The following is a 109,502-nucleotide window of genomic DNA, read 5'->3' on the forward strand; positions in this document are numbered from 1 at the left end:
TCCAATGGGTTCATTTAATCATCTCCAGCGTCAATGTCAGTAGAAGAGAAATTCGTAGGCGAACATGTGCAGTTCTAATAATACAGACAATGTAGAGAAAGACAGTGGGGGGCATGGTCATCAAAACATCAACTTTCTAGTTAAACAACAAAAAATGTTGCCTTCATTCACCGTGCATATTTTTGGTGTGCAAAGAGCTTTCTAGCCATACCAAGACTCGAACGGCCGGGAATAGAGACTGAACGCTGGTCTAAAATCGAAGTTACAAAAATCTCAGAAATGGGATACCAAATTAACTCGGGGCGTACTCTCCTTCCTGTCTCGTTATGCGTCATGTCGAAGTACGCACGCGATAGGTAAGGCTGATTGCGGACATAACAGAAGCCGCTTTGCAGCGAGGGCTACAACATTCATTCCACGAAGTTTGAACTAGAGCCAACAGGCATATTTAATGGACTTGGCAATGACGACTCGCTACGGCCGCTGCCACAAACAGTTCAATATCGGGCGTTTGTCGCCCGTGTGTTTCTGGCATTTGAGTGCGATGAGAATTTGCACGAACATCTATCGCTTCTTTTACAGCCGAGCTGTTAAGGGCTCGCTAGGTTTGTCATGTTGACGTCCGCAGTTCCGAGCGAAGTGGAGAGAGTGTGAGCTCAGAGGATATGCAGAGAGGCAAAGAAAGAGAGACAGACAGAGAGAGAGAGGGAGAAATAAAGAAAGCAAAATAAACTTTTCTTGTGATGCGAGATTCCACCCCGGGCACCCACGCTCTGAAGGCGAGCGCCGTAGCCGCTAGGCTTTACAGCCGCGCTTGCAGAACGTGCATTAAGGGGAAGCATATGATCGCGTTGTACCGACAGAGTCTCTCTGTATGCCAGTTTTGAATGCGGGCACGCAGCTGTGCTGTTCGACATGAAAAACGGCATTGTCACTTTCCGGACATGCCCTGTACAAACAAGAAAATAAAAGGGAAAGCTACGCGAATACAGAACGATGGCTGGTCGGACTTTGCGCACAGCGCATGAATAAAAAAAAAAAACGCTTGAAAGACGTTCTCGTGATATCCTCCCTAATAAACGATTTTTCATTGATTCTGTGCAAGAGATCATCAACGTTCACATATAGTTGCTATCGGCCTCTTCTGTCGATGCAAGCAGCGCTCGCGTGAAAGCCCATACGTGAGGCGCGTGTGGGCCGTGCGGGAAGAATTAATTTCACGGAGGGCGCTGCACGAGCTCGGTCTGGCTCCAAGTTTTCTGCTGAACTTGACATAGGGAAATCCTGGCACTGCAATCACGGGCACTTTCGAGATGGAACGCATCACACATGCCGCACTTCCACTTCTGCCAAATCGTTCATACAGAACAGAATTACTGGGTTGAACCGGCTGCCTCCTGCAATCGCAATTGAAATAAATGCGACCAATTTTCATGAACCTCTAAAAAAAATAAACCAATACGTAGCTTTTTCACTAATTATGCTCCGTTCACCGCGATGCGTTTTATTTTTTCGTACTGTTTATTACGTTGCGTCTTTTCATCATGTTTCATTGAGCGTTGTTTTTCAGCCTGATTTTTGTTGCCTATTCATTCATCGCGCCTCTCTGGCTTGCCTTGCAATTTTTCCAAACCCTCTATGTAATACCCTCGTTGTGACTGCCTTTAGGGGTTTCTTGAAACAAAAAGAATTGTTTCGATAGAATTGGAATGATCGTTAGTACACGGATTTGTCTGGTCTTCGTGCTTGGAGATTCAGACTTTCTTGGAAAGCTAGTGCCCTTTATCTTTCCAAATTTCCAAACAATCACGTTTTTTAGAACGTCGGAGGGCGATAAAACTCTGCCATTGTCAATTTGTGCACTAATTTGTGCGATAACGGTAGTTTTTAATCGATGCGCATTTAACCAATGCGCAAGCGGCAGCACTAAATCCTACCGCATGCTCCGATGAGGCAATATTTTGTTAAATAAAATCAGTCTCCACAGTCGAAAATACGTTTGAAGACAAACCTATGCACTTCCAATCTGTTTGCTCCATCACAATGGTCGGGGCGCCAACTCCCATGTACAAGGCTTATTACTATAATTTGGCGATCGGAGGCATTTTCCCGGACCTACAATGCAGAAGGTTAGCCGCAACGCATTTAGCATTACGAATATAGCAAGTGCAGTGCAGTATCAAATATTGCAATATACGCAGGATGGATACCAAGACGAAACAAGCCAAGCTTTAACTTGCAACCATGGAGGAATCAAACTGCATGGGAGGGAGCATCACGTCACGCCACCAATCTTGGCAAGCGAGCGCTTCGTGAAGGGATTCCTTTCACGTTTTCCCTTGAGGTCCCGCCCCAACCCGCGACCTCTGAGGCTCATCGTATTGGCCGCAAAATTATTCTTCACGGTAGTTTTTCAACGATGCGCATATGTTCGGCTGCCCTAATTGCAATAATAATAATAATATTTGGGGTTTTACGTGCCAAAACCACTTTCTGATTATGAGGCACGCCGAAGTGGAGGACTCCGGAAATTTTGACCACCTGGGGTTCTTTAACGTGCACCTAAATCTAAGCACACGGGTGTTTTCGCATTTCGCCCCCATCGAAATGCGGCCGCCGTGGCCGGGATTCGATCCCGCGACCTCGTGCTCAGCAGCCCAACACCATAGCCACTGAGCAACCACGGCGGGTGCCCTAATTGCAAAGCTGCAGCACTAAAACCTACCGCATGCTCCGACGAGGCGATCACGTGTTGGCTGATTCTTTTGGCTTCATTGGTTGTTGTGCCATATTTCCCACTAGTTCGTTTCCTTCTCCATGCTTGCAACCAAACGTACACGGAGAAGCTATCACTTTGTCAAACAGTCACACAGGCGTACCCTTATCCGTTTTGCACAAATTTCCCTCTGGGTTACTCTCAGCTAGTAAAGGTGACATAGTAAAGATGCAAGTAAACTGCTGACAAATGGCGTTGAAAAAGCACGTTGGCAGCTTCTTTATAAAGAAGCTGCCGTCGTACTTTCTCAACAAATTCATTTCACGAATGAACGAGCGCGGCCCTCGACTTCATTTCATTTCATTGCATTTCATTGGTAATTTGTTCACCAACACATTTGTCAATGAAATGAACACCAATACATTTGCCTGCATGCTCCAGAAAGTAAATTTTTGAGGGCCATTGGGGTGACAGTGTGGTACTAACAAGCGACAGTGTTACGGAGTCGAACCGAAATCTTTTCGAGTTCGGTTTGGTTCGGTTCTTTTTTAACTCCTGAACGAATATAACAACGGTTCAAATCGGTTTGGAAGATCTTGAACCGGTTGGTTGGGGTACAATCGAGTTAAAAGAAAAAAAAAAGAACACTTGCTTGACCCGGTCAAAGAATACGACATTAGGTTTGATAAATATAGTTCCCTTGGCTACTTTCTGTGTAAAACTTATGTAAACCACGTTTTTATTTTATTTTTTGTCAGGGTTGTGCATGGGAATTACGCTGAAAAGGTTATCACAAAAATGACGCGACATAAGCAGTTTCGTTTAGGGGTCGGAATCCGTACATTCGGTGAGCTTCGTGCCTATGCACCCCACCTCCAAATTTTCTTCTTTGGATTCTTGAAATTGTCCGTACTCGTTGTCCATACAGCACAAAAATAAATACCTAATATACTGTTAACTACCCATGCATTGCATTTTATTTTTATGAACGAAGGCACCTAAAAGGAAGTGCTATATCATAGTAAAACGGGCTGCTCGGCTAGTTTATTCACAGATATATAGACCGAGCGCGAAGGCCGGACAGGACGAGAGAGGCGGAAGAACCAGCGCTCGACTCCCAACTAGGTGCATTTCAGGCGAGTTGCGCGACATACAGCTGCGACGGTGCGCACAAGTGTGCCTTACATGGTGGCGCGTTTAGATGTGAAATGTAAGGTATGAAATGTTGGCCGCCAAACGGGTGATGCGTAGGGCATAAAATGTGGATGTCAACCGGGGATGAAGAGCAATTCATTTTTGAAAAAAAAAATAAAGCGTAGATCAACAGGAGGAAGTAGTTTCTCATTTTTTGTTCTGATGTAGTTTAGACGTTCAGTTAAGGTTAGGTTCGAATAAAAATAACGCCGAGGATTTTTATTCTTCAATTGGCACTTGAGGGCGACGCCACATAAATGGGTCGCGCATTCGGGTAGGGGTGTTTGCATGGTTATTGGAGAAGCATAGGAAACGGTTTGAACAGCCAAAGATGACATGAGTGCATCCGTTCAACAAGTTTTATGATCCGAGTGGTCGTCGGCGTATGCCTATGTTGACACACTTCACGGGAAGGTATTCAACAGCCCATGATTAATAATATTCCGCAGTAGGTGACTGATTGTTGAACCCTCACGACTGCTAATTACGTGTCCTAGGTGCTAAAGCGGTAATTTAAATGACAGTTTTGTTAGTCAAAGAAAGCTTTTATTAACTAGAAAAGGTTCTCACGGTAGTTATGCGATCAGAAAAACTGTAATACTGTGCGATGCGAAACACTGTGGAAAGCACATTTGAAATCAAAATAGATGAGTAGGGCATGTAGCTTATTCTCTTTAATTTCATCGAGTGTCTTACACAGCTCGTGTAAGGCACGGAGCGCACTATTGTCACTGTAGCACCAAATTCTTTGCTAGCGAGTAGGTTATTAACATAATATCGACGGGAATCGGTCGTTGTAAAAGTTTGCACAACAATATTATTCATTATGTTAGCCTGGTATATATTTATATATACTAAGGCCATTGCCGGCCTTAGTCCATGCTTTTTCGCAGGCTAGCATTTCTGTATCCTTCATGCCCCTTGTTAAGTTACTTTGTCCTTGATGCTGCTGCTGCGGCCAAATAGTGAAAATAGTGAACAGTGCCTCCAATGTGCTATGTGCGACTTGCGAAGTACGGCTCACAGAGTCGGGTCTTTTAGTGCGTGCAGTGACGCAATGCTAAAGAACAAGGGGTAGGCGTACGTACTGTCTAGCTTGGCACTGTACGACTTGCCGGCGACAGAAAATTCCAGCGCAGCGACAGAGTGCAAGTGATAATTCTGACCAACAAGAGTTTCGGGTTACGTTAAAGAATTTAAGCCCTAGGCTTGAGCAGTTGCTGCCGCTGCATAAGATAGTTGAAGGAATTGAGGACTCCTTGCAGTTCTGATCGGAGCAGTACAATGAACTGCGACAACGCAGGGACAGAAATGAACAGGAAATCAAGGAACCAAAGCACCGAGCCTCGAGAAATCTCGAGAAAAACGAGAGCGACGTCAGTCAGCCTCAAGCCGAAAGTGACGCCCCTGAATGGATGAGCCTCCACCTTAATCTTGAACTGCACGGAATCAAGCACACGAAAATGGAAAATGTGGTTAAGCTAAATGTGCTAGCCGCGCAGCTTGAGCTTCCAGAGCTAACAGCTAATGACGTATCGCGGTTCACCCTCTGCCTTAAACGAAACAAAAAAGCCCAGGAATAATCTGGCGCTTTGCCAAACAGACTGAAAGGAACCGTTGGTGGCAAAACAGGAAAAATCTATGTAATATGGATCACAAGGTCTCCATAAGCGAAAATGTGACGTAACGGGCAGGTGCTTTATTGCTCGAAACAAAAGAAAAAACTGGGCTAACAGGGTGAAACACAAACATGTGGGGCACAACGACGGTCGCGTCCTTGTGCGTAAAGCCGACGGTGGACAGGTGGTGGTGACGATTTTCACGGCGGGTGATTTATATAGACAAGCTGGGCTAAGGCAGGTGTGTCATTTATATTTAACGTGCCAAAACCACTTTCTGATTATGAGGCACGCCGTAGTGGAGGACTCCGGAAATTTCGACCACCTCGGTTTCTTTGACGTGCACTTAAATCTAAGTACACGGGTGTTTTCGCATTTCGCCCGCATCGAAATGCGGCCGCCGTGTGTGCATGCAAATTATTAAAAAGCACTTGAGTGTAATATTCGCGACAACGGCGTCCCGTATACCATGGTGCGTACGCGAGGAACAAAAAAAAACGCCGACGTAGGCGGAGCTCTCATTTAGACACATAGGCAAGGCAAAACTCTTCTCTCCGGAGGCCAAGATGTACCTATAGTTTCTTTAAAAAATAAATCGACATCGGCCAGCTTGAAGTACAAAAAATACTCTCAGGTCGTGTATAATCTTCCTAACCCCATCGCTTATGAGGGTGACCAGGAAAAATTCCGGCATCTTCTAGCAACGCATTTTTCAAACTCTAGCTAACCTAACGTGTTATTTTGCTTGAGTTTCCCGTTATTATTGTGCAACTGCCACCTTAAATACTGTTTTATTATAGCCAAGTATTGTCTGGCTCGCTCTGAAATTCTATTGGTTATATTTTACTTTGTGAAAATTTCTTGTTCACTGACCTCTCGCGTTCAAAAGCATTCGGTTTCACACCACATTACTGCATGTTAGCGCATTTCTTGCTGTATTTTTTGAATATGTATTCACATATGCATTCTAATTATTGCATAATATTCGAGTGTACTCTCCCCCTTACACAATGCCTCTAGGAGCATGTAAGGCTTCTTTAAATAAATAAATAAATAAATAAATGAATAAATAAATATCATGAAGAATGATTACCCGTAACTAAAGCTAGAGAAGTGTAGGATAACGTGAAAAACTCCAGATGCGGCTTCCTGAGGCTCAATGCGTGCTACATAAAAGTGCTTTTCCAAGCGTGAAAGAAGCCCGCAAATGCACGCATTTTAGGTTTGGATCGGGGGTTATTGAATACTGCGAGACCATTGGCAGACGCGAATTCTGATGACTGTGCGCCCCGCGTATTACCATCAACAAGACGCCAAACTTTGTGTTTCGCATTGACGCCGCCGGCAGTGATTACAAATGAGTGCCCGGTGTGATTGATGCAAACTAGCATTTCGTCGAGTGCAGCATGAGGCGGTCTATAAACTGCGATGATAGGAAATGTGGCGAGCCACAGAACTGTCGCAGAGGTAACAGTCGACCCCCTCTCTGTGACTAATTGACACGAGACACTTCGTCTACTCTCGCCTGCAGCAGAGGCCTGTACGGTCGTAGAATTTCAGTAAAAACGACCTTTGGATGAAGATGTGGTTGAACCGGTTGGGAACGGTTCTTCGAAAAAGTTCCGGTTCTGGTTCATCTCCAAGATGGCGCAAAACATATCTGGTCGGTTCCAGTTCGGCTGAACGGATCAGCTCCGGTTGTAGGTTCAGGTACGGGTCCGCTCAACACCCTCAGTGTGACACTATTATCGCTATTACAGCTAGTATAGAAAATAATGCGGCTTATTTTAGGCAGCATTTTTCAGTGAATGTTACCAATGTTAGAATGTTACCTACTAAAAAGAAAGAAAAGGAACATCCGGACGTCTGAGTCAAGTGAAGAAACAACTAAGGGTGAACCAAATGGGGGAACTGTTGACGGTGGGACGGAAGCAGTCGTCATGGGTATGTAGTGCTAGTCCACCTCAATAAATCACCAGCGAAAGTAGCCAGAGGTCACAATCTATCCTCGTTTCCACATCTTTGCTCAATGATCCGCAAGTTGACAATATTTCACTTGCGCTTAAAATGCGTAAATGCCACTTCGAACGTGTGCCAATTCGAAAAGATACATAAAACCTGAGTGCCGATAAAGGTGCGATAGACAAGGCTCCTTTTAGGGTTGTAAAAGAGCCTCTAACTGGCATAAAAAACAAAAAAAGTAAGGGAAAGGGCAGGAAACAACACCAGCAGGGTTTGGCGAAGGCCAACACGGCATTGGGCGCATTGGAAAAGCATCACAAGACGACAGCCAATATGATCGACTGGAAAGCAGTTAACTGTCCCTGCCAGGCGGGAACATGCTTAAAATAAATTAAACTCTTAGATTTTACGTGCAAATACTACAATATCATTATCAGGCACGCTGTGGTAGGGCATCCCTGATTAATTTTGACGACATGAGGTTTCTTTACCGTGCACGTAAATTTATTGACACGGGTGTCTTTTGCATTTCCCCCGCGTGGAAATGCGGCCGCCGGAGCCACGAATATAATCCCGCGCTGAAAGCTAGCAACGCAGGTTGCCTGTTTTCGCGTTGTTTGTCACTTCGCTGGCGTCAAATAAAATCTGCGTCCTCCGTAGCAACGAACTGCTCGAAAACCAGCATCGTCATGTTATAATGAAGTGGAAGTTTTATGAGCCACCCCGACCGGTCGGCGCCATGTTTCCCGTCGCACTCTATCGCATCCGCGTATTATTGCCTGCTTGTAGCACTGCGCAGCTGTGTAATCACAATGTCACAATGCACGCGTGATGTTATTCACAGTATATGACATCCATAGCGAATGTCATTGCGGTCTTGCGCACCATGTCTATATACACGGGTACACAAAATGACATTCGCAATTGTTGGCGATGGTAATCGGCACCTTGCGCACGATGGGACCCGGTAATCGACATGCATACTTTCAGGTCGCGCTTCGCCCTGCGCAAATCGGTGAGGTGGTCTTCCCACACTGTCAGCAGCGCGCGCGTCTCGTCGTCTGTCCAGTGCGCTTTTCACTTTTCATACTCCGCTGTCGAAGCTGCAGAGTTGGCTTCCGTGGTCGATGGATAGGCTTCAGCGCGGCACCACTTTGAAAACAATAGGAAGAAATAAAAAGAAACAGACGACCGTTTGCAAACATGGCCGACAAGAGGTACTAGCGTCCAGACGGAGACTGGGAACGAGAATATAGCTGCACAAACTACTACAACAATCGTGCTGTACGTCATAAAATTATTAAAACGTTCATAACAGCAATTATGACAACCTTTACTCTGATTACATTTCGCTTTTACTTATCGCTTTCGTAATTTTTTTGCCAAGTCCCCTGTCGTCGAGTTTAAACAAGTCGCGCTTGCATGAGTTCGGGAAACTCATTCTGTGGACAAATTCCATTAGCTCTGAATGTCACTCACTATGCCCCTGCACAAGCAACAAAAATGGCACTAGGACGTATTCTGATTCGCTACGAATGACATTACACATGGCGTGTCACAGGGGTATTACTCCCACACAAAAAGAAAAAAAGAAGGAAGGAAAGAAAGAGGCAAAGAAGGAAAGAAAGAGAAAAAGGTGGAAAGAAAGAATGACAGAAAGAAAGAAAGAAAGAAAGAAAGAAAGAAAGAAAGAAAGAAAGAAAGAAAGAAAGAAAGAAAGAAAGAAAGAAAGAAAGAAAGAAAGAAAGAAAGAAAGAAAGAAAGAAAGAAAGAAAGAAAGAAAGGAAGAAAGAAAGAAAGAAAGAAAGAACTATACAAAAAGAACTGCTCGCTCTCCGGTAATCTAGATTAGATGTAAGCATGAAAAGGCCACCGGCAAAGCAAATTTGTTGCAGGTGGTACTAGCCAGAACCTTAAAATGAATGTAGCGTGCGAAATCTAGATATCTTGAGTAAATCTTTTTGCATTTTAAGGTAAAAATCTCGCAAAACACAGGCGATATTATTATAATGATTATAAGACCCAGACAGACAGACAGACAGACAGACAGACAGACAGACAGACAGACAGACAGACAGACAGACAGACAGACAGACAGACAGACAGACAGACAGAGACAGACACAGACAGACAGACACAGACAGACAGACAGACAGACAGACAGACAGACAGACAGACAGACAGACAGACAGACAGACAGACAGACAGACAGACAGACAGACAGACAGACAGACAGACAGACAGACAGAGACAGACAGACAGACAGACACAGACAGACAGACAGACAGACGGACGGACGGACGGACGGACAGACAGACAGACAGACAGACAGACAGACAGACAGACAGACAGACAGACAGACAGACAGACGGACGGACGGACGGACGGACGGACGGACGGACGGACGGACGGACGGACGGATGGATGGATGGATGGATGGATGGATGGATGGATGGATGGATGGATGGATGGATGGATGGATGGATGGATGGATGGATGGATGGATGGATAAGCAGGCAGGCAGGCCATGGCTCAAAACGGTTGAAGTAGGCAATCATCCACAAAATGCATTCATCGTACTTCGCCCTACCACAATATTCGAAGCAGCATTGAACTTGCTCTTCAGCAATGTACTAAAGCTTACTTATCCTCATGAATAAATTCACAGCATCTTCGAGAACATGCTAGCCGTATGGTTGTGTACGAATAATTACTACAGACCAATTTATTGGGAAGTTCTTATGCTGACAAGCGTGCCATCACTAATAAATACACTTTTGAGTGCGCATTTCAGATCTCGCTATTTAACATAACAAAGGCACGTCAATTAAATGACATACGCCGACGAAGCAATGATCCATTAAACTGCTAATTTACTGCACTAAGTTTCCCAGTGAAACCACTTGCAATCTCTGATATATGCAGTGCAAAACAGAACACACAGCAAACAAAGCAAATGTACATCTAGCTGCTAAGGTACTGTCACTGAAAATCTTTCATCTTCGCGGTTTCGCCTCTGCTACAGCAGCTGTTAAAAATATTCTTTTTTTTCTTTCTTTTTTGTCACATGGAGCCAGATGCGTTGCGGCCTCGGGAGCTAGAGCACTCAGACCGTTTCGAACACCGACAACGACGCACGTACCTGTCGATTGCGTACGGGTTCGACTCGTTGATTGGCAAACGGTTGTAAACAACACTCCCAGAACGCGCGCAGTGCGAATCGTTCCAAGTTACTCGGCATCTGCGCTCCCGGAGCGGCACCACATCAGACCGGAGCCACAGCGCAGGGCCTGAGCGACTGTTACCCGGGAGTGCAATGTTCAGGAACGCTGTGCGGTGGTAAGAAATTGCGGGTCGTTTATTCCCTCAGGGTAGTAGTTAATTGGACGAGTCGGTTATTCATAGCGAACACGCGAAGTCCTTCGTATCACACGTGCCTCCTGCTTTTGTAGAAGTTTGTCAGCTCTGGAACGAGCTTGTTTATTCGGTTCTCATGTCTTGTAAGACAAAAGTTGTGCACGTAGAACATACGGGTCGTTGTCTTAACTAGCAGATCATGGTGCGTAAATACGACCTGAAACGTGCTGTTTCAGGCCATTTAGCCTTCCACTAAAGAAACTGTGATGCCGTGGCGTAGTTCTAAAATACTTGTAATCACGAGGAAAAGCCGGGATATAATCAGGCGCGAAAGTTCAGAAGCCGAGAAAGTCTATAGGTTGCAACGCACCGTGTTTCAGGTCCCATTCTCGCGTGCCTGCTGATGGAGAACCGCGATTCCTACGTAGTTGTAATTTCACCTCGTGCTGTAACAGACAATGTCAGTAAAGCCGTGCCATGTCATATCTTTCTATGTTTTTGTCTATATTTGCCCGTGTCGTTCCCTATGTCTGCCTCCCTATGGTGAGCTTCAGCCGGAATAAAATTTCGCTCCTTTAGAGAAATATTCTTGTCTGCAGGGCGATCGAGGCATATTTTTCATAAATGACCGTATATTACTTGTAAATATTGATACAATTAACAAAACTACGAGAAGTTGAAGCTCCACTTTATAGGTCGTCCAGTATTCCGCGACAAAAACCGACATCATGGTGTCGTAAATTGCGATGACTTTACCACAGAGTAAACTAAAAAAATTCGACGCCTATACCAGTTTACGTACGCTTATTTTGATAACAGAACATTTCGCAAAGCTCATATAAAAACCAAAGTAGAAATACACGTATAACTTGCAATGCAAGGTGTCGGTTAATATCAGCTTTAAATTCCATTATTGGTAGTTTGGAGAAATGGGCATCTCTGTCCATCGTAGAGTTAGGGTGACGCAAACGAATAAATAGCAGCCATCGTGGATTGGCCGCACAGCACTTTCTTTCTTTAATTTATCGAAGTTTAAAGCATTTGTAATAAACTGTAAAAAATTTTATTGCAGCTCAGCTTGTACTTCAGGGATTTCTGGGGGGTTCCAGGGGCTCCAGAATTTCCCAAGACCACTTAGCTATGTTATCTTTTGGTCAATAGCTACCCACTAAGCCTTTGTTTCGACCTGTCTGTAAGGGTGAAAAACCCCAACTTGGTCGCAGCTTTATCGTTGTCTTGTATCCTAGAATGATAGCTTTGTTCAGATACCAGAGATGACATTTTATTTTTATTCTTCTCATGCTTCTTCTCGCTAGTCTATGCATCGTTGCTATCTGCGGGGTTTTGGCAACATCTCGTCAGCCGAAACCCGACAAGGCTTCCAAACCTCCACACATTATCTTCATGCTGGCTGACGATCTTGTGAGTACGAATGTGTTGACACTAGCCTTTGTCAAGCTAGTGCAACATCCTACCGGCCTCAGCCCGGTTAACCTCCCTGCCTTTCCCTTATGACTTTTCTTTCTCTTTACCTCTCTCTCTCTCATATATGTCTTCATTTTTTTTCCCCAAATGATGGGGCAGCCTATTAATGATGACTATTGTCGTGAAGACCGCGAGAATTAACAAAAGGTAATTTATTGACTCGCGTTATCAGCTGAATTGTGCCTGATGTCTAGACTTTTTATCCTGTATTTTCTCTTCCCCTGCCTTTGTTGACATAATCAAACTTCTGACTTCTCAACGTATGGCTGTTAGGGAAAGATCTCGAGCCATCGCATCTCTCAGAACAGTTGCACCGAGCACTTGGCGGCATTGCTGCCCTCGAATCTGGGAACCCGAAACTGAACAATGAGAGAAGCGGCCTGTCTTATTTTTTTCCCCAGCAGTTTTGTCCACGATCGCTAAAATTACTTTATCATAACGTTGTGAGCACACTTCTAAATTGTTGCCGCTGTTAGTTTATTGTATTTCACAAAAGTGCTGATTGCGCAGTGGCCCAACTGCACGATTGTATACGTTACTATGTAGACATTGTGTTATCCACTAGCCCAGTCACGTTTACTATATAGCCTCATTCAACCGTTGGGCTTCTTCATTTTTTAGACTGAACCACCCTACAAAGGCGAAAACGGTAGCCTCGAACATGAACTCAGCGGTCCCGCACGACAATACGCCCGAGTACACCACTGTCGCCTCGGAACATTTTACACAGTGCGCATGTGCGTTCTTGAGCCCTGTTGACCATTCTAGACACGCGCGGAGTTATTTTGTTTTAGTCGAAACGCATGGCACATTGTGGCTTACGGTGCGGTTGACCCCAGATGTTTACGGGAGATACTAGCTCAACGACAAATACGAATTTTTAATCTCTTACTATTGGCGCTTCTAATTCGTTAAATCCTTATGCAGGGCGCAAAAGCTACTACGAGCTAAAACATTGAATTCTATAATGTTCAATGCCTCCCTTCCAGCCTCCATACGTGGCTCTGTATTATCGAATTCTTGTCTCCATTCCAGGTGGCACTTCACTTCTTTAATGCATTAGCTTTCTTAGGGTTCACGCACTTTCCGGGCATCAATCACCTTCCGGGACTAAACATCTAATGAGGATCTATCTATCTATCTATCTATCTATCTATCTATCTATCTATCTATCTATCTATCTATCTATCTATCTATCTATCTATCTATCTATCTATCCATCCATCCATCCATCCATCCATCCATCCATCCATCCATCCATCCATCCATCCATCCATTCATCCATCCATCCATCCATCCATCCATCCATCCATCCATCCATCCACCAATCCATCCATCCATCCATCCATCCATCCATCCATCCATGGATGGATGGATGGATGGATGGATGGATGGATGGATGGATGGATGGATGGATGGATGGATGGATGGATGGATGGATGGATGGATGGATGGGTAGTCCGTGGTATATAGCACTGTATTTCAAGAAAAACTCAGGAACATGGATGAAAATAAATAGATTGCACAAGTAATTGTACCTCAAAAGCATGAACACAATGAAGGCAACCAAGTACAGGGTAATTGGAAGTAGAAATAGACAACCAGGGGTCATTAAAAAGACAGTGAGAGAAACAGATACGGTAAATTTGGTGCAAGGAATGGAAACAAAAAAAAGGCCATACAGATTTACACGAATCGCCAGCAAGAAGTTAGAAGAAAAAGTCTGTTTGGTAACGCAAAAGACAGTGCCTTGTTGTTTGAGGCTCGAGCTGGTTGCCTAAGCGCAAATACATACCGGAGAAATATTCGCAACAATATGTGGGGGGGTGTCTGTTGCAGCAAAAATTCAGCGAATGAATGAATGAATGAATGAAAACTTTATTGTTCCACCGAGCTGGGGTGCCCGCCTCTTAACCTACACGTAGGTAGGGGAGGAGGACGAAGCAGTCCCCGCGCGTTGAGGACGGTGAGTCTTCACGGCCTCAACATTCAGCGAGACCCGTAGGTAACGTGAACCTTCCAGAAGCGCTTACACTTTAAGTGGACGGAAGCATCAATTAACCAGTCAGCAGTCGAGATAAGCCACAGAAGATTTAGAATATTGTTGGAAAAAAAGCAGGGAAGAAATTGATAGGACCATATCCGCGACAGGCATAGGTAGCGGTACAAGGCAGATATAGAAGTTCTAAGAAGAAAAAGATTAAGGAGATGTATGCACGATGCTGGAAATTATAACATGTATGGCATACCTGATTAAGTCAAACAAGCGAGGTGACTATTTGTCACAGCTCCATCTTAAACGGGATACCAATGAATCATCATCATCACCATCGTCGTCGTCGAAGCGGGGGTGGGAGGAATCTCGTTGCAGTACACACAGCATACATAAATTGTTTCGACGGTGGCAATACCTTGTGTCGCGATATTGATTTAATGATAAACACATTACCATCGACATTCATCGTAAGATGAGTTCTGCCGAATTTGTTTCTTTCTTTCCCAGATCCCGTGTCTATTGTAGCTATTGTAGGTGACTGCATATCTGCGACATCTGTAGTGCACCTCTAGAAGTTTCACACTGTCGTGGACATTCCCACTTCGCAGGGTTGGAACGACGTGAGCTACCATGGCTCGCGGCAGATACCCACGCCAAACATTGACGCCCTTGCGGCTAGCGGCATCATCCTGCAGCGACACTACACGTCGCCGGAATGCACGCCTTCACGGACGGCTCTGCTCACAGCGCGCTACCCGTCGCGTACCGGTACGCACATGGTTTTTCAATTATATGTAGGCCTTTTGTACGATGCTAAGGGCCCTAAGCGAACGAAAGGCAACATTGGGTTCCCGCCAGGATCTATAGAGGATGGGCGTGCGCGCGAGCGCAAGATGTACGTACAGTGCATAGAAGCGCTGCTACAGGTCTCATTAAGTTTGGTGTGGTGCTCTGACATACACATAGCGTGCTCGTCGCATGACATGGCTCTGCAAACGCAAGCTTGGTTCAGCGCTGTAAAATGGGGGGGGGGGGGCGGTGGAGGGGGAATAATTTGGCATGGTCTAGCAGCTGCACCGCGAACGCGCCATTGTCTACTGCGAAAGTGAAGGCGGCGACGTGATAAGGACCTTGACTGCAGGAGCCTTACGTCATTGTGGATTCCAACAGAGGAAACAAAACGAAAAAGAGGGACTCAAACCAAGCAGCGTGGCATGCATGCTGCGACATTTTACGCATACTAGCGTAGTGAAGGCGCAATGTAGCCAATTTTTAGAGCTATTCGTGTGACAAAACGGCCTAGCTACGACCAACGATTCCGAATCCGTGCCGCCACGTTTCCGCATACCTGCTCTAAAGTGAGGGCACGATACTAAAGGAGAAGTTCGACTTTCTTTATGGACGCTAACAGTCAACCTTCTCTCGCCCTAATTGATCAAAATAGAGCTGGTAAATAAGGTTATCCCATCGTAAATTACCTTTTGGTTGCTTTGTATTAATGAACTTATTGATTAAAAACACTTATTACCGCCGATTTTGTGCATATGTGTTGCTATGACGGCTGTAAAAGGCTGGTAATGGAGTCCTAAATAGATAAAGTCTTTCTCTGCTATCGACGACCTTTCGCTGGTGCCCCGGCAAGATAGGAAAAGAGGGAAAGGGGCTTGAAAGAGGAGAAGGAAGAAAGAAGTTCATTGTTTGCAGTGTCACACACACAAGCGTTCATCACTGAGTCAATCACAGACGTTCACACAGGCGGGTGCATTTCAATAAACGCACCAGCGCCTTTGTGGCCTTGCACATAGCAGAAGCCCAGAGGAAAACATCTTGAGCCCATGGCCCTGCAAGAAGCGTTAGTGGTGTCTCCGAGCTTGGATTTGCATTCGCAGCCCTGAAGCCGAGCGCCTTCCTTTCTCTCGCATATATTTTCTTTTTCTTTTCATGTCGACAGATGTGGGATACGAGGTGTTCCTACCAGCATCGAAAGACGCTCTCTCGCTACGCTTCGAGCTGTTGCCGCAGTGGCTGAAGCGACTGGGATACCGCACACACATGGTGGGAAAGGTAAGCTTCTCACCACTCGCAAACGGTGCCGTGTAAGAGACGGCACAGAGGACTTCGTTATCCCCCAGGCATGTTAGCCATCAAATCCTCAGAGGTTGATCATGTCATAGAGAAGCTCTCGCCGAGTTTTATGCAATCCGTCTGGTCTCGCAGTATATCGTAGTATTTACAGATCACATCTGATCAATGACGAGAGTGTGAGGCTAGTCGCTGCAGATCGATTGATCATCATCGGCCTAAACCCACTCTCAGCTGGACAAAATGTCAAGTTTCGGCCTTGCTAGTTAGCTCTGTCTCGTGCCATCCGATTCCTATATGCCTGCAAGTTTTCTAATCTTATGACTTCACCTAACCTTTCGATGCACACATCTACGCTTCCCTTTCCTTGACCAGCACGCAGTTGCTCCAGAAGGCCACCAGCAGTTGTTAAAAAAAGTAGGGGATTCTGCGTGCCAAAACCACGATCTGATTATGAGGCACGCCGTATAATGGGGGACTCCAGAGATTCGGAAGCCTGGGGTGATCTAAACACAGAGGCGCTTTCGGCAGCAGTTGTCTATGCGTGAAGTAAAGCGCCATCGCGACAGAGCAGAAATAACCGAGAGAGCAAGAGTACTTGACCTGTGTTGGTCTTTTCCTGAATGTTACGTTTGTAGACTAAGCAATGAATATATCTTCACTTAGCCTTCTACCCTTCATAAGAGGAAAGGTTAAGCGTGGAGCCAACTGCGATTCCCGTATTAAAATAGATGTAAAACGCAAAAACGCATTCACAATACAACCACTGGACCGATTTGAATGAAAGTTGTTGCATTCGAGAGATAAGGTGAAATTATAGTTACGTTTACCAATTGAATTTTGATTCCGGTTGCTCGAAATGTTTTGAAAGTTGGCTCCAATTGGTTAGTTTTAAAAGAAGTAGAAGTGCGAAGATCGCAAATTCATAACTCTGCACAAAAAGCGGAAAAGGCAGTCCTGTTAATTGCATTTGTTAGTGCACTTCGAGCGCATGAATATGATACGAAAACTTACGATTCACCTAAACTTGTTACAACTTTCGGAGAGTTTTCTAAATGTCCTACTTACAAATAACTAGTATATTTCATAGCGTTGTGGAATACATAAAAACTTATCCGCCTTAATTGTACTGTTAAATGCAGCTTACAGAATTGCGATATCATTCTTCATTGCTTAGTTACATAAATGCAGGCATGACATTATTTTTTTTCTATTTTCAATAATCTTCATAAAGAACAATTGATGTCCGGAATAAATAAATATGCACCTTATGGTCACTATGTTGCAGCCTTTTCTTCCAAATGCAACAATCCGCATAAAAATTTCTGCTCTGGTTTTCGAGAAAAAAAATATTCTTCCGTTCCCATGCATTTAAATAGCAGCGCCCCAGCTGAATCTCCATCTCTTCTACGAATTAAATGGCCTTCGTGGGCATTTAGTGCGTAGAACAGAGCAAGGGGAGTGACCTTCATGCGAAATGACCTTCAATGACCTTCATGGCTTCACCTCAAATGACCTTCATGGGGCTCTGATGCTGAGTATGACGCCACATTGTGAGAAAGGCAGAATGCAAAAACGCTCGCGTACCCAGATTCAGGTTCAAACCCACATATGTTTGAAACTATACCCGGCGGAGTCCTAAAACATGGTGTGTCTCGTAGCCCTCCATTGTTACTTTGGTGCGTCAAAAACGTTACTCCGCTTCTTTCATCCCTCGCTATCTTATCTGGAGTAGCCTGTCGGAAGGCTAAACTCTCCAGAAACCCGTTACCCTTTCTTTCTATCTCTATACCCCATAGCCTTGTGTGAATACATGGCCTGCCAAAACAGCACTTTTTTATCTTAACATCAAACAGAATACCACCTAACATAATGTCAACTGTAATTCATACATTTGTCTATCTTTCGTGATCACTATCACAATCAAGTTTGTATTTTATCTCCGGCTTAGATGAGCGTATTCGTTTATTGATTGCGGAGTCTGAGTATCACTCGTAGCCCCTTGTCCCCTCATCAGCCCCTTCGACATTACTTCAGTTTTCCGCACACATGCCTTCGAACCTGCCCTCAGACTTGCCTGCTCACGCGATTTTGCTTTTCGGGTAGCCCGGTTAGCAATACACGGTAAAACTATGGAACTAAACGGATGGTGCCGCCCGTTACGCAGTGGCACTTGGGATACAAGAGTCTCGAGCACACACCGACCTGGCGTGGCTTCGACACGTTCTTCGGCTACTACAACGGCGACGTCCGTTATTTCAACCACACAAAAGAATACGTGAGTAGGCGCTTTGAAATCTGAACTCCTTCTGATGGCGGACGATAGCCCTAACTGGAGACGCGAAAAATGAAGCTCGTCTTCGTTTTGTGGTCTCGTTAACAGATATTTATTATAAATTTCAGTAAAGATACTAGTTAAGAGTCGGCGCTCACGTCGTCCTTGTCTTCGTTTCTTGCACATGCGTTGATCGCGCAACCCACAGTATGTCTCGGTTGGAGAATCGGTCTACACGTCTCTGGCGGAAATGTACTTGGAGACTAGGCCATGTACATGAAGCTATCGAGATAGCTTCCTCATTTCTGAACATAACGCATGTGCACAATACATCTACTCTTCGAGGCTTCGGATCTCGTAATATCAGTGTATCTATCGTACATTTCCTATTTCCTTGAATAGGTAACTGTATAAAGCCTACACCTGCCATGCTTCTACCGACACGTGTAGCAGCAGCATCTGCGTACCTCCCACACGCAGCAAACAAGTATATGTATGTATGTATGTATGTATGTATGTATGTATGTATGTATGTATGTATGTATGTATGTATGTATGTATGTATGTATGTATGTATGTATGTATGTATGTATGTATGTATGTATGTATGTATGTATGTATGTATGTATGTATGTATGTATGTATGTATGTATGTATGTATGTATTGTAGGAGTTGGACGATCTCGCCGCTGCCACCAGTTGAAGGGGTTGTAGGTCGTAGAGAGGAACCTCTGGGAGGAACTAGGCGTACGGGGTTTATTTACAGTGTTTACATTTCAAACAAGAGATACATCGACACTCTAGCGTGGCGCCCAAATGGAGCACGAAAGGCGAAGCATACAGCACACGAGCACACAGCTCACGAGCACGATCACGAGCACAGAGAACGACGACGAGCACGGGCACACACTAGCAGCGACAAACAGCCGCTTACAAAGTTTACACTCCATGCTCCCTAGATCCCTAGGTGAGGGAAAAAAGGCAGTTCACCGCCGATTCGCAGCGTCAAACGTCAACGCAGTCGACCCGCCTGTTGCCCATTGTCTTGCACCTCTAAATTCCAAAGCTGCCTTTCTCCTGTAGTCGCCACGAGTGTCAGCAGACTGTGACGAATCCTGGGGCCCACATACCGTAAAGCACCCTTTTGTTAGGGAACCTCTTCTTTCTGCCGAAAAAGACCATGAAGACCCGGCAAATCAACCAACAATACGTTGGGCGCCAAACGTGGCCCGCCCTGCAGCCGTCACCGATTCTCCGAACGAGGCGCACGGTGGATCAACGTCGCCGTAGTCCGCAGTTCCCTAAAGGAAGTTCATGGTCGGTTAGCGCTGTCGTCCTCGCTAGCCACCACCGCGGGTCGATCGAAGCACGTGCAGCGGGCTGAAATAGCTTTGCAGAGCAGTACCCCTGCAGGCCGATCCTAACACTATATATATATATATATATATATATATATATATATATATATATATATATATATATATATATATATATATATATCATCGGCCCGATGCACTGACGGTGTGAAGGACTCCGGAAGTAGGCGAGCAGTTTAGCCTCTATAGGAATGAGTGTTCATTTTAGCTACCCTAGTCACGCTAAAGGCCTATGTGTAGTACGCCAGACAAATGCGATTGGCCTCATCGTACCCTGCCAACAAGTGTGGACTTTGCACGGCGGCGCGCGATCTTGAAAGGGCGCTTCAGACGGCTCATACCTTTGTGCGCGCTGTGTTCTACATAGCCGCTGTTGCGTTGAAACGATCGACGGCACGATGGTCGCTTCGCTCGCTGCTGCTGCTGCCGCGCTTGCTCACACCAACGCTTTGAGAGCGAGCTTCCGCGCACATCGAGTGTGATTTGTTCATGTTTGATACTGCGCGCTGACACCATGCTAGTTAATTCAGTTAATAACTGAATGTTCCATGTTTATACCACCGATAAAACTACTTATCCTCACTTCGCATAGCTGTCTACTAATTTGCTATCGTAGTGGACGCTTTGCCTTTCGGGTGAAACTGCGACTTTTTGCAATTCTCTTCTCTCTAAATGCGACCGCGCGGTCGGGATCGAGCCCGCGACTTCGAGCTCAGCAGCACAACGCCACGCCCACTAAGCTACAGCGGCGGGCCATCTGAATGATTGGAGATGTGTATAGCGCAAGACAAAGTAACATGCGCCAAACCAGTGGAGTGCGCTTAGTGCTGCTCACAAATGGGAGTCATATATCCGAACAGCCTAGGCAACAGTGCAGTTGTGGAGTAGCCTGAGCTCTGCCGCGCGTCCAGCGTTTGTGCACACACACGCACGCTTGAGTAAAGAACGTGTCGTGGTATCATAGGCACTATTTAAGAAATACTGTAGGAAGTTTCTGGTGAACAGCGACATTATGTTTCATTACTGTAAATTAGCTCAAAATAAGCGCTTTGTTCTCCCTTGTCATGCTCCTCTCAGCTACTGCAATTTTGATACACGGCTGTGAAATTGTGCTTGGTTTTTGTGTCTTGGTTTTGTGATGAGTGCCATGGCTATGAATGATGTTGTTGAATGTACTGACTGGTAACTGAATTGCTGTGTTCTGTATTTACGTTGCAGACATTATGTTGCGTATGTAAATATTTTCTACCCAATTATTTGTTGACTTTATATTCGAGCAGTGACTAGTCCCCCCTTTTCATATTGCCCACTGTCTGAACCAATGATGTTTGTCTGACTGAACTTTGTTGGTGTATTTCGTCTGTGTATATTGTGCAAGGGAGCCGGGGCCCTTGTCAGGTGCTCTGTCGCTTTTAGCCTCGGCCCCCTCTTAGACTGTGTCTGAGTAGACAAGAAAGAAAGAAAGAAAGAAAGAAAGAAAGAAAGAAAGAAAGAAAGAAAGAAAGAAAGAAAGAAAGAAAGAAAGAAAGAAAGAAAGAAAGAAAGAAAGAAAGAAAGAAAGAAAGAAAGAAAGAAAGAAAGAAAGAAAGAAAGAAAGAAAGACCACCGATCAATGGCACGTGTCGACGCAGGAAGGACACTGCGGCTTGGACTTTTGGCGCAACGTCGCTCATTCAACACAAGCCGCCACCGACCTCAACGGCACCTACTCGACCAACACGTTCACTGACGAGGCCAAACGAATCATCGCCGAGCATGACGTTCGAAAGGTGAACCCGCTTTACCAACAAATCAAAACAGATCAAAAGAGTCGCATGAAGACGGAGACTTGCATTGATCGCTGGTAGTCGACTAAAAGAGGTCACACCCGGAGCCGACGTTTCGACGAGGGCTATTCTCGAAGACGTGTCCTTTTCTGACACGGCCCTGACGAGTTCAAGCCCCCTCGTAGAAACATTGACTCTGGGTTGAGGCTTCACTTTTTCACCGACTGTACGTCAGTGTTTGAGAAAAGCGGTTCAGTGCTTCTTCAACTTGTTCGCGGCCTCTCAATGCATGGCTTCACAGTAAACAATAATGAAGTGCACTGTTGGATGAGTTGGTGTGCATTTTTGGTGGTGAAAATCGAATATAAATAACAGGGATAACAAGGACCTCTGATATGTGTACGTTCACGTCCCGGTTATTTTGGGCTCCTTTTGAATTTTAGAAGTCATGCCGCATTGCGGTCCACAGAAGACCCCTATGTAACAAGTAAGTTGCGTGAGTAACGGCTGCGATTGGACATTGCAGCAGCGATGATCTCAATATCCCACAGATCGTCATTGTGAGTAGCAGGAGTCTGAATGCCGAACAAAAGAGTCATGTAAATACCGCCACAGACTGGAGAGAGATTACGCTCTTTATTAAAAAGCTAGGAATGTCAGCAAGGCATGCAATTCGAGGTTATGTCGTAATATCCAAATAGTGATATCAGACTATGCTTAGCTGTAAATTGATTAAAGAAACGAGCCTGTATAATGAGTCTTGTTTGAAGTTGAGTCACACGAGTATAGCATCTGAAATGCAGGCACGCATAGAATAATGTGGACGCAAGCGAAGCATTACACAGGAGCACATAACCAAAGGAGAAACATCGCAAAACGTTTTCTTGCTTCCTTTCTTTTCGTTTTGCTTCAAAAATTTGGCGGCAAGTGCTGAAGAAAACTACACCCTCCATTGTTGTTATTCTGCAGCCGCTCTTCCTATACATGAGCCACGAAGCCGGTCACACCGTTTGCAGCAACTGCACCGCAGAGGCGCCCAAGGAGAATGTGGACCACTTCGCGTACATCGAAAACTACAACAGAACTGTTTTGGCAGGTGAGTGTTTTTTTTTTTTTTAACCATACAGGATATTTCTTTTGCAGCGATATGATGCATGAGCACCCGCACTCCAGAACACCCAGAGGCGTTACAGCGGTCGTTCTACCAACTGAGCTACAGACCTCTTCATGGAGCACGGAGGAAAGAAAAAAACTGAGGAGAGGCCCTGCCCAGTCCGCGCACTAGGATAAAATTGTGGATTAAGTCACACAGTATTTCTCGCTGTCGCGGCCATGTTGTCGGGTTGCAGTGGCGGTTTTGTTATGGTGTTGCCTGCTCATATGTGTGCTGCTCCGTACGTAGATACCGTACCGTCGTAAAGAGCGCCCTATGTGCAGGCTTGCGTTAGACTCCGTGATTTGTGCCGCCGTCTCAGCTAGACCATGCTCTCCCGGCTGTAGTTGTGGCCAGGTGGGTCTAGAAAAGTAAAAAGCGTGAAACGAACGCGCGTACGACGTGTGCAGCACATACGACGCCACGAAAGAAGTACCATCTGGCAATATATTTCCCGTCTTCGGTGGATTCGTGCTAACATGTCATCGCAGACTGAAGCCGCTTTGCTTCAGAGTATGTGCGATAAACGCCTTGCAGGTCAGTGGCCGCCGTGCAGTGTTCCTGCTTTTGACAGCGGACGATGTATTTGTGGCACGTGTGCAAAATAGTGATGCGGAAGGATGGGAAAAAAGCGTACGCTGCGAGTAACTAAGGGACGAACCCTCCTCACCGCAGTTCGCTTGCAGTTCTAGAAAGTGCATTGGCATGCGTTCGTGTGGAGCGTGCTTCGAGGCTTCTACAAATGACGCGTCACATTCTGCAATCTCCCAGTGTCACAGCGGTAACGTTATCGCTGGGGTAAACGCATTAGAGACTTTGGTTTGAGTTAATTTGAGAATTTGTTTTGAGAGACATTGTTTTGAGCAAAACGTTAATGGGTGCCAGAGATATTTGTAGAGTTTTACAGGCCGAGTGCACATTCAAAGCACTCACGACACTCTCCCACCCTCCACCACGAACCCACCCATGCACACACACCTTCCGCTCGTTAAATACAAAAAAAATGTATTAGAAGCCCATCACACCTTCCTTGACTCACTACATCCGACTGCTGCTTCATGCATGTGTCGAAACGTTTCCGGTGTACGCGTAAGCGGCTGCATGCGAAGGTCGTGTGATGCATTGCCCGCGTGTGCATTGGACAAGCGGGCACCTGTTGCGAATACGTCACTTCTTTTGCAGCGCTCTAGAGCAAGGACGCAAACGTAACACATCGTGTTCCCTTCTCTACGTCACTGCTCTCGAGTGCCGCATATGAGCCGTTTGTCACCAACTAACACAGCAACGTGCCGGCAATTCAAGAGAAGCGTGTGCAGCTGAACTGCAAACACTTGCTGAGCTGGATCCTGAACGAATGTCAAATTGAAGAACGATCTGTCAGCTGAAACAGCTGGAACGGAAGCCACGGCTGGATATGTTCGCTGGCCAGTGTCTCTTGCTTTCGAAAGGCATTTCCACAGCCGAAAACAGCGCAGAAGTACGCCGTTAAAAGGGAGTCAGCTGACTTCAGATTATTAGACATGAAATACGTTCAATTTACAGTAATTCGCAATGGCACCGCTACCGCTGAGCCCCTTGCCGTTAGAAAACAAGGTTGTCCACATATAGCACTGCTAATTGTACAATGGCGAGGTGGATAAATTGCTTCCAGTTCGAGGTTCCTCGTCACCATAAGAAAGATATATAGGGTATTTATTTGTTTTTATTATTTATTTATTTATTTATTTATTTATTTATTTATTTATTTATTTATTTATTTATTTATTTATTTATTTATTTATTTATTTATTTATTTATTTAAGATACTCTCAATGCCATTACGGCGTTACATTGAAGAGTGGGAAGAAATAGCTCGTTCAAATTGGAAGTATTGAATTAAGGATAATCAGGGTTGTTGCCGATGGAGGCGGGGAGGTGATTCCATTTAGATGACGTCTTCGGCACGAACTAATGGTGGCACACGTTTTGTCTGGCAGCTAGAATGGCAGTTGAATTTTTAAGCCATGGTGGACACGAGATGAAACGTAGCACGGTAGAAAAACAAGGTGCGCTTCAGATCAAGAGTGGTAAAGAAGCCCTTATGAAAAAGTCATAAGTGGGCTAGTCTTGGTCTGGTAGGTAGTACAAGGAGATCAAGAGAAGGTTTCGTTGCAGTAAGACTGACGGTGCGAGAATAGCTGGCAACAATGAACCGAGCTGAACGATTTTGGATAACTTCGAGTGCGGGTATATGCGTAGAGATGTGGAGGTCCCAGAATGAAGAAGCGCACTCGAGTTTTGATCTGATTAATGTTTTCAAAAAGAAGCAGGTTCAAGGAAAAGGGCGCTATAGAATTCCGAAGCAGAATACCGAGAATGCGGTTGGCATTGTTAATCACGTAGTTAATATGCGTATTTCATGACAAATTCTTATCCATGTGGACACCAACATACATTTATGAACTGACACAGGACAACTAAAAATTTGTGAATAAACAGGGGTAGCACCGCGAGTGGTGTTCCGGGAGATTCTCATTATTTTGCATTATTGTCGTTAAAAAAGAGATTAGGCTGCCACAACATATGACAACAAAGAATGTCGTTAGGATTTAAGCAAATCAAAGTGGTCACTGGATGGTGGTGACTCGAGGTGACCAACAGTGACCAGACAAGGGAAACTTCAACGCACGCTCAATGCCTCGACAAGGATCGAAACGTTGGTTGCGGGGTCAGGCTTCCTTTGTTGGCCGTCTACTGTTCAGAGACAGAGAGCGGATCACTAGGCAGATGAAGTCTAGGTTTTGAGGAAAACTCGTCTGGCGAGGAAAGAAAATGGCTGAATAAACGTACACCCGCCAACTAAAAAATTCAAAACCACAGATTGACGTTTCGGCGCCCAATATGGGTGCCTTGTTCACAATGAACGAATGCATGATGTTCTTTATTATATATGCGTCGGAAGACGTAATGCGCTTGCGTACAACTTAGGGAGGGGTCCCTGTGTCCGGTTTATCGTGTTAGTAGTAGACTGTATGCAGAATGATTCAAGGAAGCGGGTACAGAAAGATTTTCGGGTGCAGACCGAAAACTTTTGACCAATAGTCGAGGGCTGATGGCGAAAGGGCGTCGAATCAGAAACAAGTATTATTCTTCCTTGGGGGGGGGGGGGGGGGGGGTCCTAATCATTCATAATCACTGTGTACACGTCATATCAGATGGGGAACTATCGCGGTTTTCATGACATCGCGTGACAGACAGGTGAAGTGGGAGTGGTCCAAAAACGTTTTTGACCAATCGTGGAAGGCTTATTGCAGAATTGGAATAGAAAAGTTTGGAATAGTTTTACGTTATAGCACCCAAGGTTAGAGGAAGACCAAGCAGCGCACAAATTTCTGCGCAGCAATAATCGAGCACTGTTAGAGGGTGGGTACTGTACTCGCAAACGTCTACGCGTTTCACTGAACGTTCCACAAGTTGGGCAGCGAAAGGCCCGGCACTTGTCTATAGCGGACGTGTAGGGGGTTTCACAAGTTAGCAAGTTTACCGACCGGTAAAACAGAGCTTACACTATAGTACAGAAAAGTTACAAGAGGTGAAACTGCTGAAGTAGCTTGCTTTAGATGACTATGTCGTCGTTAAAACAAGGGAAGTGGGTACAGAAAAAGTTCACGTGGAACAAGAAGAGAAATATGGACGACGGCGGGCAGACAGGTGGAATCACCCCGAATGCACGCACGTTCTCTTTGCAGGTGCTTTCGAGGTCATGGACCGTTCCGTCGGGGAACTGCTGGCGGCGCTGCAGTCTCGCGGCATGCTCGCCGACAGCCTGGTGGTGTTCGCCAGCGACAACGGCGCCGGGCCGCTGGCCTCGCCGGCCTTCGAGTACACCAACGCTGGCTCCAACTGGCCCCTCCGTGGTGTCAAGCAGGAAGTTTGGGAAGGGGGCATGCGGACGCCGGCGGTGCTGTGGTCCGGACGCCTCAGCCGAAGCTTGCCCCGAGCCCCGTCGCAGCAAGTGGTGCACATCTCCGACTGGGCGCCCACGCTGTACGCGGCCGCAGGTATCGCGCATACAAAGCACGAGCTTGGCCAAATGCCATCGCCGTCATCGTCACCGCGTACTGCGCAACGATGGCCTCTCCTCTGTTTACCCATGTCTTGTGTTTGCTGACGCAGGACAGGGGTAATTCTATTCCCCCCAGACTTTGTAATATCATCCCTTCCCAGATTCCCTCGCCACGTTTCCTTACTCTGGGCAACCACTGTGCTACTGAAAGACAGCACGGGTTATTTACCCATAGCATTACAGAGCATGGTCATCCCCGTCGCTTCATTAGGCCGAAATTGTGCCGCTACGGCACGATGTCTTTTACTACGTTCTTTAATGACGGTGTATAGAGAACGAAACTTTAATGTCAAGGTGGTTCGTTTGAAGTTGCTCTGAAGCATGTCATAACATGGCAAATAACCTGATCAAATGTTTAGACGGTACGCTCACGGACGCCCCCGAAAGCATTATTCCTCTTGACTAGCCAAACAGTGCTTTATTACACGCACTTTTATCAACAGTGGGCTCCGCAAGTATCTTGCGCGTGCCAAGGCAACCTTCTCGTATCCAACAAATGGCGTCGGCAACACTACGCAACCGCGCAGAAGCAAGCTCGGATATGTTTCTTCAGCGCTCAGGACTAGTAGCGTCCATAGAGTTCCATACAACAATTACTAGAGAGAACGCTGGAATTGCGATCATTCAGGCACCATGGGAATGATGGGTAGTACATGTATTTGTCTGGTCTTTCATGCCTGTGGCTTCGCTTATTACACATTCTCAGCCTTCATTTCGAAGTAATCTGCACCTTTCCTTAAAAAAGATGCAGAACGCAATAGGACAAGGGCGGAGGAAATTGTGCTTAGGAGGCTTCGAAGCCTCCTAAGCACAACTTTCTCCGCTCTAGTAAGGTGAAGGGGGAGGGAGCAGACACACGGTGGGATAAGAGCGCATGTGTCCAGCCGGAGAAAATTTTTACGGGCTCGGAGCGAGTTAAGGGGTTGAGGTGGGAGGGGAATAGGCGAAAGATCAGGATTGCAGACACACGGTGGGATAAGAGCGCATGTGTCCAGCCGGAGAAAATTTTTACGGGCTCGGAGCGAGTTAAGGGGTTGAGGTGGGAGGGGAATACTATGCCGGGGTGGCCTTTACACCGGCTGTTATCTCAAGGTTGAACTGGTCGCATTTACAACTGGATGCTACGTGTCCATACTGCTCCGTTCCTGTGATGGAAGCAGATGCATACCACCTAATATGGACATGTACGGGTTTACAATCGGAACGCTCGCGTCTACTACTGCAAGCCGGCCTCCGCTACAGGGTGACAACCAGCTATGACCGCTGGATACATGACAACAGATTCCACAAAACACTGCTTCAATTCATACACAACACAGGCCTCACAGCACACATATAATACACATATACGCACCAACAATTATGCCTTAAGGGGAAATCTTTATCGCAATAAAAAAATGCTCGGAGGCGTTCCTACATTAAACATTGCAGAGCGCGACCGTGATCTGCCGGAGAATAGATCACGTGGCTGCTCCGATGGCTCTGGGAGCTGAAAGTCCGGCTGGGACAAGTACTCTCTGGCTTCCAGTCTCTCCAAGCTTAGTATAGGAGCATGGCATAGAACAGTCAAACGTACCATTACCAGTACAGCTCAAACAACTTGCCATCCCCCACATGTTTTCAGATCGGCGCCATTCTATGCCCTGTGGCATGGCTCAGTTCGCATAGCAGATAAACTAAACGGTCCTTGCAAAGAAAACTGCATCGGCACTCGGCAGGACTCACCTTAGCGGCCACGTGTCTTCATCTGCCCATCCATGCTCGCTGACATCCTCTTGTCTTTACCTACAAGGTGGCGATCCTAAAGACCTTGGTGACGTGGACGGCAGGAACCTGTGGGATGTGCTGTCCACCGGTAGAGGCAAGGGACGCGAAGAGGTGCTCCTGGAAATAGAAGGCAAGCTAGGAATGGCCGCCCTCATTTCCGGCAGGTATACAATGCTCACGTTTTACTCCTCAACAGCTACAGAAGATAATGGGGTAAGCTGAGCTCACTATGCCTTGGGAAGTGCATCGGTTTGGTGCCATATAATCGTCGCCTTTGGCTGCATTTTGTTCAGGGCCTAAAAAAAGCACATTCACGAAAAATTTCAAACTATGCCTGCATTGCACCCACCGATCCCACATTCACAAAAAGTTTCCTGATAATATTGTTCTACGCAATTAACCAGAGAACTTCGTAAAATCAAAAGGATTGGGCGCACCCGCAGTGTAAGTAACCTTTACGTAAAAGCATCGAAAGTCGTTTAGACGCTACCACACATGCGCAGTACAATATCAAATTGTGTCTTTTGTGGCAGCCGCTGCATAACTGTACTTACATGAGCTTCCACCCCAAGTCCAGCGACAAGATTCAGCTATATCCTTTCCCCTGAAAAGCGTCTAGAATAACCTGGGTAAAAAAATATCGCCAGACAACATCGGTATACAAGCAGATTCATTCGATATTAGCAGCCCCACTTCGTCTTGTGAGCTGGAGAAGCGTGGTACGGGCGAGCGTGATGAAATAACGCTCGGGTACCCAAATTTCGGGTGCACGTTACAGAACCCCTCGTTTGCTGAACATCCGCAACAAACCCGTACGGCGTCTCTCGTAGCCTTCGTGTTGCATTGCGACGTAAAACCCCCTCAAAGTATAAACTAGACAGTGTCGTCATTAAGTCAGCGCTAGGCGTAGTTACTTATTGTGCTTCGTCATCCAGGTAGCCATGCTATTCAAATTCAAATTCAAGTTTATTGTCATCTCAAGGATGAGGGTAAGGTCTGGATAAATGTGATGCTTGAGGAGAGCCCCAGGCTCCCTGATACATGAAAATCAACGAGGACATGAGGGCGAGTTCATTGAACACAATGGACATTAAAAATAAATGAGCGAAATAATGGTACTACACAAAAACCTTTCGAAAAATTTAACGAAGCATGAGAACAGTTTTGCACAATGCAAGTCATAGTACAGGGTCTCCAACGTAACTTGAGGCAATAATTTAAAAATGAAAGGCGCGTTTGAAGTGATTGAACCGAACATCTATAGTAACACTGCAATTTTCGCTTTCTCCATAACTCACTAATTATTTAGGTTTAATTACCGGACTTTTTAATTATTGGTGAGGATCCAAAGTATGATACGCAGCTCTGTAGACACCTCCAGAAACCACCAATCGAGCTGTTTCCTGTACGATACGTCAGGCATGGTCTTTTTTTTCTTTTTTTTTGCGGGTTGCATAGAGAGCCCGCGAAATATTAAAAAAAAAAATACGTGAGGAAGCGCTTGCGCAGTGGTATCGTGCTGCCCGTAGGATGACGGCGCAGATACATGCTGCTGGCCGAGCCCCGCCGAGGAGATAAAGGTCGCGCTGCCGCTTCCCCGTCGCCATTCACGGTGCAGCCGACCTTGTTCGCCGAACGCACGCTTGAGAGCAGCACGATACCACTGCGCAAGCGCCCCGTCACGTGGATTTTTTCTTTTCATGTTTCGCGGGCTTTCCATGCGACCCGCAAAGAAAAGGACTACGTGAGATGTATCGTACAGGAAACAACTCGATCACTGGCTTCTGAAGGTGTCTACAAATTTGGAAATCATACTTGGGATCCTCAGCAAATAATAAAAAAGTTGGGTAATTAAAAATAATTAATTATTCAGCAATGGGGAAAACAAAAACTGACTGGGGTACTATAGGCTATTGCGAATAGTATGAGTTCGGTTCATTTCGCTAGAGAAGCGCCTTTCATATTAAATTATTGGCTAGAATTGCGTAGGACACCCTGTATACATGAACATCAGTACTATGTACATAAACTACAACATACATAGAAAGGTTTCTTAACACCACTTTTCAGAATAACAGTGCTTCCACGATCTCCCACGCACTACATTGTTAAATTCTTGTATTTCTTTGGAGCAATTTGTTTAATAACAAAGGTATCATTGAAACGCAGCATTTTTCGTCCGAAGTGTGATCTGCACAAACGAATATACCAAAGTTGTTGGTAACGAGTAAGGTACGAATCATCATTTGTCTCTAGACCAAGGATATCGTCTTCGCTCCGGTATACGGACAGCAACTTGGCCTTACACTACAGTGAATGTGACGTGTGCCGTACTAAGGGCCTTGACTTTTCACGCTTCGCAAGCCAAAAACGCTACAGTCACTATTGCGCACGCGAAATATACGTGGCTGCTGCTATCGCAGCGCTGCGGCAGTACTCCGTCTTTGGCCTCTGCTGAAGCAGAACAAACTTACCTTAAAAACAACCGTGTTAATTCTGGAGAAACCGGTGTCTCATGTCTCATTCTCGTTTTGGTCATGCTAGTGACGTGCCTTCGTTTTCTTTATATATATATATATATATATATATATATATATATATATATATATATATATATATATATATATATATATATATATATATATATATATGTTGAGAATAGTTGATATCATCTCAAGAGCAAAGCATGCTTGTTTGCTGGAAAATTCCGTAATTTATTTCGAATAATATGCAGCAACTGTGATGTCTAGTGCATTCGCTTCAAAACTCGCCAAAGGGGTAGTCGAGCTGACAGCAAGCACCAAAGCCATTCAGTTTGTCTCAACTTCACTGAAATAAAAACATTATAATATATATTCTATTGATTAGACACAAAATCAATATAGAGAAGTCGGTTTGCTTAAGAGAAACGAGGACTAAAGACCAGTATTCGGAAGCTCGAGACAGATTTAAATGCAGTAAACTTCAAAAAGTTATTTGGTCAAACCTTTGCGTTCATTCAAGGAGAACATCTGTAAAGGCAAATTATTAAAAAGAACTTGAGTGTAATATTCGCGATTATGGCATTCTGCATACCAGAGTTCGTAAACGAGGAACAAAAACAAAACACTGACAAGGGCGGAGCTCCAATTCAAGCACATAAGCAAGGCAGAACATTTGTCCCGACATCCAGATGTACCTTAGAACAATTGTTTCCTTAAACAATAAATCAGCCTCGGCCCTCTTCAGGTACAAAACTACACACACGTCGCGTACCCGTGCTTCTCTGTTTGTGTGAAATGCTTGGGCGAAAATAAACGCTTGCGTGAAATTCACTTTTGTGCTCAGGTACAAGTTAATCAGCCGGCCCAGCGGGCCAAATGACCCGCAGCTCGACGTTCAAGTGCCACCGCCGCAAGGGCAACCTCCGCAGGACCTCGACTTAGACGCCCTCGTGACGTCATCGGCAGCCTGGCAGGCGCTGCAGAACGCCTCCACCGACGCCGGCGGGCGAGCACAGTCTTCGCCGAGACCCAACTGGCGCCAAGAGGCAACCCTCAACTGCAGCGGCAACGGCGCCTCGGCGAACAACGACAGCGCGCAGAGCAACTTCGATCCGTACGACACGGTCTTCGTGTTTGACATCTTCAGCGACCCGTGCGAGCGTAACAACCTCGCGTCGTCCAATACTGAGGTACGCAGGCATATCTTCTCCCTCTACTAATACCACGCGATACACTAGCTCTAGCGCTGTTATTTAATCTCCTTTAAGGTGATTACTAGTCATTAGCATCTAGAAAAATGCCTCCGAACACATTGCGCACTCCTGCGCAGAAATGTAATCACGCACGCTGTGCCTCACTAGTTGCACATAAGAAAAAGTGGCAGTGTCACGCGAAAGGCGAAGCAGCGATTATCATAGCAAATTAGGAGACAGCTATATGAAGTAAGAATTGTAGCTTTATCGGTCGTTGAAATTTGTAAGCATTCGCTTACTAACTAAATTAACAAGCCTGGTGCTATGCGCCCACAAGCAAACACGAACACATCTCAGTCGACGACCGCGCACACTCGCTGTCAAAACGCTGGAGTGAGAAAATGCGGCAGTGAGCGAATTGAGCTTTGAGCTGTCTCTCGCTTCAACGCGAACTAAGCGGCGAGAACACAGCGCACACGAAGCTGTCAGCACTCCGCGCACTCTGCCCCCATCGCAGGTCGGTTTCAAGGTAGGGCACGCGCGACCGCTCCATGCGCAGCAGCAGCCGAAGTAGAACGCCCGCTCCCCCTCACTCCTCTCCCCCCGATGCCTAGCGCGCGCGACGGAAGACGGCGTGCTTCCTCCTCGCTTTCCTCCCTCGTGCGCGCGAGATTGAGCTACTATCGTCAGCTCACCCTCGCAAGCTTTCACTCGCACATACAGGATACGGCGCGCAGCGGCGATGTCATTGCCCTTGGACTTCATACAAAACATCAAGGCGACGTCGACGAAGACGTCAGTAATGCACCTGGAGTGTCCATATAATTGCTATCACAATAATAAATATTAAGTGCCAAGTAGCGAGACAGATCGCGTGGCGCCATGTTGCGTATAGGAGGGGGCAAACCAATGTTAAGAACTGCTGTCTACTGAAAAGGTTTAAAATACAGGTAGTGGTCCATGACAACAAACTCTGCGCGCTGAATGTTGAGAAAGAAAAGGTACAACGCATTTATCTGCACATTTTTCTATGTTTTCGCGGCGCATATCGTATGCATCATCCTCATGTTTTCCCGGTTTAAGTTGCCGCTGCAGAAGACTATCTGCCTCCACCCAGGATGCTTCAGCGTGTTTGCCGTCAGGTCACCGTCACACCGTCGCACACCCTGTTTCTGATTATGATAATAACCTGAAGCTATGCACATACCCCTAACGTCCTTAGTTGTGACTGTGGCGTCATGTCAGGTCTGTTCGATTCGCCTGCACCATCTGAACCAGTTCATGAGGTGCTGTACCCTGCCATTCGTTTCAGCGCTGAAGCAATAGCATCCTCAGTATCAGGCCGTTCGTCTCAGAAGCTACAGGAAGGGTGCAAGTCGGGTTCACGATGTTGCTGCATCCTCACTGCTGACAGCACCGACTTGGCGCAGACGTGCAGGTGCGAAGTATAAGTGCAGCAAACGGCTCAGTACGCTGGCGTAAGCGCCGTTGAAACCTCGCTTACGCACGTTTGCTGCGTCTACGCATGCAGGCGCGTGTTTGCGCAAGCCAACCAAACCTGAGGTTCGGGACTCCTCAAATTCACTAGATTAGGCAGGCAAAACAAAACGTCTGCACCGCGCCTGCATCCCGGCATTTGTTACGAGTTGCACAATTGAGCTGCACAATTTATGAACTTCGGCTGCTCCACCGTGAACTGGCTCACGTCTTTCAGCCACTGCAGCCTAGATTGGCCCCGAGGCTTTCCTTTGAATATGTCTCTACAACATTCTTTTTTTTCTTCTCCGTCTTATGCATCCAGTTTTCTTTTTTTCCTTTATTTGCGTGATATAGATAAATGTTTAAATAGTACGTGAAGGTAACGCCATGATCGCGTGTTTTACGTAAATGTGGCTTGCGTAAACACGCGCACACACAAGCACATTTGTGAAGCCACCCGTCTCAAGCTCGACAGTGTTTTATGTGCGTCCGATATGTGCAACCGGGCATTTTACTTTGCGATATAAAATTAAAAGAGCGTTTTGTGTCATCTTTTATGAAGCCTCTAGCGTTTTCTGAGTGATCACACGCAAAAAGACGGGAAATGACGCAAAGGTATCTGCATGGGGATTTTTGAAGCAACAATCGTAATTCTTGGTATGTATGCTAGATGGCGCCAGAATACGACGCTTATGGTGTCATTAACATATCCGTTGGAGCAGATATTCCCAAGAAAATGACGTCTGTGTCCACTCCAACAAAAATCTGGAGACGTTCCAGCACAATGTAATGGAATATCAATATATTCACCCAACCTAGACCGTGGGGAACGTCCGCCTTCCACAAGCGCTGGGGTAGAAAGTTGATCGTAGCTGAGAGCAAAAACAGCTCATGAGCCGGGTCAACCAAGAGACTCTCTCTTCCTTTTACCAATTTCTTTACCTAGTCTCGTTTCTTGAACTATTTTTGTTCTTAGCATCAGCTCAGCTAGCCCAACAGTAAATTCTCCTGATAGAGGCGTTAACAGGCCAGCGGTGGAGATAAACAAGAAACGTTTAGAGTATTGGTGAAAAAAAAGCCGTAAATAAAGAAAGTGGGTGTGGGTCACTTTAGGGTTTACAGGCATAGGTCATTACAAATACAGGTATGGGTCACGTTTAGAGTATACAGTGATGCGGGAGATTTATTAAAGAGAAAGGATATACAGATGGGTAGAATGCTACAGTACAATATATGCAGGGAAATATGATCACTTTAACCAGGATAGGTTGCTCTCTGTAGATACTTGGTTTCAAAGGAGATGTCATTACAAAACACCATCGTAATGAGCAGCAGCAGACTTCACCAAGGCGCGTGTCCACGTCTTGCTCCTCGATGCGCACCTTAAGCGGTGATCGATGAGCACGTACGTCAGCGATTCCGTGCCAGAAAGACAAACTTGTCATCTGTCTCGCTAAAGGCCTTAGAAATCCATACCGCGCCTGACATAGGACAAAGGAGTGACTCAGAGCACACACACGACACTAAAATCACGTGTTTGTGTACTTTAATACTAAGGTCTCTAGTATGACGTACCAACAAGCCTAAACTGCAACTATCTTCAGTCGCAGTTTTGTTCTAATAAGCTTTTCATTTTTATTTTTTCTTCCTCTTTGTAGCTGCGTCATAGGCTCTTGGAGAAGCTGGCTGCATACCGGAAAGCCATTTCACCTCGACTGATCTACCGCGAAACCGACGAGCGTGGCTACCCAGAGCATCACCGCTGCCTCTGGTCGCCCTGGATAGGCGTAAAGCCGGCGCCGTACCAGAACTGCTCCTGCTGAAGAGTCTGCCGGTGAACTGCGTTCCAGACCGCTGCCAACAGCGCTAATTAACACGCCCAGACACACTCCAGCTGCCGCATGTCGCCACAGAGAAGGCTGAATGCATTCTCAATAACCTTTTATCCTCACTGAGCTCGTCTTGACGTACAGTACGGTCCACTGTTAAAGGGAACACTCTAATGTGCGGCTCCCACTCTGTTGGTGCTGCAGCTGCATGTACATGCTGAAGATATATGTCAATGCACTGCACCAGTGCGTAGAAAGGTGCCAGCGCCACCAACCAGAAGTCATCTGCTGCAAAGCGGGGTGATTGTACACTTGCCAGTGGGGAACATTCGTACGGGATCGACATTCCAACAGTGTACCGCACTGTACATCTGCCCGCTTATAAGTAACGAGGTCGTTTCACGAACAGACGACTATAGGCACCCTCATTGGATGTGGCGCGCTCGCGATGCTTGCGTTTGGCTTTTCGAGCGAAAAATGTGCTTGGGACAGAGACGTCAACATTCGCTGAGTGGCCATTGCCGCCCGAGGCCTAAAATAGAATACGAAGACAGCCGTGTGCCCCGCTTTAGGTGCACGTTAGAAAACATCAGGTGGTCAAAAACAATACGGAGCAACCCACTGCGGCGTCAACATAAGCCGCTGTGCAGTGTCACGATGTTAAATCGAACAATGTAATTAAATTATTTATGAAGAATCAACTGACACGAGACAGTAAGGCAAAGATAAGCGAAGACTGTCGTGAGCGGCCATCCTCCTACGTGAACACAAATTAAACTGATGACGAAGCGAACGCAAAAATATGTCCAGCCATATAAGTTATGTGCGCATACTAAACTAACCCGCCGCCAGTTGACTCCTGGCACATCAGAAATGCAGTTGAGCTCGGCGAAGCGAAAACAGCGACACCATTAACGCCTTGCCTCTTCATTCGGCAAAATACTTCTTTTTTCTTCCGTCTCCGCCGGTTGTTGGCACACAGACCAACAATATTTCTTGTCTACGGCCACACCCTCAAAACGGAGAGCCAGGCAGATGAAATCCCGCGTTACGTGTGTGTTTCCTACGAGCAATCTTCGAGCCTGATCTGGAGCACGCATGCTGCTTAAAATACCCCACGAAAGGCTCCTTAGCGCAATAATCTGTTGAGATAACCTACGTGCGATTCCACCTGTGCCGCCTCCAACCGCTGCGTTTTCACGGATATAAGCCGTTCCCGAACCTAAGTGTGTGCGTGTGTGCATGCGTGTGTGGGTGTGTCAGCACCTTGTTGCATCTGAACTTTTGCTTTGGATATTTGTGCCCCTGCGGTGACTCTTCTTGTCAATTAAAATATGCAGTATTACAAACCTGGTATTCTACAGGATTTTACAAGTTCTTTCTCGACGTCACACAACGTTATGGGATATGCTCAAGGATGCTTTGGTACATGACACTCACAGCACATTACTACATAGGTTACAGGAGATGGCGTTCGACACAACAAATTCTTTCACAGGACACCTTACAGGACACGTTAAAGGACAATAGACTACAAGGGTCACTAGTATAGCTTCACCTAAACTGCACAAATTACTCGATCAGGGTTAAATTGCTAGATGTCGAAGTGATAGTAAAGCAGGTTTGCAATGGCGAGTACTAAATTGCGCGGATTACGTTCTCACATCGTTCGTTTGTTTCTACTGGTACAAAGCAGTTTACTTTGCGTTTGCCATCAGAATACTACATCTGTTGTCTGGATTATAAAATTTTATTTCGCTTTCTTTAAACGTAACCACTTCGGCACCACATTAGGGAGAACAGACTTGCAAGAAACTGTATTTTGTCTGGGTTATATGGGTTCTAATCCAAAAAAAAGACGGGACTACGGCAACAAAAAGGAGCTAGTGTGTTTTGGGTGCAAAGTATCGCCCTATTAAGGAGGAGAATAACAAGGTGATATAAGCAGAAAGCGACACGGTAGAGCCGCCAAACCAACGCGAATCTCCAGGAAGCGGGAAAAAGAGAAAGCGAACATGCGCGTCGATCTAGAGCGCCTGGTCGGCGGGACGCCTTACGTTGTTATCTTCCGGCCCCTGCGAGAATTCGTGTGGAGATTGTCAATGTCTGCCGCGACTGGCACAATCTCCATGAATTCGAGTTTAGCTAAAGGAAGAAAAACACAAAAGAATGCGTTCTGGAACGAAACCTGGGAGTAATTGGCGTTCGGCGACATTCTCGAAACCAGCAACAGCAGCAGCAGCTTTTGCCACCGCTGGGCACCAGCGCAAGTGTGGGCATCGTTTCTGCTGCTGCATCGTTGCTCTGATCGTCTGGCTAGCGGTGCCAGGACGGTGGTATGTAGATAAGACCCCAGATAAGTGCGGAAAGAACGAGTCCAGCCGGACGGGAAAAAAATACAAATCAAATTAACCTCTTTGTACAAACGTTATCCAGTTCAGGAAAACGCGAAGCATAACAGATGTTATATACATTGCCTTATTATTATAATTCATTTGAATTAACCATAATTAAATTCCCGTTGGCTTACTATGAGTTTATTTTCTGTCAATTGGCATGGTTGTGGTTAACGAAACATCGAGACCCGCGGTTCCCCTTATTCCTCTCTCCCGTAATACAATAATAAGTAAATAGATAAGAAACTTGATTCAATGACAGGGAAAGAGTCATTTAAAGTTAGCCTTCACCATCTGCAAAATGCAAAATGTTTCTCAAACACATAGGCATCAAACCCGCGCGTACTTGACTCCCCCGCTATTTTCTTCCAAACGAATAATACAGATTTGTACTGAGGCCTTGTGGCCTCAGTACAAATCTGTATTATTCTCAAAACGACAGCTCAAAGCGACAGCACCTAAAGCGACGCCGCGGTGGAGCGTACAGAATTCGACCACCTGGATATTTTTTTTTTAGCCTGCACCCTATGTACCGTACATTGGGCGTCTTTATTTTATTCGCCCATGTGACTGCTGCCGTCGCGGCCGGGAGCCGAACCCATGACCTCCATTCTGCCCGTTGCCACACGAGTGTCGCTGTCTTGTCCACAGGCTAAGAGAGAGAGAGAGAGAGAGAGAGAGATGAAGAGGAAAGGCAGGGAGGTTAACAAGATATTAAGCTCCGGTTTGCTACCCTACATGGGGGTTGGGAGATAGGGGTTAGAAGGAGGACAGAGAGGAGAGGGTTAAAAAATACACACACAAGAGACACACACACGAAGGGCGCTCCAGTTAAGTGACGTTCACAAAGGCAGGTAGATCGCAATGAGCGCAGGCTAAACCGCCACAGAGCGCCTTCTCGCCTTCTCCTCCGGTAAGCTTTACAAATACATCAGAAACAATAAAGCATATATCTTTCTTGAGTGCCGACCACATTTTCCGTATTGCTCCAACGCTACTTGTCATTCAGTTACAAAGCGTGCCCATTCGTTCACGTGCAATGCCGTCGTCTCGTGCGTCGGTTTGGCCATGTAAGCCCCTGAAATTAGACAAGCAGCGTACTATAGCTCACCTCCAGAAATTAGAGAGCTTCGCGATCTCGCGCTATGAATGCCAATACCACCTTTTTAACGCGATTAGCATTCTTTGGCAGCCTTACCCACTTCGCGATTTTGTGTGTCCCTGTCCGACCTCCTTATCATACCCAGTGACCCAAGTCGTCTGCTAGCTTGGGTCACCAGGTATGCGCTAGCAGACAACGTGGGCCACTCGGTGCGCGTCCCCAATAAACAACTTGCTGCTGGCTGCTGTCTGGCGTAGTAAGGCGCGCTCACACTAGCGGGAGACTTCCCGCAGCGGCACAGCGTAAACGACGCCGCTGCGTCGCAGCTGCTCGGAATGACGATCACACTGCGCGCGTTTTCTCGCTGCGGTTCTTGGGATGTAGAGAGAGGAGGCGTTGAGGGAGGACCCTCGAGGCAGGAACACACAGGACAGCGCGCCGAGCAACAGCCGAGTGTCCCGCAGCACGCGCGCAGCCTCCTGCCTCCGCCGACGGGGTCACTGAACAGGGACCGACGTCACGGTTCACGGTCGGCCCCCATTGGCTGTTCTCGACAGCGCCACGGCAAAAATAGGTACAGGACCCATCGCTCTGCGGGACGGCAGAGCAGCCTGTCTGCGGGAGAAAAACCGGTCTGTGCGGGAAGCGGCGTGCGGGAAACGTCCTGCGTTGTGCGCTTTCCCGCTAGTGTGAGCGCGCCTGTACACAACCTGAGACATTGGGTACGTGCCGCTGGGTATGCATGCATGTGGAGCAATTAAAGAGAGCCCATCGAGATAGCACTTTATTAAACGCTGTGCACTTGGAGTACTATCGCGCCCGATAAGAGGTGCAACGCGCGAGCCGTGGCGCCAGCGACGCTCTCGAGAAAAAAGTGGAGAGGGTGTCGCCATTCGAGCAATGCGCGTACCCCACGCTTTCCGTCGTCTGCTTTCTTCGCGGAGCGATAATACATTGGCCCACCGAGCAGCTATCGTTCCATCGTGGATAGAAAAGAAAGAAATATGCATACGAAATAGTTATGAAGCTAGGCCAGCGTGCGCCATGACGAAGCACGCTGCGCTAAGGACTTACGGGCTGCTTTTCGGGCCGCTGTATCATTGTATTATCGCTCCGCGAAATAAGCAGATGGCGTAAAGCACGGAGAGAGAGGGAGAGAGGTATTTATTATGATAGAAAAGCTGAGAGGTCGGCCTGAATCAATATTCTGACCTGCTACTCCGCCTTGGGGCAAGCGGAAAGGGTGTAGACGGAAAGAAGAGAGAAGGCGTTGATTATGAAGATGAAGATGGTGGTGAAAATCTTGCACGCTCCAAGACTCTTCAAAGACTCGTCCAGTCCGCTCTCATACACAAATTTGTTGAGAGCTTTCAGACTATCGGGCTGATGACGGGGCACGGGGATACGCACATTTCTGGAATAGCGAAACCATCTCCATTTTTTTTTTTTTTTTCGAGAGCGTAGCTGCGGCCACGGGTCGCATGTTGCGGCTCATGTCGAGCGCAATAGTAGTACATACCCCAACTTTGTCTCAGTTTCGTTACTGCCGCCACCATCGTACAAGTTACAATAACCATCATTACAATTGTCGTAACGCAACCTCAAATTACACACCCGTCATAGAAAGGATGGACAATCGCATTAGAGTCGCCAATCATTCTCAAAGGATGGATGCGCCGGCCATTTTCGTCGACACCGAAACATTGCGGCGCGGAGGGCATTGTCTGACAACGCGAATGGTAACCTATAAGCGGGAGATGCCTTGCCTTAACACAAGAGTCGTAAAGCTGGCTGACGTCGCGGCACTCGAGGTGAGCTGCCCGATGCTGTTGCTCGATCTGCGGGACTCACGTTCTTCGACGACAGTTGCATATACAAGCGCTTAGAAAACGAGACGAAAGCGTTCTTCAGGTATCTGTGTCTGCACAGCTGCGCAGCCGATGAAGCCCGGTCTCTGACCGTCAGGGACAACGTCCCCTTGAGCAATTCACGCGAGTTTGCCTAACTCTTCGATGCAAGACGAACTCTAGAATGAATCCTACAATTAAGTGCTCGTATTTGACTAAGAACAGTACATCATTTTTAGTGTAGGTTTACGGCGCGTGCTTAAGCGAACACGCTTTATCCACAGACTTGGCCGCGTTCATAATCTTTAATGAGGATTTTGCAACAGCATTTGATGTTGGTGAAGTACGTATACCAATCTTTATTTCACGTTGTTTGTTACCCGAGAATGCCGCAGAGCCACACAGCCACCCTCTGTTTCCACTGCTCAGTCCTTTCCTGCAGTCGTCTCCGCGTCGTAAAAAGATGATCGGGTATGATCGGGTGATTGAACGTGTGTAGTTCGCAGCACCATTCATAGACTAGAATGTTTACACTGGGACATGTAGCGATACTGCACTTAAACCGCTGGTCGCCTTTCCCGGAAGCGAGTGCTCTGTGAACTTAAACATATTGCTTCCGCTACGCATATTGATGCGGTAAGCTCAAATCTGACATGGTCTGGATCATTATCAATACCTTTATTGTGTTCGTCACTGCAGCTGAACGTGGCAAGGAGATCACTATATAGTCCCGAACATATTAAGAAAATACATTCCATGCGCATTCAACAAAAGGTATTAGAAGCCAGCACGCTAGGCCATATACGCAAAACCACCTAGTAATGTTCCCTATTACTGACTCCACGATCATATCCAAAAAAGGAGGCAAGCTAAATCGTGTGTAGTACGCGACAAGCAAAATGCCCGTATTAGGAATGTGTCTTCGTAGCTTTCCTTGTTCGCACGCCATCTAGAAAACGAAATACAAACAAAAAGCTTGTCGCTCCCCGCCGAGACGATGACAGCAGATGGCGTCACAGCTTCCCTTGGCTCTCTAGTCGCAACGGCGACCGCGTAGGAATGCCTGTCCGGCCGGTTCGACGCCACATCGCAGAAAAAAAGGGGGGCTCTTTTAATAACGACGCGACCCAGATACGCTTGGTCTGCCCGCAGAAAGAGAGAGAAAGAAAGAAAAAAAAACACGTGGCAAGAGAGTGAAAAGGGGAATGCCGAGAGAATTGCTAAAGGGCGTTTTAGATCGACCGGCTTTCTCCGGTGAGCCGCTGGTACGAAAAAAAGAAAAAAACAAGTCAAGAATCTTCCATCCTTTATCGAAATTCTCCGCACCAGCATTTCGAATGGAATTGCGCTTTCTCCTGAGCACGTGGGCAGATAGCAGTTTCCTCGTACACACAGCCGTGCCGTTGTAAATGATCTATCCTGTAGAGAAGCAATGGGTTGCCTCCTTTGCCGCATCCGCGCCGGTTCCACAACGATTGCCTCGCTTAAGGGCACATTTTATAGCTTTCCTTTTTTTTTTTTGCACTGCAACTGTGGGATTCAGTGCGGTAGCGCAAACACGTTGACTATGGGGGGTATAGACAGCTGGTCTGCTAGCTGTGCTTATGCCTGCGTTTTCCTTTTGACCACAAGGAGAATACTACCCGCTAAGCGTATATGGCTGGGCGAACATGTACTATCGGCGTCAAATGAAAGTTGAACAGCGGAGCGCGTGGCCCAAGCATACGTGCAGATATAGTGCGCGCCATCCAGTCATCACTATTGACAGGCGCGCACATCCGATTTGGCCGCACTGAGCGATCCCCCTCTAGTGAGATAATTTCGCTTCTGTCCTGGTTCTTACATTTGAAAGGGAGGATATAAAAAATAAAAACGAAGCTAAAATATTGCAGTTTACGGCGAGTCTTGTCGCACAGATCGGCGAAGCCACAAGTGCTGTCAGCGCGAATAGCGGAGCACGTGGTGCAGTTTGCACCATCTCGCCCGCACCGCGCGGGCGAATCTACCTTGCGATGACGGTGCAAACTGCACCGCGCGCTCCGCTATTCGCGCTGACAGCACTTGTGGCTTCGGCGATCTTTGCGACAAGACTCGCCGTAAACTGCAATATTTTAGCTTCGTTTTTATTTTTTATATCCTCCCTTTCAAATGTAAGAACCAGGACAGAAGCGAAATTATCTCACTAGAGGGGGATCACGCAGTGCGGCCAACTCGGATGTGCGCTCCTGTCAGTGGTGATGACTGGACGGCGCGCACTATACCTTAACTTGAGCTTGGGCCACGCGCTCCACTGTTCAACTTTCATTTGACGCCGATAGTACGTCATTCCCGTGAATAGAGCCCAAAATTGATCTTGCGCACACGATTTGCCCAAAAGAGCCCGAGAAGCACAGAAAGACCAGAACAGCAAAGAGTTATTTCAACCTGCTTCAGTAAAAACCTTAGGTACAGTCGAAGAACGGACACCGTGGGATGCCCTTAAACGCGAAGCTCCTCTCGCATTGGGCAAAAGCTTCATGCCTCGGTTGAGCTTCGCTACCGTTAAGGCATCAGGAAAACGTGTACCCTGACCGGGAAATGACGGGAATCTTTTTCCTCTTTAATAAATTAGAAGAGCGCTAAGATGGAGTATACAGCAAACAGCAGAGGTGCTTGTATAACAGCTGACATATTTTGTCAATTGTTTTTATTCTCTACAGCACTGTTTCCTTAGAGTTATAATTCGCATTTTCGTCCACGATTGGCGTTCTTTTTGTTAATTTTTTTTACTTTGAATACTACTGTTACTTCTTTGCTTTTATAGGGCGTCTTCTTAAGTTCTTGGGTTCAGTCTCATTTTTCTGCACTAATCGGTGTTTTACTTTGTTAAGGCGTTAATCTATTTCGATCTTTATGTGTATATCTACTGTGGTGCAACATTACACACTGCCCCACAAGGACTGTGTAAGGTATGTATAAATAAATAAATAAATAAATAAATAAATAAATAAATAAATAACGTAATAAATAAATAAATTATATCTCAGGAGGAAGTAATGGGAAAAGGTTCATTGTCTGCACATGCGCAGAAAAAGCGCCATTTGGCGTTTAAGAACAAAGCTCAGCAGCCTCAGAGGAACAGAACTCGTCACATGAGTCTTTCAAGCACCATGTTCTCGACTTCCCGCGACGTAACAGATGTGGCACTAACGCAGTCGCAGTCCTTTTGCGTGATGAAATAAAGCCCCCAGAAACTCTCGTGCGACAATGTCGCTGCTTCTTGCTAATGCCTTGATTTCAGAAAACCATGGCACGCACTTGTAACTTTATCAGTGAGCGGGCAAACGTGCATGTCAGCTTCTTTTCTTTTAAGTTAGTGGCGTGTTCTAGGACTACGGACGTTCATGCACCTAAGTGTACCCTACGTGCAAAACCTCGCCCAAGATGGAGGTGTTGAATCTCGATGACAATAAATTTTTACGAACTACGTATACCATCCATAGCATCACAAACAAGAGCTACACTCTGCTAATAAACTTGTTATTATACCAATCTCTTGCACTATAAATGCAGGCCACTTAACTTTCACTCTCCCAGCAACTTGTAATGTCAACGGTTCACGTCTGTTGCAATTTTATGACGCAAGAATATAGAATATATTACCACTTAACACTAAAGTGGCCGAGAACTTTGCAGTGGTAGTGAAATTGTTCTTGTTCGGAGAGATATATTTCCACACATATCATCTATGCTTTGGTGCTTAATTCTATTAAAATGAGCTGCTAATGTGTATGATATGGACATTTACTAATGGGCCATTGGCTTGAAAGTTTTGTGATGTATTGTTATCTAGAAATCAATAAACAAATCAATAAAGAATACTGTAGTTTGACCAATTCACCGATGGGTCTTGCTGTCATCAGAGTTCATCGTAGTTTGCTTTTATCGTCTTCTGGTGTGTACTCTTGCAGTAATAAACGGTTGACATCAAGTACTATCAGCGTCAAATGAAAGTTGAACAGCGGAGCGCGTGGCCCAAGCATAAGTGAATATATAGTGCGCGCCGTCCAGTCATCACCATTGACAGGCGCGCACATCCGGTTTGGCCGCACTGCGCGATCCCCCTCGAGTGAGATAGTTTTGTTTCTGTTCTGGTTCTTACGTTTGAAAGAGAGAAAATGAAAATGGAGCTACAATGTTGTAGTTTACGGCGAGTCTTGTCGCACAGATCGCCGAAACCTCAAGTGCTGTCGGCGCGAACAGCGGCGCGCGTAATAATAATAATAATATTTGGGGTTTTACGTGCCAAAACCACTTTCTGATTATGAGGCACGCCGTAGTGGAGGACTCCGGAAATTTTGACCACCTGGGGTTCTTTAACGTGCACCTAAATCTAAGCACACGGGTGTTTTCGCATTTCGAGCGGCGCGCGTGGTGCATGACGGTGCAGTTTGCACCGTCATCGCACGCGCCACGCGGGCGAATCTACCTTGCGATGACGGTGCAAACAGCACCACGCGCGCCGCTGTTCGCACCGACAGCACTTGTGGTTTCGGCGATCGGTGCGACAAAACTCGCCGTAAACTGCAACATTTTAGCTTCATTTTTTTTTTCTACCTTTCAAATGCAAGAACCAGAACAGAAGCGAAATTATCTCACTACAGGGGGATCGGGCAGTGCGGCCAAAGCGGATTTGCGCGCCTGTCAGTGGTGATGACTGGGCGGCTCGCACTATATCTTCACTTATGCTTGAGCTACCGAGTATTTGCCAGAATGCAGGCCTCTTACCTAATGTATGCATAACTTGCCGCAAGGCAAAATAGATTTCTTTATTTCAAGTCACAGGACATATTTTCCTACGGTCACGAAAACTGTCACGACAAGTCTGGATGACCGTTCTATTTGTCTGTTTCACGCTGCTAACTTGCTTATGGTGTTTCCCAGCTGAATACTGTTTTCTCTCTCTCTCTCTCTCTCTCTCTCTCTCTCTCTCTCTCTCTCTCTCTCTCTCTCGCTCACCCAGTTGAGTCCTTAGAAGACAAATTATGCAGGCGAAATTCATCGGTTGACTAGTCGGAGCCACTTTAAAACCCAGTAACTAAGCAACGGCGGCTGCACACCACTCTTACTTTTCTTTAGGCATTCAGGCACCGTAAGCTAATTCACCAGTTCATTAGTAAACAGAATAACCAAAGCAATGCTTTATATTAAGCGGATTGATGACTTTTCGAAATTCGATACTTGTAGCAGCTTCAGAGTGGTCTCCAGCACTGCTAGAACTCGATAGCAATCCATGGGAGCAACACTTCACTTGTTTATGAGATACACAGTGGGTTTCAAAGAAAAATCTGCCGAATGTGACAGAGGAATAGGCGCGGTGATGCGAAAATAAAGTGGTGTTAGAGGATGCACTACGGTAGTTAGCGATTTGAAGGAGAGCCTTCTTGGTGTGAGCGTAAAAGAAATTCCGGCAGAAACCATCTCACGATGAATGCCGACGTCAATGCAAGTGGAATTGAAGCAATGTGACGACACACCGTATTGCCCACGCCGAAACGTACATACTACATGCAGCTGCACTCCTCTCTCGCGCTTCCGATGATTATGATTTAATCGCATCCCCTTTGAAACTGGGCGGTGACAAATAGGTAGCCACCTAGCCTGCTTGGTTTAATCAGGTATGCTATATATCTTTCTTATCTAGCATTTCTGTATACACCTCCTTAATATTTTTCCCCTTCAAAATCTACCATGTACCGCTAGCGATGAGTGTAAGAGATCAGGTCCTGTCAATCTCTTCCCTGCTTTTTTTGCCATCAACACTCTAAACGTCTCTTGATTACCTTGGCTGCTGACCGGTTGTCGCTTCCGTCCACTTTAAACCCGAGCGCTTCTGGAAGGGGCACGTTACCTACGGTTTTCACTGGGTGAATCTTTTCGCATTCCCTTAGGATGTATTGAGTGCCCTCCAGACTTTTGCTGCAGCATACACATGCCTCATCTAGTTGCGAATATTTGCTCCGGTATGTTTTGTCCTTAGGCAAACAACCCGCCGTAGTTGCTCAGTGACTATGTGTTAGACTACTGAGCACGAGGTCTCGGGATCGAATCCCGGCCACCGCGGCCGCATTTCGCTGGAGGCGAAATGCGAAAACACTCGTGTGCTTAGATTTAGGTTCACGTTAAAGAACCCCAGCCGGTCAAAATTTCCGGAGCCCCCCACTACGGCGTGCCTCATAATCAGAGAGTGGTTTTGGCACGTAAAACCCCATAATTTAATTTTACTTTAGGCAAACAGTTCAAGCCTCAAATAGCAAAGCACTGCCCTTTGCGTTATCGTACAGATTTTCCCTTCTAATTTCTTTCTTCTCATTCTTGTAAATCTTCGCGGCCCTTTTTGTTTCCATTCTTTGCATCCAATTAACTGTATCCATTTCTATTTCTTTCTGACGACTCCTGGTTGCCTATTTACAGTTTCATTTACCCTGTACTTGGTTGCCAACTTTCTCGACCTTTTCCTCCATTTTGTACCCACGCTTTTCAAGTACAAACACGTGTGCACTTTAGCTGCCCATTTATTTTAATCCATGTACCTGAGTCTCTCTTCAAAACTAATTTCGAAGTAAACTTCAATTTCAAAACTAAACTTCGAACTGAACACGCTGCGCCATCTAGCGGCGGCGCCGCGAAGTCTGCATGCGTCGTCGAGTTGATTTAAATGCTCTTTTTTATCATTGATGAGCTGCACATACTGGCACATATTCAGTTAGTCAAGTTGGCGTCAAAGAGATTCACTTAGAAGTTCCGCATACATAGTGTCACACACCCAGCGACCAAAGTTGGTGCCAAAGAGGTTCTTTGAAGAGTGGCACAGACGAGCGGTTCATATTCAGTGCTCCGAGTTGGCCTCGAACAGTTAGTTTTGCTGAATAGCGGCACCTACGCAGCGCCATGTACTCCGTGGCCCAGCTCGGCGCCAAGAGGTTCATTAAAAAGCGGCACGTATGCTGTGACAATATATCCTATGACGATTGCTTATAAACCCTGTTCCCTCAGCACAGCAGCCCTTATGTGCAACCCATTAGACCATGGGACAAACCAGTGACAAACGTTGGCAGGAAAACAGACACAGATAGAAGACAGACGGACAGACAGACCCCGGAAAACGCGTCAAGCTTCTTAAGAATGCAAATCACATTAATAAGCTGCCTATGATGATGACGGCGATACAAATACGGTACTGAACCACTTTTCTGGTCACCTGCAACCTTCAGTCACTATGAGTGATGCCAGGTGGTACGTACGTAAAGCATGAGAATCACTATACGCAAAGAAAGCAGGCGAAAGCTGAAAAATGCACTCACGGCAGCGTTACCTCTTCGGTCACGTTTCCGAGACGTTTCCAACGGCAGTGTGCCCTCAGCGGCGTGATATTGGATACAATGGCAGACTTTCGGTCTCATTTGGGTAATGAGCGAACGAAAGGCATACAAGCTCGACGGCTGCTCGTGCTCAAACAGCCCACTGCAGGATAGGACCGTATTTCCCGCTCGACGAATACACTAGAGTCGGAACCTAGCCCTCAAACACACGCTGCATGTATACACGTTGGGCAAGCACAATGAAAAGTCCGTCAACGTGCAGAGACCACGCCATCCACGCAGCAAAGGCTCGCTCACGCTGTAGACTGCCGCGCAAAAAATGGCACCTCAGCAGCCCGCAAAAATCAGCCGTCGCCTCTTCGCAGGCTATAGGCACCACAGTAGTTGGCTTCGGAACGCATTCACGCTACGCGACGGATCGCCGCTTCAGTCGGATGACGGTTGGCCTGTGTGACGTCGTGGCTGAGCTGCAACGAATCATGCCGCAAGCATCTCGTTAGTGGCTTACTCTCGTGCGACGCAATTCAGCGGCGCTGAGCCACGTTATGCTCGTGCCCAGACGGAACCGGTGATCCGTCTGGTCGTGTGAGTCTAGAATAAGGGTACCGACAAGCAACACCGGCGGGACGGTTATCGCCACATCGCTCTTTTTTACTCGATCATAACAGCCGAGAACTCTCGGTGGCGAACGACAGACGACGCAGAACTTGAGCGGCGTCTGCAACTTATCGGAGGCTTTCCTCCTTACCCGTGAGTTTGCCATTTCGTTCTTCGGAAGCCTTCTGCTTCGCTACGTGAATCCCGACGGTATAGAAAACGAGTGAAACAAAACTGCAATCTCATCGGGCGCCGCGGGGTAGCGCGGCTCGTCGTTTCAGATCTCGTCGTCTAGCGTGCCGTGTATCTTACGCGTCTTGAAAACCAAGCCTACGCGTTTCATAACGAACCACGGTGCGCCCAAACACGTTGGCTCGCAGCGGAAATAGCGCGAGCAGAGCAGGCACTCATTCCCAGTACGATAAAGTAGGCCCGTATTTGACAAGGTTACGTTTCAGAGCCGTGTAATTTCCGAGCATGGGAATTGTATAGACTGCACTATCTCACCACTGCGGAAGGCGCCAACAGCGAAAAAATTAGCAACAAGCTAATAAGGGCAACAGCTTTAAAACTATTAAAAAGTTCCTTTTCAGAAAATGAAACTCTGATGCTTACAGTTCTGCAACTCGCAAATGACAAACAATATAAAGCAGACTAAATGTATGTACCATACACGTACCGCTTTGGCACATACCAATAATATGTGAGTATATATAGGACTTTTGCAGAACTCATGGAGACAATGTAAAAATATCGCATAAGCGGTGAATTCACACATCAAATTTGGCCTGTTTAGGTACTCTAACGAATGCGTTTTACAAAACTGCGATATCTGTTCTTGGTGCATAGTTACAGATAACTAAACTTCGCGCTTCCATTTACTTTAATCTTGCCAATTTATGGCAATTCGTCTAAATCTCAAAACACGTAACTCAAAATTTTCGCTTCCTACAGTCACTAGGACTTAAATATTTCGCTCAAATGCAAGAAATTTCATTCATATCGGCCAGGTTGATTCATAAACGCAATTCTGCGTTTAATATGTCTGTTATTGAGTGTATACATATGGCGCCGCGGTTAAGGAAGTTACTAAGCGATTCTGACATGAAAAATTCGTAGTCGCTTTACGTCGGAATTTTCTTTAGCATAACAGAAGGCTTAAATACGGCAATTACTTCATTTTCTTCATTCATCCATATGGAGAAATTAACAATATACCTTAACCCTGAAATCTTTTCTCCAAAATGAATAGACTTGCAGCTTTCCAATGGGGAAATCTCATGCTTTTGACGGTAAACTGTGTTGCGCTTCGATGAATGTATAAAATTGTCAAGAGAGGAACGGGCCCCGACAAGGGTACAGAGTACAGATGACGGTGTACAGGGTACAGAGTACAGGGTACAGAGTACAGCGCTGATGTTAACGATATCTGCGAAACAGTACAAATTTTGTACGCTCTTACCAGACGTTAACAACAGCTAACGACGTAAACATCTGTACCAAGAAGGACCGAGCGCAACGAAGCTTTTTTCGCATCTATTCATATCTCGGTCATAATTTGCTGAGGGCCCATCGATGTCTGCTTGGGCAGCCGTTCCCCAGCTGCTCTGTCGAATATATATACATATATATATAGTTCCTGTTTGCTATGTCCTCTCTGCTAATGTCCCTCCTTCTTCATTTAATCTGCCCCCTCCCCTTCCACTACTGATCGCTGTTGTGGTGACAGCAGACTGCGCTAGACAGTTACTGCGTTCAGTAGTAACTTCCTCCCCGTCCTTTTCTTGTATATATATATATATATATATATATATATATATATATATATATATATATATATATATATATAATATATATGAACAACCAATTACTACTAAAGCCATTCCAACAAACCGCATGCCAACGAACACGGATGAACACAACTATCAACCGGTCAGTCTCATTGTGCGCATTAGAACACCCAGGACTCCGAGCAGAGCCGGTAGTTCGGTCATCATATTCTTCTCTGGCAATCGCGACGGTTGATCGCAAGGAACAGTGTGATCGCTGCAGAAAGGATCATTAGCGGTGTCAGAACCAGGAAAGGGTACCTTCTCATGCGCCTAAAGGAATATGAGGAATACAAAGTACTGCATGTTAAGCATTGGGCGATTTCTATATACTGCCGCGGAGACTGCGACAGCCTCGACGCCGAAGTTTCTCGAGAGAGCTTAGCTAACGCTCGGTAGGGAAGGAAAGCACCATCACCAGGTCTGATCACGCACAGGGCTAATTAGCTTCGGTGATCTGACGAAAATCGGCGTATACTGAGCACTGTATGGCCTAGGCGCGCCAATGGCTACTCGGGCGTTCCTCTGTCCCCTCGTCACGCACGGGAAGAGGTCGAAGATCTCGCTTCGGGGGTGCCGGCAAGAAAGTGCGGCGGCGGACGTCCGCTTTCCACGGAAGCCCCGGCCATGCGTCTGCACGCAGGACCGTGCGTCTCCGGAGTCCCGCGAGGAAGGGTTCAAGAAAGGCAACTGAAGCCCCTTCGACAATGCAGCGGCAGACGAGGCGCTGGTGGGAGGCAGCACCACAGCCGCCGCCCTGCCGGTCCGACACGCAGAGGAGAATCTCCGCGGCTGCGGAACGAAGCAAAGAGAAAAAAGTCGTTGAACTTGTTTCACCCAAGGCGAAGGCGGGAGGAGATCGTGAGGGCGGCGGGGAAGGGTGCCCGGCCGTACGCCATTGCGTACGTACCCGCGTTGAAGACCCCGGCTGCGGCGGTGCCGGCGTCTCCGGCACACCGGCTTGACCAGGCACGACGACTCTCCCGTTGCCTGCCGCGGCGAGAAGAAGTAACGGCGCATGCGCCGGCACGCACTGCCGATTCCAACCAGAAGGTAAGAGAACAGGGGGGGGAGACGTCATTCTTGTGGCCATAGCGGCACCTTCTTACAGCTTCCCTCTCTCTCTGCTCCTCACCTGGCCGCCGACGACGTCGGTGGAAAGAGGCGCCGAGAGGCCGACCGGCAAACCAGCCGCCGCGCCACGCTGGACCTGGCGGCCGCTCCTTTCGACGCTGCCCCTGCACGTTCGTGACGCCGCGAGTGCGTGTCTGTGCGCGTGTGTGCGTTCCCGGAGAGTCCCCGGCTCACCTCTGCCGGATTGTGTAGCCATCGCCGAGGACAGCTACGCGAGTGGTGTGAAACTCGACGCCGTGCCATCGCAGCAGTCCCAGAATCGCTCCTCGAGGAGCATCCATCTTTCGAGTTGTGCCGAGCGCTGGTGGTGTTGTCGTCGCGGTCGAAACGATGCCTTCTTCGCGAGGAATGCGGTGCTGCTCCCCGCCGACCGCTAGTAGGAGTGCTCGGCAGTGACTCGTCGTACGGCCCTTGCGACTCGGATTCCCGGTGCCCGCGGGCTGACGACGCGGCGGCCTTTACGTCTGTCGTGTTTCTTTGTGCATTTCTGAAGAGGAACGGCGACGGCAGGTGAGATGGCGAGTCTCCTCTTTCGTGGGTGGTCCGGAAGGAAGTGCGGGGAGTGCGCCCTTTGCGCAGTGCTTGGTTTCCTTGCAAGTTAGTTCCGGAAGCCCCACCGTGGCGTCTTCGCTTTCGTGCGTATAGTACATGTTATGACGTAACGAGGCTCGCCCAGAACGCGCTCTGTTTAGGTCCTGTTCTAGAATGCCGCGAAGCCGGTCGCAGCGGCACTAGTGCGCGTCTATTTACGCGGTTACGGATGCCGTCGGCCATTTTCGCCAGCCAAAGGTGGAGCGGCGCTGCGTAATATTAACGACCGAAAAACCTTATGAAACGGAAATACGGTGCTTTCTTGTAGATTAGAAGAACGTGGTAACACTGTGCACATATACACGCCAGATTGGGTGGTAGACCAGGCTTTAAGAGGACGAAATCACTTGGAGTATAATCAGGTAGCAACGTGTATGACGTATCGCTAAACACATTGTGCTTGAAATCGAAGACGCAGTGCTGTATGTGACATGTGTGACAGTTTCCCTGCACAGAACTTTACCTGAGCCTCATTGTCGAATTATTAAGATTGGAACTTATAAATACATCTACTGTAGAAAAACAATGTTACTTCAATTTTCACAACATAGTTCTCTAATGGATGCAAGGTCATATAAGAAAGGTTTCGGTTACTGTAGCAGTAAGCTAAGGTTGAAGGTGTTTGGTGGCCTTTTCTCCCTTCGCTTTTGTTCTTACTTTAACAGCTCAGTAGCTCCTTGATCTAGCGAACTCTTGACACTACACTTCCACAAGAGTTTGGTATATATGTAACGAGTCACGCCTCCTATACCCTCATATACAATGACGTCCGTCTCAGTACAGTTGAATCGCAATCACGTTTTGTCAAGGGAAGGCGGTCGTACACGGTGCATTAAACAAATGTTCAAAGCTTTTTCTACCATTATACCCTGGTAAATGTAATTTTATTGCACTCCTGTCGAAATAAATTCGATATCTCAAGCTATTCAGGGGAGGGGCGCAGTACTATAGGTTACTCGTAAGTCTATCCGGTCATTGCCAAATGTTTATTCTCGGAGATCTTAGCTTTTGATAACTTTATTCATTTATGAATACAGTCCCACTAAAATCTAAAGCCAGCAAAGGACGGAATACGAAAGCAGCAGGCAGCGTTGGCAGCGTTTTAACCAAAGCAGCCCAGGCAATCCCGAACTTGCGCCTCCCCCGTAGAACTGGCGATGTGACTGCACCGCCGGGCATTCCTCTTCACTACAACGTATTTGTTTTGTCCTCACACAGAACTAAGCTTGACAAGCTATTGCTGTCATTTACTGAGCACACATAACGTCTAGACTTTAATTATTTATTTATTTTTAGAGTCCCAAGTTGATCACACTTGCTTTAACAAAAGAAAAAGAGCCACGAGTGCAAGTGGGACGGTCCCTTGACGACGTGAAATGCAGCGTGACGAGCATAACAATGCAGCCTGCGCCGCCGCCGCCTGCATCATCGCAGCCTCGCATAATAAAGTCAATTTCAGCGGTTTTTATGGACCGAGCAGGAGACCTGCGGAGATTTGCCCGCTTTCCGGTTGAGTGAATTATTCAAGAGGCGCTATAGGCGATGGGCGCAGCAGCTCCGACTGCCAACGAGATAACGTATAGCCGCCAACAGGACTTGCGCTCGGCAAGCCTTTAATTCGTGAGCAATCTTTTCCCCGAGCACTCGCTTAAAAAGACCATCAATTTGAAGATAACGGCGCCCCAGATCGTTCCCGTGTTTTGTACGTGATTACGCGCAATGCAACAGTGTGACAGTGTTTCGTCAATATAATAAAGGACTGCCTTTAATTGAATAAGCAGGCATAATTTTGAGTGCGAAAGCCCTTCGGCAGTAAGAGCAACCATCTGGTGGCCCTTTTTTTTGTTTTTACTAAGGTTGCCTTCCTGACCGCACCTTCAACACAAACGGCAACACTAAAAGCTAAGCAGCCATTTAGGTTAGCGAGGCCTGACTGAGCTAACCTATGTGCTAAGATCTTCATACCTAAGCTGGCAGGGCTTACTAAAATTTTAGGCCAGCAGGGCAATACGCCAAATATCCTCTACCACATGGTCTGGGAATGCAACAAGAACTCACAGACAAAGCCCATCCATGCCCCAGCAGAAGACCAGTCGGGGGCCCAACTGACAAACTCAAGTCCTGACGACCAGCTACGGCTGGCCAACTGGGCAAAGCTATCAGCACAGGCTCACGGCTACCAGGAATATTGTGGCCTCCCACCTCAGGGCACCAATAGCTTGGTCCCCCAAATTAAATTTACTTACTCGCTCACAAGCAAGGCTTGTGGTAGTTTAACGTTAGTCAGACATTGCTGGCATAAATGACCGGGCCAGGTGGCTTGTACTATTTTAGTGCTGCAGGCACGCGTGAGGTCAGCGAGGCAACCTCACAGGTCACGGCATTGCTCTTGGGGCTCCTCACAAAGTCTTGCAGGATTGCAGGCAGGAAATGACGACGCCTACCTTTGACGGCATGAAGAAGAGATAGGCGCAAAACTACTATCCTTCAATAAAGAGGTATCAAAACGCGGTTTATGCAGAGTCTAAATGATATTCACGCATGCAATGCTGTGTAGCAAGAATTAGTGAAATCCTTAGTGGCTGCATCGCTGTTCACACCCCCAAGGATGTTCCTTATTACGCTTCACGACCACGTATGTATGAGCATGCCACGTGTCAGTAAAGATAAAGAAAAAGGTTGAAGAATGCAGGCGTAGCGTAATATAACTACACTGGTTCCCACGTCTAACAACACTTCCACGGTGTAGCAAGATTGCGTCGCCAGATGTCTCTCCATAATGTCAAGCCTGCGTCCGCCATTCCACAACACAGCGGAAAATTTCCTGTACTCGTCAAGTGCTGTACGCTCCACACGAAAGAATAACACCGCCTTTCAACGCAATAAATCTCCGGCAGTACTACGGAGCGCTGAAGCAGGTCAGTTATATGATAAATATGTTCTAGTAAATGCGCATGGTGCAGTAAGTATAAAGTTTAATGAGAGGGAACATTGCCAGTCACCGAGAGTAGATTCATTCGTTGCTCTATCGCTATGTATGAAAGCAGGCTAGTTGGTATCCTCTAAGCGTTGCTCATGCCTAAGAAGAGTCAACTCGAATGCCCTGTTGAACTGAATCTCTCTTGTTTTCTTCTTTTTTATTGTGCGTGAGTGCATGCGCTTCTCAAGTAATGAATTTTACTGCTATTATCGCTCTCGTTTTACTACGTAATTTCACCTTTCAACTGCACCTACTCCATAGCTGTCTTGAATATTTATGTCTGATGATAATTTGGAATATTCCACCCTTCTCCTGGCGAATCCCCCCTATTGGGTATGCGCCATGTTCGATGGCCAACAGCAACATGGGTGACTGGCCAAGAATCGGATGAGGTAGCGAAATACGTCTTCTTCGTCATCAACGGCGACGCTTGCTTTGTTCGAAAGCCGTACTTTATAGCTTCGTGCTGCTCTCGAGTAGGTAACCATTTCCCTTTTGCCGCAAGTTATACACGTACGTGCACAAACTATCGAGAGTGGGCACAATGACACTGCATCATCCTGTACAAGCTTAAAGCCGTCCTCCAAGACAAAGGTTCGCATACCGATAGCGGCGCGAAGTGACAACTCTCGTGTTCCATGCTTTGGGTGCGTGTTAAAGAATGACAGGAGGTCTGCGCTTGTCGGGAGCCTGTTTCTCAAAGCTTCGCTGCTGCTTCAAGACGCTAAACCCCCTAATCTTTACGTTTTCAGTGCTTGGCTCCATATCTGGCAAAGCACCGCCAAACGTTGTTAACGCATGCCATTGCCACTGTGCTTTAATCGTTAGCTCACAAGATAGTTGGCACAGCCCGTACTTGTGCGGCCAGTTCTGAAAGAAATGCACGGATCTTTGCGGCGAAGCAAAAGGGGGCGTGGCTAAACGCGTATAGTGTTCCCTGCTTTTTTTGTAGTAAACGGAGATTGCCTCGGTAGCAGGTGCTTCATTAAGGCTTTAATGCAGCGCCGACCGTCTCGTACTACAGTAACCGAGTGCAGTACGTGGCCAAGAGACAGTGAGTGCCTCCAGTGCTCTTGGAATGTTCAGAACTCCCTCTGCTATTGCCATGCAACATTAATAGCAGTGCGCCACTACGCGGCTTCTTCGAAGACGTGACTGGACCGGTTCGGCCGCCTCGGCTTTTGACGTAGACTGCCGCCTGGCCGCTATTTTCTTGACGTGATCGCAACTCAACGAGCATTTCCGTCTGACGAGACCAGCGGCTGGTCGCTTTGAACTAGTCTCCGTGTGCTCCCTACGATGAGAGCCCGTGTTCGTCATTTGTTTCCTTCCTAATAATGTAGACAGGGGCGAAAATTGCATACGGATGGACGTGTTGGTGATCCATACTCAATGAAAGAGCGTGAACAGAAGACAAGCACGGATCAGACAAGACAAAGCGCCGACTTCGAACAAGAGTTTATTGAGAAGAGCTGCGAATACATGAACACGCTGAGGCAGCTGGCGCATGCTCCGTTCTCAGCCATCTCGAGGCACACATCGGTTGCAAACAAACTAAAGCAAAGTGCAGAAATTAGTGTAAAAAAAAAGAAGAAGAGCTGCAGTACCGGAGTTCTCTAACACCTCGTCATTGTTACATGCATTTGTTTTTGTTTTGTTTTTCCTGCATTTAAGGGGGGGGGGGGGGGGACTTGCTTTATATGTGTTTTAATCTGATCTGTGCCTCAACATGGCTGGTTACCGCGCGTGCGCAAGCCACTTTAGGTCGCACACATATTTTCACCTCATTTCAACAAATCTTCATGTCAGTCAGCACATCGCATTCTCCCATCCAACCTCGTCCTCTGTTCGCGTTGTTCCATCCAGCGAAAATTATGTACAAGAAACGCACACACGGACGTCAGCAAACACCGCAGTCGACTGGAATTTGTTTATAACATAAAAACAAGAGACGCGAAGTGACGTGCAGTAGTATAACATATTTGACAACGAAAATGGAAACCCTGCAACACGTATGGAAGCAGTCGTATAAGTGACACATTCTTTATTGTACTTCTCAGTATAAAACGCCTTGAGAGTTTATTTTGCAGCGGTGTCTGCTGACCCAGAATTCTACAGTCCCTGAATCACTTCTCACGCCCCAACTATTATTATACGACGCCAAGTGAGCTTTGTCTTCGTTATTTAAAATTTTGCGCTTCCTCCATCTTCTGTGAATTCACGCACTGACTGGTCTAGCCCGCATGATAAATGCCACAAAACGAAGGAATCTGGACCCATATTCCCGAAAACGTTATTACGATAGGACTGTACAAACGAGAAGATGCCGGCGGATCGTGATGCTGGACATATTATTAACGAGAGTGTTCAGGCACTGGCAAGCAGCACCTACGACTGAAAGGCTTTGTAAATTCTGCCACCGAAGCACAACTCCTGTGGAAGAGTACGTCAGAGTGGTGCCTTGGTGTTTTCTTCCCTTTGTTTTTGTCACATCTCCACATTTTTCTGGCATGGTTTCAAATGCGAGGGCATAGCTTTCTTTCAAGCTTGACAGGAGAAGCAGAGAACACTCCAAGCACAATATGATAATTAACTTTCTCGGTGTAACCTTGTGTAAATAAGGCACCACTTCAGGCCTAAACATGTTTCATTGTAGATTCTGTGCTAGGCTTGCTCGTTCCAAGTTTTGGCCTCTGAATGAGGGTTTCAGCGACATCCGCAAGGACGGAACGAGCGAAGCCAGCCGACAATAGTCTGCGCACCTGGGCCCGAATTCACAAAGCCTTCTTGCGCTAAAATGGTTCGTAGGATAAAATTTCAGCCAATCTGGATGCAGGGCATATTATTAGCAAAGGTGGCCGGCCAATGGCAAGGGGCCCTTACGAAAGAAGTGCTTTGTGAATTCGGCCCCAGATTTGGAAATCTAAACGAATATATTCCATGTTGCCACTATTTCTGGATCGTACAATCCAGACGGCTAACGGAAATTGCCCTTTTCTTCGTCTCTGAACGTGTCGACTGAGATGGCAACAGGCCGGATCCACCATGGAACACAAGCACCAACGCGCACGACTTCTGCTGATATTTCTCTTGCATTTCTGCTCGTGGTCCTCGTCACTGAAGATGACCTCTGGCACCGCGCACGCTAGACGGCCGTGTGCTACGCGCTTTTCTGAATGCTGGAATCCAATTTACCGTGAGCACAACGAATGTGAGCACAACAACGATCACATGAAATTATTATGCAATTATCACGCAAGTACGATCTATTTGTTCAAAGCAAACACGTTCATAGTTCGCCAGCTCGACATGCGACCATTGTTTGCTGGTACCGTGAGCTCGCGTGGGATGTTCCCTGCTCTTTCTCGCCTGGTATAGACATTCATTTGGCAAAGCGACTTCATCCAAACGTGAGCGTGAGACACAAATTTCCCTTGTCAGTTACGATGTATGACCCGCACAATTGAACGGGCTTGTTCAATACAGTACGGGCAGGCAGTGACACCGATGTGTGCCGTCATTGCTGTGTCCCATTTCTTCACACCATCAGCGGATCACGCACGAGCGTCTTTCTTGAATCAGTAATAATAAAGAAAGAAAGGCTGCTGAGCAGCCATTGTCTTTCGTAGGTGCGAAGTTTCTTTCACGCAGGCCTGGCCGGAATCTCGCACTCGGCAGCGCCCACCCCTCCTGGTTGACTATCACTTGGCGCGGCAGTGCACAGGAGTTAGCCTTTGTTTCCCGACAAAGACGGCAGCGATGTCATGAGGAAGGGTGTCGCGTGCACGTCTAAGCAATTTCCTTGAGGCATAATGTGTGCGCCGCTGTGTCCTTAATGAGAGTTGCTTCGATTCTCCGAAGGCTCACTAAGCCGCTTCCGTCTATGCGCATACCTGGCGCTACTTTTATTACTATTATTATTATTATTAGCGAGCCGCTCAGGGGCCTGCAATTTGTCGAATTACGGGGAAGTAAAAGTTCAGGATAAATAACTCTCGGATTGATTTCGGTTGGGGATCTTATTTCTTTTGCGTTCCACTGCCCATGAGATGACAGGAGCGCTGTAGCTCTGAAACGATTAGGATTACTGACGCTTGCCCTACGCACTGGACTGTTTGTGCATAAACCCACACTAGCAATCACACTGGCTCCATATAGCCTATAATCCTGCTCAGCGCACAGCGACGCATAGTCTAAGGTCACTGTGGATAGTTTCCCCGTCTGCATAGTTCGCGATACCTCCAAGAGAGTCTTTATTATCTCAATCATGTTTCTCTACCATCTGTCTGTCTCTCCCTCCCTCCCTCCCTCCCTCCCTCCCTCCCGCCTTCCTCTCTCTCTCTGTCTCTCTCTCTCTCTCTCTCTCTAGGTGAGAAATAGAACTATGAGAGATAAACAAAAGAAAGTAGTCGTCAGCGTTCAAGAAAGAACTCGCCTAGCCACCTCAAAAAAGAGCATTAAAAAATAATACGCAAGTTTCCTATGTTTCGTAAGATTTCTAACAGTGTGAACTGCTCAGGTAAGGCTTGCCGTGTGTTATGTAAATACGCCTGCCTGTAAAACATTAACGCGGTGTGTCATTAGGTTTACAAAATTTAGAGTACAGTGAGGTGACCTACTGTACTTATTGCGGCTCGCTAGAAACGGATCGCTTGTTTCGCTGCAGAGCGCAGTTACAGTGTAATGAAAAGGATGAAACTAGTAACAATCGCCTGTTTCGTTCTTATTCGCGCCTCTTCTATGCAGTTCACTAGTTATCGCACAGCTTTACACTATTCCGGACATACCTATACTTACGATATTATAATAAAATATTGCGTCGTTACGATATACCGGCTGCTATAAGACGCGTGACAGAAGTCGACTCATCGAAAAATTTAGTGATCAGAACTTGCTCACATGATATTGCATATGTAACGAAGTTATTCGTAGAACTTGTGGCATCCTCAGTGTAGGCTGAAACATATTTTTGTTCTCCTTTATGGGCAACGTAACGCGGTGCAGTCTCATCATGATCTGAAGGAAGCTCGCTCATTTCCTTATCTTGGTCAACACTATTTGTGACTTTTTATTTGACCACTGTATGAAGTGTACCGGTTCTGTTACGTTAGTTCGCCCTTCGGCATCAAAAAAAAATTTGCTACACGTAGCAGCGAAGCCTTGTCTCCGCCTAAGGTTAGGTCTGGGAACCGGTTGGGATGAAGACATACACGGCGCAGTTGACGTCGACCTACGATTCCCACCCAGTAGCATATCCACGGCAGGTGGTGCCGGTATGCCTCCTGTACTGGAAGTTCAAGAGCCCCTTGAGTAGAAGGACTTCCTCTTGCAGTCGCTTCATTTTCCTTCTAAACTCTTTAATAAGCCTCCGTCTTTTGCTGTCAAGCATGAATGCAGAACTACGGTACGTATGCGTTACAAAAGCTCTAGAGATGCGTCGCTCGTCACAAATACCACCGGCTTCGTCGTCGTCGTTGTCGTCGTCATCGTCATCATCATCATCGTCGTCGTCGTCGTCGTCGTCGTCGTCGTTGTTACCATCAGACTACTTTATGTTCAACGCGCTATGAAAGCCTGTATCATCCATTTCAAGCTAACCGTGTCCTGCTTCAACGGACTAGCCGTATGGTGGAGTCGCCTGAGCTTGCCTGAGCTTGCGTCATGCTGCATGGTGATTGTCGTTTGATTAGCTCTGTGAGGTCGATCAGCGTGCCAGATGTGTGTGCATGGCTAACCTTTGTATATGGTCCATCCAAAAATCTGCCTCTTATAATGTCTGTTTACGCCAAGTTCTACGGTGAACGAGGTGCAAGTCGGGAGCAAAGTTTAGTGCGATAGAGCATTCGCAACGGCAGAACTGCGTATTCCTGGATTCCACAGCTTCGCAACGAGGAGAATCTAGCAAAGAAAAAGAGCGAGTTGAATGCCTGGAACTGGAGCAATGGCTCGGTGGCGAGTTTGTCTATTCGCGCTCTTACCGCTGTAGTTTTCGCACGGAGAAAAAGATATTCCACACCTCAATGTTCGTCATCTGTGTTTGGCGCGCTCTTTCTTTTATTTCTTCTTTTAATGCGGCTTCGGCCTCCGTAATAGAACTTCTGCTTTCTTGGACAATTAGACATCTATATACTGTAGTAGAATCGACATTTGGGCAAGTTGGTACTGGTTGAACATCTTGGAGGGGCAACGTAAGATGACAAAAAACAGAAAGCAGGAAAGATACAGGACAGCGCTGACACGTGTCTTTCTTGTTCTTTGTTTTTGTCGTCCTGCGCTGCCCCTTAAAGACGTCCAGACTTTTATATGCAGTTTACGAAATCCCGTCCAGGTTCTTTCTTTTTTCCGTCGTGATAGCCTTAATTTAACTTCGTCACTTACGCAGTGCTTCATAGACTTCTCAGATTAATTCTGCTTTCTCTATACTGGCTGACCTCGCTTTAGTTCACTCTATTATACAACAATAACGTGCTACAAAACACGAAAAATGAACGTTTGCTTTCCTGAACGATGAGATCTCTGTATACGCTCCACGAGCACTGCCCAATCTTTTTTTAGCCATATCTGAAGCTCATAACTTGCACGCTGATTTATAACGCGCTTGCATTCAGGCGACTGTCTCCAACACTGGCTAATCTGAGTTTAGTATAGTAGGTTAGGCACTTCCTTCTTTGGCGTTTGTCTCTACTGCTCCGTATCCTCGGGAAACAGGCTTTCTTGCTTGTTCGGCTTGTCGACACATAACCAGCAGTCAGCAGCACCACTACCACCGACCGCCATCACAGTTATCGTTGGACGAAGTACCTACATTACTTTCTCTTCTTCTTTTTTTCATCCCACCTACCGCCTAATCGCCGAGCTATCGAAATGCAAGTGAACGCGATTTCCTACGGTTCCCACAAGTTGAGCTACATCTAAGCGTCGTCGCCTCGCGGCGAGGAAATGCAGGAACGCCAGCGGGAGGAAATCTCGCCCCGTGATGGTCTTCTTCCGCGCCCCAATTACGGCCGCGGGAAATTAGCATCTAGTTTTCCTCCTTAATACGCCCGTACGCCCTACTTCACACTGGGACGTTGTTCCGTCCAGTCCGCGGCTCCGACTGCACGTTTTTACTCGACGAGTGGATCGCCAGAGTGCGTTCTGCCTCGCCCCGTCACGTGTTAAGCTCGTTTTGCTCTCCTCCTACGCATTGAACGTCACTGCCAGAGCAACGAGGTCGGCTGCTGGAAACTTCACGTTTGAAGCCGAGGAGAAAAGGGCGCCGCTCTTCGCTGTGTGCGCTAATCGGCGCCCTTATTTTCTTGCCGATCAGCACGCCTGGCAGAGCGCATCCCGCCTGTTTCATATTTACATTTTGCCATTAAGTTTTCGTTTGGCGGTACATGGTTCAGGAGGCACGCTGAGTGTGGCACTGACACTGTGGCTTTTGTGCCCCGCAGTTGTTTATGAGTCAACTGCTTTTCTTGATTACTCTGTCGCTTGGTAGATCTCGCACGGTGCAATGCGAATGAACACACGCACGAAATACTTTCGTGATTGCTTTTTTGTTGCGTCACACCGCTCGACGTCCCTTTGTCCAGTACACAGAACAGGCAAGAAGTTACAAGGTCCTCGTTGCACGGCCATCAGCCAATCACACAAACTGGGCAGATGAAGCACTGAAGAATAACGGTGGAATACTTATCCCGTGGTTAATTGAGGGAATCCTTAAGTGTCACTCAACATAAGCCTTAGCTGGAGCTGTTATAACGGGCTATCAAGTCTACAAGTGCAGCTTCTTGGTGACACTTCATGGCGAAGCGTGCTGCTTGTGGCGTTGAGACACACAAACACGTAACTACATATAGTGGACGCAAAGACGAGACAGAGAAAACTTTGACTAGTTAGTGTGCTCGCGTCCTTCAGTACCACAAGCAGCACGCTTTGCCGTGAACTCCTACGACGATCTCGAACCTTCCATGTGACCAAACAGTATTGTCACCAGAGTGCGATGCCAGAAGCCATGATCCGTTGAAGCCAAGCCTCGAGTCTGAAGGTGTCCGGCACGTTGTTACAAGACGTGCCGAATTTGTTCACCATCCTTGATAATATTAGGCCACCAAAGCTACATCGAGGTTAGACGCTTTCATGAGAGTGAATGCGATTTTAGCAAATGACTAAAATTTATCGCTCGAAACGCACGTGGTTTGCCATGCGCCCGCGTGCCTGCAGTTATGTGAACACACACCCATTGACATCGGCGCGTACGACAATACTTGACTTGCGACAGGTGCGCAGAAAGAACGCAGCACCCTTCGTGTTCCGGGACTCGTTTCACCGTGGCCGCCAACAGACATGCGACGCCCATCAATTATAGGCGTTAATCGCCGCGAAAGCGCATTGAGCTCCATGCGTAATGACTCGATTACTCAAAGCTGTCGCACGCAAGCGCCATGTTGGATGTCATTGTAAACTGTGCAAGCGGTAAGCAAGCGTTTGCAAGCGTGCCATGCATTGAAGGAAGAGAAGGAGGAGGAAACACTCAGGCCCGATGAAATAAGTGCCAGCCTCCGAGGCTTGTGTACATAAAGGATATAGTAAGCTGATTTATACTGACGTGGTTGCCCTACTTTTACGTTACCACTCCAACCAGGCACTGATGCTGCGAACGTACGTCAAAATATAATAAGCGCAGATGCAATATACGTCCCTGGCTCAAGCGATGATAGTGAGAGATTTAATAGAAACTGAAAAGGTAGGCACGCGCTTGATTGCTGGTGAATATAGTCACGCTATCCAACTTCTTCGGCTCGTGTCTTTGCCGCGAGGACAAGAAAGAAATGAAGAGAAAATATCAAGATGTTAGGCACTACAGCGAGAACAGAAGGTAAATTCACGTACTGACTGTGGCCGCAAAAAAATTGCACCATCGTGTTTGCGACATAACGCTGGACTAAAAGTCGCTAATAGCAGGCAGCCGCGTGGTATGACGTTGACAGGTGGTGTAGTGCGCAGAAACAAAGCATTTCTTCACGCTGATCACAGTTCAGTGATAGCGACCCAGTAAACAGTTTTATAGTGGGCTTCGCAGCCTCAAATTACGTTGACATATACCGCAGTAGCTTACGCATGTGCACTGAGGGATGCTTTATTGTGTAGAGTTTTACACGACGTTCCTAACGTGCGCAGAATTTTCATCGCACGGGCTTTCGAGCATTCCTCGCTTACCAGCCATCTCGGCTTGGTATGGATCGATACGTGACCTCGCGTGCCACGACAACGAAGTCACACTGGAGTCGCATATTTCGCATCAGTTCTTGAGCAAACAAGTCCATTCGCGCTGAAAGTGACTCACGCATCTGATGAGTCAGAGACCTACAAATTTCACCATGTCACCGATAACCCATACCGCCACATAGGATGAATTTTCCCGCTTGCAGGGACAGCAAGTGGCAAGAGTCACTGAGCAGTGCACAGTGGCCTTCAGGTGAAGGCATCTCTTGAGCATTGCTTAAACGTTCGTTCAGTTGCATAACTTCGATTCCCACGAAGGAGTACATTGCAATGGAGCTGTTTCGAGCGCAGTCGTTGACTCTAGACTGCTGAGTCTGTGTTCCTTCGTAGAAGTCAAACTAAAAGCTTGTTATGCCCAAGGACAATCTGGTAAAGGCATTAGTAAGCTGCTCGTGATACATCTGATAGAACACGCGTGCACTGAAATGAAATGCGCTTGATTGATTGCCGTTCTGCGCTGCGCCAGGCGTGGCATACCGCTCGGAGGCCGTTCATAAGGGGGGCGAGTAAGAGCAATTCGCGACGCGGATAATTTTGACGCGGGCGGTTACGCATTCCTGTTGAACTGGATCAGGCAGGACTTGCTCCGAGTTTATTCTACACTGGAAACGCGACGCAGACAGGACCCGGCACTGCTGTACACAGTTTGACCGAAAGCCGTCCGTGGGACAAAGAGCCCAGCTGAATGGAAACGGCGCCTCGTGCAGAGGAAAGCGGAGAACAAGAAACCCGGCATCCGCGTACGCGTTCCTTGTTGGCGACGAGAATGAAATCCAGGCCAGCGGCTTCTGTGCATAATTTTTGCCACCGCCCGCGCGTTCGCCTACGTGGTTGATTGTACGGCGGGCACAGTGTGTCTAGTGCGCGGCAGTTCCTGTACACGTGGTGCGTGGGTTTGAGTGTGCCTGCGTGGTGCGTGCGTACATATAGGGTGGGCCAATAATAAACGGAATGTCTTATCGAATACGTTAAACAGCGATTACCCCGGCATATGTCAGTAGGACAACAGAGATTGAGTGAAGACAAGTGGGAGTACATTTCAAGCGATTTCAAGCTTTCTTTCACCCTTCCCCCAGGGATATGTTACACTGAGTATATATCTGAATTGACCCTTTTGGTCACTATAAGTATGTGCCACAAGATTTATGAACATTCTTCGACAATCCTACAGAATGGGTATACCATATATGACATTAGGTAGCTGCCCGAATAGACAGAACAAGAGGCAAGGAGTGAAGAAGCCGACCACAGAAAATTAAAGAAGTCGGCTACATAGAACTGAAGAAGTCTGCAACAGGAGCAGCCGAGTGTGGAGAAGCAAGTGAACAAAATGGGACCATACCGTGCAATGAGCGAGGAGCGTTGAGCTACGTAGCAGTGAAGGAGAATTGAAGTGAATATATTTCGGTAAGTATAAAAATAAAGCTATTTACCACCGATACACATATTGGTGAGATCCGTCGATACAGAGGCAGGGCTTGAGGACTTGCTATCTGTGCAGTCAAGTTCTATACCTTTGCTGTGCTAAAGAAAAGAACCTTCGAAGTCAGCTTGAAATACATTTGTTCATACTTTCCATGAATCTCAGTTGATGAAGTTGTTCCTTTGCTTATTTGTCCCAAAGAGAGAGAGAGAAAGAGGGAAAAGCTCTTCATTGGAAAGCATAGATTTCTGCCAGCGTTCATATGTCCACCGTAATGCTACTCTGCATGGGGAGGGAGAAGAGGATTAAAAGATTCCGCGGGAGAGTGGAAATACGGAAAATAAATATATATATATGTATAAAGTGAGCCAGTAAACCTGAAAATCATACCTACAGGTGAGATGATGGGCGAATTCAAGTTTTCCTATATCATGAAGTGAGCCTTCTTTATTAAGCTTTCCGAGAAAGCCAATTTGTGAGAAGTATCGAAATAATAAATCCGGTGCACGCCGCTGTTTTGAAGGGCAGGCCATAGGACCTAACATGTGACGTAACGTTAGTGGATCTGGAAAAATCATGTCCATTTGGCGCTCAAATCAAAGATATCTCGTCGCAGTACGCGAGGAATTCAAGTGACATGTGTCCCATTGTCTCCACACTGCCACAATTATCACAGTAGGGATCAGTGGTATACGTCCTGTGCGTGAATGCTACCTACGGTCGGTCGAGAGCGATGGCACACTGTCGGGGTCAACCGATCGCAGGATATTGGTAAAGCGGCAGCCTGCATTGGCGACCTCTTTTTTCGTAGACATGACTTTTTTGCCTTGTTCGGAGAATCTTTTGCTCTTATTTGTCCCACTTTTGTACGTGCTTGCGTGTGTGCTTGTCAGTCAGGAGTATGGAGCGAAGAACTCGACCAGGCGCGACGAGTTCTCGCTGCACCGTCACTGACATTGCGGGGAGCTACATACAATCACCGAAACAGGTGCACCTCTGGAACCGGTTAAAGGTCGACCGCTTACAGGCAAGAAGTGTGCGTGGTCAAGCCGCACAGGTTTCAACTGTCGTCCTTCGGCGCTCCCCCGCTACGCGCGAGACGTGCTCGCCGGCCGAGTCGGGTGTCCAGCATAGGCACGCCCGCGGCACGCGCGAAGATCGTGCCCATGACGCGGCACGCCCACGGAGGCGGCGGCTGCAGCGGCTGTGCGCGAGCGGGCCAAGGGCGATCGCTCGCGCGCGTCGCCTATGATCGACACGGCGTTAGGCACTCTGGGAAGACCCGACTGAGCAGTGTTGCCGATTGATGCGTGCTCACGTGTGGAGGCCACTTGGACCTCGAGGTGGAAGCGCTGCACCAGTTGCCCCGCGGCCAGTGTTAGCAGCCATCCTTACGGAGGAGGAGGAGGAGGAGGAGGAGGAGGAGGAGGAGGAGGAGGAGGAAAAACAGCTGGAAAGACAGGAAGGCTGGCCATTGTAAATGCAGGCTGGGCCGCTATATTGTAGCGATGCCTTATGCCTTATTCTATGCTATTCTTATCATCCACCACACAAGCCGCCTGATCCAGTTGATAATGTGGGCAGACCGTCGCTCTGGCCACTGGCCAAGCGCGAAAAGTCTGAAAAGGAATAGAATCGGAAAAGGCATCGCTACAAAATACCGGCCTGGCTGCACTGCGCTGGGGAAAAGTTTGAAAATTTCTTTTTGAAAATATGTGCAGATCCCACGCACTGCGGGAATCTATGTTATGCGAAGCATTTTGTAGTACCTGGCTGTCCAGCATTGTTTGGCGTTCCGCACAACGACGCCAGGAGGACCAGCGTGTTCCTGCAGAGTAATTGTGTGCGCGGGTCGTTGTACCACGTTGTAGACGATCTTATGACGACAGTGGCATGATTTCTACGCCGGCTGTTCGACGCGAGCCTACGACATGGCGATTGTTGGCTTCCGCCCGCATAGGTAGTCGACGAGCCTAAGCGAGAGAAACATGGATTCTGATGTCATCAGCGATTGCGTGTTGTACAATCGAACGTACGTATCACTATTTCATTTTCTGTATGTTAAAACGACGATGACATTTGCACTTGGGCGAAGAAATGTAAAAGACTTTATTAACTTGGGCGATCGCGAAGTCTCTACAACGTCTCAGTTTCTACGGAGCACAAGCTGCTACGAGGAAAGTGCTGGGCAAAGAGGGCCAGTCTCGGAGATAGTGCAGTCATACACGGCGCCTTCCAGCGCAAGCTGTCGAAACGAAAGAAGATGACACTGGCACGGGGTGACGCGCCAGGAGTTTCAAAGAGCTGGCTGGTTCTGGAAGGAGAGAAGAGTGCTTGGGATCGTGGCCTAATGGATAAAGTGCCCGTATGTGCTCGACGACAGAGGACCCGATTTCCACATCGGTAACACACATTATTTTACTTTCGTCAACGTGTGAGACAGGAACCTAACTGTCTACGTCTAAGTGCCAAGAATGAGGCAAAGAATGCTTCGCATTAAGATCGTTCAGAAACCATCGACGACGATTGACAATGCAAGCGAATAATAGCGCTAGCGAGTAAACAAACGAACGTTTTCCTTGCCGTGTGTGACCACCGACCAACCACAAGACGGTTGGACGAGGTAATGATTACTTTTGAAAGGTAATCGAAGGATAGAAGAGATTCCACTCTGTGAAGATGGATGACCAGTGAAGCTGTGAAGCACAATACAAAGAATTTGAAAAAAGGTGTACTAACACATTTATTGTCTTGATCAATGGTCATCGTGACGTAAGGTACGCGCACACATTTATTTTTATGCATCCGCGTTCATTCGCATAATACATTCGTTACATACATTCGTGTTTTCATTTCGCCATATATTGAGGCAAAGAATTTGAGACCGTACCGACTGGCAGTGTGCCAGTGTCGTCAGCGCCTTCGCAGAGATAGGGGCAGAATAGGAACGCTGGCATGTTGAGCGGCAACGGAGCCAGCTGTGGAAGACGACGACGACGACGAACGCGCGAGCAGTGGCACGAGCAATTCCTGATGATGATAGTCCTTGCTCACACATTTGTTGACGGACGCGAAAAACGCACAAAATTCTAGCCATAAGCAGCTTCGCTGTAAAGTAGAGGAAAGGAAAGGTTCGCACACTAACGCGAGCCAACGCGCTACAATCACACATCCCACGTGTCCTCGAGTATAGCAGAGAAACACGTTCAAAACCTTGTGTTGAACTTCGTCCGGACCAGTGTTCTAGGATTCGGTCCTCTGTGAATGGGCGATCGTTTTTAAGCATCCTTAGCCTGAACAGCATGAGATATTTCTATTGAGAAGGGTAACCAATGGGCTGCTTTCTTGGGGCATCGCTGTTTGTTTGGTGGTGGCAATGGTCGGGCTTCGAGCCCCTGCTCACCGTGATTGAGCACACGTCATTCACAACTGCGTTTGAAACCTAAGAGAGTTCAATGCTACTCGGAAATGAAAACTACGGGTAGCCAGCGCCAAATGTTTACTGGGATGCGTTGTACAAGTATAATGCATCTTCCTTCCAAAGCATTGGATGTTTCTTCCTTACAGCCCGTGTTTGTTGAAGTTCAGAAGCTCTGGTGGTGTCGTCAGTGTTCGGGTTAAGCCTGGCGGCGGCTGTACCTAACGTGTGTTGACTTGCCCTCGTCATGACAAGCTTGTTACCTTAACACACTAAGAACACTTCGTGTCGCTGTAGCTTTGCTTATTGGCACGTAAAAAGAGCGCTTCTAGATGTTTGCAAGACAGCACAGCATGAGTGTTGTGACTTCTGAAACGCGCGATCACCATAATCTAATCTACCTCTAGATCACGTGCTGCTGATACGCATCTGGGGCAGCATCCACACTTTCCGCATGTCATTATGTCATCTTGTCCACCAGACGTGTTCATATGGTCTCTCTCTCTCTCTCAACTACACTATGCAACAAAGAAACCTCTAAAATGCCCACTACAACGTTTATCCTTTAGGATAAAGTGTATACCGCATTGTAGATGCGGACAAAGAAAATAAGAAATAAGCGGGGCACACCCGGTGCTAGCTCACCTGTTGTAAGCTAGTGTGTGTCCCGCCTAATATTTTGCTCTGTTCTGTAACGCACTACGTTTCCTGTTCAAATTATGCTCCAACGTCGCCAAATAGGAACATTGCTAATGTGCGCATATTGTTCTTTAAGGTAGCGGGAAATCATTTGTAGTCACTTTGAAAATGAATGCCCGGCAATAGCAAATGGCCCATCTGCAGCCGTGCTTACCGGTCCTGCCCTAAAGAAGGAATGCATTAGCGCTTGAAACTTGCTGGCCACCCTGGCACGGGCCCAAGCGGATGCAAACACTAACGAAACGGACCGAGTGCATGCGCTATACGCGCAGCTGCGAGATACGCATCGCCAACAGCGTGCATGTGTCATGGGGTTTGGCACGCTGTTTCTTTAGGCTTGTTTTAGCGTCTGTTAGGGGAGCGCCGTTGGTGCCAGCACGGAGACGTGTACCAGTATTTTTATTTCCCGGCGAGCACTTTCCCAAAAACACATTGCGAGGCCGAACTTCAGATGTGCATAATAAATTCTTCTCGCGTGCCTTGGCCAGTTATGGGCCGCCAAGATTACGAACTGGATTTCTATTCACCCTCTAGCCTCGCATGCAGGAAATGATTCATCGTTGCAGGTATTGCTGGACAGATTAAGACGAAAGAAATGCGGACTATGCATTTGATAAGCGATTCTTTTTTCTAAACGTAAGCATATGTCTTCCTATCCAAATAGCAAAGCACTTATTTACACAGGGCGCTTATACTGTATAAAAAATTGTAACAGCGCCAATACATGCATCCACAAAGTAGCAAGGACGAGACAGAAGCTCTGTAATTTCTTGATCGCACAACGCGAAAGAGTGCCACTCAAAGGCTCGCCAGTCGATCCTGACTCTCTGTGTTGGCGGCGTTCGGAGAATGTAGTGTACCGCAGCTTGTCACTCCGTATGTGCACGTGACATGTGCGTACAGAGGGCAACGCACACACTGACGGCCCTGCTGTCTCTCAACACCACTGCTGCGAGACAATTCTAATACCTTCTTTTTTTTTCGGACATACAGTTCAGCCACTGTATCTTCTCTTGCATGGCGCTCACAACGTTATATCTCGACCGACACGGAGCAGCAGTGCACACCTATTCGGACTTATGACAGTGTGAGATTTGGGCATGCCGTGTAGACTTGACAGGCGTGGTGGCGCGTTTATTTATCGTATTCGTGCGAACGTTCTCTATAAAAAATACGTCTTGTGTAAAACTAAGCGGGTGGAATCGCCGCAGTGCACTGCGTCCACTGTATACGAGACGACATGTCACAAGTAATAATATGCACGTGCAATATATCTGCACTCCAAAGTATCTTCCTAATGACCGCACTAAATGTACTTCACGGTTCGCACCTTGAGCTGAAATACGTACTTGGTCTGCGCACTAGCTCCGCCTGTGTGTCCCGCGCTGAGAAGGCGCTCTTATCTTTTCTGAGAGACAGTGGTCTCGACGCGGTATATTAAGATTGTACGTTAACTGTGCTTGTTAAGTGTCGTATGTCCTGCGTGTGTCATTTCATTTATCATCGCAAGCATCTGGTACAGCAAGCTAGGCGGGCCGCGCTTTCTATCTATCTATCTATCTATCTATCTATCTATCTATCTATCTATCTATCTATCTATCTATCTATCTATCTATCTATCTATCTATCTATCTATCTATCTATCTATCTATCTCTATCTATCTATCTATCTATCTATCTATCTATCTATCTATCTATCTATCTATCTATCTATCTAAATTTATGCACACGTAAGCCCGCTAAGCAAGGCTGCATGCGTCGCGCAGCTGACACCCTGCAAAAAAGGATAGTCACATGTGACTGTCTAACGCATATTTCTATCACCTCGATTCTGCGTGAGGTAGTTTTAATAACAACAGTCATTTTGTAAATCACAAACAGGTCTTCGCACAATGTCTTTATGTTTAAACACTGCACTAGGTCAGATAATTATTTTTTTTTCTACTTGGCATTTATTGCAGCGAAAGTAACACCGCATGCGAACATTAAGCTGGCAATCGCCAATTTCTCACACTTCAATGGCTTTAGAAGGACCTGGAAAGTACCACGTGTGTAACTGGCAAGATAGAGAGAGAAAAAAATGCGTCGCCCTTTTACGTGCTAAGTGATCGCTTTCTGCATCACGTCGAAGCTAATCACTCAATCACAAGTTGGCGCTTATACTGCCTAAAGCGCACATAAGTGTTCCGCAGTGACAGGAGCTGTGAGGGCAACGCTCAACAAACAAACAGTGACGAAATGCAAAAGAACAGGAAGCCAAATAGCGAATCGGGGCGCCCACGGACTCGTAGGCGGAGCTATTTGAGAAAGAAGTCCTCCGGCAATTTACGCCTCAAGGATCCCGCGCCGAGTCCGGCGCAGGTAGTGGAAGACGCCCACTGTGAAAATTGCGTCATTACACCCCCTACCGTGCGGTGACCCGCAGATGTATGCGTTACCCTTTGTAAATGTCTTAGCCACTCGTCCGAAAAAAAAGAGACAGAGAGAAAGAAAAAAAGCTTTGCTGTTTACTCGGCGGCTGGTTACTGGGAGACTGCGGCACGGTTTTGTGAACACAAGCGATACGGATCAGCGAACACGGATTAAACGCCGCTCTAATTCTAAATACCCACTTTTCGTAACAGAAAATGTGTTCAGACTGTTACAAATTGACGCATTTTATTGTACGCGTAACTGCTTATGTGCGCGCAGCTCTGTAGTCACCCTTAACCGCAATAACAGCAAGATAACTGCAACGGTGATAATCTTTAGAATAAAAATAGCAACAGCGCAACACAGGACGAGCGAGCAAACTCTGTCCTGTTTACTCGCTCGTCCTGTGTTGCGTTGTTCCAGTTTTTATTCTAAAGATGGGCCAACCAACCCCATTGAGCACACTGCTAAGAGGATAATCTTTACGCCGCAGATAACTCACGGGTTTTTTGTCCCGGTAAGCTTGCCAGCAAAATGTCCGCAAGGAAACCAATTGTTTAATAACATGTTACGAATTGTAAACTGTTCTCTCGAATCGGGCCGCTTTCACTAAAATGAAAATTCGAAAGCCTGTACAGGGCTTGATTGTCTTTGATAATGGTGTTATATATCCTCACACCCAAAACATTCCTATTGTGGCATAATACGTTTTATAGGCGGTTTTCATTCTCAACTGGTCTTTTACGAAGCTGGAAATCTATCTCTTTGATCAGATGGCGCAGGTACACGCTCGCAGCGGCACCTCCATGTATACGGGTACCATTTGTTCAGTTTGTTCAGATAAGAAACTTCTTTTGCTAGCCTAAACGCGTATAGATACAGGTTTAACATCACCTGGCGGTTCGTTACCTTTACTTTCAATCCTGGGTTGCCGCGTCACCTAGCAGCTTTTTAAAATGAACTACACATTTATTTTTCGTTGTCGGTGATGGCGCAGTGGTGACATTGCTGATAACGCAAAACACGCACTTCTCAATACACGGTGGCAACATTATTAAACGCTTCATATATAGTGCCGTCAGCACATAGCTTTTTGCAGCTTGATTTGTTATGTTGGTGTTTCGAGTTAAAATATCGACAAGGATGAAAGCCGATTCCCTCGATTATGCACACAGGGTCTTAAGGAGGTTATGACCAATGCACCAGCCCGCAGCAACGCTTGGGCCAGCGGGCGTGTTTGCGTGAGCCGATTTGTTGCTGTAGGCATGCACCTAGTCCGCAACACTGGTATTACAATTTGCGTCGCGCCTGTGCCATTCTGTCCTGAAAAGAATCAAACTGTATCGTTGCCTGCGCCACGTCATCACCGGCATTAAGTCTACCGAGCTATTGCGCGCCTCATTGAAGACGGGAACCTAACGTGACCACATCCACACCACTAAACTTCGGTCACCTCGGCACACAATAGGTCTGATGTGACACACATCCAGTCAGCCCTGTACGCGTGGCACGCATCGGTACCCCGTCCACTCATGTTCTGCTGCGCAATATTCCGAGAAGCGTCGCCCGAAACACAGTACGCGTGGACTGGCCTTGAAAGGTTCTCATGTACGCCTCGTTGTCCGCTCTTCGCTTGCCCGTTTTCGACGCCGGCGTTGCGGACAAAAGTAACGCAATCCAAGAGAACGAGGAATTGACCCAGAATGTAGGCGCTGGCTCTTCCCATAGGATCATGCATAAACAGTGCGAAGAGTACAAGGCCTGAGCCCGCTTAGCCTTGCTGCGTCTGTGTACAAAAAAGAAAAGGGAGGGGGGGAGGCGGGGGAGGGGGTAGTGAAGTTACAAAGAAATAGTCAGAAAAGAGCGACATACGTAGTGGCCTTTGTCTTACCGTTTCCATCCTCGCGTCTCACGCTTGCCTTGTTTCTCACGAGGGCATCCATGTCCGTGCGCAGCGACCCGGAAAAATACAGCATCTGCGCCGTCGTTATATCCGGCCCCCCTCCGCCGCGCTATACTCTCGGGTGCGCGCTTGGAGCACGCCCTGACCACGGGGCGCCCAGTTCTTCGAGACGTCCGCAGCGTAGGACCCGCGTTTCCATACTGACCGCGTGTGTATACCGTCCTTTCCGCCGTTCGGCAAAACCGCTGCGAATCATTTGCCGCTGTCTCCAGAGGGTTCCGAATACGAGAGAATATGACATAGCTTTGATATCTGCACTGATCTGCCTATAACTAGCATCCTGAATTCAGAGCTTCTAATACAACTGCATGTAGAACGGGTGAAGAGGTATCGGAGCATCTAAAGTACGAACGAGCCAACGTTCTCGTGTGGAGACAAGTCTTATATTTTGCAGCTAAATATAGTAATGGCACGTGAAGCAGGACAGACAAAAGGAATGCGCACAAGCGCCACACATTCCCATTCGGCTTTACTCTACTTAGGTTGAACATGCACCAACAGTCCAAGTCAGCACTTTTATATCGAGGATGGCCACGTCAACTTGACGCTGGTAGGGCATCGGATTACAATGGCCGATCAAACGCCAACTACGCGATTTCTTTAGGCTGCAATCTTTGTCATTCGTACCCGACTTGCAACCCAACCAATAGCGACAGACATACTACATCGGGCGCAGCTGCTGCTCGTGCAAGGACTGCATAAAGGAGTGACGCAAGCGCGGCGATGATGCCTGTTTCAGCATAGGCGAAACGGTGACTAACTGTGCACCGCGGAGCCTCGAGAACATGGGCATTCACGCCTGAATGCTTGGTAGTTCGATGCCATTACACGCAGAGCCCCAGTATCCGCACAACTGCGAGTAAAACGCTCGTTTGCACACACATGCGTTGGAAGTAGGATGAGGCTTCCGCGCTGCGTGAAGTGATGCCATGCCGTGAAAGCACCGCATGTGTACTCTTTGACTTCGATAGAACTTCAAAGCTTGACACAGGCTTGATGTGTCCAACCGTTCGTACATATGCGCGCACCTGTCTGTATTTTCCGTTACGCCGATTATAACCGTTGTCAAGCATTTTTCAGGCCACCTTCTCGTCCTCAGCTTCAAGCTCGCCATAGAGCGAAGAAACACAAAGCTTTGCCCACTACCATTACTGGTATTCGAACCAATGCTCATCTAGCAGCTTGCAATTGGGAGCTGGACGTGCTAATTACTGCCTCATTTCACAGCTGTGACACTTGGAGTTTGCGCGGGGTTTCACGTGCTAGGTAGACTGCAAGAGTTGTGGCGTCTGCGCACGTATTTCAAGCCAACAACACGCAATAGTGAAACAGCCGAGGCCGGCATTGCGTGCACCGTGAATAAGTATAGTCTATATCTGTCGCAGCAAACGGGTTTTCAGGCGAGAAAAGCTGCTCAAGTATGTTCATTCCCTTTTTTTTTCTTTTTTGGGTTTAGCAAGGGAGTGCAGAAGTAGACATTTCGCTGGACACGAAACAAAGTGGTAGACCACCGATAGGCGGCTGCTGACAATACGCTCACCAGCATACACAATCTCTCGAGTACCGTTGTTGCTGCCTCCAGGACACGGTGCACAAAGCCGAGGTCATGCGACCCTTCACCTATATTAACAATCAGGTGCCCTATTGTCTCTGTCTGCAGCTTCTGCCCTCCATGCAAAGGTGGCCGGTCCGCGAACCCTCAAGCAGCGCCGACTAGCGCAGCTATCGATGAAAGCCGAAAGGAAGCCTAGCCGAGAAAGAAAGCAAGCAGAGGTGTTACGCGAACAAGGTGGGCGCGTCGGGAAAGATCGTCCGCACAGAAGGCCTAGCCAAAAAAAGAAAAGAAAAGATAATAGGACGGGAACCTTGCAAAGGTTTGCTGGGCCTAGCTAGGCGTGCGCGGCCGCAGCCAAAGAGGCGGTCGAGTCGAACTGAAAAGAGAGCCGGAACAAGAAGCGACGGTGGAACGCGCAGCGGTCTCATTGTCACCAAGAACCACGGGCCAAACAAAGAAGGTCGCGCTGCTTTGTCTTCGAGCCTCGCCGGGCAGGCGACGCGAGCGCGTCTTACAAAACGCCACGCTGGACGAACGAACGACTGGAACCACCTGGCACGCGAGACGACACTCGAGAGCGCTTCGGGCGCGCCAGGAGTGCGCGTGCGCTTTGCCTGCGCGGCACTTCTCGAGACGCGCTGTGGCCAGCTCAGTCGCGCTCTGCGGGACGCGACGTCATGCCTTGTGCACGCAGTGACGGGGAGGGTCGTTGGGATGTTTCGCGGAAACGTGACCCCGAGGCATGTGCACGTTTGGTCCCGCGTCGCCCTGGAGTGCATCTGCAGTATTTCGTCTTGAAGACCAGCGGCTAGCTTCAACCATTCCTGGAATGTGGATCGGGTGAAAGGTGAACTGGATCCCAGGATTTGCTGCTACTGGGCACCACGCGATTTATGTGTCCTTGGCTCCGTCATTCTCAAGCAAACTGCGAGCGAATCGTGCTAAAGGCCAGTGCACCTGCTTCAAACTTGCTACATGGATCTTCAGGAGATAGTGACCGGCTTCGAGCATGTTGATCGTAGACTGAACGAAAAGTGATTCGGGCGATCGGTGCTTCTTGGCTTTTCTTGTGTAGGTTACCGCAAGATCTGTGCTCTTCAGAATCCGTCGTTCAGAAAGCAAACCGAGAAGCCCTTTGTTGGATCCAGGAAAAGGGCCAGCCGTGAAACTCTAGCTCGCGTGACCGCGGAACCAAAGAGACGAGGAAATGGCGGAAACCTTCAAATCTTGAAGATGCGAGTACCCAAGCATTGTTGACTGACGAGAGCGTTTTCGTGCACGGTTCGCTCCAGGCGGCGATGACCATCAGGGCTGAGTGAAAAAAAAAAGAGACAAATGAAATTCGCTTGTTGCAGGCAAGCTCGTGCTTCTAGAATAGAGTGGTGACTAAACCTATGCTCGATATGTGCTCCTCAAAAGCTTGAAAACTGGGAAGACGGGAGTCTTAGCTCTTGAAAGTCACCCTCTCTCCCTTTGCAGCTTCCGCCGTCACATTACATACGGTGTTCGAGTACGACTTACCCAAACAATGCATTGACCTGCAAAAAGCAGCCAGTAACAAGTTACTATCGTCCGCCCACGATCAGTGAGAGGTTCACGCCGGGCGCACATTGACTTCCAACAAGCGGGGATGTGCCACTTTCATTTTATGATTTTAGCCTCCGGGTAGCGAAACGGCGGTTAAGGACGCATACAGTGTTCCCGCTCGAGTGCCGATGACCAGAAAAGCAGCCAAGTGGCCGAGAACGAATCGACGATAGTAATACTCCTCTTGAATCACTGCACTATATAGAGAAATACAGGAAGTGCCCGCGGAGAGAGGAAGAAATGCCTTCAAAGCAGCGGTTTCCCGATGGCTCCTCCGACGAAGACGGTTTCTACGCTGACTCCGTGACCTCCCAGAGCGCGTGGCGAAGGTCCAGATTTCACTGTGAGTTCCTTTCTTTCTTTCTTTCTTCCTTTCTTTCTTTCTTTCTTTCTTCCTTTCTTTCTCTCTCTCTTTCTTTCTTTCTTTCTTTCTTTCTTTCTTTCTTTCTTTCTTTTCACGCCGTTCGCGCGCTGTGGCCAACAACGCTGCGGGCACCCCACTGGCAGCGCATGCCCACTAATGGCGATCCGCTGGGCGCGTTCCCCCCGGAAAAAGGGACACACACAAGTGACCGCGAATGCGCGCGTGCGTGCGTGTGGCCAACGCGCCGGCGCCGCGTGCTTCTATTCTTTCCCTGCGAAGAACAACTTCGAAACCTTCGCGGAGGCGGGAGTGTGACGCGGGCGAACCGCCTCGCGAGTCGTGCGGGCGTGAGAAAAAGTTGCGAGGCACGAGCGCGGTCGGGGTCTCGAGCTCTTTTAGCCACCACTTTGCGTTTCCCCGCAAGAAAACCGCGATCTTCGTTGGAGGCAGAACAAAGGACACTTAGAGCTCGAAAGGTAACCTGTCATTTAAGCGCCCGTTTTTGGCTGCGATGATTCAGGTTTCCAGCGCTTCTGTGTCCCGATGGCATCCGCTGATGCGGAACCTATAGAGTCGGCGTAACCTGGTCAAGAGTGAAATCCAACAATGCGTGCATTTCTAACCTAGTTGGCTAAGACGACCTAATGAAGACGATAGATATATGGCAAGAGTTAAATTTAAGAATGTGTGTATTTCTAACCTAGTTGGCTAGGACGACCTAATGAAGCCAATAGATATATGGCAAGACGGAAATTCAACAATGTGTGTATTTCTAACCCAGTTGGCTAGGACGACCTAATGAAGACACTAGACATATTGTTGTGAATAACAAAAAATTGAGCCCCTTGGTACCTCTTATTCCTATTACCCATGGCTGGAACATGACTGAAATGCTAAACACTAGAAATAAAGTTAGGTTGATATGTATTAGTGGATTACGGTTCCACAAGAAACGGCACCTTATTGTAATAAAATGCTTGGTAAGCGAGAAAAAAACGCAAGAACGAAAGACGGAGCGCGTCACTGAAGTTCCCACACCAGTTCGCCGTGATGACATCGTGGATTTTGACAGCATCCGCTTGGATCTATATAATTGATTAATTGCATTTCTTTAAGGACAGACTAAATTGTGTTCTAAACGAACCAGCAAGTTTCAACAACATTTACCGAGCCACAATGGCCCAAATATGAAACAAATGCATTGAAGTACGTCACGCCACGCTGACTTACTGTGCTAGGGTTTCAATGCGAAATTCAAAAATGGGACTTTAACCTTCAATTTTTTCTTCAAGTAATCGACACCCAAGCGTAAAATTAACGGAAATAAAGGTTTTGCGAATACCTAATCAGGCGAAACTGATTTGGTTTTTCTCTTTGCTGGCCTTTTTAAGACTCAGTACGGAGAGAGAAAGCGTACAACGAGGGCTATAGAGCTGACTTGGTATAGGCGAGCCAGGGATGGTGCAAAGCTTTGATCCGTTCTTGGGGGACAAGCTTGTACAGCCGATGCCAATATCACGTTGGACTGGTTCGTACCAGGTCGGTTTGCAGCGGTGGGAAAGCTTCCTCGACATTGGAGCCAGAGAAAGCGTACCCCAGACGAGCATATACAGCTGCTCCTAGAGCAATCAGAGGAGCCAAGTGATCGTAATTATGAATAATCCCAGTCGCTCTCCCCGCTCCAAGGTAAGAGCGTCTTCGAGTGCGTTGAGCAGGAGCACGACGGCCTGCGTGATTGAACTAGGCGATTGTGTTCTGCGTGCTGGATTTCAACCAGCAGAATGTAAACCACACCGTGAGAGCCCCGCGAGAGCGACCAGTCGAATGTGCCGTAAGCTTGACCAGTCGCCAGATATCGGAGCGAGTTTAGAGCGGTCATATACGTATAAAATCGTGAACTCCAACATATGGCTCCACAGTGGACTTCGCAGGAATAATCTATAGGCTCTTCGTCGCACGACATAAAGTTGAGGTGGCACACGTCCGGTACCTTAGGCCATCCACGTTGCGTCTCGAGTTTGTTTTCAGCAAGTAGATAAAGCATGTGCACAAGACCAGCACAACACCCGCTAAGCCGCTGGACTCTGACCATGACGGCTCGGACTGACTGATTGGTGTGTGGGGTTTAAAGGCCCAATGGCAACATTTTGGCTCCATCGAAATGCGGTCGCTGCGCATAAGAATCAAACCCGCGACCTCGCGATCAACAGCTGAATCTTATAGCCGCTTAGCCAACGCTTACAGCAGATTTCCTTACAGCAGCAAGCTCCTGTGATTATAAAGCGCACTTATTGAGTTATGCCTGTTTGTTTCTACAGAGCAATACATATTTGTCACGCTCTCTTCCCTCACAGTAACATTGTTTTATAACTGGCTGACGATCTCGATCCCTAATGCAAAGTCATGCAGCAATATTGGTCGACCCACGGGTGCCAGCCTATCGCGCTATCCGTCAGGACGCACGAACCGTTTCGCGAATAGGGGCACTGGTTGGCGATCGATCGGGCATCCGCGAGGTCCCGCCAATTTATTGGGACAGAGCACAATGGATAGCTAGATCGTGACGAAAATATCACCTGTGGTGGCAGCCTGCGGTGGGTAACGTCTTATACGAGTTCTTGTGTCATGCCTCGGATACACCTACAGACGCAGGCGTCGCCATTCGCTGCGGACGGTGTCTTAAGTAAACTGGCCGTACGAGGATGACATCACTGAATGCAGCGTGCAACACGTTACACCGACTGCGTGTGACGTGTAAACGCGCCTTGTCGCACGAGCGACCATTTCTCGCGTCACGACCCGCTCGCACTTCGACACGCGACGAGCTGACGCCGACTTTTTCGCCTCGTCTTGCATGTCGCCTGTGGCGCTTTGGCAATGATACGTGCTACGGCGTACTTACATCTCTTATTGCAGGCAGCTGTCTCTAGCTAAATACACGCACACCCATGCCAAAAAAAAAGAATAGAATTGTGAGGTATTACGCACCCAATCTACGATTTTATTACGAGTGCCTGAGTCGTAATCCGAGACTGCCGACTGATTTGACCGTCTGGGGTTCTTTAATGTGGACCTGAATGTAGACGAGCGTTTCCTTTTCCTTTCTTTTTTTTTTAATTTCGTCCCCATAGAAATGCGGTTGCCCCGGCCGGGATGAACGTGCGACTTCGAGCTCAGCAGCGCAATGCCATATAGCGACTAAGCTACGATGGCGGGTAGCACAACCAATCGGCAAGCTCAAATATCATGCAGAGGAGAATATGGAGGATTTGGGCCTCTCCCAGTGGACCTTCGACGCGGGGAGCCGATGAAATGCGACGGAAAAGAAAATCAGGACTGTTTGATTTCTGAAGCAAGCTAGGTTAACCACAGAAACTGCGGCCGCCGACTGCCATAGGAACTGTGAAAGAAGCCACAAATTGGTTCTCGATTATACGACTTTGAAAGGTGCATTAGCCACGGAAGACTACACTTCGATGCATCTCGATCGATGAGATACGTGCGGCGGACTTCGCCGGCAAAGGCGCTCCGAAGCCGTCAGCCCAGGCCGGGTATAGAAAAACGACGCAGCCAAACCGCCTATACCACCGCAGCTAGACCTCCAGGCGCCACAACGCTCTCGCGTGCGAGCACCTGCGTGTATATAAGCCCTACAGTTTGCGTTCAGAGACCAACTCGCCAGGCAGCTCGGTTGCACGAGAGAGACTGACCTTAGCCGAGTAAGTCCGGACATTAGGTACACTGTTTGTTATTTCGGTAGAGAACACAGCCGCTGAACGGCGCACCTGTAGCGGTAGTACCAGATGGCTGTAACGCATACGCCGACTCATTACACGTGTGCTCTCCAGTGTTGAGCATTTCGGGCGATAACATTTAGTTTCCGTCAAGGGAAGACTGCGTGAAACGTCGAGAAAAGTCGCTTCTGCTGTCGCTGGAAAGAAACCGCGCAATGAAGCCGTTGTCTATATTCGAGTAAGGTATGCGCGAGGCCTCTTTTATATTATAACGATCCATAGTTACGTTTCAGAACAAATAGCGGGCTCGGACGCAGGCTGAATTGCTGATACAATTTTGATGCCGAGCACGCCGCAGCACGTAGGCCTACGTCAGCTTCCTGTTGCGTTCTGTTCACTTAACATGGGTTGCCTTGAAGAGATTGAGGTAAAGAGCACCTCGTCTGCTTCATTTTCTCTATGTCATTCATCAAAACAACAACAACAATAATAATAATAATAATAATAATAATAATAATAATAATAATTCCAAAATAAATAACAGAACAATAAGGTGAAATGAAACAAATAAAGATAACGACACCATAATATACGTTTTGTAGTCCTTATACACGGCTGTAGCCTTAACAGATGTTTCTAGTGCTGCAAGTGCTACTGTGCTGTGTGGTGACGGTATGCGGTGGCAGTATTTGACTGCGATTGTATGTCTATGCTCCTTTCGTTCTTTATCTCTACTTTGCCATCACTTTACCTCCCCCTCGCTTCTCTCCCCTGCGTATGGTAGCAAACCAGATCTACCCATCCGGTTAACCTCCCTGCCTTACCCCTTTCTTCTGTCTCTCTTTCTGTCTCTATACGTTCGTGCAAAAAGTCGTTCACGCACCAAATAGACGATAGGTCCAAACACACACCGATTCGAAATTACCCTCAGCAGCTTCGCTGCCAAATAGACCGCAGGAGCGCCAGCATGAAACTACAGCGAACGCGTCATCCTGCACCGATTGGTCACACACGCGCCAGCACCGAATCACTGCCACCACGCACGTAGACTACGTGACGCACCGCGACCGAGGCTCTCTCTCTCTGCTCGGTCGCGGCGGCATCGCCAGCGCACGGGCGCCGGTGCTTCGCCGCTGCACGCGCCTTCATTGCGGAAGAGTCGCCGTGCGCGGTTCAGCGTGAAACAAAAGCCGCCACCCCGTCGCACGGAAGTCGCCAACTTTCTTCTTCGCTCGAATGTGCCGCACGACTTTCGTGGCGGATTCGCGTGACGCAGTAAATAACGAGAAGAAAGCAAGGAGACCGAGAAAGTTGCGGCGAAAGCTTCCGAGCGCGCGTTCGAAGCGCAGCCGCTCGTAACCGCCATGCAAGCGCAATGCGCTCACGTGGTCACACCGGCCGAGGCAGTACCGCTGGGCTGTCGAGGGACTCGCTGCTAACAGTTCGCGTCCGCCGACGTATCGACTGTCTTATTGCATGGGCATATGCGCACAAAAGAGAGAGAGAGAAAAAAGGTGGCTGAGAACTCGCTCCTGATAATGGCAACGCCACTTTCGTTTCTTTTTTTTTTTCGCTCTCTCTTTACATTTAGGTGTTGCCAGCAGGTGCAGAGTCACTCCAGTGTTAGCACTGCCCGCTTACGTCCAGGTACACGGGCATGTCTGAGTCACTTTGTCGTGCGCCAAAGCGCCTTCTCGCGCCTAATCGTCGTGCGCCTTACCGCACTGCAGAACATCATACGTTGCGTGCAGGTGGTGTTGATGCAGGTATATATATATATATATATATATATATATATATATATATATATATATATATATATATATATATATATATATATATATATATATATATATATATATATATATATATATTCGATGACCGGGGTTGTTGGAGAAGTATGGGAGAGGCCTTTCCCCTGCAGTGGGCGTAACCAGGCTGCTGCTGCTGCTGCTGATGATGATGATATACCTAAATCGAAATATATAAACGAATGATTACCGAAGATATTGTTAATTATGTTTATATAACTAATTACATTGCGGCAAGCATTGCATTTAATTTAAGAACTTTACGCGATGAGTGCGCACAGCGTATCCACTTGGCACGAAGCTACAAAGGAAACACATACGCATTTGTTTCTGAAAGAAACCCGTATGAGTTTCCACTGTAGCTTGGTGCTGCACGAGGGTGGCACACAATTTTTTCCATTCACATACGCGTTTGTTCAACCAATCTTTATGGGAGTGTATACCAGTGCTTGTTGTGGCTCCAGTTGACACAGAAAATTAGCTTCAGAACGACGTTTCTTCTCACCCAGCCGGTAACATAGCCACGTGGGTGCCACGTCGTGCTCAGAAGAGACTGTCGTGTTAATTCATCACAGTAAGCAGCACGCAAATGCAGTGGTGCAGGTTTGCCCCATATTCATTCATACGTAAGCGCTGCATAAAGGTCTACCAACTCTCTCGCTCCATCCCAAAGCAACATTAGATAGTTGCGCATGCGCTTTTCTACCCCCTTTTTTTTCGTTCTATTAGAAATGAAAGTATGCTGTTCAACGTCCTGGAACTGCATAGTTAGCTATGAGGGAGGACGTATTAGAGGGTTTATTTTCACCACCTGGGCCTTTTCATCGCGCACTTGAAACACCAGTACACGAACGCTCTTGCATTGTGTCCCATCGGCATGCGGCGGCCGTAACCAGGGATCGATCCCACGACCTCGTGCTCGGAGCCGACGCGGCGGGTGATTGCGCTTGTGTAGCTACGCAATTGTACATGTGGGCTACTCGTTATTGCCGTTTTTTCCAGACAAAAACTAGCTCTTCCTATGCCCATCTTTGCTGTCGTCCGCGTCGTCGGCTATAGCGCTGTGATTTCCAAGCCTTGAATCAGACTACCGCGCATGCTTATAGGTCTTGCTTAGGTTATACAAAATATGACTCGGTGAATATTAGTGTATATTTCACTTTTCCATACAGCTTGCGCCACAACAGGTAGCGGGTGCTCTTTGCTGAATTGCGCATAGAATTTTGTTCAGTTGTGCGACGTCTTTTGAACGTCGGGTTTCACTTCAACTCTTTTTGCCTCCTGGTAAATAGAAGAATGATTTTTTGTTTGTTTGTTTGTTTGTTTGTTTGTTTGTTTGTTTGTTTGTTTGTTTGTTTGTTTTTTTTTGTTCATGTACTTCTTGTCTAGATAGTTAAGGGGATTTCGCTATGGTGTGTGACAATTATGTTTTATTTACCTTTTTGTCATCTGTAATTACATAATACTACGATGTGACCGTTGTAGCTCCAGTGAACAAAATATCAGGGTCAGGGACCTAGTCACGTCCAGACAAGCATCTTTATTCTGTAGTTTTCTTGGTTTCTTCTTTCTTTGACACGTTCTTTTTCCTTTATTCTTAATGAGTGTGAAACGAGCAAATGTGCCGAATAGGCAAAGCGAAACTGCATTGAACTTAATCTGGACTTCATTCCATGCTTGACCGCAGGTGACCCTGGCCCTGGGATGTTGTCTGAGCCGCGGCGTTCGCAGCAGCAGCAGCAGCAGCAGCAGCAGCAGCAGCAGCGCTCCTCGCATGAGGACGGTCACCAGTCCTCGTCCAATGGACGCCGCCAGCCCAACGGAGCAGTTCTGAGCAACGGACACCATCAGGCCGCCTGGCAGAACAGCTACAACAGGCCGCCCAGGTATGCACCCTCCACACCGACCGAACGGCACACCGGTAGCAACATGCAATGTGCGTTCGCTCTGCAGTAACTGTAGTAGCCAAGAAACTGGCTGCCCCTGTGCAACGCTTACTACATTGTCGTCATTAGCTGCGACAAAATGGAAAGTGTTGGTGCGATGGAGACCGGTATGTCGAGATCACAGATGAGAGCAAAGTAAAAATTAAGGCCTGGCTGAGAACAGTGTCATATTCTAAGAACTCTGCACAACTTTGCGAATAAGAGTCGTAAACACTTGCAGGAAGCCGACAACCATTGTTTCAGGTATATCACGCGTATTAACCAATGTTAAGAGCACTTCCGTGACATCATTCACAAGGAGACAACGTTGTTCGACATTTAACGACGGCTGTCCACTGTTGCAGGTCCATCTGCATTGTCTGAATAACATGTACGGCCACGTGACACTTTACAATCGACATTGTTAAAGCTACAGGTAAAATCGTTCGTTATTGCCAGCCACGTGGCCTAGTAGAGCGAACCACTGCCCTCGAGCGAGAAAATGTGTTCTGATTTGCAGCACTGGGCCTACATTGGGCCATGTGTGTCACTGCCCTAACAATATTGACCCGATGAAAGAAGAAGATGATATGTGACGCTAACAACAAAAGGAAGATGAAGCTTGGAGTAGCGTTGTATCGCGCGTGCGTGTGCTTACAGGGCGTGCCGCCGTCTGTGCACGTTGACGGACAGTTGATTCGCGTTGCAGCGGGTGTTGCACTGCTCACCGAGGCATATCACATGGCAAAGGATAGGGATAATGCAGATGTGAAAAGACCACCATGGTAGGCAAGCGAGAGCACATAAACAGGGCAGTCGTACCGAAACATAACTGTATAAAGGAGCCTCAAGGGGAAAATTGTGTCATCGTAATATAGTTGGCAATAATGGCGACCCAAACGCACCCTTGAACAGCGCAGTGACGATATTTATATATCTTATGCCAGGCAGGTTTGTGCTGTCCATAGAAACTAGTATCATATATAGCAAAGATGGCTGCCCAAGAAACGTGCCCAAGAACGACACGTGTCCCTGCGACGAGATGTTCCATTCGCCGCATTGTTTCCCGGAAGAGCGTGCTCGTGAGATGCGGCTGCGTCATTATCACGTGGCTCCTGCGTCCGGCACGGGCTCCCCTTCCTTTGTTTGCGTCGCTCAACCTCGCCTTGCAACCCTGCGGATACGGGAGTATAATGCAACACCGAGGAATGCTGCTCCGCCAGAACACTGCGCCCCATCCCGTCATTACACACCTCTCTCTCTCTCTTCCCCCTCGCCCTCTCTTTCAAGCGCGCCGCCAAGCTCGCCCGACGTGACACAGAGGTCTCGCGTGCCTTGCGAATCTCCGGCGCCAAGGCGATCCCCTTGGCCGCTTAAGAAGATGGCTCGAGCGGGCGCGCAATCGGATCAGCAAGCGGCGTTCCTATTGTTTTCCAGCCCGGCGCGCAGTCCACCCATCCTGCCTAGAAGGGGCCGCTAATAAAGCCGGGGTGCACCAGAACTGGGACGTCACGCATACCGGGGGTTCGCAAATGGTGCGCGTCGGCGACAAATATCGAGCGAATATGGAGACTTGGAGATTGCACAACCAAGGCAACTTAGCGTTCTTAAGAAGCCTAACTTCGCTTGAGTTCTTTTCTGCAGGTCCTTCGAATTTTTTTTTTCTTGCGCTCATTTGAATGTATACGGTGAATAGCGTATCCTTGCATTCAGTCGCCTCTTATTAAAATTTCCTAACAGCTGCAGTAGCAATTTTTGTTACCCGCCGTGGTGGCTTAGCGGATATATATGGCGTTACGCTGCTAAACCTGGGGGCGCGGGATGAAATCCCGGCCGCGGCAGCCGTATTTCGATGGGGGCGAAACGCAAAAACGCCCGTGTGCTCCGCAGCGGTTGCTTGTTAAGGAATCTCAGGTGGTTGAAATTGCTCCGGAGCCCCCCACTACGGCGTGCCTTATAATCATACCGAGGTTTTCGGCACGTAAAACCCCGTAATTTATTTTTTTACATTTTGTTGTTTTGCAGTATCAATGACGAAGCGAACAGAGAATTCAACCCTTTTACATTGTTGATTGATTTATCGGTTTGTTAATGATAGTAAACGTTGGTAACAAGTACACTGCTGTACAGCGTTGCGTTGTTGATTATTGCATATTAAGTGAATGCAATATTTTATGTGTGTCCCGCGTACGCGCAAGAACGACAGCAACTTGTCTCTTCGATTGCAAAGATCCATGAGAGGCAGCTATCAGACGAGCTTCTTTTAGGTCCTTGGCCTAATGCAAACAGCGCAGCCCTGGTAACAAGAGCCGTTATAGCTTTTCTCCAAGCCACTGGGCTGGACGCACGGCTTTAGAGATACCACAACTCTCTGAATTTGTATACATGCATCTCTTCCTTATACCATCATCATTCATCAGCCCTTTCCCTCCCCGTCCCTTTTCCCCAGTGTAGAGTAGCAGGCCATAGCAAGTTATAGCTCAGGCCGACCTCTCTGCCTTTCTGTAAATAAATTTCTGTATTGCATATTATAGTTCGAGACAAAATAAAAGCTGAATGGGAGTTGAATTTATCAGTCGTGCGACATACAGGACTTGCTACTTCAGACGAAGCGCTTCAGTTGACGTGAAGATGAAAAGAAAGTAAGCAAAATAAAACAAATTAAAATATCAACGAACAAACAAACGAAGCCCACATTAGCAGTAAGTTGCCGTGAACGGGTTCGGAAGAACGTCGGCGTATGTTGCCGAACGAGATCTTCTTTGGTAAAATTGCTGAGCGGCAAAACACCACGCGAGCTGCACTGAAGGACACAATCCTTGTGCAAGGACATTGTTCTCATAGAGGAAGAAGCTAGCATAACTACGAGTTGGCCTAGTTGCAACAGATTCATTTTTAAACAAACTTTTTGTGTGCAAAACAAACAGGAACAAAGAAAAAGAGCAACGCAAGGACGAGCGGTTTCTAACAACTGGTTTTGTTTCACTGGATCGCGCAGATCTGAGGGCATTTAAGCAGGTGGTTCTTCGAAAATAAAACCAGTTGTTAGAAAGCGCTCGTCCTTGTGTTGCTCCTTTTCTTTGTCCCTGTTTGTTTTGCGCACAAAAAGTTTGTTTAAAAAAGAAGAAGCTAGGTTAGTCCTAGCGAGAGATCAATGCTTTTGTGCCCTGCGGTTCACCGTGAGTACGGCAATTGCCCTTGCGAATGGCGAAGCGTCCGCAGAAATCGCTTCGTGGGCACTTTCAATGATGCCTGCCGTTCACGCGGAGCTTTGCCGCACACGGCAACGCCGTGTCGAAAGTTATCGCGCTAGGCGGCCAAGGAAATCGGAAATTACAGAAACTCCGGCTCCATTCCTGTCTTTTTCTTACTAGTCGGAAGTCTTCCTTGTCCCTTTATTGGGCGAGCGACGGCTATGCCTCCAGGGCCAGTATCGAGACGCAGCTTCCTTCGGACACGCCATGCGCCCGGAAGCGATGAAACAACGCGCGATTCCCGCCGGCCGTAACAGAACTTTGAAATGGCGCAGTTTGTGGCATACAGCGATGTTACCCGGACTAATACTCTGTTTGTAGGCGGTTCCATTTCCGTTTAATGGGTGTCGCCATATTGGGCAGCTGTTATATACCAACGATGCCTCAATCTTATGCTCACTGACGTCAAGTGAGCACGGTCATGCAACGCAGAACGTGTCCGTATACAGCAATCTTTGAGCGTGCGAAATGATCGTGTAGTACCGTGCATTCGTTGTTACAGTTATAAAAAGCCCGCGTTGACAGCCCCTGATGGCGGCACTTCCTACGCTTCCGTAGAATGGTCTATACGTGCAGCATAGAGGGCGCTCGTGTCACCACCGGTTTCAAGCGCAGTGTATTATCGCTTGTGGTACGTACAAAGTCTTCGCTGAGGCCGACTAGAATGAGACGCACGCGCCGCGGTATCCCAGCGGCTATGGCGTGGCGACGCTGAGCTCGAGATCGCGGGTTTGATCCCGGCAGCGACGGCCACATTTTGTTGAAGCCGAAATGCAAAGACGCTTGTGTACATGTGCTTAGGCGCACTTTAAAGAAGCCGAGGTGGTCAAATTCAATCCGCAGTCACCCACTACGGCGTGCCTCATAATCAGATCGTGGTTTTGGCGCGTAAAACCACAGAATTTGTTCTAGAACGAGAAACGATGGTGTGCCTGCATTATCCGAGGCCACGCGTGCAGTTTTATGTTTGAAGAGAGCGGCTCTACGTAGACTATGGGGAGAAAGAGTGACAGCAAGACTTGTACAATACAACTCCCCTTGTCGATAGGTTAGCTCCAGCCTGAAACATTCCTTGATCGCCAACTGTTGATCATTGCAACATTTAGCATGTCATGCCTTGACCCCCTTGCATGCCGGAAAGAGGCCATCGTACAGTAGTTGTCTTGTTTTAGTGAATGTTCACGCTGTCGCTTTTCTTGCGGTTCAGCCGGCATAACCAGCAGCACAGCCACCACCACCATCAGCAGCAGCTGCTGCAGCAGCAGCAGCAACAGCAGCAACAGCACATCCACCAGCACCACCACCAGGGACCGCGGCGTCCGTCGTCGCCGTCGGACGAGACCAGCAGCTCGTCGGACGACCGCGAGGAGATGGCGCGTTCGCTGGTGCGGAGACCCGGAGGAGGGGGAGGGCACGCCAACAAACACTGGGCGCCGGTCGGCGGCCACGACTTCCGCGGAACGCTCAGGTGAGCGTATGCACGCTACGTTTGAAAGCATGCGAGTGGGCCTCCATACAGACTCCAGAGACCACTGGTACATTACATTACTTATTGCCTTGAATCCATAAACGCGCTTTTATCAAAGACCTTTAACAGAGGAATTTGTTTTCGAATGCCGACATCACAAGCCAACGCAGCAAAGGGCGACGAGGACACTGTAGCATTTTTTTTAAGGACGACAGACTGGGACAAGCGGCTGTGGCTTCAACTGACGATTATAGTGCCACAAGTGTTCCTGTGTAGTGCGGTGATAGTATGCGGCGACAATGACCGACTGTGATTGTGCATCCATGCTCCCTTTATTCCTCTCTCTCTCTCTCTCTCTCTCTCTCTCTCTCTCTCTCTCTCTCTCTCTCTCTCTCTCTCTCTCTCCTTTCCTGTCACTTTACCTCCCCCTCCCCTCTCTCCCCAGCGTAAGCTAGCAAGCCGGATCTCCCCTCTGGTTAAACTACCTGCCTTTTCCTTTCCTCTCTCTCTCTCTCTGCCTTGAATCCTTTTCAACGTTATCTCGGAAGCACTCACTTAATTACCAAGGACGCTATGGGGAGATGAAAAAAAAGAATTACGTACACTATTTATACTGCAACAGCGGCTGTGGTCCCAACAAAAATGGCGGACCGGCACAAACCGGCCCTCGTCGTCTCTTTCGCCTGCTGCACTGCGCTGCAAGTTGTCTCTTCGTCCGCAGGATAAGTGACTCATAACAATATATTCGCCGCGTATATGAAGTCAAATGCATGTGGAACCGTATGGGAGTGGTTCAGTTATAATCTTGCCGTTATTCTTTGAGAAATTTGACAGCAATTTGATCTAAACCGTAGTATCGTAAACAGTTGCGTGATATACGCGTATAAGCACCCGAGAAATGCATTTCGAATATCACAACTTGGCGTATATCCGGGATGCAGCACCACGCGCGATGGCACATGTTACGCACGATGGTGCACCCACCTCGTGACGGTACATGTTTATCTCCTTGCTACGCAACGAAACGCGATTTTACCAAAAACGTAAGGAACGGTTAGTTTGCGCATGTAGCGCGTTTACCAAAACTCCGTGACCCAGCCGGCGACTGTTATCATCGTCCATGCGACTTTCATGGACGTTCTGATTCCACGAGAATTAATAGATACGGCAGACCTAGGTACATGAATGAATTGTATAGTTCTATGTGATGCTCACCACGCACATTTTGTTATGGTCCCGTACACTTTCCCGCTCTGACCTCCCCATTGACCCTGCATGCCGGCCACCTCCACGGAACTAGAAATCCCGACGTTCTCAACAAACATCGAAGCACCAAACCTTGTGTGCGCGCGTCTGCAGGTCCACGCGCAGCGTCCCGGCCCTGGCCCTGGCCACGTGGGACGGCGAGCCGTGCCCCGTTCACGGCCATGGCCCGGCCGCCTTCTACCCGCCGGGGCACGGACACCCGCCACCTCCGGCCACTCCGCAGCAGGGCATGCCACCACCCCCACCCATGTCGGCTCAGGCGTCCATGAGGAGGTGAGTCCATGTTCACGAGCTTTGGCGAACGCATCTTCGGGTTAAAATATCTGCGAAAACCGAGGAACAAATGTTTAGATAAACGTGGTTTGAGCACATCATCCCGGACCTGAGGAACCCTATCCAGGCGAGCCCGAACATGTGCCAGTGATCGAGACACAAGTACAGCGGGCCGCGTGCACTTTCGGAATAACATACTTCATTTTATGCATAAAATCAACGGTCGAAGGTACCCGTCGTTTACAATTCGTAGCTGTGTTTTCTACGAATCGACGCAGCAGAATGTCACATTAAGATGCCAGTGCCAGTAATTGCAGGTGATGAAATCTTCGTCGGGTATCTGCCTTGCATGTGTTAGCAGAGCGGAGATCACGAGGAGGAAGGCGCCATTGGAATATGCCGGAGGCCAACTTTCGATTTGCGGAAACCGGGAAAGCGGTGGTTATCCGGCATTCGTGGAATTTGTCCTCCGTGTGCACCTCCGTCAGCTGCCACTCTAGATCTAAAGCTATCTCTGCAGCTGACATCGAGAACTGGTCGTGTGATTGGCCTGGCCATGCGTCCGCCAGAGAGATCGACACATTGAGATCTCTCGGATTGTGACATGTCTCGGATTGCGACATGTCAACAACAACGTCAAGAGCGATAAAAACAGAGTTTAGAACATGCGAGACACGTGTTCAGCGCATCGCCTCCACTGGTGACACTACGCCCATGCAGACTTGTGAGATGTCGTCTGGTAAACCTGCATCGGAAATGACGAACAGCGACATTTCTGGCGATGTGTAAATTGAAGAAACTGTGTTTTGCGAGTGGTAGTTGGGATGTTCAATTCGAACGAACAACAGACACGTTCGTTCTGTTTAATAGATTTAATGTGCATTCGTGTCGCACTGAAACGGACGCCACACCCATCTCGAAACATTTGCATTCCTGAGTTATATTTCTAAAACACTGCATTGCATTTTCATCATTAAGGTTAAATAGGTACAAATATGTACTGCAGCATTCACGTCGATTTTCGCAAACATTTGCATCTTTAAAGGCACGTAACAAGCTTACATAATAACCTTCATTATTTGCACAAACATCAAGGAAAGCTTCGCTCAACACCGATACCCACATATGCGTGGAATCGTATCCAGCGTGCACAAAACAAGAACAACTTCAGCATCTTTTCTGAGAATTCTACTCCTACAGTACATACTAAAATAGGTGCTCAGGTCCGCGTGGAACTTACGGCGAACGTCTCTCGAAAGTGATCTCCGCGTTCGACGCAGGTTCGGCTCCATGTTCGACGTGCGGCCCGGGTTCTACCCGCTGACGCCGCTGGACCGCAAGTCGATGCACGGTTCCATGAGCGTGCTCAACGTGCCCCCGCCTCTTCCCCCCGTGCTGCCCCCGGTGGGCGGTCCACCCCTGCCCCCCATGGGCCCGCCGCCGTTCCTGCCCCCTCCGCACCTGATGCCCCCCATGATGCGGCCCCGGCCGTATGTGTACCCCGCTGAGCCGCTTCCCACCCGGGACCCATACCGCTCCAAGACGCCCGTCCTGCAGCAGCCCAAGATGGAGCAGGACTACTACTCGGTGGACCAGGTACGAGCGCGGTAAAAGGACTGCGCATTGGGCGAGCTGGAAAGTATGGGGCGTGATGAACGGCGCGAAGATGAACAAGGAATAGACCCGTCTTCTCCCATTGCTTGTTTCATCTTTCTGCAGCCAGATCATCATGAATACGTGTCATTCATTCATTCATTCATTCATTCATTCACTCATTTATTTATTATGCGGAGCATATTACGAGAGCTCAACCCAGCTCCTCAGGCGCGGCGGTGTCGCCTTCAATACCACGTGACACCGTGACGTCACGACAGAGGAGAAACGGGGCTCCAACTCGCGCCGTCGCTCGCGGCGTCGCCCCCCGCATCGGACACGGTGAGCGTCGTGCAACGCAGCGTTCGGCGCGACAACGATTTATTCATGAAGTGCAACGCCGCAGACACCGACGACACCGGCTTTTCTGCAACACGAGCTCCTTAATGCTGTCGCGTTAAAATAAAGGCTAGTATGCTTCGCATCCTGGGCGTAACCTTGGCTAAGCCACAGCCATTTTTTATTTATTTATTTCTAGCTATGACAGAAAAAAACATGAATATTCATTACTATTCAGAAATTCATGAATAGCCTTGAAGAAGACAAGTCCACTTGTCGAAACGTTGGCTCCTGCATTCACCTTGTTCACGTTTTGCTCATCGTCATGAATAGAACAAGAAATATAAAACAACGGATTATTTCATTTGTATACAACTTAGCTAAGGCAATCGGAATGCGTGGTGGCCTATAATAGTTGCAACTGATGGGGCTAGGTTGTTCCACTCGCTTGATGTGCGTGGTAGTTAAGAATTTAAAAAAAAAACGAAGTATTCCGACATTCATGGAATACCGTTTCTATAACTGTGATCTATAGTCCATGTGAAACTTATCAGTTTGGGCAGCACTGCCGCACTGGCCCTCTGCAGCGCAGCGTTCCCCACACACCACCTGTGGGCGTCATAGCAGAGAGAAAGTGCTTAATTTGACAAACAGCTCCTTGCCCGAGCCGTCGTCGTGGTCATGTGTCATGTGACCCGCCGTGGTGGCTATGCAATAAGATTGCAGCGCTGATACAGCAACATGTGATCACTGCAATGGTCCAGCCACAAAAAAAATAAACATTACGCCCTCACTAACGAGCATCGAAACACAAAGGAAGAAGGGTTGCAGTAAAAAAAAAATACAAGTTGTAAATAACACAGTGGAATGCGGTCGTTATGTTGCATTCAAAATGGTAAATTCATTTTTATTATATAGTAGGGAAAAAAGGCGGGGAGCTTAAATGAAACTACTTGCGGTCTGCTAACCTGCGTGATGGTGTAGGGTGTGGGCGATTAAAGATGAAAGCAGAAAGGGAGAAGCAACTCAGCCACAATCTCAGCCAACGGACAATGAAGGCAGTGAAAGTACAGATGAAATGAAATTCTTGAACATGTACTGTCAAAATATTTGAAACGAAAGGTAAATTAAGCAATAATCTTGTCATTCCAAAAAAAATATATAAGCTCCGTACCCACCATAATAGCCCCAAGCCCCAAGACATTCCCATAGCTATGATAAACGTACAATCACCTGCGTATTCACATTTTAAAAAAGCATCTAAAGATATTCCTTGATTACAGCTTCTTTGATGTTGCGCAAACTTGGCAGCGAGATTATTTTTTTTATTCCGATCGCTTCGTATAGCAATTGGCATTACTCTTGGTTTGTCAAAAAATAATGCAAACTTGCATTCCTCTGCAGCCTTCGTGATGTCCGCATCGCATCCCCCATAGAGTTCCTCACTATGTTACCCAGAGGGAAATCTGGCGCTGCTGCGCTGTGGTACGCATGGGAATGCCGGTATGTTGCGACTTCGGATTAGCATCGTTCTCGGAGAGCCAAGCGAGCACCGTTCCGTCTGTCACAATGGTTCATATTCTACTAAAACTGCACGTAAAACACTGTTTTACCTTTATTATTACACAGAAACATGTTTTGTTTAATCATAAGAACTTGTTATTGGAAGTACAATTATATTTGATACGTAAGAAGTATCAGCGGGCCGCTAAAGTTGGAGGACAGACGACAAGATTCGCGTTCACTTCGAAACAGTTTGTCGTCTGTTTTTGCTTTTCTTCGCTTCGTCATGCATTGTAGATGAGTAAAGACGTAATTTCCGTGAGTGGAACCATTTTATGGATATTTTACTTTAAGAACGCGTTATTTTTGTAGCCATATCCACGTTTTATACGAAGCCTCTTACAACACAAGCCTCGCAGACACATATACCGTCATTCCCATGAGGGCACGGCGCCTCTTAAGAAACTCCCATAGACGGTGGCGCCAGATTTCCCTCTAGGTGTATAGTGAGAAACTCTATGGCATCCCCCAACGAGTAACGGAAACTAATCCCGATGGTCAGGCTTTGTACTACTGTAGAAGACCAAAGCAACCAGACGACGTCACAGCTACAGTATATTAAACAACACATAGTATGTCGACCGGCTTGCCCTAATGCAACTTTGGCGTTGTTTCTTGACAAACCAGGCAATGAACAGTCCCAAGCATAATATGTCCTTTTTTTTTCTTTAGTTATACGAGTGACGACAGCGTCCGCTAAAAACCTTGTTGCAGGGGGCACAATCACTCAAAGTACACCAATGAGAACATACAACATGCGATAGATAATTGTAGATTGAACAACCGGGTTCATAGAATGCGATCTTCCTGCGAAATTTATGCAGAATCAGAACAGCGGTAACCGCGAGAGAAAGTGATTACGGGAAGGGCAAGAAATGATAGTTTTTAGGAGCACGAACACTGAAGTCAGTTCAAGGTCTCAAATTCAGACCACTCTTGTACAGGAACTTGACAGTAACTTATAGAACATCCCGCCGACTTTGAGGGTCCAACCAAGGTTCCAAGAGAAATGCAGTCGGACCAAACTTGATCGTTTAAGTTCTACAAATGTTCTCACTGTGGTTCAAACGAGACAAACGTTTGCCAGGACGACGGAAACTCCAAGTGATCAATAGCGAGAGAACAAGAGAAGCCTCAGCCTGAAGCCACCTTTTGCCAGGGAAACTTGAAAATGCCCGTTTACCTACCTCATTTGCCCTGTATCCATAACCTTATATGATCTTATGGTATCATGTATGAAAACGAATATGATCCCATACCAGATGATCATATAGGATTATGCTACGGAGTATACAGGTCACTTTTATTAGGATAGCCTTGTTCAGGCCACTGACCAAGAAAGGTCTTCTTGTTGGAATGTTGCCTTCAAGCTGAAGCATCTCTTGTTGGTCCCCTGTTTATCTGCCAGTGATGGAGTTTTCACTTTCACTGCATACCGTATTCTAGACATGTTTATGAACATGTACTATAGACTTGTTCTATAATCTCAGGTAGAACCCACACCTAGCTACCCCAAAAAGGCACCGCACCCAGGCCTCATTAACTGCCAAGACTGTACACTAAATAACTTGCCTGTCAGCGAAACGGCAATCTTTCGCTCAAACCAGGCGAGCAACAAGGTTTGAGCTTTGAGAGTACGATGGTTGAAAGCGGCGGGTGATGAGGATAGTGAATTACGTGTCGCTGAGCTTCGCGCTGCCCATTCGGATGCGCAATTCCAGGAAGAGAAATTTTGTCGTTCATTTTGATCGTAGGAACTGCAGCATGTGAGATAACGGATGTAATTTTTACTCTGATACTCTTTAGTGCGAATAGAGTCAAACCTCGTAATAACGAAGCTGAATATAACGAAAAAATGAGTATACCGAAGTGAGTGAAATTCCCCTTGAGATTCTCAGATATTTACAGTGGGGTCCACACAATGATGGTTATAACCAAGTAGTTCTGGCTTCCCCTTAAACTTCATTATAATGAAGTTTTACTTCTAGCATTTTAACCTTCTGTCGTATGCTATATCTTGTATCTGCTGTATGTTTTCAATTTTTTAACGAACTCTGAGAATCCTTGAAAAATGACGTTTTGTACTCTTTTTCCTTATGCTTCCATTTTATCAAAGTCTTTTGCTGTATAGTTCAATTTGTATGTTTGGCATATTTATGGGTGCCCTCTCAACAGAACTCAATGCACAATGGGGACTCAGGTTTCCTTCTAGCGAAGTTGTGGCATTTTGCCTGTGCATTCTACCATTTTGAGGATGTACACAAACTAATCAACCAAACCAAGTTGCCAAATATGCAAAAATCGAGTCCTCCAAAGAGTACTTTACCAGACTAACGTGAGCTTGTGTTGCTCTTCAACGTTGCACTATATATCTTGCCCTAATGGTATAACACTTAAAAATAAAAATTAAAGATCTGGGGTCTTGCACGCCAAAACCATGATATGATTTTTAGGCACGCCGTAGAGAGGGAACTCCGGACTAATTTTGCCTACCCGGGGATCTTTAACGTGCATGTATATCGAAGTACACAACCGAACCCACGACCTCGTGCGTAGCAGCGCATCGTCATAGCCACTAATCCGCCACCGCTGAGGGTAATGGTATGACAAGTGCGAGTAATCCTACGTCTTTCTCTTTCCATGGTAGGTCTGCTGCAAGGGTCACCTCATCGTGCTTTGGATCATCCTGGCGGTGGTCACGATAGGCGTGATTCTCGGCATAATCTTGGGGGTCACCGTCACCTAAGCCTACACTTCACCGACGGGACTCAATTGAACGGGGGGGATTTTTCAGGGATGCCTACTGGCTCAACCCATCGCGAACTTCTACCTGACTGAGCCTGTATTCGGTGTCCTACCAAAGTGGTGTTGCACACTTCAAAGCGACGACTGGTTGGCACCGCTTGTTAACTTTCTTGTTTTACTTTTGCAAAAAAAGGAATATATATTTTTATCGTTTTTTTTTTCACTACATCACATATTCAGCAGAGTTTCCTAGCAGACCGAGAATCCTGTTCCAGTGCGATTGCGGAGCCACTGCGTCTGCTTACGAGCGCACATGCGTAATTCTTTCTTTTTTTTTTCATTAAGTAGATGTTGTCCCTGTATTAGTGGTATGTAGCATTAACTGCTGCCATGCAGGAATGTCTTAAGGCGAAAACAGCGCGAAAATAGTACACAGTAAGTGACGCGTACATGGATAGACGGAGGTTCTAGCCCCATTTCTATGTGTGTGTATTAATAGACAAACAAACATGTCGTAATAACTTTACTCTGCCGTTCTTTGAAGCACACACAGACGTTTATACCAATTTACTTAGTGGTCACTGCTGGGCTGATGTTCGCTGAATATGAGCACCTGTCCAACGGTTGCCCAATAAGAACAGTTGAATGTTTCGCATGTGTTTTACCTTCATTCGACTTGGCACGCATTTATTTTAGTATAATATTTCGTGTGACCCCATGCGGGTAAAAACAAAGCCTGTGCTTGAATATAGAAAGATGAAAGGATGACATTTTTTCCTAATTTCGCAGGACAGCTCTAACTATATCTGATTTAATGGGCCATCAGGCCGACACACCTCGAAGCACTTAGCACTGCACTAAATAAATAATTTTAATATAAATAAACTTTGGGGAAAACGACAAGTTGCCGAGCGGCAAACAAACAGCAGTAGCGCTAAAATTTTCATCTTCGGCACTCGGCAACTTACTGCAGAGCAACTAACTGTCGCTAACGCGAAGTTGCTTCTTTTTTTTTTCTTTAGCAGTGAATACATTTATCCGTGGAGTTCTCGCTCAGTTGGCCCTTATAGTGCACGAAACGCTTACCCCCTCGGGTATACTTAGGAGTCGTCGTTTGCTAAACGGCCTACGTGTCCTTAGCTCTACTTATTACGTCATGTGCGACTGCTGTGCACGCGATGAACCGTTTTCGCCTGCGACCGTCGCGCTAGGTCTTCAACCACGGCGCAAGACAAAGCCGACGGGAGCCTAGAAAGAACGTCAAACAAGAGACAACTCGTGGACATAAATATTAGTACTAAATTTATCACAGAGAAGTGCTGGTGCACGCATGCTCCGCCATTATTCAACCAACATCCTGAGCGGCGCATTGATTTGCCTAAACTTTGTGTTTCTGAATCCTAATCATTTTGTGGATTACCATATTCATTTTCTTCAAGGTCATGTTTCATTGCAAATGTATTGTATACAGATAATCGGTCTAATTAACCTTTTTACTTTTATGATCCATTGAGAAACACGTCCGTAGTTGACAGTGTATTGATTGCTGTGATTTATTATTGCGCTTATAATGACACATTGAAATGAGTCACGAACGTTAGGCCCTTAATTGCTCTAAGAAAGTGCTGTGAAGTTAGAATAATGCACAACTGAACCGGAAAGGAAAAAGAAGAAATTGTCTTTTTTTTTTTGTCGAATAGTCATCGCGCGTCAGATCGCTTATGTCAAATCGTAGAAAGGTACAGTTGCTGGTCGTGAATACAGTGGTGGATAAAATCCAAACACGATGAGAAGATGGGGGCTCGAAGTGATCGGCCGTGGTTGAACAAGGGACGTCGCTGGTGCCAACGTTTCGACAAGGCGGACTTGTATTCGTCAGGGCAGCGAATGACGAAGACAGGAACCGCTTGAAAGGGAAAATTGTCATCCACCCGACTGCAGTACGAAGCTACAAAGGATTTCCCCCAAAAAAGGAAAGAAAGCTTCACAGTTGAAGAAAAAATCGTTCGCCGAGTTGACGATTAATTCGGCCTCGCTTTTGCGATCTCCTGGCCTCCAGGTTAGCTCAGATGGTAGGGCGACTGCTCCGGAAAGGCGTTGGTCCCAAGCCTGATACGCGAAACCAGGACGAATTTTTCTTCAACTGAGAAGCTGAAATTCCGCATGGGTTTCCTTTGTAGCTTCGTGCTACAGTCTGGTGGATGACTCTTTTCTCTTTCGTGAACGTTCCTGCACCTTGCGGGCTTCCACAGAACTGATTTGTCATAACTCCCCTTGCCGAAACATTGGCTGCAACGCCATTTTTATATATAGATATTTACAGCAGGGGAAGAAGAACATCGCCTGATCTTTGTATAAAACTGCTCTATGCTGACAGCTAAGGCACCACGAGTCCCTAGTTGTACGTACTAATTTTACGCCACTTTCTAGCACCCCCCCACCTTAGCCGTCGATATTACCAAAAGAGTACCTTGAAAATCAGCCTGACTTTGAAGAACAGTAAGAAGTTGGACGTGTCGGTGCAGCTGCATATTCAACTACATCGGGAACGGTGCACATCGTAGCACCGAAAGGAGGCTAAACCGCAGAACTGCTGACTCCCGACTCCTTAGTTGCGCGTCAGCGCTCTTGTGCTGCGGTCTTCTGTTTCTTTATTAAAGGCCTGACAGTTTTTTTTACCAAACCTTAGCTCGGAACGTTCCAAAAGAAATTGATCGTCGTATAAATATTTCTAAGTCTGCAAGAGAAACAGGCATCTCAACGCTTTCTATAGAAACTCATAGAATGTTTATGTCACACAAAATCAGTAGTTAAATTGTACCTAACTATATGTAAATAATTCACATAAACTTATTCTACTTTAATGCCCTAACATTTTCACTTTACGAAATTACGATATCTGTTTTTTGTTGCAGAGTTACGAGGCTGCATACTCGAACTTTGCCTACAATATATATATTTTGTCTACGTGAATTTTTCCAGAAGCAGCCGAGGACCGAAATTGGAACGCTGCTTTCAAGAGCGTCACTTAAGTTTGATTCACTCCTAAATGGAGCAAATTTCATTTAAATAAGTTTAATGAGTAGCTGTTGACAGAAACTATTTATTTCATACAGTGTACTTGAATACAAACTGCCTCTAATAAAGATTCCTTTTTGCGCGAACCGTTACCTCTGGAGCTTATATCTGAATATACAAAAAGACACATAATTTTTCTAGGCATCGTAAGCACCGAATCCGATGATGGTTGTCTCAATCGAAAGTCGTTAAAGTCTACCAGCGCTATAAGGTAGATTCCACTTTCAGGTAATGACTTGTGCTGAAAATAAAATTACATGCACAAGTTGTTTAAAATCGAAAAGTTTAAAAAACCTTAGGCTCAAGATTTACATCTCCATGGCACAGGAGTAAATGAGATATGGCAATTCTGTAAATGTATAGTATTTATTGGGACATCTCAACCCTAGAAAAGAGCTACGTTAGAAACAACAACTCCAAACTATATAAATAGTTTGTGAATCAAGCTTTTGCGAAACCCGATAAACAGTGTAACGACCTCATGTGAGCTGCCAACAAAACCGTAAAATTTGCGCTCAAAGCTCTCTAACAGATGCAGAGTACACAATTGTGCTATCTGCTTTTCATGCCTAGCTACGAACCTACATACTTATTGCTTCAACTTTGTTTCTTATTTGCCGATATTCGGCAATATTTCAAAGCAACTCGAGGGCCAACATAAATATTATGCTTCCTATAGAGATACTCCACTTGATGTTTCTATATTAAACGCAGTAAATTTCACACAGACTGATTCCGTGACAGTCTTATGAGAGCGTTCCAGCGCTTCCTATCTATCTGAATAGGCAAATCAAACTTGACCCCAAGATAGATCACGTTAAATTACCGAGGGGGCTTTGCGCAGTCGCAGTGGCTCCAAACCAGTGCAAGTGCCTCTATTACTGGATTCTCGGTCTCTCGCAAATCTGCATATATATCCGCTGAATAATTCCCGTTGACGGCAGCGCGTTCCCGTCCGTCCGCAGTCGCCATGTGCGAGTTTTCTCGCAATACTCCTTTTTTTTTCTTCTCCATTCCACTTAGCGGTGGCAGATAATGTAACGTCACTACGACGCGTTCTAAGTAGCATCTCCTCGAGTACACTCACCTCGCCAATAATGCGCGCGAAACAAAACAAGAAAGCTAATTTCCTGCTTATCGCATCAGTACTATATATGCCCATCACGCCACGTCCGTAAGGCCTACGTAGTAAGCGGCGGGCTATGAAGTGTACTATTTGCCCCGTCGCGGTATTCAGATCGGAGGCGAAAGGCGGTCCCTACATGGAAGCACACGGTGTGGACTACGGGACACTTGTCGCTGTTTCGATGCTCCCTCGTGTCTGGTGTGTGTGCGTGCACATATCGCTGGCCTAAGACTCTTAGGATTGTGTTGCTCAACTTGTTCGTCGCGTCAGGTAGACAGGCGAAATGTTTCGTTGCCGTCGCCTCGGATGTACACTGCCGCGAAAGACGCGACTTGTCAATTTCTGCGTGAATACTGATAGCAGGAAGTGTACAGTATTTAAGAAAGGTTAGCGTGGGACTAATTATATTACCCTGGTGTCGATTGAACGAAAGCTATAGGTCGCAGCAGAGACCGATGCATAAAGAAAAGCGTGGGTGGACTTCCAGCAAAGATTTTCAAGGTATAGTTGCGGTGGAGAAGTGCGAAAAAGCAGCTCCGAACTAAAGGGCTGTAGTTTGCCACTGCCGTCACAAGGAGTGTCTCGCATAGCCCATGTAAATTATTGTATTCTGGCAAGTAGCTGATGTTGTGCCCAAAACCTGTTGAAGTTGGCGCAGCAGGTCGGCATTTCGTTTTTCTCTCTCTGCTGCCGGAAATGCGCTTCTAAACTCCCCTTGATGAACGCACAGAGTACGGCTTGGACCATAAGTTCAGCAGTTAAGGACCCAATGCACGGTTCTAAGCCCACCTTACTTCCCTTTCTTAGTATGTATAGAACAGTTGCCGGACAGTATGTATAGTAATTGCTGGACAGTTAAGTGACTAGCGACTGTCAGTTGCCACCCTCGATGCCTTTCGTATGAGCACTTCAACGCCGCTGCGTGGCGTTAGACATAACAAGGTGTTTCATCGGAAAGCGCGATATCTCAAAAGTTAGATGTGTAATCACGGCTGGGTATACTAGTAAAGGCAACAAAGCTGTTACGAATATATATATTTTTTTTTTCTTTTTGGCAACATGCTTGTTTTGTCCAAGAGTCATGACTGCTCGGGGCACCACGATTCCGGTGTTTTTCGACGTGTCCATGTTACTCTTGCCAGCACCGTGTGCCTCAAATAGTGGTATATGAGTGAAGCTTTTGTGTGACAAATGCTCAGGGTGCACGTTTTGCCGTGTGAGAAATGAATGCTTCCTTACAGGGGCAGCCCGCAACTGGGGTTGTAGCGAGCATCGATTAATTGTTCCCTGATTGGCTGACTTCACTGAAAGATTGTTGATAAAGAATGTGGTCCCAGTGCATTCTTCAGAACTGCCGGCTACAGATCGTGCCTTTTGTTTAATTATGAAGTACTTATAGAACAGAGCATGTTTCGACGAATACTGAGAGTATGTATCTGAATGAGTTGTGTATCTTTAACATAATGATAGTAATATATGTGTCGAATATTAAATCTTTTTTTCTTCAAGAACCATGAGTGCATTCTTGTCCTCTTTGCTTCGGTTGCTGCCACGGAGTAGGGAAACCTTGACTGAATTCCACTGGTGGATCTACAGTAAGTTATTTATTCTCGCACAAGAGTGTACGTTTTTTCCCTTGATTTCTTATTGGATCGCATGCGTCCTTGACTTACTAGAAGAATGTATTCTCATCACTAGAGCAAGAAAAGTGCTTCACGTAGACCAGTTCACCATTTTAGTATGTAAAAACTAAAAAAATGTCTCGTATCACTGTCGTCGTCTAGACGCACTAACTGCTGGATTAGTTGGTCTTGCATACTTGTTAGAGTAAGTAAACGCAAAAAAGAGGGCGACCGCTACTCTTTCAACTGTTCCCATGTTCACAAAAAGACTCTTATGCTAGAATTGTTCGTAATAGCAAATTCCAGCCAATCCTGGTGTAGGGCATATTACTGGAGAAGCCGGCCAGCCTATAGCAAGCAGCACTTGCGAACAAAAAGCTTTTTGAATGTGTGCTTCCGTTTGTTAACAGGAATTACTTGAAAGTAGATACCTTCTCTCATACATGCTCATTGTGCAAGCATTGTCACACAATGACCCCGATAGCGCCCGCCAATTGCGTGTACCACTCGGCGTATACGTTATGAACGTGCGCGGAACCTTTCTCGTTTTCAGAAAGCAAACGACACCATCGCCCCTATTCGCAAAAAACTTTTACGCTAGAATTGGTCGTAACAGAAAATGTTAGCCAATCCCGATGCGCGAAGGCGACCTGCCAATGGCAAAGAACGCTTACGAACGAAACCCTTTTGTGAATTCGGTCCTAGAATCCTAGAGCGAAGCGTCTTCTGACGAGTCCTCTCTGCACCACGCATTACAAGGCACCGCAAGACCGCGTATGGAAAGGGTGTGGTGAGGCCAGGAGTCGCCGAGGCCTGCACGTGCGCATGGAGCAGCATAGGCTTGCATTCTGCTCTGGCATTAAAATGCGGCCGTCGCGGCTGGCAGTCGAACCCATGACCTCGTGCTCAACATCAAAATGCCATGCCCGTTGAGCCACCTCGGTGGGTGGTTTCAGAAGACAGAAAAATTGACATGTTGCTACAGGGTTGAAACAAAAAGCGTGCTTGGACCAAATGATAAAGCCCCATGTTGACGTCACAAATTCAACTTCCCGTGATTGAGCTTGCCTGCAGCAGTGGACATTTCTAAATAATCAGGCTCAAGGCCAAGAAATCCATGTACGAGCAAGGCGGCACGACGCTACGAATTTCCACAAGGGAGGGAGAGAGAGAGAACATTAATGAGAACCAGCAGTTTAGTCGGCTGGGCCTTGGCCTCCCGTGATGGGACGTCGAGGTCTTGCCTCTTCGCCGCTGTTAGGCCTGGTGGGTCGCCCAGAGTTGGTCGCCGAGATTGGAGCATGCGCAGGGCGGCGTGCCATCTCGACGAGAGGGTCATGGGATTAAGGTCTGGATATTGATGTTTGCACCCCAATGGCATGTGCGGGAGTGTTGCTGATTGAGTTTTACAGATCTTGCACGTCTGGCTAGGGACAAATGCAAAATATATGATCGAGTGTTTCTGGCACCTTACAGTATTCTCAATTTGGGCTAGTATCACTGCAACCTATGAGAAGTCTATGACGCATGGTGAATGCGACTACAAGGCGAATCCGGAGCATCATGCTTGTCTGGCTTCTTCTGAGCTTGTAAGCCATACGGAATTTCATTTCTGAGTCCCATTTATGCGCTCGCTTGTGCCGTCGATTTGGTTGGGTCCAGCGCTCCAACATAGAGTTCAGTATTACGCAACGAAGTAGGGCGTTTGTGTCTGTTTGTCAGAACGCGATGTGTACTTCGGAAACATTTAAAGCAGTTTTCGCTTCAACGTCTCCCTACTCATTCCTTATCACGCAATAATGCACAATTATCCACTGAAATGCGACATTGTGGCCATTTATATTTGCATGGTCGAGATGCACTGTAATTTCTAGAACTGTTAAATTATACGAGCACCGTCTGAGTAAACATTCAATGATTTGAAGAGCTGACTTAGGATCACAGAATATCTTCCATGAGCGAGGAGGCTCCCTGGAGAGAAATCGAAGTGCCTCCCGGATAGCAACAAGTTCTGCGGCAGTTGATGTTGACCTATCGTCTAGTTTAAACCGCCGACCGATGATCATGTGTGAGATGACGAAGGCTGCAGTGGAAGAATGTGGTGTGACAGAGCCATCGATATACACTGGTACAGTATCTCTCTACTCTGCAGAAATGTAAAACAGGATAAGTTACTTGAGGCCAATGGATGCAACGGATGACTTTTTTGTAACTTCAGAGAACTATAGTGTAACGAAAAGTCTGGCAGACCCACGGGAGTATTCCCGGAATACAGGAGGGAGAAAATCTTGACGGCATAATATTCTGATGACGGGATAGAATCCTTGAAAAGCTGGAACCTGGGTGGGGGCAGAAAGCGATGACAAATCAAGGATGGTGCTTGTGTCGTGTGAACACGCGAAAGAACATTTTAAGAGGTTTGCAGAGCAAGTATGCATCCATAGGACCAGCACGAGCGTCCGCTTTTGTTCAATTGGTTGACGTGCACCGTGGTAGGCCCAAACATGGGCGCAGTGCTTGAGCTTGAATGCTCTCCAGCGTGCGCACACAGCATAAGTCTCATGCATGACAGCACCAGCATGCTGTGCTGTATATACCCTACGGGTGGTGCTTGGTAGAACTGGAGTAACGATGACTTCGTGGGGCCCCGTCTGATTCCTGCAACGGCACCAAGGACGTGAACGAAACTCATCAGCTTTGACTTCAGTACGGCGACGTGACTTGACCGAGATAGTCCCCGGTCTACGGCTACGCCAAGGAATCTGTGGTGTGTAACTGCAGGTATCGCTGTTTCGTTAACGATTATGTAATACCCGGTCATTCGATCCCGCGTGAATGGAATCACAGAGCATTTTTCTGTTGAGAGCTGCAGGCCCTGACGCCGCAGGTGCTTAGCTGTGATTGTCGCTGCTGGTTGAAGCCTAGCACGCTTTTGGGGACGGGTGGCTGCAGATACTCATATGCATATGGTGTCCACATATGTGCTAATCTTCACCGTGTTCGGAAGTTCAGATGCAAGGCCAATCAATGTAACATTGAAGAGAGTTTCACTGAGAACTCCCCCTTGTGGAATACCTCGGTGGATGGTGTACTGGCCAGTGTAGCCATCACTGGTCGACATATACATGGTGCGACCACTGAGGTAACTAACATTCTATGTATACAGTCGGCCACCGAGGTCTAAATCTTCAAGCGCATCAAGGATTGCATAATAAAGTACATTGTCGTATGCACCTTTAATATCCAGGAAAACAGCTCCAACTAACCAGCGGCGACTTCTTTCCTGCTCAACATCGCTCGTACACCCAAAGAAGGAATGCTCAAATAGGGCGTGGAAAGAAAAGAACTCGTTGAATGAAACAAATGCGGCTAACCATACGGCGCAGGAAAGCGACCATTTCGCAGCTCACAAAAGCAGGACAATCTTCCCTTGCGTAATTCATTTCGTTTCCTCTTCTTTCTCCCTTTACCGCGCAAATAAAACACTCGCGGGCTCTGTTTACGAAACGTTGCCGGCTTTCCTTGTCCGTGGCATGACAACTCGCGGGTCTGTTTGCTTCTAGCAACCGCCGCCAATCGTCTCGTGTTCTCGCGCGAGCAGAAATTACGCCTTTGTTCTCGTCTTTCACGACATCACAAAGCCCACAACTCAAGGTAAGCACACACGCGCGCGCGAGCGTCACTTGAAGCGCACTTAAACAGCCGAGTGCGTAGTTTAGTTATTTCTCTCTCCGTTTCAGCTTCCTCTTCTCCTCCGCTCCAGTTGCCAGTGCGACCTTTAACGCGCTTCCTGCTTCGGTCGAGGCTAGCGGAGCAGCCGCGCTGCTGTTTGTTCTGAAGCCGACAGAGGGCGCCGCCGAAGTGACCGCCGTCGCTCCCACGTGACGAGCCGTGCGGCGGCCATTAACGTGCCAGGATCGCTCGAAAGTGCACTCGAAAGTCAGGCCTGCGTGCGATCGCCATTGTTCTCACCACGGACAATGCACGGATCGCTAGCGACAGGCGTCCGCAGACGAGCCGGCGCTTGGGCCGCTGAGCACGCAGGCATTCCTGGTTTCGGAAGCGCGAGCAATGCGAGCACGCTCTCTGCCTCTAGTGTTAATATATAGGCATATGCTGACTCACTCTCTGTTTCGTGCGCTGTGTGCACCGAGAGGAGTGCTTTGAGTAGTGTCGGTAGCGTTTGTTTATTTATTTATTTATTTATTTCATTTACAAAGTCGCCATACCACAGCCAAAAGCACTCCATTTTAACGAAAAGCCGCTATGTTATAACGACGACGTTGACTTGCTTGAAATTTTGTCTCCTTATTCTCTATTACTTTTTAAATTATAGAAAGGACCCCGGCCAGAGCTTTAAGTGGCCTCTTGCGGTGCCGAGTCATCGCTCGAAATGTGAAAGTGAAAAACGAGCCCCCATTTTCTCAGACAGTTCTATATAATTTGAATCTACGCGTGTACGTTTTGGGAAGATTACGGAATACCTGAGCACATGAGACGAGGACGGCAGCAGCAGCGCAGGTAGAGGCCTCGTTCTGTGGCGGTTCTTTCAGCTATACGTTTCCTAAACATTTTTGTTAGGAGACAATTTATTAAAAGAAAGACAAAGAGCCCGGCCTCAGCCAATATTCTCAGGCCTTCTGCTCATCACTGGGCCAAAAAGGCAGAAAACAGAGTGATGAAAGATGATGATGATGAGGACAGGACGAAGGGACGCTTATATGCAATAACTACGTAAGAAAGTGGCACCGCCTCCGGATAAAAAGAAAAGTGCGGCCTGTCCCGCACATCGAAAACGCTGTCATCTGCCGCGGCGCCACCAGTCAGGGACTGTTGTTTGGGATCGGCCATAGAGTTTCTCACTGTAACACCTAGAGGTAAATCTGGCGCCACCGTCTATGGGAATTTCCTAAGGGGCGCTGTGCCGTCAAGGGAATGACGGTATTTGCCTGCGAGGCTTGTGTTGGCTGGTGTTGTAAGAGGCTTCGTCTAAAACGTGGATATGGCTTCACAAATAACGCGTTCTTAAAGTAAAATCTTCATAAAATGTTTCCATTCATGCATGTTACTGCTTCCAGTGAAGTTTACTCACCTACAATGCATAACCAAGCGAAGAACAGACAACTAACTGTTCCAAAGCGAGCACAAATCTTGTCGTCTGTCCTCCATCTTTAACTCCCCGCTGATGCTTTTTACGTTTTAATATAATTATACATGCAACAAGTTCTCATAGTTAAACAAAACATGTTTTTGTGTAATAATAACGCTAGAACAGCTTCTTACGTGCTGTTTTAGTAGAAAAATAATCGCTGTGACCGATGGAACGGGGCTTGCCTGGCT

The 109,502-nt window shown here is 47.3% G+C and overlaps 2 protein-coding genes across 3 annotated transcripts; both read left to right on the forward strand.

Annotated features, from left to right (window-relative positions):
- Positions 1 to 10,618: 10,618 nt before the first annotated feature.
- On the forward strand, positions 10,619 to 37,180 carry LOC139060804 (arylsulfatase B-like). The gene is made up of 11 exons (XM_070539966.1): positions 10,619 to 10,830; positions 12,165 to 12,270; positions 14,938 to 15,097; positions 16,281 to 16,393; positions 18,579 to 18,689; positions 21,694 to 21,831; positions 22,798 to 22,924; positions 26,710 to 27,021; positions 28,879 to 29,017; positions 32,181 to 32,526; positions 35,667 to 37,180. Exons 1-11 carry the CDS (start codon positions 10,808 to 10,810, stop codon positions 35,829 to 35,831), a joined length of 1,740 nt encoding a protein of 579 aa, XP_070396067.1. The 5' UTR covers positions 10,619 to 10,807; the 3' UTR covers positions 35,832 to 37,180.
- Positions 37,181 to 52,132: 14,952 nt separating this feature from the next.
- On the forward strand, positions 52,133 to 104,051 carry LOC139060806 (protein enabled-like). Of its 2 annotated transcripts, none has more exons than XM_070539970.1 (6): positions 52,133 to 52,613; positions 85,598 to 85,796; positions 90,297 to 90,557; positions 91,917 to 92,096; positions 93,377 to 93,692; positions 98,239 to 104,051. In XM_070539970.1, exons 2-6 carry the CDS (start codon positions 85,615 to 85,617, stop codon positions 98,335 to 98,337), a joined length of 1,038 nt encoding a protein of 345 aa, XP_070396071.1. In that variant the 5' UTR covers positions 52,133 to 52,613; positions 85,598 to 85,614; the 3' UTR covers positions 98,338 to 104,051. The 2 variants fall into 2 exon arrangements, with proteins under 2 accessions (XP_070396071.1, XP_070396070.1); XM_070539969.1 differs by lacking the exon at positions 52,133 to 52,613 and adding an exon at positions 76,472 to 78,344.
- Positions 104,052 to 109,502: the final 5,451 nt, after the last annotated feature.

Source organism: Dermacentor albipictus, chromosome 6, assembly GCF_038994185.2.
Source record: "Dermacentor albipictus isolate Rhodes 1998 colony chromosome 6, USDA_Dalb.pri_finalv2, whole genome shotgun sequence".
In the NCBI taxonomy this organism is placed as follows: Eukaryota; Metazoa; Arthropoda; class Arachnida; order Ixodida; family Ixodidae; genus Dermacentor; species Dermacentor albipictus.

What these genes read in the sequence shown, in the direction of transcription:
- LOC139060806 (XM_070539969.1), top strand. Translation starts at nt 78,242, where the DNA reads ATGCCTTCAAAGCAGCGGTTTCCCGATGGCTCCTCCGACGAAGACGGT. An exon ending in GCGAAGGTCCAGATTTCACT is followed by an intron (nt 78,345 to 85,597) that starts GTGAGTTCCTTT and finishes GCTTGACCGCAG; the next exon opens with GTGACCCTGGCCCTGGGATG. An exon ending in GACTTCCGCGGAACGCTCAG is followed by an intron (nt 90,558 to 91,916) that starts GTGAGCGTATGC and finishes GCGCGTCTGCAG; the next exon opens with GTCCACGCGCAGCGTCCCGG.
- LOC139060804 (XM_070539966.1), top strand. Translation starts at nt 10,808, where the DNA reads ATGTTCAGGAACGCTGTGCGGTG. An exon ending in GCACACACATGGTGGGAAAG is followed by an intron (nt 16,394 to 18,578) that starts GTAAGCTTCTCA and finishes CCCGTTACGCAG; the next exon opens with TGGCACTTGGGATACAAGAG. An exon ending in CCGAGCATGACGTTCGAAAG is followed by an intron (nt 21,832 to 22,797) that starts GTGAACCCGCTT and finishes GTTATTCTGCAG; the next exon opens with CCGCTCTTCCTATACATGAG.